This window comes from Eleutherodactylus coqui, chromosome 4, assembly GCF_035609145.1.
Source record: "Eleutherodactylus coqui strain aEleCoq1 chromosome 4, aEleCoq1.hap1, whole genome shotgun sequence".
Lineage (NCBI taxonomy): Eukaryota > Metazoa > Chordata > Amphibia > Anura > Eleutherodactylidae > Eleutherodactylus > Eleutherodactylus coqui.
This window is the reverse complement of record NC_089840.1, coordinates 213,035,723-213,179,901: the sequence shown is the minus strand read 5'-3', so window position 1 is coordinate 213,179,901 and position 144,179 is coordinate 213,035,723. Positions and strand designations below refer to the sequence as shown.

General features: G+C 43.1%; 1 protein-coding gene and 1 long non-coding RNA gene across 2 annotated transcripts; both read left to right on the top strand.

Annotated features, from left to right (window-relative positions):
* Window positions 1–58,489: 58,489 nt before the first annotated feature.
* HECTD2 (HECT domain E3 ubiquitin protein ligase 2) lies at window positions 58,490–134,402 on the top strand. Its single transcript, XM_066600712.1, has 21 exons — window positions 58,490–58,702; window positions 74,977–75,106; window positions 82,275–82,413; window positions 98,814–98,916; window positions 102,126–102,215; window positions 104,351–104,415; window positions 104,871–104,916; window positions 105,010–105,119; window positions 107,017–107,165; window positions 108,183–108,306; window positions 113,612–113,708; window positions 119,734–119,841; window positions 121,628–121,760; window positions 124,397–124,485; window positions 125,068–125,226; window positions 127,184–127,258; window positions 127,622–127,709; window positions 127,805–127,911; window positions 128,470–128,585; window positions 130,135–130,278; window positions 131,584–134,402. The coding sequence occupies exons 1-21, from the start codon at window positions 58,586–58,588 to the stop codon at window positions 131,702–131,704; spliced, it is 2,310 nt and encodes a 769-aa protein (XP_066456809.1). The 5' UTR covers window positions 58,490–58,585; the 3' UTR covers window positions 131,705–134,402.
* A 43-nt stretch (window positions 134,403–134,445) lies between these two features.
* On the top strand, window positions 134,446–139,035 carry LOC136626017 (uncharacterized). The gene is made up of 2 exons (XR_010792609.1): window positions 134,446–136,246; window positions 136,300–139,035. It is a non-coding gene; the product is annotated as an uncharacterized lncRNA (long non-coding RNA).
* The last annotated feature ends 5,144 nt before the right edge of the window (window positions 139,036–144,179 follow it).

The window sequence follows — 144,179 nt, the reverse complement described above, 5'->3', positions numbered from 1 at the left end:
AATGCCTGTGTGAGCGAGGCCTTACGCTTATACCATAGCTGTCAGTAATGATGCAACTGGATAGAGCCCCATTTACCTACTGCTGTGTCGCTTCACTCAGCCACAATATTTCTAAAGGGGTATACAATATACTATGTTACAAATTTAGTGTAGAATAATACAATTCTAAAGGTGATTTCTTTATTTTTGTGTTATACTCTAACTGAACATTTCCTATTTTTGTGGCAGAGGTGGAACTTTCATGTGGTACCAAAACAAGACCAGTAAAACACAATAGCAAAAGGTGCTAACTTTTTTCTTTTCAAAGATGCAACCTAATACACAGCAGACATCTGCACACCAACAAACAGACACTGAACAAGACACTGTTCACACCAGGTGTCTGCCCCCCCCTACAAACACAGGGGAATTCTGCCCAGAACCTCATGCATGCATATATACAAAAAAAGGACATAGTTTAAACATCCACACCCACATATGTAAGGGGCAGAGCGTCAGACATCACCCATCTGACAGTGTGAAGGACAACCAATGTCTGGAACCACACCTGCTTGGTAGGGCAACAGGGGATGCAGAACATGCAAATCAGGTGTCCAGAACATCCTCAGGAAGAGTGTGGGAGAACAATTCAAACAAGCCCTAACAACAAACCATCAAGATAGCATGCATGATCCTAATCACTAGAGGTCTGAGAGGGAAAGATGAGAAATGGGTAATAACCAGCATCCTCTAGCAAGAGGGGCTGGTATTTATATATACTGGCACATGGTGATCGTCTGGCTGTAGAACTCCAAACCATCAGTTATCCAAACCAACCAGACCTGCAGAGATGTACTACTGGAAGTATATAGTACCACAGATCCAGGGAGCACTACGTAACAATTTAATTAACTTTTGTATCACTTATTACCCCGGAGCTTGAGAAAGCTGGGATGATGTGATCTGTGTCTTTCCAAGAGTTTTGTATATGTATGTCAGGAGTGGATTGGCCATTGGCTCCACCAGGAGAAATTCCAATGCAGCAGCCAGGTCCTGGTGTTGGTGCCAATTATTTTCAGTACTAAAAGTGAGGAGCTGTGAGCAAGTAAGGGCCTGGAGCACCTGATAACATGCAGTGTTAGACCACAAGAAAAGCCAAATTAATGCTTAGAACTGGCTGCTGTATGATGATGTGTGATGAAGTAGCCTGCTCCACATTAAGCATTAATTTGGCTTTGTTATCGCTCAGCATATAATTAAGTACTCCATGGGCATACTGGGCCAGGGGACAGGGAGGCAGGTTAAGCTGTTAAGGCCACCAAAAAAAAGTTTAGAGCCATTTATTAGATGGAAAGTTTGCCCTCTATTCTGTTCAGGAAAGGGACATCATCTTCCTATGCAATGCTAAAATCAACATTGCACAGGGAGATGATGTAAAAGCATGACCTGCTCTCCTGTTCCTCACTGTGAACCTTAAGAGCTCCGCCTTCCTGCATGCTCCTCCCACAGCCTCTGGGGGTGCCATGAGTTCCTGTAAGTGGAAGGCAAGACAGGCTAAAAACCTCCAAAAGCAGAGATAGACTGAAAGTGCAGACCGATTTCTCGGAGGGGACATGTTAGAGGCCATAGTGCCAGGGTCTCCCACTGGAGATAGGCCTTGACCTTAAGAGGCCTCTTTCACTGACTAAACTATCTAAAATATACCTTTTAATGATACCTTTTAAAAACCATATATAGGGTACAAGATGGACAAAACAAAACAAACACCTAGGTTAGATTCAGTACATTTTGATCAAATCCGTGACTAACTGGATGGCTAAAAAAAAGTGGATATATCCCACAAAGAGTAGAAAGAACCTATTCACAGTTCCTAATGAGACCCCGCTTTATATTTATTCAATGGGGTAAGTGAGCTTTGTGATTTTCAGCTGAGAGACCCGTCTCTAGATAGATAACATAAGTGTCCCTCATTCACCAATCTTCAATGTCACTTCAGACAGAGTACCAAGAGGAGTATATACCGAATGGTTTAGATAAAAAAATATATATATTCAGAGATCAGCTAATAGACACTATCCCTAGATGGAACCAAGGGTGAATAGTATAATTTCGCTGCTCTCTGGCATCGCCCTCTAGAGTATAAAGGCAAATGCAAAAAAATGGTCCTATCTAATCCAACACGTTTCGCTTGAGGTAAGCTCTTCAGGGACCAAGATTAACCTCATAATAATACTCTCTTAGATATAGTAATGAATCAATTCATTCATGATGGCTCTCGTGAGAACTAGCTCAGGAAGCCATTTAAGACATTTTACCATGTTTCTATCATCTATCCTTGGCTGCACCAGTTCAAGGAAAAAAAGATACCTTTCCTCTAGCTAAATATGCAGTTATCTTCACAACGACGAATTGGAGATCTGCAGTGCTAATTCTCTTTCAATAAGCTCTTCCTACTGCAAGTTTCAGCTTTCCTCTTAAGGTTTCTACTCTCTCTGATGCTCAATTCCAATAAAAGAAAGAACTGGCAGAATTTCTAATTTGCAAATCCTACCCTGTTAGCTGATAGTAAGTGGTGGCTGCTAAAATACCTCACTTAGAGATAACTACTGGTTCAAATGCACTGCAAAAAAAGAGCAAAAAAGCTAAGCAAAATAAGTAAATGAATCCAACAGCCCTGATAGTGTTAGTCACAGATGGGTTCAAATTGTACCGAATCTAACTTAGGTGTTTGTTTTGGTTTGTCCGTATTGTAACCTATATATTGTTTTTAAAAGGTATCATTAAAAGGTATATTTTAGATAGCTTAGTCAGTGGAAGGGTTATTAGAATAAAATCTATCTCTGCCTCAGTGATTTCTTCTTTTGACCTTAAAGGGATTGTCCCGCGACAGCAAGTGGGGTTATACACTTCTGTATGGCCATATTAATGCACTTTGTAATATACATCGTGCATTAAATATTGGCCATACAGAAGTTATATACTTACCCCCTCCCGGTGCTGGCGTCCCCGTCTCCATTGCGACGACCAAACTTCTCCTCTGGTCGCACGAACAGCCGCGCTTGCGCACTGAAGATTCCTCTTCTGGATGGTCCGGGCTCACGAGCTGCGTCCTGGCTTCTCCCTCTTCTCCGCGTCATCGTGTAGCTCGGCCTCCATCACGTGGTGCCGATCAGCCAATGAGGTGGCTGTAATCGGCAGTGGAGCGCAGACTGGAGAAGAACATCCACGGTGCACCATGGGAGAAGACCCGCGGTGCACCATGGGAGAAGACCAGCGGCGCCATCTTTGAAAGAAGAATCTTCAAAGCTGCAGAACGGGGATCCAGGTAAGCGAATTTAAAAAAAAATAAATAACAAATGGATGCGGTTTTACTGTCTACTAAGGTGGGGTCTGTGTAAAAAAAATAATTTATGTTTCGGCGCGGGACAACCCCTTTAAGCTGCATCTACAGGTGACAGCATGGTTCTCATGGTTGGAGAATGGGGGGCACTATTATTTTCATTAGCCGTATGGAGCCATAGGTGCTTGCCTCCTATTATATAAAGTGTATGGGTGGACTATAAATAGAAAACACGTGAGTATTGCAGTTTTCATCGAAGTCCAGTACAGGTATTGCGTCTCAAGGTACTGAATGAATGTGTTTTTACTGAAATAATAGTGTATCAGTTGAGACGTCAAGAAGAAAAAGCCGGAGTTCTATAAATACAGAGCGTTAACCAGCAGGTGCAGAAACTCGTTCAGTTCCCCCCATGATTTTATTAACTGTTTTCTCTTTCCTATGTTTATTGTATTCGGCCTGCTCAATGTTTCAGCTGCAAATTATAGTCCAGAAATATATAAAAATATATTTCTTTTTCCAAAGTGCTCATGGTGAAAATTATTACCAACAATTTAATTACAAATTCAGCGCGAGAGGTAAGACCATTAACCCACATTTTCTCTTTTACCGCATGGATTTCTTTGTGAAGAAATTGAATTTTACATTTCTTAATGCTGGGCCGGCTCTTTAATAACATGTTATGTAACAGCTTTTTATATGGGTAATAGAATTTTTCCTAACGTTTTCCTTAAAATGAGAAGTGATTTATAGGTCCAGTTTCCATTAAACAAACTAAAATCTTCTGGCAGTCTGTAATTTGAGCACCTCCTTCTTATGGCAGACATCCAATAACTTCATTTGGAAGGTATGCTGCTGCATTTATAATTCATAAAACTGTTGGCATTAATCCCATGAAGACGTAGGGAAGGAAAATGTTCTCATGCAGCTCAAAAACATTGCACTCCATTTGCTAAGCGACCAACTTTTTTACCACAATTTCTGACTTATATTTTTTCTAACAGGCTATTTTAAGAGAAATTGATTGTTGGAGTTGATTAAAAAAAAGCAATCTGTAATGATAGATCACAACTCAAATGAAAGAAAGAAATGGATATACACATGGATGAACTAAGAAGAAACTAGACTTTTTTCAAAAATTCTTATATACAGCTAACATTCAGTCTCCAAGGGTCTTTGGGAGGAGATGCCTGTCACTTGAGCTCCATGCCCAACTTTTGATTTTAGCCAAAAAAAACCATGTTTTCCACTATGTGCCTCACCAAGAAAAATACAACTTCTCCAATACTACTTTAAATGATCTGTCTCTTTATCCACCAAAGTCAGGTGAGGGCCCATATAAGCTTATCAGCCAGGTAGCCAGCTATCTGTAAATTCATGGACAAGTCTGGTTTCTTTGTTCCCAGCTCTTAGAACTGGCTGTCATCAAACAGCCGAGTCCGCTTAACCTGCGGCACGGGAGATCTGTGCTGGACGTCCGATGCACTGCCATAAAAAGGAGAATGCATCAGAATAAGTGACTACTGCCTTAGTGACTACCATAAAAATGCGGATGGTCAATTTGTCCACACTTTTTTTTTTGGTTGTGTTCACACAATGCTTTGAACTTCGTCCCAGGTTTCCATCTGGATCCCTGAAAATGGTATTCAGACAGAAACCTGAAAGAAACCATAGACTGTCATTACTAACATGAAGACCAAAGCTGCAAACATTAGTTTGCTCTTTCAGCATGTTTTTTAAATTCATTTTTGACATTTGCACTGGACAGAATGGTGTAGTTTTAGTAATGACAGCCAATGGTTAAAATCAGAGTTCTGTCTAAATCCCATTTTCAGAAATCCAGATAAATCCCTGGGGTGGAAACCATTATTTGTCCACAAAAAAGTGAGGTTGGCATCCCTGAACGGAGCTGCAATGTTAGTTGTTGCTTGGTATGTTTTTATTAATATGGCTCTTTGAAAGTAAGACAAGTTGGCCTAATGAAACTTTTGTTTTATTGGCTATTTTTATTTATTTTTCTAAAATTATTGTGTGCATTAATTTTTTCCAGTATTTTGATTGTTATTACTGTATATTAACCAATGTACTAATAGAAAAGGGCAGTTAAAAGCCCTACATCCCTCAACATGCAGATATCTAAAATGCTAGGAAGAGGTGCACAGGTGCAAAGTGTTGATGTATAACCAACCTTCCTTATACTGGTGGGGTGGCTGCTTAGTACAATAACTGCACACAGATACAGCATACAAAAGATGTTAGGCCACATAGTACATGTAGTGCACAAGGAAGGCTTATAATCTATTAATAACGTCATATCTTAGTTCAGCAGGCTGCCATGCACCACAAAGGTGAACCACACTGGCACTGGTACCGGCACCCTAGGCTCCCCCAGCATTCAAAGCTGCACTGCATGTTACTGATGCATAGTAACATAGTATATTAGCTGAAAAAAGACATATGCCCATCCAGTTTGGCCTCTTACTCCATAATGTTGATCCAGAGGAAGGCAAAAAACCCCAATGAGGTAGAAGCCAATTTTCCTCGTTTATGGGACAAAAATAACTTCCTGGTTCCAATCTGGCAATTGGAATAATCCCCGGATCACAGAGCCTTATGAAGTTATTAATGATAATAACATATAATATTGTATCACTCAATACCGATAAGTACAAAGTATTGGTTAATATGTTGGCCCAAATACACAAGCTCACAAGCCTGCGGCAAGGGTCCTCATTCTCTTGTGAGTCCCTACACTAACATCACGATTTAAAATCACAAAAAAATGCCCCTCCATACAGCAGTTTGACTGTCTGAATATTGAGGGATGTGGTGCTTTTACCTGCCCTCTTGTATTAGTACATTGATAAGTATACAGCCAATTTCTGTGATTTTGTTTCTCTAAAATCCCTTCTGGCGTGGATTTTAAATTGATATTCATGTAGGGACTCACAAGAGAATGAGGAACCTTGATGTTGGCTTATGAGCTTGGGTAGTTTGGCCAAATATTAACCAACACCTCATAATTATCAGTATTTATCAGTATGTATCAGTAACATGCAGTATGGTTTTTAATGCTGGGGAAGCCCAGGGTGCCATTGCAAGCGTGGTTCACAAATGAGTTGCAGGGCATCCCTCTGGACTGAGATATGGCATTATTAATAGGTTGTAAGCCTGCATGGTGCACTACATGCCTGACACCCTGTTACGATCTGGTTCAGGGTTTTGACTCTCTAGTTGTAACCGGTGTGGATCAGTAGCGTGGTTTGGGAAAGCCAGAGGTCAGTACACAGGTAGGTATCAGTTCATGGTACAGAGGAGCCGGAGGGTAGCGTAGTTAGGGAAGCCAGAGGTCGGTACACAGGTAGGTATCAGTTTGTGGTAGCTGTATGGAATTTACAAGCTTAGTATTACGGGAGCAACTTCACAGAGGCAGAGAAGGTCCAAAAATTGAATTTTTGGACCTTCTCTGCCTCTGTGAAGTTGGTAGCTGTATGGAGGAGCAGCAGGTGAAAGCTTGACTACTGTCTGGGAGCACAATAATCACGCACTGAGGGAGGGATAGGGCCAGGTTTATATAGAGTGTCTAATTTGGTGTGGGGTGAAGTTAATCAGGAGCTGGGTTGCAGAAGCAAGAAACTGGGCAAGGTCAGGTAGGGGGATGCACAGCTGGCTGAAAAAATTACTTGGGAGATACATCGCCTGGATCACGGGGGTTCCCAGGTTCGAACCTTGACACAGCCTTTGTATGCTATATCTATATGCAAGTACAGTGCTAAGCAACTGCCCCCCCCCCCCCACAGTATAAGGAAGATTTGTGTGAGTGGTTCATTAGTACCTAGCACCTGTATGATGCTCCCCTGTTTAGCATTTTGGCTGTCTGCATGTTGAAGGATTTGGTGTTTCTACCTACCCTCTGGTATTAGTATATCAGTAAGCATATGGCTATTTTCAGTGATTTTTCAGCATTTTCCTTTTTTAGTGATTTTTAATGCTATATTACTGTAGATCAAATCAATGCAATTATCTTAAACTATAGGTATTCCAGTTACACCTGGAGGTAACTTCATTCTTTCTTGTATAATGCAGCATATGAATGCCGGTTCTGTTACAGCACATTAACAAGTAAGAGAAGTGTATGCTTCTGTATTTTAATTCTTCACCAGCAGGAATGGATTTAATCTACAACCTTGGATGTCTGAAAATGGTGCAATCAGGAGCATTGTTCTCAGTCAAAAGTAAGTAAGAAATGTATTTTGATTAGATTGACTCACCTGTTATTCATAATTTCCCCATGCAGTTTCCTGTTCATACTTCAGATGCAAAAATAGCAAATGCCACAACCCATTTTCATGATAGGACCCCATTTTTTTGCCCACAAGTCACAGAATTTACCAGGACTAATGCCACAGTGTTTCCATATGGGATAAGGACCATACGACAATTTAAAACATGGTTGTAGTAATTTTAGTGGCTGAATTGCGAGGACTCTGTATCGCTGTGGAGCCTTAGGCTCTGGATGAAATATTGCAGATATTATTTTATTTTCACCTTTGGAAAAAAATTTACATGTATTCCATGTTAGCTGGAGTTAAAAACATGCACAAAGTTTTAGGCTGCAATCTTCATTCTTTCATTCATTTTTAGACCCCCTCATAATGCACTTTGCAGCCAGCTCCTAATTTTCTAATGTACTTTATTCACAGTTATAGACACTTAAAATAATAATCTTTATTGAGCTTGTTAAAAATTAGAGGGCACCATTATCAGACTAACAGAAAACTACAAAGACACACAAAACTCTGACTCCACTGGGCTGTGATTGATTTGAACCACAGTTCAGGAGGAGAGGTGGTGGTCTCTGGCTTGCTGAACCACAACTAATTATGAGAGAGCGGAAATTAGTGGGTTTAATTAAAGGGGTTGTCTCGCGAAAGCAAGTGGGGTTATACACTTCTGTATGGCCATATTAATGCACTTTGTAATGTACATCGTGCATTAAATATGAGCCATACAGAAGTTATTCACTTACCTGCTCCGTTGCTAGCGTCCCCGTCTCCATGGCTCCGTCTAATTTCGCTTTCTTCTGGAGTTTTTAGACGCGCTTGCGCTGTGCTGTCTTCTTCCTGGTGAATGGGGCCGCTCGTGCCGGAGAGCTGGTCATCGTAGCTCCGCCCCGTCACGTGTGCCGATTCCAGCCAATCAGGAGGCTGGAATCGGCAATGGACCGCACAGAGCCCATGGTGCACCATGGGAGAAGACCCGCGGTGCATCGTGGGTGAAGATCCCGGCGGCCATCTTGGTGAAGGAAGAAGTAGGAAGAAAGAAGAAGTCGCAGAGCGGGGATTCGGGTAAGTAATATATATATATTTTTTTTAACACATCCCTTGGGTTTGTCCTGCGCTGAACGGGGGGCCTATGGGAAAAAAAAAACCCGTTTCGGCGCGAGACAACCCCTTTAACTCACACCAGTCTTAAGCCTACACAGAAGTAAATATTCCTGATTGGTGAGAATGTGGGACTTAAAGACTAGCGACGTATACGAGGGGCTGCTGATAAGTCTTTGGCTTTGTGTTCTTTTTTTGGTTTCTATGCTAACGAATGTTACATCACATGGAAGCCTTATGTGTCTAATATATGTTTTCAAAATTTGGTGTTTGTAGCTAATGGCAACAGTGATCTAGGCACGCGGGAAAACAAAATGGCGGAGTCTAAGGCGATATTCACAGTAAATGTGAGCAGAGGAGTGATAAAATTCTTGATTCTGCAAGGAAAGTCCGCGAAGGATATTCATGGTGATATGTCGCAGACATCGGGGGATCAATGCCCTTCATATTCTACACTTAAGAACTGGGTTGCCAAATTTAAAACGGGTCACTTCAGCACCAATGATGAGGAACATCCTAGACGACTGCGAGGTTGTTGTTCCGGAGATCACTGGCGTAATTATAGGGGATGCATGGGATGCGGTTGCACCTGGGCCCAGGAGCCACAGGGGGCCCATAAGGCCTCTCCTCTCCATATAGTGAGCCCAGTACTATGAATAAAGCATTATAGTTGGGGGCCCTGTTACAGGTTTTACATTGGGGCCCAGTAGCTTTAAGTTACGCCTCTGCGTTAAGGGATTAAGAGAAGTTGGGTGGCGCCAAGATAAACTTTTGCACCCGGGCCCAAGAGCCTTTAGTTACGCTCCTGCCGAAGATCATCGATGCTGTGCACAACCTCATACTGGAGAATCATCGAATTTCAGCTAAAGGAATAGCAGACACCATGGGGATTTCTCGTGAACATGTTTGTATCATTATCCATGAACATTTGAACATGAAGAAGGTATCTGCAAAGTGGGTCCCCAAATGTTTGACAACAGATCAGAAAAGCATGCGAGTGAAAACTTTCCGGTCCATTTGTCAGCGTTTCCGGACTGATAAGAACTTCCTGGATCGACTGGTCACTATGGATGAGACCTGGATTTTTTTTTTAACCTTGAAACCTAGGAGCAGTCAAAAGAGTGGAGGCACAGTGGTTCTCCTCGCCCAAAGAAGTTCAGGGTGCAAAAATCAGCCACTAAGGTGATGGCGTCTGTGTTCTGGGATAAGGAGGGCGTGCTGCTAGTGGACTACCTTCAAAATGGTTCCCCCATCAATGCAAGGTATTACATTGAACTTTTGGACCAATTGAAGGCAGCTCTGAAGGCCAAAAGGCACGGCAAGCTGTCCAAAGGAATATTGTTCCTGCAAGACAACGCCTCCGCTCACACTGCACAAGCGACCACGGCAAAACTGGTGGAGCTAGGCTTCCAGCTGGTTGACCACCCACCTTATTCACCAGATCTAGCTCCCTCCGACTATCATCTGTTTCCACACCTGAAGAACACCTCGAGGGTACCAAATTTCACACCATTTCTGATGCCATGGCTGCTACGGATGACTGATTTGAGGCACAACTGAAATCCTTCTTTTTGCAAGGCTTACAGAACTTGGAATACCGATGTAAGAAGTGTGTTGACATCAGTGGAGAGTATGTGGAATAAATGTAAAGTTTCATCTTCCTATCTTGTTTCTTTCTGGGTAAAGCCAAAGACTTATCAGCACCCCCTCGTATAAACTAAATTCTTCCGCTATATGGCGGTATATACCAGCATCCGTTTCGTTTCTCTCAAAAGATCAGATTGAACAAGCCTGGTACAGTAACTATATACCTCCTAATCACAAATGCAAGTTCAAGAGCAAGTAATCTATGGTTCTTGCTTGAATAAATCAAAAGGTGATGCAAGGTTCGACGCGTTTCCATGTCAGATTATGGACATTTCATCAGGAACCTTTCGCATAGCATCACTATTAGCAGTATCACTACTAGATAGTGGATCTTGCATAGCTTTGTAAACTGAAGTAGGTAGAAGGTAGCGAACTCTGATGCACAGAGAAGGGGGCCACAGTGTTAGTTGAGCTCATTGATATTTATAGCCGATCAGTGCCAAATTTAACACTACGGTCTATAAATTATATTGCTAAAACGGCAATCATTTCCCCTTGGTTTGTTGCTAGCCACACCAGAAGACCTTGCTGCACCTTGGTTTGTTGCACCCAGCAGACCTGTCTCAGCTGTAATCAGCATGGCAGAACAAACAGAATGTATTCAGAGAACAGCAGGTGGTCCTCAGAATCAATTTATCTTCTGGTGGCTCACTCACTACTAATTGGTACTAATAGGCATTAGTACCAATTAGTAGATTATGCAAAATGATTGCTTAAAAGGCATCTTTTGAGCGATCATCTTTGTGTCTAAATGCACCTTAAGTTGGGGGGAGATGTATTGGTCAGGTATACATCCTTAATGACCAGGCAGCAGTCAACCTCTACGTGTAGCTTCCCAGAACACTCACTTTCTCTGTGACTAGACTTTTCTTCTGCAACTCCTGTGGGTGCGCAAGGTTCCTGGCCACATGCATAACTAATAACAACAACTAACAGCAGGAAACTAGGTCTATATATCAGATTGCCAAAACCCCTCCCACGCGCAGCAACACAGCATTTACTACCAATGTCACAAGAGCTCCTGTGTTAGCTTCAGCTGCACTAAACTATATATAGTCCACCATGTTATTGCACCTTGAGGCAATACAAAGGACTGTAACCTCCAACCCACATAGTGTATTACATCGCATAACTTATTCACATTGTGCGGCACTCTGCCAGCCATACTAGATTTCATTGAGCCCTCAGTTTCCCGATAACAGAAACCTTACCAGTAGGTATTTATATCTTAATGGGTTTTTATCATGAATATAAATTTTTTCCAGCGGCTTGGCCCGTTTTAAAATAAAAAAATAGAAAATACTCACCTTTCCTTGAACCCCCGAAGCAGAGCTGAGCAGCTCACTTTCTGGGTAGACAGGCGGGCAGAAGACCGTGACCGCTGCAGCCAATCAGAAGTTGCAGCGTTACTGTTGGTGCTCTTGACATCTACGCTCATATGCTGGGCACCATTATGCCAGGAGTTTGGGGACGTGATGCCGCAGCAGTCATGTGCTTCCTCCTTGCCATCTACCCAGAAGACGGCTCTGGGGCAGTGTAAACCACTCAGCTCCATTTTGGGAGTCCAAGAAGAGGTGAGTATTATCTATTTTTTTGGGGTTGTAAAATGGTCCCAGCTGCTGGAAAAAAAATTATACTCCTAATAAAACCACTTTGAGCTTCTCTTTCTGTTTTCCCTGGAGTCCAGTCACTGAGACAATCGTCTTCCATTCTGCAGAGATATGTCTGACTGAGTCTATGCCTGAAGTGTATCTCCAGGCCATGCGTTATCAAAAGTTACATCTTTAATAATCAGAAATGTCACAGACTTACCTTTCCTGAATCCAGCAACATGTCTTCTGTCTTCACTCTCCTGGCTGCTGCTGCAATAAGCCGACTAAAATCAAAGCAGCCTATTGAAACCAGCCCCATACTGGCCTCCTTTCCAGTTTCAGCCCTTTCTATCCTGATTTGGCTTGTGTTTATTACTGATACTCAGGGGCTGGCTGGAGCCCCCCGGGACGAGCTCCCAGCAGCTGTTTGGGGACACCCAACTTTTCTCTCCGGCATCTTTTTCCCACCATTTCCTCTCCTGCTAACCTGTCATACTCTGTGCTGGCATATAAAGGCCACAGTGCAAGTCAGGTCCAGAGGCAGCCCTTCATGATGGCAGGAATTACAACCAAATAGAAACTTCAACCAACAGTACAATAGACGAAATACCTTTTTCAGGGGAGGCTGAATATCTGCAAAGCCGTTACGGAAAAATGGACTCCAATTCTCCAATATCGTACAGCATCCAAAGAAATATGAGCGGCAGCAGAAGAAACGTGGTGCATAAAATCAGGTTTTTATTCCATCTTCAATAAGATGCACGTGACGTTTCGACCGCTTGAAAAACACCGTTTGACAGTCGAAACGTCTCATGTATTTTTTTTGAAGATGGAATAAAAACCTGATTTTATGCACCACAATTCTTCTGCTGCCGCTCATATTTCTTTGGATGCCGCAGGAATTACAAGACTGCAAAGATCTGGGACAGAACTCTCAGCCTTCTGACACAGGTAGCGTGATGACGACATTCCATCGTGCCTCCTGAATTGCGCCATGAAGTGAACTCTGTGTTGGACATGTTTAGTTAAGTATGTATATATTTTTTGGTTTTGGTTATAGTGGCAGGAGAGAACTACAGGAACTTGGAGGGGCAACTGAATGCACTATTTGTACTAAGTTGGCACTTGGGAGCACTATTATTAGGGGAATACCTGCGCAAAGAAACGGCGGACTCTACACTAACCTGGAGCCGCAAGAAACGGTGACAGTTCTTAGTAAAGAAGGAACCTATGTGGCTGTGGCGTTTCGGAGAAAGCATAGTTTTAAAAAGAGCGGGGCACAGCGAGAAGTATCTACTGACTTCTTCTCACCAAGCTTGGCTTAATTGGCAAGTCTCTCCCTATTTGCACATAGTATTTTTGCCAGACTGGTCTTAGATTGGCCCCCACGTTGTGATCTTATGCAGGTCATGAAACTTTGTAGATAATCTCCCTTCTCCTTATATTCTATCACAGACTTTATAGGGAAGTATTTAATAATCTCTTAAAGTGAGTGCTGAGACCATGCGGAGCAGAGAAGTGAATGGTCACAAATATTTGGCAGCATCTTCGAACTGTTATTCTCGTCTATGTAGCAAACTGGGTGTGTTGTCTGCCCCCAAATGAATTGCAGCTTAATTTTTTATTATGTTTAGGCCCTTACTCTATCCTCCTCTGACGGCCTCACTTGTCACATTCTCTTCTCCCGCACTGTTTGTCATACCAGTGATTCTCATATACTCATCACTGGTTATTTTTAGCTGCGTGCTTTGGTCTAAATAAAAACCGTACATGGGAATTACGAGCCCCACCTCAATCTTGAGTGAGTCCACATGTACGGTATTAGCTCTAAATACAACCCCAAGAGACAAGTAGCAATGACACAATAGATGAAGCTCTTGCATGAATCCTTACAGATTAACCTCATACGTGAAGTTAGATAAAGTCCTTTTAGTGGAACGGTGTTTTGTATAAGGTCACCACGTTTACGCCAAGTAATAACCCTGACATTGAACAACAATTATATTTTTATCTTGGACGGCGGCTGGAGACATTGCTGAAATGCAAGGCATTACTTTGTGCCCGTGCACTTGAATTAAAGGTCACGCCAATAAAGAAACTTGGCTGATTCTCAAACTATGCTATAGGATCTGACTTGGAATCTAAGACTTCACAAAGTGTTTTGGATGATGGATTCTTGAGGCATTACAAGCCCGCTGAGCTCATTTTGGACACTTCGTATAACAGGTGCACTGGTTTGTATTAAAGGAAGGCTTGTAGAAGTCTATTACAGACATGTTGAATCTAGAGGAAATTACATCATCCTTTTCTGCATTTTATGATAAATATAATAAGAAAAAAAAAGAAAGAAATGTAGATCTGTCAGTGTTTGTCTCCTAGGGTGGTTCTTTTAGACTGCTCTAGATTAATGAGTGGTCTGTAGTATACAGGTGTAAAGAGTGGAGCGAACTTAGGGTTAAATTGGATAAGTTATATTTATTTTACTGTGGCTTTAAATGATTATGGAATTTTTTTTTCTTTTTTAATTGGGCACTCAGTTTGGCAACTATAGTCTCTAGGCATACAGCTTAGTAGTGTATATGTTACGTCTACTGGGCAACTTACTGGCCTTAAAGGGTCACTCCAGTGAATAGCTTTTTTCATTCATTATGTATATATAAATCAGCTAGTATTACCTCGATTAGTTATTCCTTTCTATCAGAAACTCTTGACTTCTTTTTCCTCAGGTGGTCATGTGATCTGAATTCTGACCAGCTCAGATTTATTTGGTTTTATGTATTCTCAAGTATTCAGTTTCTCAGCCAGCATAACTCCTGTGTGATGGACCTTACCACACAAGCTCATCAAAGGGGGGCACAGACTTTCCTATCACAGTTACTGCTGATGATCACACAGATCCTGTCACACAGTTATAATAGAGGAGATCACAGCTCATCGTGCTGACTGTATACTTATAGTCTGTAGCTTATTTAGGTGAATACAGATTATAAAAGCTGTGTTTTCCCTAAAGCAGACATAGTACAGTCACTAGCTGCTCATGTAATGCTATGCTGATGCATCATGGGATTGATAGCACAGAACGGTGAAGGTGAAAGCAGAAATCAAGATGATACCTGATAAAGCATCAGATAGGAGGCTGCACTGCATGGAAGTGAGTGCAATATACAGAGGGCCTAAACCAGGCCAAAACAACATCATATTAATAAACCCCTAAGTAAATTAGATATGTACATAAAATATAACCTTTGTGTGCAAATATTACAAAAAGTTAAAGGGATTGATTAAAACACAGATCTCAGGGTAGGTAATATTGCAAATGAAATGCGATATCACTCTGGAGTATAATGTGTTCACAGTGGTCTCTGAAATATTTATAAAGAATGTACCGTATATACCGGCGTATAAGACGACTTTTGAACCCCGAAAAATCTGCTCTGCAGTCGGGGGTCGTCTTATGCGCCGGTAATACAAAAAAAAAAGTGTAAAAAAAAAAAATCATTACTCACCTCCCCCGGCGTTCTGTCGCGCTCCGGCAGGATGTCGCTCGCTCCTCGTCCCCGGCGCAGCATTGCTTTCTGAATGCGGGGCTTGAAATCCCTGCTTCCAGAAAGCTAATACACACGCCGTCAGCCGGTACAGCTATTCAATGACAGCATTGAATGGCTGTGATTGGCTAAAACACACGTGGCTTCAGCCAATCACACTATTCAATGACATCATTGAATAGTGTGATTGGCTGAAGCCACGTGTGTTTTAGCCAATCACAGCCATTCAATGATGTCATTGAATGGATGTAACTGGCTGACGGTGTGTGTATTAGCTTTCTGGAGGCGGGGATTTCAAGCCCCGCATTCAGAAAGCAATGCTGCGCCGGGGACGAGGAGCGAGCGACATCCTGCCGGAGCGCGACAGAACGCCGGGGGAGGTGAGTAATGATTTTTTTTTCTCCATTGTAATACCGGCGTATAAGGTGAAAGTTGGGGGGTCGTCTTATACGCCCCGTCGCCTTATACGCCGGTATATACGGTAGTCTCTTTATCACTTCGAAATATAATGTGCTTGAGGCAGTAATCTCATAAGCCTTTATTTTTTCATCAAATCACTTTTTATTCAGGTTTTACATAGATGTGGGTGAATCAACATTTAAGTAACGCTTAACCAATAAAGGAGGACAAAAGCAAGCGTAGGACATGTCACAAGTCTAATAACAATAAGCCCCTAGTTATAGTCTGGAAAGCACCTAGAATACATGTTCATACAATTTTTTTTATGACTAATCTTCTGAGAAATACAAAAGGAGAATAATTAGCAAGGAAGAAAAAGACTAAAAACTGTGGATATGTAAATGGGGGTATAGTGGGGAGGGGATAGGGGAGTGGGGGTCAAGAGTAAGGAAGTAGGTGGGTGGAGGTGTTGTTCAACACCATAAGGCTCATTAAGTAATATAGATTAAACATCACATGACATGCACCAGTTTTTAGAAGAATCCTTAACAAGTGTACTCCAGGTCCTCCAGGCCAAGCTCTCCAGGAATTAAAAAGGAAGGTCCCCAATGGGTCAGAAGTACCGGGTAAAACATGAGAACCAATCACATAGTCTGCCAGTTGAGATGCAACCAATGGTTCCAATCTTCAATAAAAGTGTCATCAGTTCGTTTGATCCAACTGAGTAGTTCTTCAAAACTGCACAACTGATTGACCTTCTCCCCTCACTGAGCTACAGATAGAGGTTCCATAATGCACCAATTAAGTGGGATCAGAGACTTTACCGCTGCTTTTAGGTAAGATACCAATCTGTCCCTCAGTGGGTGGAAGAGTGTGTTTGGTCTGCTAAGAATTACTATGTCAGGGGTGAGTATCAAGTTCCTTTCTATTAATTTTTTTGTATTACCTTTTCTATAAAAGACCAGAAAGGTTTAATTTAGGTGCAGTCCCACCAAATGTCAGAGCCAACATGTTCATGACATCTCCAGTATTTGTTTGTGTTTGACAATTTGTATATGTAAAGGTGTCTTATATAATCTTGGTAGTGATTTATAATGGTGTTCTTGCAAACAAGCATAGGGAAATTCCATATGCCACCCTGGGAATAGTTTTGGATTCAGAATCGGACCGTTTGATCCCCAACTCTTTCTCCCAGGAAATAAAGAAAGTCGGCTTGGAGAACACAGAGGGTACAATAAAGTTATTAATCAACTTAGAAATCTTCCTAGAGTTTCCCCCTTGAATGTTACACAACTTTTCAAATTCTGCAAAAGGTTTTGTGGAAGGGAACTGTTTTTTGAAGATTGTGAAGAGTGTTGTAAAATGTTTAGAATGTAAGTGGGAAAGGTTCAAGTGTGGAAGAAGAGTTTGGGTTATTAAAGTAGGATCCAGATGGCTGAGAGCTTAGAGGTCTCTGATCGAGTAACCAGCAAGAAGTTCCCAGGTTTCAGAAGATATAGGGTCAAGCTGTTTGTCTAAAAGTTTGGGAAGTAGCTTTAGAGGAGTGGTTGGTGATAGGCAAGGTAGGATTTGAGGGACTTCCAGATTTTGCAGGTGCCACACAGGAGAATGACTTAGCTCTGTATCTGCTTGCAGTTGGAAACTAGAGGTCACCCGAGAATGTTTTGGCAGGTGCCAGGCCGGCCGTTGTCTGCATTTTATGGTTCTTATGAGGAAAGGTTTGTTCAGTTGGATAGTTCTATAATACTCTGCTATATCTGGAAGGCCAATTCTCCCATCATTCTTCCTTTTTGTCATCTGTGAGTAAGCTAAGCGTGGTCTTTTTGATTTTTAGAAGAACCTTAAAAATTGTGTACAAATATTTTTGAGAAAAGATTGCAGGATATGAATCGGTAGCATCTGGAGTTTATAAAGCATTTTAGGTTTGGAGTAGATTTTTCCTGCCAAACCACGATGATAGGGAGGTTATATGAGTGAAGGTTTTTGATTTCTGTTAACATGGGGAGAAAGTTCAATTTAAACAAGTCTGCTAGATTAGATAATGTAATATCCAAATATTCTATTACTGTGTTGGACTAGGAATATGCGAACACTCCTCAGAGTTCACCAACTCCATTGGGGGTAGAGAGACATTTAGAATTGTTGATTTAGCTTTATTGACTTTGAAATTGGAGATAAAGCCATAAATTTCAAGTATTTCAGTCAATCTTCCAAGACCTTCAGTTGGGTTTGTAATGAGAAACAGAACATTGTGAACAAAGGCTATGAATTATGGATTGTGCATCCACTGGACCAACCAACCAAGCTGAGACCTATCCTGGAGTGGTTGGCAGCTGATTCCCCAGGTAGAACGACTGTAGCCAGGAATTCAGAACAAACTCAGATACAGGAATACAGACAGAACTTAGACTCAGAGAGATGGATTACATACTCGTGGACAGACAGAGGCAAACGCCCAAGACGCTCACCAGCATACTCACACAAATAAACGGATGGAATTGAGGAATTAGTTAGTGGATTCGCTAAGTCACTTAAGCTGCGAACCCATTTCAATGGAACCTTGTTGTCTCGCGGTCCCTACTCTAACAAGACAACTTACCCCAGGATACCTGCCTGCAAGCAGGGCAATCGCCCTGATAGGGATGACCCCACGCTGGAACCTAAGGACCTAACTCGCCCTAGATGGTAAATGATCCAAGCAGCACAGGACACAGTTCACACTAACACAGAGTAACAATACAGACACAGAAAGGGACTTATTATTTGTGTAGCACCAACTTATTTTGCAGCGCTTTCAGGTAATTTGTTTATTACCCTCTAGCAAGCTGGATACTCATTTTACTGACCTCAGAAGGATGGAAGGCTGAGTCAACCTTGAGCTGGCTACCTGAACTCGCAACCTTTAGGTCGTGAGTGAGAGCTTAGGAATGCATTCTGCTGCCTTAACAATCTGCACCACATGAGGCCCTAAAAGACCCAGCACAGAGACATATGGACAAATATATAGATAACAGAAACAGAACTGGCGACATACCAGCACAGACAGATCAGAAGGCCTACAACAGACCCAACACAGAGGAAAACCAGCAGACACTGACAAAGGAGCTGGTATATATAAGAAACAGACCTGAGAGATTGGCTCACTGGAGTAAACCACACCCAGCCAGCACAATTAACCACACCTGTGCAGCTGAGCTGCTGGGAAAACACGTAGAACAACAGATTCCAGCAGAATGCTCTAACAGGCTGCTGACTGGATGGACTCTTTGCCATAAAGTAATCCCCATATCCCGGGGTTGTGTCTAACTGCCTGCAGTAACGTCTCCAAAGGTCGAAGAGTGTAGGTGAGAGGGGGCATTCTTGGTGTGTGCCATTTGTAATATCAAAGCCCAAGGACAAGTCTTCATTTATTCTAATATATGGTTGAGAATATAAAGCAAAATAGCTTCATAAGTCTTTATTTAAAGAGGTCAATAGTTGACTACAGCACAAGAGTAGGTGAGGACTCAAAAAGACCTCCCCTGCTGCAGACAGGGAGTCCTTATAGCTATGCCTACTAAGGAGTAAATCTGCAGCTGAAATATTGTATTAAAGCCCCCAGACACACTACAAAATGTAGCATTATCACAAAGCTAAGAATGAATGCCGGCCGGAAATGACAGGGCTTAAAAAGCCTCTGATGATATATCATAAATAGGGATGAGCGAACGTGTCCGTTACGGACACATCCGCACCCGGACACCGGCTTTGCCGAACACTGCAGTGTTCGCGCGTAAGTGTCCAGGTGCCGCCGGGGGGCGGGGAGATGCGCGGCGGCGCGGGCGGCAGTAGCGGGGAACAGGGGGGAGTCCTCTCTCTCTCCCTCTCCCCCCCACTCCCCGCCGCACCCCCCCGCGCTGCCACGGCGGCCCCCGAACTTTTTCGCCCGAACACTGAAGTGTTCGCAAAGTTCGGTGTTCGGGCGAAAAAGGGGCGGAGCCGAACGTGTTCGCTCATCTCTAATCATAAACATTCATGGCCAGTCAGAAAACAAGTGTCATCCTCCTAACTAATAGCATATTGTCATGGGCTGCTTCAAAAGTGCCTTTCAGTCATGCAATCATTGCGGGACCCCCACTTTTCAGGACCATCATGATGACTTTTCCTAGTCACAATTTGTCCCTGCTTAATAACACACAAGCATCTTGGCTCCTTGTTTTTCCAGCATCGCCCGTACTTTTTCCCTACTTATATGCAACCTCCCCCTACTTTTTCCATACTTCTATGCAACCTCCACACCTGTAGTGCCCTAGATAGTAATAATGCCACCCATGATGCCCTACACAGTAATAGTATTCTCTTTTTTCTGGCCTCTGTAGAGGCTATATAGTAAGAGCTGCTTGCAGTCACTCCCAACACAGAAAAAGTGCCAGCACTTGGTAATAATGACTTCTTTATGCCTCCACTCAGTAATATTACCCTCTTTTGCATCATTCAGTAATAATCCCCTCTTTTTGCCCCACTCAGTAATAATACCCGATTCAGAAATAATGCACCTTTTGTTCGCAGTCACTAATAATACTCCTTTCTGTTCAGTCCATACTAATGCCCATTATGCCCCCAGTTAATAACAATTATACTCCCCTCTGCCCTAAGTTAGTAATAATGCCTCCTTTCCTGCCTTTTAAAAATAATGGCCATTTTTGCCCCATTTTAGTTTTAATGTCTTCTCTTTAGATATAAAGTCACTTTTTCCGAAGTTAGATATACAGTAATGCCACTACTAACTCAGATATAATGCCACCTCTTGCCACTTTTAATATGATGCCACTTCTTCCCCATTAGAAATAATGCACCTATTGCCCCCATTTAATATAATGCTACCTGTTGCCCCCTTTTAGATATGCCACCTTTTCCCCTCTTTAAAAACTGTTAGGAGTGTTCTACTGGCACCTGTGGTTCTACAGGTTACCATGAGCACAGCTTCACAGGTGAGGGTTAATTGAGCTAGCAGGGTGTGGCGTTCCTCCCGCCAGCCAATCCCCACGGGTCTGCTGCATATGCTTTTATTGGTACCATTTTGAGCTACGTGTGACTTTTTATATGCTTTCTATTACATTTTTCAGGAGGCAAACAAGACAAATAGTAATTCTGGCATTATTTTTTATAATTATTTTAAAATTAATTTCAGTGCTCATCATGTGAGATAAGTAACAAAAAATATTTTCATTTTCTGGGTCATTATGAATGCGGTAATACCTGTTATGTGTTGCTTTTAAAAAAATATTTTTGGTACTTTATCCATTTAAAAAAGGTTTTCGTGGGGGAAAATGCATATTTTTTTAAGTGGATTTTTCTCCTTTGAACTGTATTTTATGCTACTTTTTATTACTTCAGGAGGACTTAAAGATGCAATCGTTTGATCACTAGCATAGTATACTGCATTAGTTTTGCAGTCGATTTTACTTATGCAGCAGACCTGTGGGGAATGGCTGGTGGGAGAAACTCCACACCCAGCCAGCTCAATTAACCCTCACCTGTGAAGCTGTGCTCATGGAAACCTGTGGAACCACACACCTAACAGAAACAAGCCATACAAACCTCCTCTGTCGCTCCCTGGCTGCTGGTTCCCCGCTGACTTCCACGTTATGTGATCATGTGACAAACACACATGATTGCTGCAGTCAACGCTTGGTCGGTCTCGGCATTAGTGAGGTCAGGGAATGTCAGCAGTGGTCATGTGTGTTTGTCACATGATCACATAACTCAGAAGTCATTGGGGGACATGGCACCAACCACAGCAGCCAGGAAGAGGAGGTATGGCCCATTTCTTTATTTTATTGAACACACTTTAAAAAAAAAATTAAAGTTATGGGGTCTGACAGCTGTGCTGACCCAGCAGCCCAGGCCACCTTCCTCCCGTGGACCAGCTGTACGGGCAGCATGTCCACCTCTGCTCACAGTAACTGGTCAAGTTCAAAGGCACGTGCTTGCTTCGACCAGTCCCTTGCCTCAGGGATTGGCTGCAGCAGTCACAAACTCAGATCAAAAAGGTCTTTGAAACAATTTGGACTACTAAAAACACCCATAAAGAATTATTACGATTTTCATAGTAAAGAGAAAGATTCTGCCAAAGAAGTCTACCTCAATATGCTGTCAGGCTTCAAAATCTTATGGTCATAACAAAAGTTTTGAGGGGATAGGGGAACATTGACTCGGGAATTCGTTTTTCTTTCTTTAGCAGCTTTTACCACCATTGTAGTTCCTTAAGCCCTAAGTGACCGGCCTATTTTGTGCCTTAAGGACCAAGCGATTGTCATTGTAGCATTGCAAGAGCCATAACTCGTCTACAAAGCTGTATGAAGGCTTGTTTTTTGTGGGAGGAGTTTTAATTTTTAATGGCACCACGCTGGGGTACATAAAATGTGTTGTAGAACTTTTATTACATTTTTGGGGAGGGAGATGGAAACTCTGCCCAGAAAATTTGCCATTGGTTTTGGGTAGTTTTTACAGCGTTCAGCATTCCATAAAAATAACGTGATAATCTTCTTATCTGGATCAGCACCATGACTGCAATATCAGGTTTATGCAGATGTTTTATTTTTTTACTACTTTTGCTCAATAAAAACACATTTTTATTTAGAAGCAATTTAATCACCATATTCTAAGACCCATAACATTTTTTATTAAGCGCGGCGGAATATATTGGCGCTATACAAATAAAGATTATTATTTATTTTTCTGGCAACAGAGCTTTGTGAGGTTTTGATTTAGCGGGAGGAGCTGTAACTTTTATTGGTACCATTTTGAGATACGTGTAACTTTTTAGATGCTTTCTATTGCATTTTTTGGGAGGCAAACAAGACAAATAGTAATTCTGGCATTATTTTTTATAATTATTTTTGAAATAATTTTATTGCTCATCATGTGAGATAAATAAAACAATTTTCATTTTCTGGGTCATTATGAATGCGGTAATACCTGTTATGTGTTGCTTTTTAAAAATATTATTGGTACTTTATCCATTTAAAAAAGGTTTTCATGGGGGAAAATGCATGTTTTTTTAAACTGGATTTTCCTTCTTTAAGCTTTTTTTTTAACTTTATTTCATGCTATTTTTTATTCCTTCAAGAGGACTTAAATATGCAATTATTTGATCACTAGCATAAAATTCTGCATTACTGTTACAGTCGATTTTACTAAGCCTATTGCAGCAGACTATTAGACCCTGCCGTAAACAGGGTCTAATAAGCTGAGATACATGGCAGACATGGAGGCGTTTGTCAGGCTTCTAGCTGCTGCGGGAACCCATTGGTATCTTGCGTTTACACTGCTGGATGCCAATGGGTGACAAAAGGAGCCTGCTCCCCCTGTCATTTGCTTACTTACTACAGTTGCTATTAATTGTGTCATTTAAGGAGTTAAACTCCCAGCATATGAGGCTGGAGGTTAGAGCAGGAGCCTGGCTGTCAGCAATCAACCAAGCCCCTCTTAAAAATATGTGCAGGTTTAAAGCAGATTGATGAGGTAAGTAAAAAAGCATATTAGTTGTCACTAAGGGGTTAAACTGATATTAAAAAAAGCCTACAGTTATTTGGTTGTTACTGGGGGATATTTGTGATTGAGTCATTTTGTAGAAGGCTTATGTCTGAGAAGATTGACCACAGTCCTCTGGGAAGAGTTATGAAACTGTCTGTCTTGCCTACAGTGACCAATCACAGATCAGCTTTCATTTCAGGCCACGCTCTTGAAAAATAAAAGCTGCACTGTGATTGGTTGCCATGAGTAGCAGAACCTTTCTTTCAGACAGTTTCATAGATCTTCCCCAAATTATGAGCTTAAAAAAAACCCCTCTGTAATGGAACAGAAGTTACATTGTGGAGGAAATTATGGAAATGTAGATGTACATTTATGAATCAAGAATTTCTTCCTGGATTTCATTTTTATCACACTTCATAAATTACCTTTTACTGTATTTTAGAAGATGTAAGAAACTGCAGGAGAATTAAGGGTTATTATTTCTGGCTGGAAGCATAAAATTCAAAATTACTTTCCTAGTTAAATCACTCAATAAATTTACGCTTTTTATGAAAATTCTTGACACTGAAGGAAACCTAGTAAAGCACCACACCTATGGTAACTTGCCTGAAACAATGGAAAATACTCAAGGTTCTAAGTACATGTGCAAGATCAAATATATTTAACTCCTTTTTAAGATCTTCTTTCTTTACAAGTGACTTATGAGCAATAACTTTATACCATATGTCATTGTGTTTTGTAGATTACCCCTTTCTGTGTACTGTGGTGGCACCTAACACCCAGTGTGCCCTTCCAATCTCTTGTAGCAATGGCTGGGATTGGAAAAATCTGTCACCTACTTTAAACCCTATAAACTAAGCTTATGGGCTGAAAGTAGGGGCTGTAAGTGTTTTACTTACCTCCCCTGTCATTCCTCCCATGTCACAGCTGAAAGCCTCTGCTCAATGCATTGAGTGGCAAGCTATGTAGTCCACCCGTTCTAATTTTTTAATGGGTGGGCAACTGAGGAGCGCCGCTCTATTCTAGCACTCACACTGGAGAAAATAGCAGGTATAATAGCAAGTATAACACATCCCCAGACTTAGCGGATCACCTATTGTTACCCCTTAAGCTTAGCTCATAGGGCTAAAAGTAGGTGACAGAGTTTCTTTAAGGCTCCTACATACATTAATGCTTAGTTATCCCATCCTCCCAATCACTGCAGGGCTAGACGAGTCTCTAATATGTATGGGGGCTGTTCAACTACCACCAGATGATGTTGGGGGGAAATGAGGGTCCAGGGATGTAGAATTTCAATGCATGATCCCTTTGTTCCCTGAGAGGTAAGCTGATGCTAGAACTATCTGGCAGCAGCTTACTGCCCCAAACACAGGAATGCTCACACAAACATTCATGTGTATAGGGGAGCCAATGGAAATGGCTATCAGCGGAACGAGAGTTTGGCTGTCGGCTGCTGAAGGTGTAGGGGTGCCTTTACAAATGCCCTAAAAGCTGTCTGTACATTTTATGTAATGCACAAAAAAAGTTTTTCCTCTTGGCATGTAGTGAAACTTAAATGAAAAAAGACTGTCCTGATGCCAAAATCAAGTGCTTTATTAGGTGGCTAAGATAAATATATTAACGGCTTAGGGACCGCCCCTTTTTTTCCTTTTCGTTTTTTTCTCCCCACTTTCAAAAAATCATAACTCTTTCATTTCACCATCCATGTAGCTGTCTGGGGGCTTGTTTTTATTTTGCAGGACAAGTTGTATTTTTCAATGGTACTATGTAATGTATCATATAATGTAGTAGAAAACTTGTAAAAAATTCCATGTGGAGTGAAATGGAAGAAAGCACAATTGTGCAATTTTTTGGGGGTGGGGGGGTGGGAGGCGTTTTGTTTTTACAGTATACACACCGCAGCAAAAATGACATGATAACCTAATTCTGTGGGTCAGTACGATTACTACGATACTACGGGGGAAGGGGTCAGCTGTTAAAAACAGCCGACACCTGCATTGTATGAAGAGGGGGCGGCTCCTGATCCCCCTCCATACAAACTCCAAACACACAGGACGTAACTGTATGTCCTATATCATTAAAGGATAATGGAGTCTGAAGGGCAGCACAGTAAGTTACTGTATACCTTCTAGCTACAGAATAGGCTGTTTTCAAACAAACTATTTTGCAAAAACACCACGTTTTTGTTGTTTTTATCATGTGGTTGTATTTTTCATTGTAGCAAAAAAACATTGTGGCCAGATATTTGCTGTAGGTCAATAGTAAAAAAATGAAATGCCCAACAAACTTGGCGCTTTTTAGTGGAGTTTAGTCTCAGTTTTACAGTGGATTTAAATCGATGGTCTTTTTTTTTTTTTTTTAATCTCAGCATTTTCTCAGAGTGTGGCTTTTTTTGCGTTTTTTTCCATAGGCTTCACTACAAGAAAAAAACTCAAGTGTGACTAAAACACATCACATAAATAATGCCAGTAAAGAATGCAGGCATCATCCAAAAAAAGGCAAGCAATTTTTCTGGAATTTTTTGGACAATAAAGTTCCATGTAATAGACTAAGTTCGAAGGAAGCCTAAAGGAGTTTCACACGTAGGTTCTTTTTAAGTTGCAGTTTTTGTAACAATATTCCATGCAGTTGTTGAGCCAAGGCCGTTCATAGGACCTCCATTTCCCTGATCAGTGGGAATCCAAGTGGTTGGATCCCCACCGATCACTTGATCATCCTCTCCTGTGGATAGTGGAAAAGTTTTAAACTTAATAAACCTCCTTTAGGATATGTTTAAATGTTGAAAATCCACTGTGAGAATCCCTAGTAAATCTGCTGCAATAAAAACCGCACCGAATGGTGTGGATTTTCAAACAGATTTGGTGTGCAAATGCTGTGGATTCACCATGGATTTCACCCCCTCATTTGAAAGTGTGAAATCCACAGTGAAAGTCTGCAGCATGTCAATTGATGCAGTGGATTGTTTCCATTGCAAACTTCTTCCACAGCAGGTGGATGATGTTTCTTGAAACCTTACTGGTGCTGCAGAGAAGACATAGCGTTTTACAGCAAATTCTGATGCTGAAGATCTGCAACATGTAAACATGCCCTTAAAAAGGGATTTCCACCACAGCATCTACTGCTGACAGCTCAGAAGATGGCTGTCCCCACGATCAGGTAAAGAACATAGAACAATAAGATATACATATAAATAGCAAAAAAATTGTTCACTATAGACTTCTAATTAGTAGACAAAAGAGAAAAACTAAACTTTCCTTGAATATTTGACCCCTTTCCAACCTAAAATCTCATTTAGTCATCCCATGTTTCTCAGATGTAGACAGGAAGAGATAGGTCAAGTCAAATTAGCGTTTCTATCGTTAATGGGTCTTGGATTTTCATTTTGGAGTTGGGGACCGCATACGGTATTTCTTACTCTACATACTTGAAGTTCAGAAATTAAACTGTGAACATACGCTTTTGATGATAGTTGCTGGCCAAATTCCTTTAATTGTTTTACTTTCTCTAACACATCCCTCCCTAGTTCTTGGCTTAGGCTTTCCTGCTCGCACCCACCTATACTCTCCCAAAAAACTTTTCTTCTATGAACCTCTCAATGCTCCCTTAAAAGCAAGGTTTGCCAGGAATGTAAAGATATTAATCTTGTGCTGGTATTCAGAATGGGAGGAACTCGCATTCCAGTACAGACTGTCTTACAGGTTCCTATTTTATTATCCTTCTGTTTCTTTAAAACCGTACAATCATCTGCATGTCATAAAGTATTTTCTAAGAAAACCTTCACATGATGTAATAATAACCTTTAGGAAAGTCTGATAATATGTATAATTGGGCAGTGCGCAGAGGCATCCTTGCAGGCTAAAAAAAAAACAAAAAGTGATGCAGGGCATTTCAACATTGACTTACGGTGAAAGACGTTCAAGTGAAAACGCTACTCATTTATATTCAATAAATGTGGTAATATTTCAGACCACAACATTTATTAAGATAACTGGTATCCCTTGGCTTATATAGTACTAAGAAAGTTATTTAAGTTGATGTGTTTGAAAAAAAATAATGGACAAAAATAAGGATCTGAGCAACTTTGACAAGGTTATGATGGCTATATGACTGGGTCAAAGCATGTCCAAAATGGCAGATCTTGTGGGGTGTTCCCTGTATGTAGTGGCTGGAACTTACCGATAGTGATCCAAGAGAGGACAGCTAAAGAATCGTCAACAAGGTCATGGCCAACTGTGTTAGTTGGAAGAACAAAATGTTATGTTACCTTTTTTATTGGCTAACAAAAAGAAATCATGTTACTACTTGAAGGGGTTTTCCTAGGAAAATACTATTGATCGGCTGGGGTCTGTCGCTCGGGACCTTGGCCAATCAGCTGACAGCAGTGCAGCTATATAGAGGTTGGAGCGGAAGCAGTGGAAGTCTCTTCTCTGACCTCAGTGTAGTGGCCAGTGCTTGTAACTACAAACCTGGCTCTCATTGAAATCAATGCGATCAAAGTGGGATGCTAGCACAACAGAAGTATTCTGCTTGAAATTCTGTAAGCACCTTCTCCAAGTCAACCAGCGCTTCTCAAACAACACATGTAGAGCTGAGTTGGACCACCTACCTACGTAGTAGTTTAAGCTCCTACCATCACAAAGCCATGCTAGATCAAAGGGCTCCATGCCAAACCCAGTAAATCACTACCCAACACCACCTCACAAGAGCCGAAATCAAGAAGATTAATAACGAGAGCCAAGAGGAATATATCAGTGACTGAAGGAATGACATAAGAGCATCTCAGAAACTGACAATATCCCAGCGTCTACAGAGAGACTGTTTTTTAAGGGTGCTCAAGAGTGCTCTCTCTTAAGTGTGCTCTTTCTTAAGTGTGTGACTTGAGAATAGGGACTTTGAATTCAGGGGCTTTAGAAGAGTCATTTGTATTTACTTAATGCTTATCTATTTAAAATGCTTGCGTATACAGTGGGGGGGAAAGTATTTAGTCATACACCAATTGTACAAGCTCTCCCACTTAAAAAGATGAGAGAGGCCTGTAATTGGCATCATAGGTAGACCTCAACTATGAGAGACAACATGAGAAAACACATCCAGAAAATCACATTGTCTGATATTTAACAAATTTATTTGCAAAATATGGTGGAAAATAAGTATTTTGTCACCTACAAACAAGGGCTGACAGTCTTTCAAACGACTGCACGAGCGCTGACATCACCACTAAGGTCGTCCACACTCCTGCAGAGCATTTACACAGAGAGACTTTCCACTGGCTTGCAGACTTCTTGTCTGCTTCCTGCTCGGGCTTTACCTTCTTTGTGAAGCGCTAAGCAGGGAGTACTTACACAGGATGAAAAGCCAGCAAGCTAACAATGTTATTTAAGCTGGCTGAAAAGTCAGCTTAAGGGCTCTTTCACACCAGCGTATACTGGCCCTCCATTTTCACGATTGGCTGATATACGCTACGATCTGATGCATTGGATTCCAATGCATCAGATCACATGGCCATATTCCTGAGACGCAAAACCGCCCGGCCAGCCAATATAGCGCCAGGCGATTTTACGTTGGGCCCAAAAGATAGTTCCAGAACTATCTTTAGGGCCAGAATATGTCGGCCGGTGCATGGGCTCCTATGGGAGCCAATGACAGTGGCCAGAGAAGGGAGGTGGGGGGGAGTTTAGCAGCGTGACTGCTAAAATTCCTCCCCCTTCTCTCCTCCCCTCCAGGTGATTGCAATGGGAGGGGGAGAGATGGCGGTAGAGCTAAGCACCACCCCATCCCACCTCCTTCCATTGCTGGCTGCTGACAAGGAGTGGGGAGAGGGTGGGAGCTTAGCTCTGAGCCTGACCCTCCCATTGCAAACAGCCAGAGAGGAGGAGAGAGAAGGTGAGCCGGTGAGGGGGAGGGAAGGGGCAATGGCATGGTGGCCTCAGCGTACATGCATCGGGGCCCATGCCGTCTGAATGGATGCACAAACGTTAGATTTGTGCGCCCACTCATGAGTTTTTACACCTCAGATGGTAGCGTATATCGACTGGCTGTGAAAACGCTGGCCTATATACGCTCGTGTGAAAGAGCCCTAACAAGCCTGATCGCAGTGCCAGGTCACTTACTTTCTTGCGTGTAGTCCTTTTTATACACTCCTTGGTTCTGTCCAGCATGTAGTCTGCTCTGTGCTGTGTGTGCAGTGAGTGTGACATCCACTTTGTACCTGCAAGAATTGTCCCTCTTTTCCTGGCTGAAAAATTGGAAGGTATGAAAGTAGCTTCATCAGCACTAGGGATGAGCGAGCGTACTCGGAGAAGCACTACTCGCTCGAGTAATTTGCTTTATCTGAGTATCGCTGTGCTCGTCCCTGAAGATTCGGGTGCCGGCACGGAGCGGGGAGCTGCAGGGGAGAGCGGGGAGGAACGGAGGGGAGATCTTTCTCTCCCTCTCTCCCGCCCGCTCTCCCCTGCTCCCCGCTGCGACTCGCCTGTCAGCCGCAGCAGCACCCGAGTCTTCAGGGACGAGCACAGCGATACTCGGATAAAGCACATTACTCAAGCGAGTAGTGCTTTTCCGAGTACGCTCGCTCATCTCTAATCAGCACCAGACACAACTAAGAGATACTATGCAACACTAACACTTTTTGCAACATGTTCACTTATGCATGCAATTTTAGGCATATTATGCATATAGCACTATGCAAAGTTTTAGGCAGGTGTGGAGAAGATGCTGCAAAATAAGAATGCTTTCAAAACTAGAAGTGTTAAGTTAATGTTTTTGTCAATAATCAATATGTAAACTGAATGAGCAAAAGAGAAACCTAATGAAATCAATATTTGGTGTGACCAGCCTTTGTCTTCAAAACAGCATCAGTTCTTTTGGGTACACTTGCACACAGTCAGCGATTTTTGTAGGATTATAGTTAAGTGTATAATTAACTAATTATACCAAGCAGGTGGAATGATCATCATTTTCATATGTAGGTTCAATCAGTCATTACAGGGGTGTTCCAGTTGTGAAGTAAATTTTTAAAAATTTCCGATATGAAAGGTGTTAATTCGTGCAGTCATAATTTTTTATCCTGTCCTTGGTTTCTAATGTTTCCCTGCATCACCATTTTCTAGAAGGCTGCTGTATCCCTGCTGTCATGCATCCTGAAACTTTATTTCCCACAATTCCCAGCTCTGTACTTTTTTCCTGTGTGCTTCCCCACTAAGCTCTGCCCTGCTATTGGTCAGCAATCTGGTTCCAAGAGCTGAAGACAAAAAGTATAACTGGAATACCCCTTTAACTGATATAGCTGTGTAGGAGGCTTAAAACTGGATGAGGAACAGCCAAAATTCTGCTACAAAGGTGAGGTTGTGAGAAGTCACAGTGGTATGAGAATCTATATGTAATTTCTTTAGAAACCCTTCACAGATATAGATAAAAATTAGTAATGTTTATTAATTCATTTTAAAAGACATGGGTTTACCCTGACATGAACACACATAAATCAAAACGAAACAAAAAAAGAAAAAACCAAAGAAAACCCTGGTTTGGATTGTAAGAAGGGAGTTCAGCACTTTATATAGAGGTGAGTATATTTAGCCCTTAAGGTATATATAGGGATAGTCCAAGGGGAATGGTACACATGCAATTTTGTTGAGTGATGGATGATATCAGATACGTTGAGTCTAGATACGCAGTTCGTGCTGGAATCTTACTCAAACAAAGTGCATGTATGCCTTTGGACGTTTGGAGACAGGCCACCAGTATGGTCATATAGGCATATACTGAATCCCCAAAAATACCACAATACTTTATAGAGTTATTGTTTCAGGGTCTGGTTTTGTAGTGCATGTAGATATTATTATTTAACCATAACCCCCAGAAACAAGCTCTTTGTACCTTGGTAGTGTTATAACTACCAGAAAATACCAAAAAATGGCCCTAGCGTGCGGTTAGTAGGGATCCACAAATTTACCGCTTGCCGTACTGCCGTGTAATGGTATTAAGAGATTTAATTCATGCTCATAAATGGGCTCAGATGGACTCGACGCGTTTCCCTATCCGATTTTTTGGATAGTTCCTCAGGAGCAAAGGTACGTATACCATCAATACAAATTTAGTCCTTTTACTGTGGACCAATCAACACCAGGGTAGGTGAAAGAGAGATTAACTTAATAGACAAAATGGTTTTATGGTGGATTTACAATTTTACCACCTGTTTCTAAAAAAATGCCGTAAAGTACGGTTATAGAAAAGCTCTCATTACTCTCAGATGGGCGCATATAGCATATCCGCAAATGACTGTCAAATAGACTGGTATCCGGATGTCATATAAGATCCGTCATTGGGTGGGATAAACCCAAGCCAGATAGCCCTCAATATATGTCAGTTGCTTAACAGGAGGTTAATTCCGTCTAGGCAGACAATGACATAAAGCTGGTTATTCAGGGGTTAATTATAACTCAGCGCTCAATCCTTTGCATTAAGCCTGTGAGAGGTTGCATAAGCAAAACCCCCACAGGTGAATGATTAGCATTCAGTCCCACGGTGATATGGCTGTGTATCTGTCTCTCAAACAGCCAGAGTAAATACTCCTTCTATCACTCTATGGTCGCTCTCTGAAATTCAAAGAAAAGGAAGAGATATTCCCAATTGGCTGTTGCCAGAATTAGAACTCAATGGAGCAAAATTGCAAGGAGAGCCTAAGCAAAGAAGACAACACCACCCCTAAAAGATTGCCCCATCTACAGTCAGATGGGGTCCGGGTGTGTGGTCAAAGTAAGGAGAGTAAGAGGTCGCCTGCGGCTCTGATGGTGAGCGGCCGGCTATGAAGTCTTGAGACAGATGACAAGGCTTTTAAAGGGATAACTCCTCCTCTCAGGGATGGAGTGAAGACTAAGTGACCTATCGGGGTCGTCAGGGGGCGGTCCCTTCCGCACTGGTGTGCTTTTTGTATTTATTACCAATGTCCTTCCATTCATTAAGTAGCCCTATATTGAAGGCGAATTTGTGGTAGACAGAGCTGCGGATCGCTATAGTCGATCGCTGTTGTAGCTTCCCGATTGATGTGTACACCGCCGGTGTTTATTATATTGCGTTCCATATTGGAACGCTAAGCGTGATGCGTGATTACATCATCACGCTCCTAGAGCGCCCTACAGTGAACCGCGGTGGCATATGACGTGCCGCGTCACCGTGGGCGTAGACAAGCGGTCTACAACGTTGCACGCTGGAGCGCGTCGCATGCCACGTGACCGTAACGTGTCGCGTCACCGTGGGCGTGATCAAGCGGTCTTCAGCGTTGCACGCTGGAACGCGTCGCACGCTGTGTGACCGCGTCATCACGTCTGAAAGAATGCAGCGCAATTACATCAGCGCTCCGGACTGAGATGCCTCACGTATCATGTGAAAGCATCATAAGCTACTCCGCCCTCGCTATTGGATACCATCTCATGCTAATAAATCGTAGTAAACGGCGGAGTAATAACGTCCAGGAGATGAAGAATGGATACGTCATGGGTGGAGCTTAGCTAATCTACATTGCAGCTCATAGTAGGTGGAAGTAATGGATGTATAAAATATAGGAGGACAAATTGGATAGCTGATGTTTCTTAGTCTCTGAAGTATAACTTCTTTTTGTCATCTTATAATAGCTCAATCAATGGCTCAGTCAAATGTAAATCCAATAAGATAATGTAGATGATATGTCAGAAGTCACAGATATAGGTGCCTGGTAGATAGATACGTATGGATGATACCGTAGGATAGTGCCTTACTGTATCATTTTATAAGTCCATCGGGGACAGTCCTATTTTGGATAGTTAGGTAATCAAAGCTCTATAGAAAACAATTGAAGTTCAGGATTGCATTGAGACCGTCTGGTTTAACTGTATTTAATCTAAAGATCCACTCGGATTCCTTTTGCAGGAGTTTTTTATCTATATTCCCGCGTCTTACATTAGATCGCAACAACTCGATGCCTTGGAATTTTAGATCTTTTACTTCGCCATTATGGACGTCACGGAAATGGTCTGCAAGTGGGGTCGATTCGCCGCGGCAAATATTGCCCACATGCCCCAGGATCCGCCGCCGGAATTCTTGGATAGTTTTTCCGACGTAGTTCCTGGGGCATGTGCAGGACGCCATATAGATGATGTTGCGCGTTTTGCAGTTTATAAAACCCCGGTTTTGATATGACTTGCCTGTGCTTGCGCTTGTAAAGGTGTTACTCTTCAGAATATATGTGCAGGCTACACAATTGTGGCAGGGGAATGTCCCGGACGGTTTTTGGCTACTGAGCCAATTCTCGTTAGATTCTGCTGTAAGGTGAATCTTAACTAAGTGATCCCTGATGTTATATCCTCTCCGGAATGTGATCATCGGATCGGAGGGCAGGGTTTCTGTGAGATCCGGGTCGTTTTTAATTATATTCCAATAATGTTGGAGTATTTGTCTCACTTCATAAGTGCCAGTATCAAAAGTTCCAATTATCCTTGATACTGGGGTCTCATCTCTCTTTTTATGAGTAAGGAGATCCCTTCTCGGTTGTTGTTTGGCATATTCGTATGCACTTTCAATGATTTTATATGGATAGTCCCTATCCTGGAATCTTTTCCGTAGGCCCATACGTTAATTCGTGCAGTCATAATTTTTTATCCTGTCCTTGGTTTCTAATGTTTCCCTGCATCACCATTTTCTAGAAGGCTGCTGTATCCCTGCTGTCATGCATCCTGAAACTTTATTTCCCACAATTCCCAGCTCTGTACTTTCTTCCTGTGTGCTTCCCCACTAAGCTCTGCCCTGCTATTGGTCAGCAATCTGGTTCCAAGAGCTGAAGACAAAAAGTATAACTGGAATACCCCTTTAACTGATATAGCTGTGTAGGAGGCTTAAAACTGGATGAGGAACAGCCAAAATTCTGCTACAAAGGTGAGGTTGTGGAAGACAGTTTCATGTCCCAGGTCATACACCATGGCAAGGCTAAGCACAGCAACCAAACAGAAGATAGTTATACTAAATCAGCATGGTCTCTCTCAGGCAAAGAGTTCAAAGCAGACTGGGGTTTCAAGATATGCTATTCAAAGTCTTTTGAAGAAGCACAAAGAAATGGGCTACATTTAGGCCAGTAGATGCAGTGGTTGGCCAAGGAGACTTACTGCAGCGGATGAAAGGCATATCATGTTTACTTCCTTTCAAAATTGGAAGATGTCTAGCAGTGCCATCAGCTCAGAACTGGCAGAAACCAGTGGGACCCAGGGACATCTTCTACTGTTCGTCTGACCAGAAGTGACAGGGAAGAATTGCGTCCAGAACGCCATACCTTCAACATAGAAACAAGGCCAAGTGACTCAACTATGCAGAAAAACAAGGGAACTAGGGGGCAGAAAATGGCAGCAGGAGCTCTGGACTGATGAGTCAGAATATGAAATATTTGGCTGTAACAAGGCAGTTTGTTCACTGAAGGGCTGGAGCAGTGAAGCACAGTGGAGAGCGATGCAAAAATAAGTGTCTGCAGGCAGCTGTGAATCAACGATCCCAAATATCCAGCCAATGTCATTAAGAACTATCTTCAATGTAAAGAACAAGGAGTCCTGGAAGTGATGATATGGCCCTCACAGAGCCCTGATCTCAACATCATCCAGTCTGTCTGGGGTTACAGGAAGAGATAGAAAGATTTGAGCAAGTCGACATCCACAGAAGATCTGTGCTTAGTTCTCCATGATGTTTGGAACAACTTCCCTGCAGAGTTCTTTCAAAAACTGTGTGCAAGTACACCTAGAAGAACTGATGCTACAAACTAATAACACTTCTATTTTTGAAAGCATTCTTATTCTACAGCATTCCTTCTACATCTGCCTAAGACTGCATGTCCACGGGCATCCGCTGGGGATTTATCACGTTTCTATGGAAAGCGCAGCCTCAGCGTCCACGAGCGGAGAATCATTGCCACGATTTCCCACGACTCTCCACGGTGAGCCTTTCTGTCAGATAGACTCACTGCTGAGACCTGTCAGCGCTCCCCCCTCGTCCCCCGCGGTGGAATATCGCTGTCAATGTTCCGCAACGGCTGTGGACAGGGGGCCTAAAACTTTTATGTATGTGTATAAGTATAATATACACGTGTTTATATTTGTTTAGTACAAACTTTGTACATGTATTGCATTACTCACTTATATAAAACAGATATATACATATAAGAAACTCTACATACAATAATAGTTAGTGGCGCATTTGGGGTCAAAATGCAGCTGGCTTCTGGGTATGGAATTTTTCCTAGCAGCTTTTGCATAGACTTCAAAAACATCAGAAAAACATGTTTATAATGGTACAAAATAAAAATGTCACCTGGAAAAAACTTGAAATTCAAGATAATTTGGTTTTATTTTAATAATTTCTAAAACCTGAAAACTCTTTATCTTCAGGCAGTTGCATCCAGTGCACATCTCTAGGTAAACAGAAATTTATAGGAGTTCTCCACAAGGGGGCGATATGTACACATTCAGATAAACCCTTATTTTACTGGGTCAATATTGGATTTGTGTTATATTTTTTTCTCATATATCATAGGTGTGTATATAGATTGATCTTGGAGGGGGAGGGGATTTTGATGAAATTTTGGTTCAATCTTCAGCTGATGGTTTACAAAGAAGCAATTCTCTGGAAAAATGTAATGCAGTACTGCAAGTAAAAACTGAAGCTTCCTTTCCAGCACTATTTTATTGCCTTTTTATATGTATATAAACTTATCAAATAAGCGGAAGCAATGAGTAAGTGATTTCCCTTATTGTATAGGCCAGTACTAACACACTATGTGGATGACATTCCTGTAATTCCTGTTTTCACTGTTAGGCCTCTTTCACACGAACAATATAACGCGCCATAAAATTGCGACCATCTGAACCATTGGGTTTCCTGTATATTCATGCAGACAAATTTTTCTTGGCACGCAAAAATATCGCAGCGAAAGTTATAGCACATAAGCACAATAATTCAGCGACTGAAATTTCTTTGTGAACAATAATATGTCTTGCCTTATTTGGACTGAATAACGCAAAAGGCTCCATAGACTACTATGGGAGCCGTCAGAAAAAGAGAGGGGAAGGGAGTTTAGCACCAGGTGCCTCTGCAGCCAGCCGTGTGATTGGGTGGAAAAATCGTGAATAATAGCCGCAACTTGGTCTTTGCTATTCTTCATTCATGCAATATCAGGCAGAGATGGGCGTGATTTTATTGCGCGTCTAGATTAGCCCCATTATATCGTGCGTGTGAAAGAGGTCTTACTTAGTAAAAATCCAAACAAACTAACTGGGGATCTGTCTCGGGTACATGGGTACAGTGAGAACACACCCCGAAAAGTCTAAAGTCTTACTCCTGCCCCGCATTCCAAGCGAGGTTAGGGACTGTCGCCCAGTTGTTGCCCTAGGGCCTAGCCTAGAGGGGCAAGTAGGTAGGGACAGGGGTTGCGGGTAATTTTCAGGGACTTTTAGGTACCCGGACCCTAGCTTCCTGACAACTGGTGTCCTTTTCCCAATCATTTTTTGTTTTTCTCATAAGAATTCAGAAATTGATTGTAAGAATGTTCCCATCCAATAGGTGGTGCTGTTGAGGTAGTATTTCTATCTTCTTATGTGTGCATTAGTGATAAGAGACATCATTATACTGTCGCATTCCTCAGCTCAGTGGTCTGATTTAGTACTTGTTTCTCTGTTCTCAGACTTTCTTGTGTTTTATGTGTTCTTGTGTTTTTTCAAGTCTCAAATTTCTGTGTGTGAACACTTATTTAGATCAAGAAGAATGTGTTCTCCTCCCCTCTGCATCTGTATGTTATAATTATGTGCCATCATTCATAGCCTGACGAAGGGGTGAGATATCCCCGAAAGCTTGCTTGCTGTAACATCATGTATTTTTGGTAGCCATTAAAAGGTATCATATCTACAAGATTACTTGGTTTCTCTTACTGAGAACAATCACACATCTGCGTCAGAACATCCGTCACAGATGCAGCTGAAAATGCCGAAAGAAAAAGTGCTTCTCCAGTGAGCAGTACTTTGAATAGGCTGACATCCAAGGATGCATGGTGCCGCTCCATTCATTTCAATGGGGCTATTAGAAATATTCAAGTACAAGCATTCGGTTCTTTTTGTGATTTCCATTGAAAAGTATGGAGTGGCACCATGCATCCTTGGCTGCCACTCCATTCAAACTCCTCACTACGGAGGGTGCAGTGAGGAGGAAAGGGGGACATGGGTGCCATTCTTTGTATCGGTAGGGTGCTCAGCAGTGAGACCCCCTCCACCCATCAGATGTTCCTCACTTATCCTGTGGATAGGTGATAAAACATGATCCTTTAAGGGACAATAGAAGAATAATTTGTGGGGAGATAGATGAATTTGTGAAGGCCTATAGTGACTGGAGATTTCAAAATCTTCTAATATTTTTGTTGGCTGTCGGTCTCATCTGAATCAGCCAACAGTATATATATGTGTGTGTGTATATATGTATATATATATATATATATATATATATATATATATATACACATGTACACACATATACATACACACACTGGAGGGAAAATAAAATTGTCTATTCTTGAATGTTAAGTGTTATTTCACCAAGATTATGACTTTCTGCAATACATGGATGAACCAAGTCCTAAAGAGTACGAGCCACTCTAGTGCCTCTCAACTTTGGCTAAGAAGGGAGTCTGGAGTGCGACACTTCCAGCTATTACACACATATGTCCAAATAGAGCATGTGAACAGGGGTTGTTTTTATGAGACAGCTACTTTAAATCAGTACTGCCAGTGTAGTCGGGCAACTGCTCATCCCACCATCAAAATAACAAAAGTACCTAACTCCTCCCACATCCCCCCCTCCTACTCCTAAAACTCAACAAGGACAAACCAAATTCATTATCTTTCTGCCATTCACACCTCTTTCCAGAACTATCAATCACAGTTAACCACTTCAGTTAACTTTCTTCTGTCTCCCCTTATCGATCTGTCCTGAAGCCTCCAGTTCAAAAAGTTTTCTCGAATCTGATTTTTCCAAACATGTACATGTGCTCATCATAGCCCACCTAGACTATTGCAACATTCATTCTTTGTGGCCTTCCCTACATTCTTGCACCACTTCCAAACTATTTTCAGTTCTGCTAGTTTATTCATCTACCTCCTTCCTCTTTCCTCTTCCGCTTCTCTTCTCTGTCACTACTGACAATGACTTTACCTGTTGGTCTACAACCTGTTGCCTCTATATCTCTGTGCTAATTTCCCAATATGTCCGGTCCCATAATCTACAATCCTCAGAAGCATCCTTCTTTTGGTCCTTCTCTCTTCCACTCCCCCCATGATCTGCACTATGGCAGTACCAGACGCCTCTGCACTATGGCCGCCTGCACACGAGCGTTCCGGATTCCGCTAGCGGATTTTCACGCGCGTATGGTACCCAAATGTGCTTGCGGATAGGTGCGGATGCGTGAAAAATCACGCGCGGATATACGCGGATGTGTTGCGGAAAAAAACGCGCAGAAAAACCAGCAGACACCCCTTATTGTAAACCCAACCCCTAGAGGACTGCCCATTCCTTGGAAAACAGCTTAAAAACCAACACCCAGACTCCGTTTTGTCCCTCTTGCTTGTGCGAGCACCCTTAAATTATTCTGGCAACATGCTTTCACCCGGTGAGCAGATGTCTTTGTGGGCATGGTTGATCCATGTAACTTTTTTCGGGCGCTTCTCCAGCGTGACTTTATTTCAGTCACTGCAAAAAAATTCACAAGAGGAATTCATTACTACAGATTTTGCATTCTTACATCCTGCATTGGCAAGAAATACTACCTATCTCCCTCTTCACATTTGCCTGTGAAGCTCTGCTGTGTGTTGGGACGCCTCCTACCATGCCTACTTCCTATAGTCATAGCAACCAGTGACTCCATCTGCAGCTGCACTGCGGATGTACTGCGTGAAAAAACGCACCCATTCACTTGTATTGGAGGCTTCACGCGCAGAATCCGACCCAAATTAGAACAGGTCGCAGATTTTTTCACGCGCGTGAAAAAACGCGATACAAATCCGTCCGTCTGGGGACAACTGCGGATCCTCATAGGAGTATATTGGCTGCGGTCTGGGGCAGATAATGTGCCTAAAATAACGCGCTGGAAATTCCATTCGTGTGCAGGCACCCTATGTCAGTTACTTTATTGGCTGCCCATCCACTGCAGAACTCATTTTAAACTCCTCACCCACAGAGCTCTCCATGGCACCACGCCACCGTACATCGCTTCTCTCTTGTCCGTACAACACCCAGCCCGCACACTCTGATCCGCTAACACACCCAGACTAAACAACCCTCTAATACGAAACACACATGCTCGCCTCCAGGACCTCTGGAACACTCTATCCCAAGGCATCCAGACAATTCCTGATGCACAAAACTTCAGATGTGCCTTAAAAACGCACCTCCTCAGGGAGATATACCAAATCTCTTTACGTAGTCCCCCTGCTCCGCCCTTGGTCTCCCCACATCTTCCACCTTACTTATCGCATACGAACCCTACCCCTGCAGCTCCTTACTGCCCCTAATAACTGATTTCCACATGTGACTCCTATACTGCCTGTGTTCCCCCATGCCTTATCTCTCCCACCCCCCACCCCCACCCCACTTGTAGCTCCTGTATCACTCCATCCTGTTAGCTTCAAACTGTTTGTATATGATTCACATAAAATCATAGAATGGTAGAGTTGGAAGGAACCTCCAGGGTCATCGGGTCCAACCCCCTGCTCAGTGCAGGATTTACTAAATCATCCCAGACAGATATTTGTCCAGCCTTTGTTTGAAGACTTCCATTGAAGGAGAACTCACCACCTCCTGTGGCAACCTGTTCCACTCATTGCTCATCCTCACTGTCAGAAAGTTTTCTAATATCTAATTTGTGTCTACTCCCTTTCAGTTTCACCCCATTGCTTCTAGTCTTTCTTTGTACAAATGAGAATAGGGCTGATCCCTCTGCAGTGTGACAACCCTTTAGATATTTGTAGACAGCTATTAAGTCTCCTCTCAGCCTTTTTTTTGCAAGCTAAACATTCCCAGATCCTTTAACCCCTTGAGTGGCGGGTTTCCTACCACCCTGTCGTGCCCACCAGGGCAGGTTTTTTAAAATGGTCTAATCATTGAATTTCAACTAATTTTGCAGTTGCGTCTCAAGAGCCATAACTTTTTCATTTTTCCATTGACATGGCCATATAAGGGCTTGTTTTTTGCGGGACAAGTTGTGATTTTTTAAACAGGGGGGAGGAAAAAAAGGGGCCATGTCATTAAGGGGTTAAATAATGTATTAACTTCCTTCTCTGGGTCATTACGACGCATGGATACCACATGTGTGATTGTATTTTTGATTTTTTTACAAAGTAAAGGGAGACAAGTGTTTTTATTATTTTTTTAATAATTTTTTAACTTTTTTTTTTTTAACTTTTTTTTTTTTGTCCCTTTAGGGGACTTCCACAGGGACCCATCAGGACCCCTGATCACATTCCGGGGGTCCGATGGTGACAGCCCTTTACATGCTGCAGTGACAGCCCTTTACATGCTGCAGTCACGTAGACTGCAGCATGTAAAGGGTTAACACAGCAGAGATAGGAGGTTTTCTCTGATCTCTGCTGTAAGAGCTAGTACCTAGCTGTCCTCTGACAGCTAACAACCAGCTCTCCCTGCCACAGAGACCATCGGCTTGCTTCTGACAAGCCGATGGTCTCTATGGCAACCTGTAAACAAACCAGGAGATTGCCGACATATCGGCAATATCTTCTGCTGGTTTTTCAAAGCCCTTGCACTGCTCTGTATGGGTCTGTGCAGGCAGAGCACACTGTCACAGCTTGTGGCATTGTGCTCTGCAGCTCCCATAGTGATACATAGCCCGGAAATCTTCCGGGGTATATCACTATGGGCAGTGGAGCTCGTCCCGGAAATTTTCCGGGCGTGCCACTCAAGGGGTTAACCGTTCCTCATAGGATATAATTTGCAGACCGCTCACCATCTTCGTAACTTTTCTCCGAGATTACTCCAGTTTGTTTATGTCTTTTTTAAAGTGGGGTGCCCAGAACTGGACACAGTATTCCAGATGAGATCTGATTAAAGAAGAGTAGAGGGGAATTATTACCTCACGTGATCTAGACTCTACACGTCTCTTAATACATCCCAGAATTGTGTTTGCCTTTTTGGCTGCTGCATCATATTCTTGACTCATGTTCAGTCTGTGATCTATTAGTATACCCAAGTCTTTTTTACATGTGCTGCTTAGCCCAATTCCTCCCATTCTGTATGTGCTTTTTTCATTTTCCTTACCCAGATGTAGGACTTTGCATTTCTCCTTGTTAAATACCATTCTGTTAGTCGCTGCCCACTGTTCAAGCTTTTCTAGATCTTTTTGAATACTCTCCCTTTCTTGCCTAGTTACTTATCCCTCCTAGCTTTGTGTTGTAGGCAAATTTGATCAGTTTCCTATCAATTCCTTCCTCCAGATCATTTATAAAAATGTTGCCCAACACTGGGCCTAGGACAGAGACTTGTGGTACCCCACTTGATACATTCTTCCACTTGGATGTGCAGCCATTTATGACCACTCTGAGTACGATCACTCAGCTAGTTGTGAATCCACGTAACAGTTGCCTTGTCAATCCCACATTTGGTCATTTTTCAATAAGTATAGTATGAGATACTTTGTCAAATGCTTTACTAAAGTCAAGATATACTATATCCACCTCATTTCCCTGATCAACCCAGTCAGTGATTCTGTCATAGAAGGAAATTAGATTAGTCTGGCATGACATGTTTGTTACAAACATGTAATTGTTGTATTGTCTGTGTTCTCCTGTGCCTGAAAGTGCCTAAATATTATTATTATTATCTACTTTTTGTGCATCCCCCATATTGAGGGACTTACTACCCCAACACATCAGACTCTCTCCCACGACCCAAACGTACATAGAAATCATGAAATCCAATAGCAAAAGACTGATATGCCCCCTTCCTTAAAAAGTAGTAAAGCATAAAAAAGTACATGAATTTGGTATTACCATAATCGTACTGTCTGTATCATGAATGTCATAAAAACTAAAACCAAAAAACAATGGCAATATTGCAATTTTTACACTTCACCAGACTCAAAAATTTGTACAAATTTTACTGTACGTTATATGGTACCTTGAATAGCACCCTTAAAAATACAGCATCATACCATCTCCAATTTGCTTACCAAATTTTGATGCTGCGACGTACACATACAGCAGAGCCAGCAGCATAGTACACAGGATGGTAGGGGGCAGTGTGTTGGGTGGGCAATAATGTCCATTCAGCCCTGGGCACCCTGCCACTATAGTTAGATGGTCTGCCACCATTGGAGGTCTGCCACTGTAACTTATAACAACCAATTTCCACCACTCATCTGTATAAACAAAGCAGCTTTCCTCTCCTACTGTCTCTTCTGCCATAGTCTTTAATTTTTTGTGGGTACAGTCCTCACTCTTCCGGTACCATTCTGTCACCCACGTAAACACTTGCTCCTTTTAATTGTTTATTCATGTTATGTAATTAAACCCCTCTATGTACAGTGACATTAAAGGCAATAGCATTTTATAATTTATCGAAAATAGTTGTTGATGGAGGGGAACGCGATGTGATCCTGTTCATCAACGCCACCCACTCTGTGCCCGGGTCAGTTTCCTGCCCGGACAGACTTGTGTTTTGAAAGGAAACTGGCAGAGGTAAAGTGCAACTCAATGGTAGGCACTAATTGATGAGGTTGCATCATTTGCCCGTTCACCTGTGGCAAATTTTAGGCTAGCAGCACTTACTCTACATGTGGAGTCGCCCTTAGGTCACTTGCATACAGCCGAGTGCAAGTTGTGCCCAAGACCAGAATAGGGCATGCTGTTTTTTTTTCACATATGAAAATACACAGATAGCACTCAAACGGAAAAATCGACCAAAAATTGAGTGGTCCAGCCCAATTGTTTTGATTACCAAACCAAATGGCACTTGGAAATTCTGTAATGACTTTAGAAAACTAAATGTAATCTCCAAGTTCGTTTTTTACCCCAAGCCAAGGGTTGACTGAGAGACTGGGTAATGCCAGATACATTACCACTCTGGATCTTACAAAGGGCAACTTATAGAGCAAAAGAGAAGACTGCTTTCTCAACCCCAGATGGGTGTTTCAGTACAAAAACATGTCATTTGGTTTGCATGAGGCACCTGCTACTTTTCAAAGGATGACGGAATTGATTTTGAGGCCACATCAGGACTATTCAGCTGCGTACCTGGATCATGTTGGCGCTATACAAAAAAAGATTATTATATTATTATTTACAGTTCGGATTGGGAAAGTCACCTTTGTAAAGTACAGGCTGTCTTGGATGCCATAAGTGATTCAGGCCTGACCATTGACCCTGAAAAGTTCACTTTTGGCTTGAAGGACGTCCAATACCTTGGCTACATCATTGGCAGAGGGGTAATCAAACCTCAGATTAATAAGGTAGAGACAATACAGAGGTGGTCTAGGACCTTAAATAAGAAACTAACGAGTTTGTTTTTTCTTGGTATCACACTATACTGTATACTATCGCTGGTTTATGCCAAATTTTGCCATTGACTAAAGGTCGGAACGATGGTCCATGGTGAAAGAAAGTCTTCCATCTGAACAAGCCCTATATTACATTATAATAGTAAGTTGATAAAATACCAAGTGCCTACGGCCAGGTATTCTACCGTATTCTCATGTATTCACCATCATAGACTGTTCGATACACATAATGTGGTCACCAGCCAGTTAATCATCTTCTGTAGATAATAGAACTTGCAAAGAACAAACTATCTGAAGTCTTTCTCTGCTCCAGAAGTTCGTGCTTAACAAATATATCAGTATGTTTCTTGAAGATGGAACAAAGATTCTTTTACCTCCGATGACTTCAAGGGTATAGTATGTCACTGAAAGCAGAATGGTGTTGTGTGTACAATTGTACAGGCACATCCGCTAGCATCAAAGCACTATAAATAGGACTCTATGTACTCCGAGCTGGATAGAAATGCTATAAACCAAGTAATTAGAACTTTTAGTGTGCTGAATGGTAGTAAGCATGCTAAAAATACACGATAAATCAAGCAGAAAGCAGATGTGGTTCTCATAATTGATTATTTGTACATGATTTACAAAATACTCAATCCTATAGTGACGAGCTTATTTTTCACTTTAAAGTCCCAGCAAATGGGGTGGTCATATTACTTTGGGGCAAACAGGAGGCATTGTTATTTTCCATGGCATGGTGGTGGCATTACTACTTTTTTGGCCTTCACCCAGGGGCCATTATTACTTTCTAGGGGGCAGAAAGGTAGGCAATTTTATTGTGTGGTAGGCACATACGAGATATTATGTGCCACATTTGCCAACTAAACTTGGGCTAACAATAGGGAGCTGAGAACTAGGGGCAGAATGGAAAATGTGTAGCTAGTGGTAGATGAAGAACAAGTAAACGGGATGGAGCACCTCTGACTTCCAGCCTCGAAGCTGAACACTTATCCCAAAAAGACAACCCCACTGCTTGTACAAGGCAAGGTCGGTGAGGAAGCAGAGCACAAAGCTAATAACAGACCACTGTTATGGCACTCTGACCCCCCGAGCGCCAGGTGGGGTGCCCTGAACTTCCCGCACCCCACTGTCTCTGCCTACTTGCCTCGACCCTGGCTAACCCCAGGCGGACAACTGGACGGTGGTCCCTACTCTGGCTAGGGACCTGGCGACTGCACGAAGGAATCTAACTAACCGGGGGACAGAGTGCTGACAGAAAAGGCAGATGGAGTGACCAACAGAAAATACTGAGCAACAGGCAAGCTGGAATAGAAGCTGACGAGCAAACTAGGGACTGACTGAGACTAGCTGCAGACAGAACTGACTAGACGCTGACAGAACCAATAACTGGCCGTGAGCTCAGATCACTGCCAGTCTTTTAACTACAAGGCTCCACGCAGGGGCGGAGAGTGGGAGGAGGCAACTCCTCCCACTGCTGCATAAGAAGGATGGAGGCGTGTGGGCGGTGCCCTACGGGCGGACACGCCCACGCCACCGCCCACCGGCCGCCCCAAGCCGCCAGGAGAGCCCCAACACCAGAGCTCCAGGACGCTGGTGCCGAAGCGACGCGCACTGACCGCGGGACCCCGCGCCGCCCTGCATGGTAACAACCACAACACAACCACAGAGTAGAGAACACAAGTTAAGTAGATACGGTCGAGAAACTACAAAGCTCAGAAAGGCACAAGAGGACCCCCACACAGGATAGAGTGACTGCACACCAGTATATAGGAAGTATAACAGGTTCCCTCTGCAAAGAGGGGCTGCTTGAAATATAAGGGCCTTACTGACTAGGCTGTCAATCATCCCAGGCATCCCATCAGCTAAACAACTCCAATAAAGTTAGTGATTAGCTGGCTGGGCTATCAATCACCCAGCCAGCACTTCAGTGAGACAGCGGTAGGGAGGTGTTTAACCCTTGATGACAAGGACTGAATAAAACATGAATGAGCCACGTGTGCATCACGTGATCCGAGGCTGACGTGGTGATGGCACCCCAAAACAGATCTCGAGACATGGAAGAAACTGGTGGCAATGGCACCATGACATTGTCATGTCAATAAGGCATTATTGCTGTCCCAGGGGCACAAAGAGGGTATTCTTACTTTGTAGAGGGCAATATGACCTCCATGCCGGGATTAGATTTGGCTGCTGTGTTTTTACAGTCTAAAGGGGATCTATCAGCTGAAACATGCTGTCCAAACTGCAGGAGGAGCTGAGCAGACTGATATATAGTTTTGTGTTGATGTACAGTTATGGGGAAAAATTCTGTAGAACTATATACAATTTTATTTATTTAAACCTCTGCACATTCTGAGCTGAACAGTCCAATGGGCGTGGCCATCAGTGATTGACAGCTATCTGTGTATGACTGTACATAGGGATCGCTGTCAAGCACTGATAGCTCCACCCATTGGACTGTTCAGCTCAGAATGTGCAGAGATATAAATGAATATAATACAAGTTATACTGAATCTTTCCCCATAAAACTAAATATCCGTCTGCTCGGCTCCTCCTGCTCTATAACATCATGCCTACAGTTTGGATTGCGTGTTCAAAGTGACAGATTTTCTTTAATTTTTCTATGTAGTTGTGAGCCCCCGTATCGAACCCTATATAAAAGCAATATTCTCACCATGGTGTCGGTGTTTGACAGTTGACGTCCCTGGGTCTTCTAGCCTGGTGACTTCCTGCAAACATGTTATGTGGGCTTCTAGTGTGGAAGCCCCGGCATATTTAAGGGATATTACTGATGATGTCCCGTGTTGTACCCTTGCAGCACAGGTCCAGAGCAGCAGTAAGGGAGCTGCGTGGCAGTGGGGAGGTGAGTATTGGGTCTTTTTTATGAATCATTTATCCTCCCACTACCAACAAGGCTTTTATTACTCAGAAAACCCCTTTAAAGCTCAATGACTCCAGTGAGTAAAGAGAAGAATTATGATAATAACTGTATGCTGCAGAATTTCTACTTATGCAATGATATGAGCACACCAAAAATTAATAATAATAATCTTTATTTGTATAGCGCCAACTTACTCTGCATGCCTTCAAAACATGGGGACCATAAAACAGAACGACAATTACATGTGGTATTCAATTATATGGAAACAAACGGTGTGGGGGTGATACAGGAGATACAGGGGCAGGGGATGTACACGATAGGCAAAATGGAAGATGTGGGGAGCCATATGGAGGGGCAGGGGGCATGTTGTGGGGGATGGGGAATTAGATCAGGAGGTTTGATATGTTTCTTTGAAAAGGTGTGGATGTTTTGGAGTGGCATGTTCCAGAGGACTGGCGCTGCTCTAGAGAAGTCCTGGAGGCAAGCATGTGACGTTTGTATTAGAGGTAGAGATGAGCGAGTATACTCGCTAAGGCTAACTACTCGAGCGAGTATTGCCTTAGCCGAGTATCCTCCCGCTCGTCTCTAAAGATTCGGGGGCCGGCGGGGGAGAGCGGGGAGGAACGGAGGGGAGATCCCTCTCCCCCCCCCCCCAGCTCCTCCCTGCTCACCGCTGCAACTCACCTGTCACCCGCGCTGGCAGCCAAATCTTTACAGACGAGCGGGCAGATACTCGGCTAAGGCACTACTCGCTCGAGTAGTTAGCCTTAGCGAGTATACTCGCTCATCTCTAATTAGAGGTTTTTAGTCTGAATGTGTTAGCGGAACGGATAGCTTGGCTGGGTGATATATGGAAAGGAGGTGCAATGGAGAGCCTTGTGGGTGAGGGTAACGAGTTTGAATTGAGTTCTGTAGTGGTTGGGCAGCCAGTGCAGTGACTGGCATAGTGCAGGGCATCAAAGAAGTGACTGGATAGGAAGATGAGCCTGGCTGTCGCATTTAGTATGGATTGGAGTGGAGCGAGTCTGGTGTGGGGGAATCTGATGAATAGTAAGTTGCAGTAGTTGAGTCGGGAGTGGATGAGGGCGACAACAAGTGTCGTTAGCGTGTCCGTGGTGAGGAATGGCCGGATTTTAGCAATATTTCTGAGGTGCAGGTGACGTTCGGGCCAGAGATTGGATGTGGGGGGTGAAGGAGAGGTCAGAGTCCAGTGTGACCCCAAGACACACTGGTTATTATGGTGCTAAATACAGATATGGAGATGTTGCAGGCAGGTTGGTTGGAAGGTGGAAAGACGAGAAGGTTAGTTTTTGAGGGGTTTAGTCTGAGAAAAAGGGAGCACATGGTGTTAGAGACAGCGGACAGACAGTCGATGATATTATGGGTGTCATCAGTGTAATATTGGAGGCCAAATCTGTAGATGGTTTGTCCGATTGGGGTTATGTAGATAGAGAAGAGGAGGGGACCGAGGACTGAGCCCTGGGGGACCCCAACAGTGAGAGGAAGAGGAGGTAGAGCCAGTGAAGGACACGCTGAATAAATGGTCAGAGAGGTAGAAAGTGAACCAGAAAAGAGCAGTGTCCTTTAGGCCAATAGAGCGGAGCATGGCAAGGAGGAGGTCATGGTCAACAGTGTCGAACGCAGCAGAGAGGTCAAGGAGGATTGGTGGGGAGTAGTCGACCCTCGACTTTGCCATCATCAGGTCATTTGATACTTTTGTGAGGGCGGTTTTGGTGGATTGCGGGGGGCGGAAGCCACAATGGAGGGGTTCAAGGAGAGAGTTATCAGAGAGAAAGCTTGTGAGGCAGGAATAGACCAAGCATTCTAGTAGTTTGGAGATGAAGGGGAGGTTCGGGTAGTTGGCAGCTACAGTCGGATCAAGGGTTGGTTTCTTTAGCTGGGGGAATATAATGGAGTGTTTAAATGAGGATTGAAATTAACACCTAGGTTAAATGAAATATGTATTTCTTTGTCCATTTCTAAATGTCTTCTTTTTTTTTTTAAATAGCAAGATGGAATAGTGTGCCTCTAGCGCCACCTATTGGAAGACAGCATTCCTGCAAGTCTATGTCAGACCTTTTACCCCAGGGAGAGCACCTAGTGAGGACTGACTTATAAGGCTATCCATGTTCTTCTAGGAAATTTATGCAAATAAAAAGATTTGAGATTGACTTGCAGGAATGCTGTCTTCCAATAGGTGGCACTGCAGAGCAGAGGCATAACTTGAAGCTTCTGGTCCCCAATGCAAAATCTGTAACAGGGCTCCAAATATGTTTTTTTCATAGTACTCGGCTTCCTATATGGAGACTAGATGCCTTAGGGGCCCCCTAAGGCTCCTGGACCCAGATACAACCACATCTGCTGCATCCCCTATAGTTACGCCCCTGCTGCAGAGGCATTATTCCATTTTCCTATTTGCATACATTTCTCAAACAAGCATGGATGGCCTTATAAGTTTTCTCACTAGCTGCTCTGCCTAAGGAAAAACCATACCCTTTCTGATTTTTTTTCTTTTCCAGACACATAGGGCTTTCTTATTACTTAAAATCTGTTGGAATATTCAATAATTTTTTTGGATCTTTTTTTTTTAATAGAAAAAAAATAGGAAAAAATCCAGTTTTTCCACATTATGCCACTTTATGTTCTAATCTTCTAGTTTTCCCATGCATGACAATATCAGATATTTGCATGTTGTGTAACATATGACGTTGCTGGTCTTCTCCCTTTGGTTATTTGGACTGCCCTGTTGACATTCCTGACCCTGAATAATCAAACAGCTCTTCCTCTATTAAGTAGCAAAAAAAGACCCGTCACTAAATGGTTAATGGTACCATTTCATATACCATAATAGTCAGGGTACACGATACAGAACGCATGCAATACAAAACGTGACATTGTAAGTAAGAAAGCCATTAGAACGTATGCATAAATACATTGAAGGACACCTATGCTGATTAAAGTGCTTGTAGTAAAAGTTATATAAATGTAAGGATCATTGAATTTCTCTATTTTAAGTTAATACATTAACACAGCATTAATCAGCACAGGTGTCCTTCAATGTATTTATGCGTATATTCTTATATCATCTTTTCTTACTTAAAATGTCACGTTTTGCATTGAACGCGTTCTGTATCGGGCACCCCGGCTAGTATGGTATATGAAATGGTACCATTAACCATTCAGTGACTGGCCATTTATTTGCTACTTAATAATCATGTATTTTTTTCATTTTCACATTGTTACATTCCAAGAGCCATAATATTTTTATTTTTTCATCAACATTGCCATATGAGGGCTTGTTTATTGCAGCATGAGTTTCATCCTTTAATGGTACCACTTTGGGGTACAAATAATATATTGTTTAACTTTTATTAATTTTTCACAAGGAGGGGTGAAAAAAACTAATTCTGCCACAGTTTTCTTTAGTTCAAAGAGTAGGCCACCCAGTAACAATCTGATGTTTTGATAAGGGCTACGCGACGGTCCTTCTGCAAGTACTGCAAGTGCTTAAAGGTAACGCCTCACATTCATTGGGGTCAGGCAAGGAGTCATCTCTGGCTGGTCACATAAAATACTTGGCATTAGTAATGGATGGAAAGAGGGTTGCATTGCCCACTCCCCTGCTTCCTATATTATACCTTCCTCATCTTGTGGAAGGCTGGCTGGGCACACTAACCCACCCATATCTTCCTCTTTGCAGGAAAAAAATGGTTGGGCATCAATGCATTCTAAGTCTTGGTCTTTTCCTTCTAGTTATTTGGAATGGCTGGTTAACATTCCTGACACTGAATAATCACACAGCTTCTCAGACTGATCCATGTGGACTGCTTCAGAGTACAGTGGGAGGAATTGCAGTGGGCTTGCCTCACCTTTTGCAGAATGTGGAGCTGTTGCTTCAGTGGGAGACGCTTAAAGTGCCAACTTGGCCCGTCCTCTGCCACCTCCAACGCCACCACTGAAACAACCCCTACAACATACTTTCTTCATGTTTCCTTTTTTAAAATTTTTATTTAGTTTTTTTATTCACTGTTTATTGTAGTTTTGTGTAACTTATCAGCTTTGTATTTTGCAGAAGACCACTGTTAGCTGCATAAAGCCTGCAAATAATTCGTAGTGGCTTGACTTGTCATTGCACAATGTTTGAGGCCGTTGACATGCACTGTGTGTATTTGCTATTTCCCTGTTTGGTTTTCTTTTTGTTTTACATTAACAAAAAACACTGCTAACTAAGGGCTAATGCCCACGGCCGGATTTTCACGGCGTTTCACCACAGCTATTAGGTTCTATTGAACCTAAGAGCTCAATGTACATACTGTGGCATTGCACCGCGGAATACCGCAGCGTTAAATTAATAGCAGCATGTCCTATTTGCCGCGGGAATACACGCGGACGGCTTCCATTGTAGTCAATGGAAGCCGCCCGATACGATATACTTCCGCTGTAGCACAGCGGAGGTATAGCGTGAATCCAAGCTCCACCCACCGCCGGGCGCGTCAATGGACACTGCTGGCGCATCATGTGACACCGCCAGTGCGTCATGCGCTGTATTGTGCATGCGTGCTGGCAGTGTCATGCGGGAGCTACGCTGCGGATTCAGAGGTAAGTGTGGGGGTGCCGTGAGGTACGGTAGGTGAGGACAGAAGCCACAAAGCATAGTTTGTATCTTTGTGAGCTGTCCCTGTTTGCTGCAGCATAATTTAATTCCCCAAAGACCACAGCTAGCTGCCAAAGATCAGCAAGTAATTCGTAAAAGCAGGACTGGTAATTGAACGACACACACTGTATGTATTTGCTGTTTCCCTGTTTTGTTTTTGCTGTATATTAATACAAAAAACCACCACCAACTAAATTAGCCGCGTGATATGTGAGAACAGCAGGCCTCACAGTACAGCTTGTATATTTGTACATTGTCCCAGTTTGGCACAGCGTAATTGAATTCCCCAAACCCCATTGCTAGTTACATCTACAAATAATTTGTAGTGGCAACACTGGAGACTAAACAACTTCTTTGACCACAAACAGAGAACTGCAATATTGTCCACGCCAAAGCATAGTTTGTCTGTCTGCTTTGCTGCTATATAGGTTGACAGCAGCAGAAATACACTCTTTCCCAATGAAATGATCTTGTTTCGTATGGGCATATAAACGTGATGCAGCTTCCTTCTCTGTTCCCTCCAATATAACCCTGGTATACAGGCTTTCTTCACACCCTGCAGCAATAAATCCTCTGTAGAATACCTGGCCCTAAGAACAGACCACGTGTTATATAGGCATATAGATGTGATGCAGCGTCTCTGTCCTGTGCGCCACTGTAAAATAGGACGCTGGCTACACTGTGCCCATGTTATATATGGCTAAGTCAAGTGATACAGGCGTCCAATTAAACTGCTGCCCATATGCAAGATGAAGGAAACGTTTGGTGACTGCCTGCTGATTGACTGCAAGCTAACCCCTACAGCAGGCATTATAGAAAATTTGATTTCCCCATGCTTTTCACCAAAATCTGGTTCAGACTTACCTGATATGATTTTGCGAAAATAGGGATGATTTTATCGCTCGGCTGATTAAGACCAGCAACACTAATGACCAGTATGTTGGGAGTAGGAAGAATGAAGCATACACTGAAAAGAAGACCTTGCGTACAGTGAAACATGGCAGTGGCTCGATGGGGACAACAAGGGATGCACCAAAGGACAAAAATGGGAATGCCATCCCTAATCAACACTGGCTTGGCGTACCCTGCCTAAAAGAAATGAAATTGTTCTGTAAAGGACAACCTCACATTGCAAACCTAAGGCAGCTAGCTTGTCCCTAGATGGAGGGTAAGGAAGGACTAAGTACCAAAGAGGAAAATGCCAACAGGCCCAGGAAAAGGCAGATAACAGACAGGAGTCAACAGCCACACCAGACACAACAAACAAGACATGGATCAAGCATCCACACACCAATGGACAGAGGGCACTCAAGCGTCTGCACACTAATTCTACAGAGGGCACTCAAGCGTCCGCACATCAATGGAAAGAAGGGATCTCAGACCTCTGCACATTAATGGACAGAAAGCATACAAAGATGACATATACCTTAGACCAGGGTTCCCCAACTCCAGTCCTCAGGAACCGCCAACAGGTCATGCTTTCAGGATTTCCTCAGTGTTACACAGGTGATGTAATTATTGTCAGTGCCTCAGACATTGCCACAGGTGTTTTTACTATAGGATATCCTGAAAACATGACCTGTTGGTGGTCCCTGAGGACTGGAGTTGGGGACCCCTGCCTTAGACATCCGACCACCATCAGATGGAGGAAACAGACAGAACTAGACCATCTGCCAGGTGACATAAACAAGACTGGACTCAAACCAAACATTTATAACACCAGACAAACAGCATGCATGCACACAGTTGGCCAATGAGTGCACACACCACAGAAGGAAGAGAAGAGAGGAAAGTTATATACAGAGGTATTTCTGACAGGCAACTCCCAAGGGAACATCTGCAGCGACAGGGTACACCGCGAGATTTCTGACAGACCACCTCCGGGTACTGGTGCATCTTGTCTCCACCGGAAATATGGCTGGAGACATGGGTTGGCCGGCATCAGTGACAAGGAATGCCCTGCACATGTCCCCAGCTGCAGATTGGCTACTGCTGGGTGGGAATCCCTGGAGTTGAAGTAGCTGTACGAGCTGTGTTCTGCTGGATCCTGGGCCCAGACTGGGGACTGTGCTTCTGTGACCCCCGCTGCGCTCTGCTGTCCTGCTGACTGAAGCCACTGCTATGCCTCCTTCTCCTGATTAGCTGGTAGCGCCGGCACCTTGCCCTGTAGGGAAGGCACTTTTCTGGGCGAATGGATGCCGTTCCTTCATACCATGCAGTGGAGCAGAGTGACAGCGCAGTCGGAGGGACAGTGTTGAGGCCGCTAGGGACACTGACCACTTGCCCGTAAACACTCACAACAGTGAGGTCTCAGCCACTGGAAATGGGAGCTGTCAGGAACGGGGCTGGGAACCCAGCGGGATAACTGATAGGCAGCATCAGCCAATCACCACCTGTGGGCGTCACCTGGTCCTCCACTCTATGTCAACCCAGCTAACCCATGCCTCCACCCATACTTCTGGTGGAGACAAGATGCACCAGTACCCCACTGGTGTAACTATAGGAAATGCAGAGGATACGGTTTCACCCGGGCCCAGGAGCCTTAGCCCTCTCTTCTCCATATAGGGAGCCCAGTACTATGAATAAAGCATTATAGTTGGGGGCCCTATTACAGGTTTTGCATTGGGGCCCAGGAGCTTCAAATTAAGCCTTTACAACATACAACACCTAAAGGACCGTCTGCATTCAACAGCCCCCAAGGAGCTGACTACCGTAGAGATACCACCCCTTACTCCACTCCCTGTTTGCGGCTGGCACAGCACAACAAACCCACCTTAATAAGCTATTTAAATTGTTCCTATATAATTGTTGTTGTTTTTTTAAACAGCTGAATGTTTGTAAACTTGGCAAATAGATTTAATTTGCAATGAAGGTGGAAACAATTTGATTGCAACTGTATTTTTAAATTTCCAGGCGGAGTAACTGAGGAAGTGCAAAATAAAAAGGTGCATCAAAATGTCATGGGGAATTCTAGTATTTCCTAAAGCAGACATATCAGGAGGGCTGACAGATCCCCTCTATGTAGCGGCGCAGCTGAATACTTGGAAAGCTCCACAATATCCAACTGTTTATCCTTAGCAATAACTAAAACAATACATCATTCTGGCAATGGCGCAGCTTGGAAAATAACATTACGCCCCCTGTTTTTCTGTTTCTATTGTCCTGTTCTAAACATGGAAAGTAAATTGCCGCTCTAAAGACCCATTAATCAATACAGTCGCACGAAATCTGTTAGCCTAGGGCAGCTGTCCCTTTATGCGTCCGCAGATACAATCAGAACGCCTTCCAAAGGCAATGATCTCACTTTTTTTGTTTTTTCCTGCCAGGATAAATTCATCCTAAAATGTTACGCTTCTGTAAAGTGGCCCAAGTTAAAAAAGAAAGGAGTGGAAATGTTTTTTTTTTACTTCCATCTGCCTAGTAGGACATCTGCATAACACTTTCCATGGGGAGAAATACACTTATATTCATGGATGTGGATACGAAAATTCAGTTTCCACTTGTGGTGGTGAAGTTTTCCAGCTACTAAAACTTTTGGAGTACCTGCCCTGAATTTACATGCCAGGGTAAATATTATTCTGCTATACAGCCCACACTTCCACGAAGTGTATATATACGATACAATGTGTTTACAGCGTATATATGGGTCCCACACAGCCGCAGTAGGAGCACGGCTTATAAATAACATGTTAGTCACACAGGATGACTTGATGTCTCCCACTACTGTGGATTAAGTGGTTCTATTGCCTCTGGCTGGTCAGGATATGAGCACAGGCTGAAACTATGTCATCTCCGCGCCTGTGCCAATCTACAACCCCTCATTCTTACCAGGGAGAAGCAATTACCGACGTGGTATGGAAAGGGTGAGGACTTCTGGCCGGGCCCCAGGATGAGCCGGCGGAGCTATCATGGCTTGCTGGCAGCCACATCTGCAGGGAGGGATGAGCAGCCTCCGGCTCGCGTTACGCACTTTCCCTAGTCACTAATGAAGTCTGTGCAGAGAGTAAACTTAAAGGGGGAGGGGGGGGGGGGGGGGGGTAAAAAAAGTGGGGCGCAAGAAAGTTAGTTGTGCAATAATAAACTTTGTCCTTTCACCAACTATGTTCTAATTTCTCATGTCCTACTGGGCAAAGGGCTAAGGCCGACAAAATCACGCGATTTTCCGGTGATGCGATAAAATGCATGTTTGCGAAACCCATGCTTTTCAATGGTTTCCTTCACATTAGTGAAATTTGCGCCATGCCCTATCTTTCTGCAATGTGCTATTTTTTTATTTCCCATGTGTGCCTTTGGAGCCTCCTTGTTTATCGCATCGCAAAGCACGTACTCGCAATTTACGTGCAATGTATTTTTTGCATTAGAAAGTCTGATTGACCTTCGCACTAAAAAATTGTGCGATTTTATCGTGGGTAGCAGCGATGCGATGCGAGATTATTCTCAAGAAAACGCATCGCTGTCGCTGCGATATCGCCGCAAGAAAATGAAATGCACAGGAAAATCGAATATGTATTTTTTTTTGCGGATGTGAAATACACGCATACAGGCCGGCTTCACATGAGCATAAGCATGTTTGCATGCGTTTTTGCGGAATGAAAGTTTTGTATTTGCGCACCGTCTGCGTATGTTACTGTACCTCCTGCCCACGCAAAAAAAAAAAAAAAGCAACGATGCTCTCAGCCATTGAAATAACCAAATTCTTTATTGAGAGCAAATGGGCTACGCAATTGCTGGCTGGGGTCCCTTGGATTTCAATGAGAGCTGCGCCTGCAATTACGAGCGTTCGCCCCTAGAAATCGGAGCAATGGTTCCACTCCGAACCTGGTGGGCGCTGCCTGGGAAACCCCTCTACACTTACCCTCCAGTCCTGGACAAACAAAGATGGCTGCACAACTGCTATTTATACATGGGTAGTCTAAGGCAGGGGTCCCCAACTCCAGTCCTCAAGGACCACCAACAGGTCATGATTTCAGGATCTCCTATAGTAAGAACCCCTGTGGCAATGTCTGAGGCACTGACAATAATTACATCACCTGTGCAACACTGAGGAAATCCTGAAAACATGACCTGTTAGTGGTCCCTGAGGACTGGAGTTGGGGAACACTGGTCTAAGGCACTATATGCTGCTCTGATTGGCCGGCACTGGTCATGTGGGCAGCAGTGGCCAATCAATACAGCATGTAGTGTCTTTAAAGAGGGTTTAAAGTGATTTTATAACCCATGAGATATGATGACCTACTTACAGCATTGGTCATCAATAGCGGATCAGTGGTGGTCTGATCAGCTGTTCGCTGGGCTGTTCTTACTGTGTACAGTGCAATACCACGCCAAGCCACTACACAATGTATGGCGCTGCCTGCTTCCTGCATGGTACATGGTAACATTGGCTTGGTGAGCAACTGATCGGTAGGAATCCCCGTCCGGTGGACCGCCACTGATCAGTGACTAATGACGTATCCTGTGGATAGGTCATCAATTTTAGGAGCTCACTGACATTGGCGTATTTACGTGTGTAAAAACCGCAGAAGGGCCGAACTATGCAGGGATTTTCAGTCTGTAATATGCCGCGTATTCACGAACCGAAAACAATAACCCCGTGTGAATGAGCCCCACAGGTACGAGCGCACATAGCGGACATTTGTTGTGGATCTTCGCTGCAGCTTTCACTGCATTGCGATGAATGAAACCTGCGGTGAAATTTCACCGTTTTTTGCAAGAGCCGGCGGCGGGACGGGAAGCCTGCAGGGGGGCTATTTCCTACTGCCGATTTCTACAGCTGTAAGGCCGATGTCCCACGAGCGTATGCGTATTTGCGTTCTCATGAGCGCCACCTATTTCCCGAACAAACGTTCCTTTCTTGAACGCACATCAGCGTATTTCACTGTACTTTGTCTAAACGCAAGGACTGCGCATTCGCACGTACTAAAAAACGCGCATGTTCTCAGCGACTGGAATGGCGAATGAGTCTAATGAGTTACAGAAGTGTTCTTTTTCCTGCGCAATTTTTTTCCATAGGGGCCGGCAAAGCGATGCGAGGTTTCCCATAGAAATCAAAACTTCCCCGAAGAGATGCGAAGCGGTTTTAACGTGAAAGCGCCTCGCATCCGCAGAAACATAACATGTTGGCGAGCGCGTATTTTTCACGCAGCACAAATACCTATGTTTGTGTACGAATCCGTTGAAGTCAATAGGTTACTTTAGGGGGCCGTCACACTGGCGTTCGCGATATCACTGCGTTTTTTTACCGTGAATATTAAGAGAATTTTCTAATGTTAACAACGCATCACACAAAAGTCGCAAAGCACAAACTTGCGATATTTTGTGCGATGTGTATTCAAGATTGACATTCACGTTAAAAAAAGCAGCAATATCGCGATCGCAAGTGTGACGGCAGCCTTAGGCGAATTGCGCACACAACAGTTTCATGTGCAAAAAGACCCCTCAACCGCGATCCCGTAATTCAAACGGCTTATTAGCACATGCACAGGGAGAATAGAAAATGCTGAGAATTATTTAGCACAACGGCATTGCGCCCGCAGAATACGCGTATCATGCTGAAATGCGCAGGAAAAATCTGTGCGTGTGAATGAACCCATTTTTTCAGTATTGCCTGCGCCGATTTTGTGTGCACAAATACGCGCCCGTGTGAACTGGCCGTACGTGCGCAAAAAAAAACAAAAACTGTCTGAATAAGCCCCTAAGTAATTGATTGTCGGACTACGACTCCCAGCATGCCATGCGATTTCCCAGACGTTGTATGAGAGCAGTAGACCGCAGCTGCTGGGGCGGCCCCGGGCACACTGGTGCTTGTAGTCCCAGAGCTGCTGGGGCGGCCCCGAGCACGCTGGTGCTTGTAGTCCCACTGCTGCTGCTGATGTGGGAACACCTCACGTATAGACGTAACCACAACAACAGCAGAGCCCCGCCCCTTGCGGCCACGTGACTTGTCAGGTGACCATGACGTCACGGGACTCCCGCATCCAGTGTAGTAGAGGACGGAGCGGCTGACGGGTGGCTCAGTGCGGGAGGCGGACGGCGCTGGATGTGCCCCATGGGGCGGCCCCGGGAGGACGGACATCCAGAGGGGCTGTGATGAGCTCCCTGCCTGCCGAGAGCCACATGGAAGAGGAGCAGCTGGGATACCAGGAGGAGCGACCGAGGGACAAACTGCCCCCCATCCTGTGTGCGGCCAGCGCAGCCTCTGCTGGGGTAATTACAGCTCTTGTTCTCACCAAACTTTCCCAGAGTCCGGCATGGCAGATCTGTGTATGGAGCAGGATGGGGAAAGTGCCCGGCAGTGGGCAGAAGTTGTGCCAAGTTCCCAGGAAGGGACAGAAATCTGTGCATGTGCTGATCAATCTGTTGCTCTCTGTTATCAGCCGGTCAGACTTACTGCAGTGAAGTTAGTAACAATGACTGAGCCCCTCCAGAGAGCTTCCTGCAGGGATGTACCTGAGGCGCTGGGGATGTCTTATTAGTCTGCTGCCTTGGGATCACTTCACAGTTTCCGTCTCTCTTCGCTGCTTTTGGAGGAGAGAAACTGAAAACAATTGTGGGAAAAAAATCGGTGTTTTTCCCTCGGTGTTCATTACAACTAGGCTTAAAAAAATGAGCAGAAAGGCTTCCGTCTGCTTTCATTCCGTCCGGTTTTGAGGGGGATGGAAAAATAACGGTGCAAACTGCCTTGTGTTTCCATGCAAAAAAAAGGAAATTAACAGAACGGAAGCTTTTTTTTTTTTTTTTAAACCCAATTAAAATCAATGGGGAAAAAAACAGATCCGTTTTTATGTTTGCTCCAAAAATGGAGCAGAGAGATGGGAGCCCCGAACTGCCCCTAAGGCAGGTGTGAGAGCAGCCCTGGGAATATATTGTATGAGTAGCGGGTAATAAGTGTCACTATTACTCCATTATTAAACTAGCGGTTACACTGGAGCGCGGTAGTCGGTCCTGCTGGCTGGAGGATAATGATGCCTCCCAGTAGCCGCTGCGGTCCAGAGGGGGACTGGAGTTGGAATGACTAGAACTGTTGGCATTAGTCACTCCAGCAACAGAGTCTGTGCGCTGAGCCCCCTTGTATCTGTGCGTGCTGAGCCCCCTTGGATGTCTGTGCGCGCTGAGCCCCCCTGTACCTCTGTGTGCAGCCCCCCTGTACCTCTGTGTGCAGCCCCCCTGTACCTCTGTGTGCAGCCCCCCTGTACCTCTGTGTGCAGCCCCCCTGTACCTCTGTGTGCAGCCCCCCCTGTACCTCTGTGTGCAGCCCCCCCTGTACCTCTGTGTGCAGCCCCCCCTGTACCTCTGTGTGCAGCCCCCCCTGTACCTCTGTGTGCAGCCCCCCCTGTACCTCTGTGTGCAGCCCCCCCTGTACCTCTGTGTGCAGCCCCCCCTGTACCTCTGTGTGCAGCCCCCCCTGTACCTCTGTGTGCAGCCCCCCCTGTACCTCTGTGTGCAGCCCCCCCTGTACCTCTGTGTGCAGCCCCCCCTGTACCTCTGTGTGCAGCCCCCCCTGTACCTCTGTGTGCAGCCCCCCCTGTACCTCTGTGTGCAGCCCCCCCTGTACCTCTGTGTGCAGCCCCCCCTGTACCTCTGTGTGCAGCCCCCCCTGTACCTCTGTGTGCAGCCCCCCCTGTACCTCTGTGTGCAGCCCCCCCTGTACCTCTGTGTGCAGCCCCCCCTGTACCTCTGTGTGCAGCCCCCCCTGTACCTCTGTGTGCAGCCCCCCCTGTACCTCTGTGTGCAGCCCCCCCTGTACCTCTGTGTGCAGCCCCCCCTGTACCTCTGTGTGCAGCCCCCCCTGTACCTCTGTGTGCAGCCCCCCCTGTACCTCTGTGTGCAGCCCCCCCTGTACCTCTGTGTGCAGCCCCCCCTGTACCTCTGTGTGCAGCCCCCCCTGTACCTCTGTGCGCAGCCCCCCCTGTACCTCTGTGCGCAGCCCCCCCTGTACCTCTGTGCGCAGCCCCCCTTGTACCTCTGTGCGCAGCCCCCCTTGTACCTCTGTGCGCGCTGAGCCCCCCCCCTTGTATCTCTGTGCGCGCTGAGCCCCCCCCCTTGTATCTCTGTGCGCGCTGAGCCCCCCTCATATCCTTCCGATGGTCCTGGGGAGAGCAGCGAGTTGTTACATTGTGTGTTTATAAACATGGACATTCTGTTGCAGAATCCACAGTTTTGTGTAGCCTGCAGGGAGACTCACTCATATTATCCTCAAATTATGCGGGTTCACAAAGTTAGCAAGTTCCTCTGCAAGTAACACATCTTCTGTAACAATGTAACGGGCTTTTGAAGAAGTTGTCTGTGTATTCTTGATGTAACTACTTTTGGCTCCTGCACTTTGAATGGGTAGAGGTGCACTTAAAGGGGTTGTCCGGTTGGCGACCGATTTTTAGTATAGGCTCCAATGTGTTAAAATATAAAAAAAAGCTGGACTATAGTAACCGTATTTTAGTGGCAACTAGCGTCTACAGGTGTAGGTACGTAGGTGGTCCGGTAGGGGTACCATTCCCTCTAGTTATGCACATACCTTTAGGGTTCTCTAGTACAGGGCACACATACGAGGTGGTCCTAAGTTATGTAACCGCAATAACACTTTTATGATGTCAGGCTGATGTGCCTTCTGAGCTGTGTTCATAGTGGTGCTCATTTATTTATTTTTTGCTTACCCATCCTCTCCGCCGGTGATCCAGCACTGCAGCCTCACGGTCCTACCGCTCTTTGTTGTGGAACGGAAACCACCTGACTGCTGCAGCCAAGTAGAGGCCACCGCAGCCACGTGCCGTTCTCCTGGCATCATGGCTCCCAGCATGTGAGGGTCAACCGATATTGCACTTGTAAAATTGTTATTCTGGATGCGAGCACGATGAATTTGTATAAAAAAGCCCAAAACGCATCGCCTCACATCTATGTATTTGCAATTTTCACGTGTTTTGTCATATACGTAAAAAAAAAAATCGCAATTGTTTTCAATTGTGAAAATTGCTTTATCGCATGACATGCAAATGCAGTGAATTTTTTTTTGGGAGGAATCATCCGAAAATTGGGCATGCAGCAACATTTCAATCTCGCAACATTGTGAGCGAAAAATCGCACATAAATAAACAGATTGGAATCTAATGTGTGAATGCTCGTCAGCTCCATCCATATCAGTACTGGATGCGCTAAACTCGCCTGGTTGGATGCATCGTAAGGCCCCCTATCACACGAGTGTATGCATATTTGCGTGCGCCTGAGCGATACTTTGTGGCCTATTTTTATGTCCATTTGATTGAAATGGCTAATTAATCTAATGAGTTCCAGATAGTGGGCTCTTTTTTATCCTGTACAATTGCGCAGTGTTTCACACACCCCCTAGCGTATTTTGTGTTTATTTGCGCAACCCCATTGCGTTTTTTTTCTATGAGCGTGCTACGCACATGGGATAAAGCGCAGCATGTCCTATTTTGTGCATATTACACTCATTATAGGCTATGGGGGATTCGAATTGGGAGTAAAGTATGCATGGAATATGCGCATTAAGCACTGCGTATTATGCATGGGAAAATCCGTACATAATACAGCCCCTATTCGCCCGAGAGTGTCTCTCATGGGGGGTTGTGTCCTTGTACTCCCCCTCTCTATTATATTAAAGTAGCTTTTTTTTCTGTTACGTGAAAATAACAAGTTATTAAAAACCCTCTTCGCAGACAGCGAGCTGCCACTTGGTTATTGAGAACACATGCCGGGAACGTGGCAGTCTGTTGTGTCGCTAAGCAGCAGCGAGACAGAGTAGACAGAAAACCCGAGAAAACAGAAAAAACGCCTTTTAAAGTGAATGCAAACAAAAATATATAGTGACACGATAAAACCGCGTCAGAAGATGGCGGCATCAGCGGGGTTTGCTGCGGAGAATTCTGCTGATTGGTGGATTGAAGAGGTTACTGCACTTATTGGAGCGTCTTCTGTCGCCGGAAACGCTGCCGGGTCTAAATCTGCGGCATTTCTATTTATCCTACGCATTTCAGTCTTTGAAATACCAGGGCTAAAATCGGCACAACTGCAGCTAAAAAGGCGGCCAAATCGGCAGCATGTAGGTACAGAGGTGGCCACTTTGGCTTTACAGCACATTTTCTGTAGGTTTTGAATGGGGCCGGCAAAAGCATCGCACGATGTGCTAGGTGGAAACGCTTGCTGATCTTTAAAAAGAACATGACACCACACTTGCAAAAAGTCTGATATTGGCCTGCAGGAATGTTGCCTTCCAATAGGTGTCGCTGTAGAGGTATTATTCCATCTTTTACATTTGCATATTTCCCAGAGGAGCAACAATGGCCTTATAGACCTCCTGACACCTCAGTGCTCTCCCTAAGGAAAAACGATACCCCTCCTAACCCATGTCTATAGGCCTCTCACTAGCCAAGCTAGAAATCTCCTGCACACTGATGAGGGGCAATCGCCCAGAAACAGCTATCACTTGACATGGTTTATCTTCTTTCCCTGGAGAGGATTCTGGCTTTGGCTTACAATTCCTAGTCAGTGTTACAAGCCTTACAAGTCTGACATTGACTTGCAGGAATACTGACATTCCAATAGGGGGCGCTGTAGAAATATTATTCCTTCTTCCCACTTGCATATGTCCCAGAGGAGCCTTATAAGTCTCCTCACGTCTAGGTGCTCTCCTTAAGGAAAAAACGATAGGCTTCCTAACCTCTGTGAGGATGAAGATGGGTGAATGAATGGCGCAAGCCATAAGTCCTCTCCAAGAAGTGGGAAGCAGCCTAGAGGATGGTGACAGTGGTAGAAGAACTTGGGAATTGTTGAAATGACGATCAAGGAACTTCTAAGTAGCAGCTTAGTGAATAGCGATGCATGGTAGTAAAGACATAAGATGGTCTATGATCGAAATGGGTGGGAGGTGTAACGTCAGTACAGTAGACAGAGACCACAATCTACTAGCATGGTGGACCTCCTTTGGTCTTCAGAACTGCAGCAATCTCTTGTGATGTAGATTCTACTAGATGTTGACATTGTTCTGGAGGGATATTGGCCCATGTGGACTGGAGAGCTTGCCATTGTAGAAAGTTAGATGGGAGGTTCTGATCTACTGTGAACAGAGGCCAGGAAGGGTTTGCTTGCAGCAAATTCTGGGCCTTCCTTGGTGCAGCAAAAATCTGGATTCATCTAACCAAGCAATGGTTTTCTGCTTTTTGACCTTGCCTTTGTGTTTCTCTTAAACAGTAAAGGAACTTGAGCTGGACACTTGCTGTTATAGCCCATTGGTACTAAGGAATGATGAGTTATGTGCGTGGACATGTTAGTTGGAGCACCACAGTTGTATTCGGCTACAATTTGGTGGACTGTTCACTGTTTGTTCTCCAGAATGATTCTTAACATCCTCTTCTGACCCCTTTGTCAATGAGTTATATTCTCAGGATCCCCTTTCCTCGGATGGTTTTCCTCGATCCCGCCATTCTTGGTTTACTCTCGACATTGTTGCATGAGCGAACCTTAACAAGGTTGGCAGTTTATGAAATACTGGCACCGACCAGATTGGCATTGAAGACCGCGCTTTGTTTGAAGTCACTGAGATTTGCTCCCCCACCCCCCCCATTCTAATGTGGATTTTTAAACTAAGGTCTGCTTCACAAGGACATATTTGCTCATAGATAATTTCCGCAAGCGGTACACAAAGGAAAAAAGTCCATTGATTTCAATAGGTTCTTTCCGTATTTTGCATGTGCGTTTTGGTCGTTAATAAAATCTAGATCATTTTTTTTTTTTTGTGTGCACCAGTCCCATAGAAGTCAATAGGTGGGTGTGCAAGTGCATGCGCAATATGCCAGGACATGCATGAAACGTGTAATTGTGCAGGAAAAAACATATCTGGAACTCATTAAGACTTATAAACCATTTTCAATCGGTGCGTCTTTTTTCGCCATGCAAATGAGCATCCATTGCGGGCGCAAAAAGTACAGTAAAATACGTCAATGCGCATGCAAAAAAGGCTCATTCATTCTGCAAATTCGCATGCGCTCAGGCCGTCCACAAGACATATTCATTTGCTGATTTCACACCGATTGAAATGACTAATTGGTCTTCATGAGATGTGTTCTTTTTCCCGCACAAGTATATCCTGCATCTCTTTGCGTATTGCGCGTACATTTGCGCACCTCACGTTGATTTCTTTGTTGCGCAAATACACAGATAAATAGAATAAGTTCTATTTTATTATTTATTTCTTTGATGTGCGCAAAATATGAAAATGTGAACGAACCCATTGAAATCAATGGGTTCTATTCTGCGTGCCTGCTTGGTTCATACAACCTTACTGAGATCTCCTAAAGTCAGTTTTGATTTATTTTTTTTTTAAAGATGGATTTTTGGTACCAAACCACGTGGAAAAGTCAAGATGTAACTGATGTCAGTCTTTGAGGGAAAAAAAAGTGTATTGAGTATTGTCAGGATTGTTGCCTTGCCAGGTGGTGCCGCATTACATGAACACAGCATCACCTGCTGGGCTGAAGTGGGAAGCCGCGTGTTTCCATTTATTCACGCTTCACAATTCGTCCTTTTTCGTGATGTAGATTTACGCAGTTTGAATTTCACCGCTTCCTGTTTAATGTGTGCTGAAAGGGAGACTTGTTCCCGTAATTCCTGCATGATTACTTTTCTTCAACCGTAACATGTGCATCCAGAATCTTTTGTGTTGCGCTCAGCGTTCTTCACTACTCCGCAGGCAGTTGGAGCGCACGATCTTCGCCACAATATGCCGTACAGCTAGAGAAGCCCTGGCAAATAAAGGGCCCGCACCGTTATTGTTAAGGCACGCTGGAAACGGCAGGATTCAAGAAAAAATTGATTTCTCGCCACAGGCGTTGGTTTTTAATGCGACTAATGTATTTACTTAGTTTCTGAGTATTACCAGGGCGGAGTGACACGGCCGTCTGTTACTGAAGCCCTAACTATCCAATAAAGACAGTCTAACTGTGCAGAAAAGCCTGAAATAATCGGAAATACAGCAATTTTCACATTTCATTTTTTTAATTGAAGAAACCCTCCAGCCGCCTGCGGATAGATCCCTGCGTATCGCTGCATATGTCCTATGTTTTTTGAATGGGACATTGATCATTGTGCGAAAGATATAGTTTTTCATGTATGTCTACAGAAAAAGTTACAAATACTCCGTATATACGGGGGGCTCATTCCCTCGGACATATGTATAAAGCACTGTGGTTCTCCCGTCAGTGTGTTACCCATTTTGCAACCATGCGTTCTGCTGGCATTCACTGTGTATGGATGCAAGTGCACTGCACATGCTTGCGTATTACACGGATATGGACATGCGCAGTGTGACACTTTTTTTAAACTTCCAGTTTCAGAGTAGGGATGACTATGCAGACGCCGCCCATACACAATGTATTGCGTATAGATAGTGTTTCTAACGCAGCTTATACAGGGGTGTAGGGCTCACACTGAATAGGTGCGCCGTGAAATGGAGCATGCTGCAATTTATTTCTCGTGCATAGCGATATGCAGTCTCTACACGCCAGTGTGCATGGAACAATGAAAGGCCATTGACTTTCATTGACTCTATTTACAGCGTGTTGCGCATGCGTGCAACGCTAGCATGATACATGGGGGAAACACTGTCGTGGATATGGGCACTTGTGGTTGCCTTCAAAGGGAATTATTGTGATTGTACAGTAAGGGCTCATTCACATGAGCAAATTTGCGAGCGTAACAGTGGCCCCCTATAGTGCCCCTAGTAGTAACAGTGACCTCCATAGAGGCCGCAGTAGTGATGGTGACACCCCTTTTCTTAGTGGTCCTAGTAGTAATAATGCCTCCAACCACCAACACGCCTGCTCCTCCATAGTGGCTCTAGTAGTAATGGTGACACCCCCACCTCCATAGTGGCCCTAGTAGTAATGGTAAACCCCCCCCCCCCCACGGTGGCCCTGGCAGTAATGGTGACCCCCCCCCCTCCCCTCCACGGTGGCCCTGGTAGTAATGGTGACCCCCCCCCCCCCCTCCCCTCCACGGTGGCCCTGGTAGTAATGGTGACCCCCCCCCCTCCCCTCCACGGTAGCCCTGGTAGAAATGGTGACCCCCCCCCCTCTCCCCTCCACGGTGGCCCTGGTAGTAATGGTGACCGACCCCCCCCCCCCTCCCCTCCTCTCCACGGTGGCCCTGGTAGTAATGGTGACCGACCCCCCCCCCCTCCTCTCCACGGTGGCCCTGGTAGTAATGGTGACCCCCCCCCCCTCCACGGTGGCCCTGGTATTAATGGTGGCCCCCCCCCCTCCACGGTGGCCCTGGTAGTAATGGTGATCGACCCCTCCCCTCCTCTTCACGGTGGCCCTGGTAGTAATGGTGACCGCCCCCCCCTCCTCTCCACGGTGGCCCTGGTAGTAATGGTGACCGCCCCCCCCCCCCCTCCCCTCCTCTCCACGGTGGCCCTGGTAGTAATGGTGACCGCCCCCCCCCTCCCCTCCTCTCCACGGTGGCCCTGGTAGTAATGGTGACCGACACCCCCCCCCCCCCCCCCTCTCCACGGTGGCATAGGTAGTAATGGTGATTTCCCCCCCCCCCTCCATGGTGGCCCTGGTAGTAATGGTGCCCTCCCTCCCCCCGTTCCACGGTGGCCCTAGTAGTAATGGTGACCCTCTCCATCCATGGTGGCCCTAGTAGTAATGGTGACCCTCTCCATCCATGGTGGCCCTAGTAGTAATGGTGACTGTTGAATTCTCAATAGTAGATCTACCCCATTGTCCTTTCCTTACACTTGGGGTCTTCCGTACGTGACTGTCAACTTCTTTCTGCTGTAGCATTACATCACCCCACCTTCATCCATTAGAGTGGCCTACTAGAAACATGCCAACATTACCCGATGCCAAGAATATCATTTCATCATTGTTTACTAGGGAATGACATAGGTTGCCAAATGCTGGTGATTCCTTCTGCTAACGGCCAACGCAGGACAGAACAGACAGTGAAGGAGCAGAAGGTTAGCGCGGATTACGGTATGGTTGGCATCAATAAGAAAAGTTGTTTTTTTACTAGAGATGTAGAAAAGCAATTTATTTATTATCACATTGTGACTTGGTGTTAGAAGTCCAAAGTAATTAATGCAGAGAAGAAAGATACTTGGTCTCCCTCTAGTCTACGGCCTCATGCACACGGGCGGGTCGGAGTCCGCGTTTTCTTCAATCTGTACTGCGGATGGTCCGCACGGCTCGCCGTTGGATATGCGCATTACAGATTTTTTATATATATATATTTTTTAAACTCCTGCTTTTCCCGCGTTATCACCTAGCGATGACGCGGAATCTGCTACCTTTCCACAATATCAATTGCGGAAGGGACGCAAATCGGATTGTTTACATTGACTTGAACTGAAGCTGTCCACGCTAAAATAGATCGTTCTGCGATCAATTACATAATACGTGTAGTTACATAATGCAGCCATCTGAGGGCAGAGTTGTTTTTCCTGACAAACCGCCATATCAGGCTAAGGCTGGTTTCACAGAACCCGATTTGAATTGTGGATTCTGCAATCGACGTCCGTGCAGATGATCCGTGGTAAAACAGGTATTTGAAAGGCATGTGGATTCGGGTTTTTTTTTTTTCTTTCCCCTGCATACTTGCGGATGAGAATTGCGTATTCCAAAAGTGGAAGAAAAATCACAGCATGCTCTATCCGTACTGCAGAATCCATGCAGACGTCTTCCATTGAGGTCAGTGGAGGCATCCGACTCATGGCACGTAACATTGCATACGGGCTGCGAGTACCCGCTTCTTTGCTAAGTGGCGGTGCAGGAAATGGCAAACAAAAAAACTGTACTTAATACAAATATCGTACACAGGGTCACCGTCCGGGTTCAGAATCCGCATGCAGATTCCAACGTGGTCGTATGATCCCGCTCTGAAGCTGGCTTCGCATGGATATTTTTAGGCACATTTGCGCACACAAAGTGTGAATGGAACCTATTTATTTGAATATGTTTGTTCATATGGATGTGTTTTGCGTGCGCTTTTCGGATGCGCAAAAAGAGATAGTACCAGCTCTATATTTTTGCATCTTTCCACATTAAAGGTCCCCATAGATGCGAGGAGATGCGTGAAACACTGCGTGATTCCATTGGAAAAAGAACACATCTGGAAGGCGTTAGTCATTTAATTCTGGTCGTCTGTTTGCCGTGCGCAAATGAACACGCTCTGTGGGTGCAAATAGTACAGTGAAATAGGCCGATAGACTCGCAAACAAGCCTTGTTCAGTGCGCAAATACATTGTGCTAAGGCGTGCGCAATTATGCATACACCCGTATTAAGGAGCCCTAAAAATGGGAGAATTGGACCGCAGTTAATGGCAGGAATCCATGCAGCATAGCGGCATGAAGGAGAGGAAGTCATCTGCAATAGATTTGTTTTCCCACATAGGAGAGGAAGTTGAAGAGAAAACCATTATGGACATGACGTTTATTTCCGTGGTCGGGCCGTCCTTATCGTTGTTTTTAAACCAATTCATCTCAAACCAATTCATCTCATCCTAAAGAAGAAAAATCTTTTGATGCTTTTGGCTTTAATCTTGAAATCCGTTATATCATCGTGCGCTCATTACAATTCTACTCTACAGAATAGATTGACAGCATTTGCATGGCCACTTTCATGTACAGTATGTGTAGAAATAAAGTAAAACTGTTACTTTGTGGCCCTTTCACATTATATTAAATTAGGCCTGGACAAGTTATAGCCAGGTTTACTAGCCGTCCCAAAATTTAAGCGCCAGCAATGATACACTTTGGGTTGGGCTCATTCAACGTCTTAAAGGAGATGTCCCGCGCCGAAACGGGTTTTTTTTTTTTTAAACCCCCCCCCCCGTTCGGCGCGAGACAACCCCGATGCAGGGGTTAAAAAAACCACCCGCACAGCGCTTACCTGAATCCCGGCGGTCCGGCGTCTTCATACTCACCTGCTGAAGATGGCCGCCGGGATCCTCTGTCTTCATGGACCGCAGGGCTTCTGTGCGGTCCATTGCCGATTCCAGCCTCCTGATTGGCTGGAATCGGCACGTGACGGGGCGGAGCTACACGGAGCTACACGGAGCCCCATAGAGAAGAGGAGAAGACCCGGACTGCGCAAGCGCGGCTAATTTGGCCATCGGAGGGCGAAAATTAGTCGGCACCATGGAGACGAGGACGCTAGCAACGGAGCAGGTAAGTATAAAACTTTTTATAACTTCTGTATGGCTCATAATTAATGCACAATGTACATTACAAAGTGCATTATTATGGCCATGCAGAAGTGTATAGACCCACTTGCTGCCTCGGGACATCTCCTTTAATGATGATCTCAAAAGAGATCCTTGTATAGATTTAAAGAGTCACCTATTCTCTTTCCACCAATAGAAACTACCCACCACTTCCCACAACTGACCCTCCCTTCCACTAGTGATGACAGCAGGCTTAAAGGGATTTTTTTAGGCTAAGGCCTCCCTCACACAGGGTTTAGCGCTGCGTTTTCAGTCCTGTGCTAAACGCTGTACAACTCTCCCATTCGTTTCAATGGGGCTGCTCACACAAGGCTGAAAAGCCGTGGGGTGGCTTGATAGACTGCCTGTTAAAAATATGACGTAATGCTATAGAATTACGTCCTACTGCAGGAGCGATCAAAGCATCGCTGGTTGTGGTCCTTTAGGACAGGGGTCCCCAACCACCGGTCTGCGGACCGGGGCCGGGCCGTTAGGTGGTTGGCGCCGGGCCGCGGCACCACTGAAACTTTTCTTCTAAACACAAGGCCCGCGGGCCGAATCCAGCCCACTGCATTGTGTTATGTGGCCCGCGGCGTGCCGACGCCGCTCACCACTGAAGCGATTACCAGCGGGGGTGCCGCAGCTCCCCGCTGGTAATCGCGCTATTACCTCTGATCCCGGCGCACACTGACGTCAGTGTGCAGCCAGGATCCTCCTCCCCGAGTCCCCTGCTCATTAGTTCCGCAGGAGAGGACTCGGGGAGGAAGCGTGCCGGGCTGCACACTGACGTCAGGGCAAGCAGAGAGAGAGCGACGCTGACAGCAGGGAGGACGTAAGTATATGGGTTGGGGGGGCTGTTTATTTCCTGGGGGGGGGCTGCTTACTACTGGGGGAGACTGCCTATTACTTAGGGTGGGGGCTGTCTGTTACTGGGGGGCTGCTTACTACTGGGGGGGGGCTGCTTACTACTGGGGGGGGGCTGCTTACTACTGGGGGGGGGGCTGCTTACTACTGGGGGGGGGCTGCTTACTACTGGGGGGGGGGCTGCTTACTACTGGGGGGGGGGCTGCTTACTACTGGGGGGGGGGGCTGCTTACTACTGGGGGGGGGCTGCTTACTACTGGGGGGGGGGGGGCTGCTTACTACTGGGGGGGGGGCTGCTTACTACTGGGGGGGGGGCTGCTTACTACTGGGGGGGGGGGCTGCTTACTACTGGGGGGGGCTGCTTACTACTGGGGGGGGCTGCTTACTACTGGGGGGGGGGCTGCTTACTACTGGGGGGGGGGCTGCTTACTACTGGGGGGGGGGGCTGCTTACTACTGGGGGGGGGGGCTGCTTACTACTGGGGGGGGGGCTGCTTACTACTGGGGGGGGGCTGCTTACTACTGGGGGGGGGGGCTGCTTACTACTGGGGGGGGGGGCTGCTTACTACTGGGGGGGGGGCTGCTTACTACTGGGGGGGGGGCTGCTTACTACTGGGGGGGGGGCTGCTTACTACGTGGGGGGGGGCTGCTTACTAGTGGGGGGGCTGCTTACTAGTGGTGGGGGGGGCTGCTTACTAGTGGGGGGGGGCTGCTTACTAGTGGGGGGGGCTGCTTACTACTGGGGGGGGGGCTGCTTACTACTGGGGGGGGGGCTGCTTACTACTGGGGGGGGGGGCTGCTTACTACTGGGGCGAGGGGCGCTTGTTACTGGGGGGGGCTGCTTGTTACTGGGGGGGGGCTGCTTGTTACTGGGGGGGGCTGCTTGTTACTGGGGGGGGGCTGCTTGTTACTGGGGGGGGGCTGCTTGTTACTGGGGGGGGGCTGCTTGTTACTGGGGGGGGGGGAGCTGCTTATCACTGGGTGGGGGAGATAAATTATATGCTGCCCTATGTTAGTGCTGGGGAGGGGAATAGATATACTGTCCTATGTGTCTGCTGCCAGGCGTGGGGGGGAGAGGGGGGATATATTATACTGCCCTATATGTGTACTGCCAGAGCATTCAAAATGTCATAATTGAATAAGTATGCACTAAACTCCAACCCCCTTCATAACCCTGCCCCATATAACCAAAGCCCCGCCCATGTCCTGCCTAACCCTGCCGGGCCTTGTAAAAATGTTCTTGCTTGAAGCCGCTCCCTGGTGCCAAAAAGGTTGGGGACCACTGCTCTAGGAGGACTACAAGAAAGTGTAAAAATAAGATCAATAAAGTTTTAGTAATTATAAAAAAATAAATAAATGTTCATTTGCCATATCTGCAATATAAAAAATCAAAATAATAAACCAAAAATATGTGTTTGGTATCGCTGCGTACGTAAAAGTCTGATCTATCAAATTAATGCATTATTTACCCTGCACCGTGAACGTGGTACGAAAAAACCCCCAAAAAACCCCACTCTAAATGCACTTTTTTGGTCACCCTATCTCAAAGAAAAAATGTAATAAAAAGCGATCAAAAAGTCAATTCTATGCGAAAATGGTATCAACAGAAACAACAGGACATAACGCACAAAATGAGCCCTCACATAACTATGTCGGCGGAAAAATAAAGTTATTGTGCATAGAAAATGGACACAGAAAATAATTTTAAATTTAATTTCTTTAAAAAAAATACAAGTAGTACAGCAAAAAAAAAAAGAACTAGTTTTAGTATCGTAGTAATCGTACTGACCCGGAGAATAAAGTTATCAGGTCATTTTTGTTGCAGTTTATGCGCCATAGAAACAGGACGCACCGAAAAATGGGTAAATGTTTCTTTTTTTTCCATTTCTCTACGCTTAGAATTTTAAAAAAGTTTTTCAGTACACTATATGGTACAATAAATAGCACCATTTAAAAATACAACTTGTCCCGCAAAAAACAAGCCCTCATACAGCGACGTCGGTAGATAAATAAAGGAACTATGATTTTTTTTTTTTTTTAAAGGGAGTAGGAAAAAACAAAAATGGAAAAAAAGTGAGCGAGCCAAAGATGATTTTTATACCTGCTGAAAACGAACAATAAATGAAAAGCAGACGATTTTACACCGAACGATTATTATTCATTTTCGCTCGTTTGAACGATTTATTTATTTATTTTAATTTTAATTGTTCCGTGTTAAAGGGGCCCCTTTAGATACTGATGTGTCCTCAAGATAAATCATCAATATCAGATCAGTGGGGTCTGCCGCTCAGGACCTTCACTGCCCAGCTGTTTGAAGTAGCTGCGGCTCTCAGATGGGCGTTGCAGCCACTTCACTGCATACCATCCACAGCGCCGTACCTTTCATAACAGCAGTACCTGGAATAGCAACTCAGTCCCATCAGTTGAATTGGACTGAGCTGCTCTTAGGCCATGTGAACAGGACATCACAGGTCTGAGAATAGGCCTTGGTGCTCAGCGCTGCACAGTTATTAGAGGCCTTGACACTTGGCTGGGCACTGCGGCCAATGATGTCGCATTTATCAGTCACATGGCCTAAATGCAGCTGCTTTGGAAAAGTAATCCATATTCTAGGCTCCTTTTACATGGAGCAATTAATCGTTTGAACGAACAAGCCTTTTGCTTTCAAACTGTCCGTTTACAGGTGCAAATAATCGTTGGTTTTTGGCATTTTTTCATCATAGCTTGATCAGTCCATCTCTGGTCTGTCAGGGAAGTCTAGTAGTGGCTGGGAATGGTTTGAACCACTGAACGCTTTTTACATGCAACCACTGGGAAACGACGAACGATGATTTTTATGCCTGCCTAAAATGAGCAATAGTCGAACAAATTATCGGTCACCATTCAGTCGTTGGCCATGTTTACAGTGAATGATTATTGTTCATTTTGTTGAAGTAATCACTTAATTTAGATGATATTTAAATGGTATTGTAGCTTTATTAATCGGGTATGTATAAAAATTTTTTGATGCATCAGGGGATAAATCAATGAGAAATACTCAAGTGATGCTTCCAAGCTCTACTGTTTTATTGTTGCAATACAAGAGGTTACAGTATAGCATCTCCAACAGCCAACAATTCAAAGTCTGCAGCATGTGTGATACTTCTCTTGTTGTAAAACATTACAAAGGTTAATTATGACAAAGCTGTATGGTCAGCGTTTTGGACCCTGTTAGAAAACGTCAAATGCAACACGTGACTTTTGCACACGTACTTCCTGCTATGCACACAACACTACTGTATAAAATAGAATTCAATACTTTCACAAAATCACGATATTGCCGTGAGAAAACGCAGCAATATTGCACAGAACGCAGATGCTACATCGCTGTGATTTTCTCATGGCGATATCGCTGTCGCCTGTGTAAAAAAGGCCTAATTGTTCCGTGTAAAAGGGCCCTCAGGCTCGGTTCACACGAGGTAAAATTGCCACAGAATTTCCGTGCGGAAAGTCTGCACTGCAATTCCGCCTGCAGCTCCCAATCCCGGGATTAGTCAGCAAAGTGGACGAGATTTTGCAAAAATTTCATCCACACGCTGCGGCCAATCCGTTGCGACCAAACCGCACGAAAACTGACGTGGAGCGAAGTTCAATTCAGCAACATGTTAATTCTTTTCTTTTCCGCAGTGGCCTCTCTATGGGAAGAGAAAGCCGCAGGGAAATGCCGACGGCGACACGGCTACAAAACCCGCGGCTAAAAGCCGTGTGTTTTCAAGCTGCGCTATTCGAGTGGAATTCTCACCGTTTTTCAGGGCAGCCATTCCACGAGAATTCCACAGAAATTCTGTCCTATGTGACTCCAGCCTCAATCTTGGCAAACCCCTTCAACCGTCCCTCAAGACCCCTGCCTATACCTCAGGTAGTCATTACAGGAAGCACCCAGCTCGCCTTCCGTTCACTGATTAGCATCTATGCCTGCAATGCAAAATCTAAGCCACAAGGTCTAGTTTCCTAGTCCCAAAGTCTATGGCATGCATTTTTGGGTTTTTTAGCAGGTTTTTGGTTATTTTTACAAATAATACAAATTTATTAGACAGAGGATGCACACGTTCACATCAGTAGTTCAATAAAATTTTCCATAAGTAATACTTCTCAGCCACATGACTGCCTCCTGCCCTAATCTACCACTGTGGGCAGAGGCTGCCCATGCCAGCCGTTGTATAATCCCAGCATTACAATGCTTTTATGCAGATTCGTGTAGTATTGCATAATAAATAATGCATCAAACTATTCGAAATTCCGCTGTGTAAAAGTGTCTACTGTATTGTCCTGATACTCCGTGTTCCAGTTTGTCACAGTATAAGTCATTGGGGGGACGTTTGCTGTAAATTATATTTTGTAGTAATTGCTTCCTTTAATTGCAGGGGATGGAGAGAGCAGCTAAGGGCCAGTTCTCAACGTTCAGCAGTTTCATTTCAACCATCAACCAAAAGAAAGAAGCCGCTGGGAACAGATGCTCACCTACGCAGCTTGTTATACCCAATAACAAAAATGGTAAATAGAGAATTATGTATGCAGCTGGTTCCGCAAAAACCGTGGTGGGGAAACTGTGCTCGATGAATAGAGCTGTGATAAAGTCACTATACAAGCTGCTTGGGATTGTTCTTAGACTTTTTTTGTGCATGAAGTAGATTTTTTTTTTTTTTAAAAAAAACCTTTTTGGTTAAACCCTGATAGCAGTTAGATTAAAGAGGAAGAGACTCTTAAACTAACATGTTAGGGGATTGCATTGTGAGCAATTCCCATACATGTATTTATGACAGGAAAGCAGCAGACAGGACGTCTTTTGACATTCTTTGGGTCTATGGATAGATTCATCATATCTCCTTTCCTATTACATTTGCCAAAAGTACATTGCAGTTGGGACATAGTCTGTTAGGTTATGTTGGGGTCCTAAAGTGGTTGTCCAATTCTCTAAGGGACCGCTCTGGTGAAAACACTTTTTTTCCATCACTGCCCCCATTACCTGTTGGTCTATCGCACACTGGATGTCTCCTATGTACATTGCAGTTACTTCCATGCAGTGCAGCCTGCTGTCTGTCTTTCAGAACCTCTGCAATCCACTACCTGTCAAAGGCTGACAGACCTGCAAATGCAGTTTCTGCAATCCCCCACAATCTCTGCCTCTCCTGATGTTATAGTATATACGTGTGTGTTCGTGTATACACATTATATTGGGTTTACTAACCATTTGGATAGAATGTCTCTCTGAATGTCTGAATTGTCCTTGAAAAGCAGAGGAGCAGGCATTTAGATACTGCCTTCCTGATGATTGGATCAGAGACAATGCAAAGTGATGGAAAGGAAGTACAAGACAGTGAACTGCTGGCAAAATTCTAGACTTGCTACACACTTCCAGCCTGAAATTGGATTGCAAACAGCAGGGCAGCAGAAAATTGGGAAGACCACCTGGAGATCAGAACTTATAATCATGAAATAGGGGCGGGGGGGGGGGGGGGGGGGGGGGAGGGAGACAGCAGCAAATTAGATGGTAAGGAGAACCTGGTACATTTTAGAAAGTAACAATTTTGCCACAGGTAGCAGTCAGAGATGCTCCTCGGTTATGATAAGGCATGCATTTCTTAAACAGTTTGATGCATTTCACTCCAGTGCACCTTATTTCAAGACACTCCTAGAAAACACTTGTCTTGAGATATTCCCACCATATAGTCATCTGAATAGGCACAATGGAGAAGAATTACAAAAAAATCTTTCGTGCTTTGCACCACATTTATGATGATTTAGACACTTCTAGAACCCTTTTTTTTTTTTTTTTTTTTTTTTTTTTTTTTTTACACAAAGCAAGAGAGGGCATAGCTTTGTGGAAAGGGACCATGAATTTGTAGGAAAGGGATTGTGTGTAGAGTTGAGCGAACGTACTCTGTCGAGCTTGATGCTCGTTCGAGTATCAGCATACTCAATGGTGCTCGTTACTCGAACGAGCATCATGCCGTGTTCGACCCCGCCCCAGTTTTTGGCTCCTCCCTGCTGTGACATGCCTGTTTTGGCCCCGCCGCGACGCAACGCGTGTGTAAAAGGCAAATTTTCTGAAGAGAGGGAGGAAGATAGGAAAGGGTTAATGGCTGATACCTTGGACCCCTGCTAATTGGCAGAACCTAGCTAGTTCCTGGTACTGCGGTGTATCATTCATATGTCCATGTCTGGTACTGCAACTCCATCACATTCTTATCTGTTTGAGCAGAAAAGTTTTTCAATCCACACATGATCGATCTGTGGTTGTAAAATACTTATGGCTCGTTACATGGGGCATGTCCATCTAAATTATTAGCGTTGAGTGAACTGAAGCAGTAGAAACCTGTTTTGGGTCAAAATTTGCTAAAAGTTCAGTTCAGCAAGAACCTGAATCTTAGGCAGTTTGTTTTGCCCAAACCGGAAACTCATAAACCCCCCTAAAACAAGTCTCGAACACTATGCAAGAGCGTGGTGGGGTTGGTCCTTCAAGTCATGTGGTTAGCACTGTCGCCTTGTAGTGCTGGGCTCCTAGGTTGAAATCTGACCAAGGTCAACATCTGCATGGACTTTGTAAAAACTCGATCAAGATGCTGTCCTTGGCCAGAACCAAGGACTCTAGCACTGCAAGGCAACAATTCTAATTTCTGAGCCACCACGCTGCTACTGTCTTCCTCATCCTGCTTCCTTGGACCGGAAGAGGAAGTGGAGGCTCAGTCGTTAGCACTGTTGCCCTGCAGTGCTGGAGTCCTAGATTCAAATCTGACAGGACATCATCTACATGGACTTCGTAAAACTCCACATCCTTTGAAGGACTGTCACCACACTCTTAGACAGTGTATAATACTAGTTTTAGGGGGTTTTATAAACTTTGGTTCTAAGTAATTCGAACTGAACCGAATGTTATGACGAAATTCTGCAAACTGAACTTATGAAAATTTCGCTCCTCTCTTATTGATTCTCGAAATTCAGCAAAGGGCGTTATTGTCTATTGATGTCTAACGTGAGCAATATGCTAGTCGGTAAGACTGCTAGCACTATGTACTTTTCCAAATCGCACTCCCTTTGCAGAGATCAATGGTAAGTTATGCTGTTCTCATCTAGAAACTGACTGACTAGTAATGACGATTAATAGGAGGTCTGTTACTGCTAATTGATGTTTCTGCGCAAAACTCAAATGGCAAATGTTTTCTAAAGGTCACCAATAAAATTGTAGATCTGGGATACAGCAAAGCGCTCTGTATGCAGATGGTTGTAATATCTGGCTTTGTGCAGGGTAATCTCTTTCGGCTCTCGTTATATAAGTCCTGATTCAGCAGCTCCAAAGCATCTGGGGGAAAACGCATGACTTTTAATAGAACAAGCTAGAATACATACGTAAGTGCAGCTCTGCCATGTGCAGATTTAACAATTCCTACTTCTCCACATTAGCCTTTCTGCTTACAAAAGGGGCAAGTGGGCTAAGTCTAAAAAAAACCCCAGTTTACTCCAAAGTCTTTTTTTAACTTTTAGTTCAATCCAAGTCCCCGTGGTGATTTTCCAATTTCTAGCTGTGAAAACAGAGGGGAAGCTTTCTCTTCGATCAATGGCACTCATGGCTGCTAGTGTGTGGGTTTGTGTGATTCATGTTCTATACTCAGTGGCTTCCCATCTGTAATACTGCTCTCATTCATAAATTCGGAACAGTCTACATGCACCCTCACGATCTCCCACTCTGCTTCACAGCGTAACGCTCAGTACGGGAAAAGGGCTGGAGCCATCTGTAGCCACAGGGAAGAAAATGAAAACAAATGTGTATTTTTTTTTTTTCTTTTCATTTTGATGAATCCATCAAGGTCGGGTCACCTAGAAGTCTGGTTCATGTGCTGTTTTTCATTAGCAATTTTTTTAATGCAAAGTGTATAAAAATATAGCTAATTAGTTAGCACTGCTGACTTGCATACTGGAGTCTGGAGAGGGAATCTGACCAGGTTGATATCTGCATGGTGTTTGTCCATTTTCTTCTTCCTATGTGGGCTCTGCTCTGGGTGCCATTTATAGCTACCAAATAAAAAAATGCACTAAATATACTGATCAGTTGGCTCCGGGCATTCAGCAATTGTAGTTTTGTGTGCAGAGACCTTTGGCGACAATTTAACTTTTCATTTCATTCTCCCACCCGATCTGGCATCCACTTGGTAAGAAGCACCGTGCGCACTAATGTATGACACCCATTAAGTCTATTCAATGCGCACTGGTGCAAGACACAATCCAAGCGTTTTGTGGTTGCCTCGCCAAGTGCACCTCGTGTCTTTCCACGTGCGGTCATATCAGGCGGGAGAATGGTTTTGGAATAGGATCTATATACTGTCGAAGCATTGTGCTACTGTAACACTAGTGTGCACTCTGCATCTCTCAGCATCCGATTGGACAGGAGAATGGGATCAAATGGAAATTTTTTAGTGATTATGATCTACAAACAGTGCTGTGGATTATGGTGCCGCCATATAAATAACAAGAAATACAGGGTAGTCAGAAGTAGTTATAGCATTTTTAATGCAATACAAGTACAAAATCAGTTGATTGCCCTAAATTGTAACACATGAAAATGAAAATTAAATGTTCAAAAAGTAAATCTGTCTGTTTTCGACGTAATCAACCATTGCACCCTCTTAATCAATGTAAGCTTTGAGATGATAAGCCACATGTTCACATGCAACCCTACATATTTGCACTGGAATGTTATGGAATTCCTCAGTGAAAATGTTGATGTACTCACTTAATTTAGATGATACTCTAGGGGTATTGTAGCCTTATCAATCAGGTATACCTAATTATTATTTGATGCATCAGAGAAGAATACAATGAGGAACACTCCAGTGATGTTTCCAAGCTCTCCTGTTTCATTGTTCCAATAAGCGGTTATATAGTGTGGCATCCCCAATAAAGTCTACAGCACCTGTGGATACTTCTCTCTTAGTAAAACATTGCAAAGGTTAATTATCACAAAGCTGCATGCTTGGCATCTGGGACCCTGTTAGTAAAACTTCACCTACAGCGCTTCTCTTTTGCAGATGTAATTCTTGCTATACATATGGCACAACTATTATGCGCACTACACTATTGCATAAAATATATTTCAATTGTTTCACAATAATAAGCTTCAATTCGTCGACTGTTGAAATGGGATGTGCGTATATTTATCTTTAACATAGCCTCAAAGGAAAAAGTCAGGTGGGGTAAGATCCAGGGAGCGAGCTGGCCAGTCCACTGGCCGCCGTCTGCCTATCCAACGCTCTAGGTTTGTGACTGGTTAGACAAGACATTACTAGAGTGCATAATGAGTCTAATAATCCCTGATATAAAAATACCTGCCCAGACATCCCACCTGGACTGCTGTTATCCATCTCAATTGTCACTTCATGGTTTTCAGATCGCAAATAAACATAGTTGTATCTGTTATGATGGTCTAGCCAGGAATTTTATATCTGGGATTAACAGGCCTGTTTTTTGAGGAATCCGTGACGGGAAACGTTACTTGGATCTGCTTCAACACACTGTCTATCCCATCATCCCAGAGGAGTTTAATAACATTCCAGTTCGAATGTGTAGGGATACATGTGGCTTATCTCCATGCTTCGGTCTTGAGGGTGCAATGGTTGATCATTATGTCAAAAACAGACATTAGGCTGCTTTCACATATGCGTCAAGGGCTTTATTTTCCTGCTCTGTTTGGGGATCAGGAAAGGGGAACCTCCTGGCCAAATGGATCAGTCTTATAACAGAACCAAACAGTGCAGAATGGGCCCCATTGACTAAAATGGGATCTGCGTTCTCTCCGTTCAGCTGTCTGGCATTTTGCCGGATAAAGTGTTGCATGCAGCACTATTTCTTTTGATATTTTAGGCCAGATCTGCGCAGATGAGAAAGTGGCCTTAGATTTACTTTCAGAATGTTTTAATTTTTATTTCCATGTGTTACAATTTATGTCATTGAACTGGTTTTGTACTTACATTGCATTAAGAATGATATCACTGCTTCCGCATCACCCTGTACAATTAGATCTCCACCCCATGGAATCTGCTTTTAAAAATGCAGTTTACTTCGTATGTGTGTATGTATGCATTCTCTGTGTCCGTTCTCTGTCGCAACACATTTGGCCCTCGGATGTAGGCAATGGCTGTCTTATGTGGCCACCACTGACCCTCTGCTGGCAATTATAGGATATGTCTGAGAAAGTATTTATGTCTACAGAAGATGGGGCGGATTATGATGTCATTATTGTCACGCTATTTGGATATAACCATTCTGGTTCCTTTTCATCCAATTTTAGAAAACCTTAAGTGTCGTGTTGTTTTTAATTAATGCCACACTTTCCTGAAAAAATAAACTGCGGTGGAGTTAACATAATGGAAACAGTATGGGGTTCATGCTGGGCACACTTGATAATGAATTCATCTTTTTTTGAATGCAAATTAATTCCATATTATCTTGAGGTTAGCTTGTAGATCATGGAAATTATTTAAAAGGCCATTTTAATCAAATTTCGACATTGCCTTGGCGGCAGGGAGGAATATCCCAGAAAGCCGTGCATGATCAACTTCCATAACATCTTGGGCGTCCTGGGCTTTAAACCTATATCAGAGTAGTATATATATGGTACCAGTTGGGATGAGTTTCACACTTGTCTCCATATTGTCTATTGGTCCTGGTAGCCGGAATGATAATTGCAGAAACCATTTAACAGTGACCATTGTCACTGAAGTGGGAGTGATTTCCCATGTACATAATGATTTTTTTCCTAACGTTTGGGGGAAGATGTTGTTTTTAAAGGCTATGGATACATTTGGGGCTTAATCTTGTGGTCATAAATTACCAGATAAGACATTCAGGAGAGAAGAGATCAGGACTCTGTCCAGAACACTGATAGATCTCCTATTGAGATGTAACATAGTATGTTAGGCTAAAAGAAGGTAATGTCCATCTACCGTGTTTCCCCGAAAATAAGACAGTGTCTTATATGAATTTTTGTTCAAAAGGTTTAACTTTTTTACATGTATAGCTGCCTGGACACTATTTAAATTGACTTTTCAAATTAACAGTTAGCAGGGCTTAATCTTGGAGTAGGGCTTATATTTCAAGCATCCTGAAAAAGCCTGAAAAATCATTTTGCATCCTCACAAATTCTGGAAAATCGTGCTATGTCTTATTTTCAGAGTGTCTTATTTTCAGGGAAACAGGGTAGTTCAGCCTACAACTCCACCCCCACCCCCTGTTGATCAGGGTAAGGCAAAACACATATATATTTGTGATATGTAGAAGCTGCAGAAGACAACCCAATCCAAAAATTTTCTTCAAAACCTATACCAAATATGATTGTCAGCCCAAAATACTTGAATTTAAGTGGAGATTAAATCCACCCACCCTCAAAGAAGTTCCATAACCTTTAAAATATAGGAATAAAAATGAAATCCATAATGTATTAAAACTGGTAAATTTTGCTGGAGAATAAAGAAGATGACCATGAAAAAGCAGCCCAAAAGTTAGGTATCAGAAGTAAATCTCTAGATGTGTCGCCTACTGGTCTCTTGGGATTTGTGCAGCCCTGGTATATAGATAAATGTGTATATCAGTATTTTCATGACTACACTGTGATGTATACCTTCCTCTAACATAAAGTGCCTAATGGCACATTCTCCTTTTAACTTTTCAGTAAGGGACCTTCCACCAATATGCCTTGATGTTCGACAAAAGCAGCGAATCTCCATTGATACGCTACCTGCAGAGATGAAAGCCCCTATCCTGCCTGAACCTCCCATTCCAGTACGGAACAAAACTCTTAAAGATTTCCAGTAAGTGGAGTTCAACTTCAAGATCATATATTTTATTTTGGCAAACAGTTGTGCTGTCTTCCAGAGCCACTTCCAAGATGGCGGTGTCCGAATTCTCAGAACACCGTTGTCTCTGGATCGCTGTAGTGTTATGAGGACTGTTGGCCTAATATGTGAACAGTATTACAACAAATCATACTTCAGTTTTCATTGTTCTAGCAGAGGTTACAAATGAATACAGGTATCTGATTGCTCGCTGTAAACTACTCCACTTTTTTCTCAAGTGTTCATTCATGGGGCCCAGCTTTTCTATGACAACACTTTACTATAGGGAAGAAACTCTTGTATAGATGTAGACGCAGGAGTCCTTGTCACAGATGGCTTGTAACCAGAATTTTACAGGAATAAGGTTTTAAAACATAGTATGTTAGGCCAAAAAAGGCACCCGGCCATCTAGTTCAGCCTGGTAACACCCCCCACCCACCCCCAAGCCCCTTCCCAATGTTGATCCAGTGGAAGGCAAAAAGAACCCAATGAGGTAGAAGCCAATTTTCCCCATTTAATCAAAAGAAATTCCTTTCCTTTCCCAACTCCAATGTGGCAATCGGAGTAATCCCTGGATCACCGGCCCTTCTGTAGTAATCAGTGACTATAACATGCAATATTGTAGCGCTCAAGAAAGTTGTGGTCCATCTTAAACTCTTATCAAATTTGCCATCACCACGTCCTCAGGCAGAGAGTTCCATAGTCTCACTACTCTTAAGGCCCTTTTACACTGGCTGTTCAGGCTCCTGCACTCCTGCAAGGTTTTGAACAATGGTGGTCCCATGTAAATGCATAAAGAAACTGAACGGCTGGGCGAGAGTCGTTCTGTTTCAGCATGCTTAAAAATTGAATGACGCGGTGTTCAGTGTAATCAGCAGCCGTTCAGTACTGAGCGACCACTGCTTAAAGTAAATGGAGGTGGGCGGTGGGACCCGGTTACACTGAATGGATGATTATTGTTCAGATTTGTGCAGTCCAGCAAAAAACTAAATCAATGTGTAAATGCTGCCAGTCTGATTCTTCTGCCTGTTCTATTGTTCGTCACTCAAACAGTGATCTGCCTATGTAAACATGGAGGATTTGTTCTATCAACGTCTGCCTATTTGCTTCCGGATGCCCGCCTGCATTCACAAGTAATCTCCCACCGCTCTGCCTCCATTCACTGAGCGTTTATCACTCCTGTGCGAAAATACAGGAACGATAATTGCTGGTGCAACAGCCAAGCTGAGCGCATCAAAGTGGGGGAGAACGCAGAGATTGAAAGATGGTAGTCACAGGTGGCGCTGTAATCCCTCTTGCAGTGGCAATAACGGTGCTCTGCTTAGCTGTCGCACAGTGGCACAAATAACTTATTTGGATGCATTGGAAATGAACAGTTGTTTTGTGACGGGTGACGCCAGTACTCCAACGTGAACTCACAAGTTTAATGGTGGCGGAATAACTTGAGACGAGTCCAGTAGCTTGAACTAGTAAACTGGGAGCACGCAGATTTACTGAAGCTTAGTTGCAATAACAGATAGGCAACATTTTGCAGATATAGCCGGATCTACAACAATGCAGTGAATTGACACGATGAAAACAGATTGACAACTTGAATTTCCACTCCTCTACAACGCTCTCTCGCTCTAGTTCTAGAGATAACTCTGTATTAATCTCCCCAATTGTTACCAGTTGAGGGTTTACTGGAAGTGTATTATGATGGAGTGAAATAAGAGTTGTAATGGTGGCTGAACTAATCCTGGCTTTAAATTCCCTGGGTAGTTTGACTCACTGTTACATGGGAATGATTACCTTCAACTCTTTCCCCCTGACTGCTGGAAAGACAAGGGAGCGGAAAGGGACCTCGCCACTCTTACTGGACTGCTGAACTGCTGACACCTCCTTTCTCCGACAACCTGTTGCTGCCTCTCCTCCGACTCCTACCACTCTCTAACTTCTCCTTCACTTCTTCTCTCTTTCCTGCGCTTTCTCCAAAACCCACCCCCTCTGCATAGGGACCCATGTAGTGTTTCCTGCTCTGGACTCTCCCACCCATGAGTGGAGGCAAGATATACAGCCAATAAGCAACCAGCTACTGCCAGCACCAGGCTCTCTGCTTAGGAAAGGGAAGAAACAGGGTTTCTGACACATGGCACCTTCTATGCCTAAGTGAAGCACATAGACAGGTGTGACAGGACCAATTGATAGTGCAGTTGTTCTGTAGGACCCTCTAGGCCACTACACCTGGGACGACTCTCGAGCCCTTAAGTGTCCTACAGTTGTGCTGTGTGAAAGGATGCTAATGTGGGAACAAACGTGTTGCTAGGGACATACTGGCTGACACCCCGTTGAAAAGGCTGGTTGTTAGGTACTGTGCCTCTAGAAACCACAAGACACTACTCAAAGCTAGATTGACATTGCGCTGACAACAGAGATGGGTAAAGCTGCTTGATAGTCGTCTAACCATGTCAGGGGGGGTTCTTTACAGTAAGAGCAGTGAGACTATGGAGGCCTCTGCCTGAGGATGTGGTGATGATGAATTCTTATAAATGAGTTTAAGGCGGGCCTGATACCTTTCTTCAGTGTAACAATATATGTTATAAACACGGATTACTTCAGAAGGATCGGTGATCCAGGATTATTTTGATTGCCGGATTGGCGTAGGGAAGAAATTTCTTTTACTTTAAATGGAGAAAGTCTTTTTTTACACTGTTACTATGTCATTCAGAGGCTGGAGTATAAGGCATCCTGCACATGGGCATATATTTGCTGCAGAATCCTTGGTCGGGGTCCGCACTGTAAATCCACAGCAAATACCGCCCATTAATTCCTATGAAGATCCACTGCTTCCCACACACGAGCAGAAATCAGAGGAGGAAAAATCGCAGCGTGCTACATTTTCATGCGGGATCCACACGGACAGCTGGAATGGAAGCGTTCCGACCCGCGGCCCATCCACAATGAACATAGCGGACAGGTTATGGATCCCACGTCGTCTCCTAGAGACAGCACGGGGAGAAAAAATAAATCTGTGCTACGCATGTGCAACGGTGAGCCACTGGGTCCATCTGCAGTACAGAAAAGGCTGCTGCTGCCAGAGACTGATTCCGCTGCAGAATTCTGCATGCGGAATCTGGCTCTGCCGTATGCAGGTAGCCTGAGGGCTCAGTCACACGGGCGCATCGGCACCCGTACACCCGAAGCCGGTCACATATTCTTTCCTCCGGCACTGCAGAGAGACGTCTGTCTTCAGGTACGGCCGTCTGCTACCTGAGCCCTAAGGCTTTGTTCATGCTATCATTTAAGTCTCCTTTCCCACAATGGATACCACACTGCTGTGGCGGAACAATTGCACAACCGATCCTAACAGTTGCCGCAGACGGACCCCATACGATGACCACCTGAACGGCTGATGTTCTGGCCAGCAGCTACAATATAGATTCAACATAGCCTTAGTTTGCTTCATCTACAAATATATTTTAGGCAAAAAAGAATCTTTAAACTTACAGAAGTTCACATTTTTAAAGTGTACCTTAGGCTCTTGTACATAAAGTGCGTAAGGGATCTCCTTTTAAGAATTAGAGTATTTGCACTCTTAACTAACTTTTGACAAGTCATGGATACACGTCAAAAGTTTTGATCAATGTGGGTTCCACTGCTGATACCCCTGCTGATTACTAAAGCGAGGGTCCTGGAGTACTCGCCAAGCATTGTGCTCCTTCAGCTGTCTTTGCTGCTTGTCAGCTTCTCTTGGCACATAGAGGTTTAAAGGCATCTTCTATAGACCTCTATGTATCCGTTTTCAGCTGCTGGGAGGAGCTGACAAGTAACGAAGGCTGCCAAAGGGGAGTAGCGCTTAGGTGAGCGTTGCAGCCCCCTCTTTCTAGTGATCAACCGGGGTCTCAAAACTGATGGAAACTTTTGGCATGTCTCCAACATGTCAAAAGTTAGCTAGAAGTGCAGCTACTCTTTTAAATGAACCTCTCACAAACACTTTGCTGTGTGATACATTGAACATGACAAAGTGTGACTGTGCTCTGTCATCATAATTAGTCCATTGTTAGTAGCCTTCGTTCTGCATGGAGTTCTCTATATGCCAAGCACCATTTTTGAAGACCGTTAAAGCCCTCAGCTGTAATATGAAATGTCACTGCATGACGGTGATCTCCTAAGTGGGAAATGAAATATATGGTTCTGTCTCAAGCCTTTCATGAAAGATTTATGTTCTCGCTGCAAATACTAGATTCTCCCCAACAATATGTTTGTCTTTGAGTCAATCACTCTGGGGATTTTATCTTTGCTTTTTGTAAAGGTGGCTGTGCCCACTGCCCATGTTACATAAGTGTGGACGCATAATATGGCGACTTCTCAAGTTTTGAAGGCAAGAGTAAAAGTTTGTCATACACACTGATCAGCCATAACAAAAATAAATCTGACTGACAGGTGAAGTGAGCAACACTAGCACATGTGAAAAGGTTGGAAATATTAGGTGGCAAGTGAACCGCCAGTACTTGAAGGTGACATGTTGGAAGCATTAAAAATGAAGAAAACAGGTTTAAGAGACTAATTGCCTTTTTACACGCAAGATAATTGCTTAAACGGACAAACAACTGAATGAATTGACAATGTTTTTGCATAAAATTACATGCACAAATAACTGCTCTATTTCCTTCATTAGCTAAAGTAAACTTAGTAGAAGGAGAACTAGTTGTTTGCTCAGGTGGGCGTGTGTTTGTGTGAGGGATTATCTGGCTGGCAGTATTCCATTGCTTTCTCCCGACATGAGTAAACAATGTACTCATTGTGTATGTAGGGCAAACACAATATGTACATAGTTGACTCCTCAAGTCATCAACCCACTCAAAATACTGAACAGTTTCCATTCAATTGGAGCACATTGTGAGCGGCTTGATGACTATTTTTATGCTAGCTAAAAACAAGCTCTAAACGACAAGTGAACGAATAGTGCACGACTGCCTGCGTTTCAATGTAACGATTATCTCTCACTTTCGGATGTTTAAACGAATTTTGAGTGATAACCATTGTGTGTAAAAGGGCCTTTGGGCCAAATTGGGATGGTTATTGAATTGAGTCAGAGCATCTCCAAAACAGCAGATTGTTGTGGAATGTTCCTAGTGGTTAGTACCTAACAAAAGTGGTCCAAGGAAGAGCAACTAATGATAGGGTCATGGATGCCCAAGACTCATTGATGGGCAGCAGAAGAGCTACTAGAGCACAATTAGTTGAAAAACCTAATGCTGGCTTTGATAATTGTCATTGCTGTGTGAGGGGCTTTGTAGCTGCAGATTTCTGATAGTGCCTATGCTGATCCTTGGTCCATCATGGAAAGTGCCTACAATCAGAATGTAAGCATAAGGAATGGACCATGATGCACTGGAACAAGGCGTACATCTCTTAGGTCATGTGGATGGCCAGATACATCCGTATTTCCTACCTGTGGAAGAGATTTCAACAGAATGCACTATGGGAAGAAAGGCAAACTGGTGATGATCGAAGCCAATGTGATGCTCTGGGCAATGTTGCATAGTAACCTAGTATGTTCAGCTGAATGAAGACTAATGCCCATCTAGTTCAACCTCTACTGGGAAACCTTGAGTCCTAGAATTCATGTGGATGTTACTTTCGACACATACCACCTACCCAAAATATTGTATAGACCTTGTACATTCCTTCATGACTATGGTATTCCCTAGTGACATAGCGGCTGTGGCCGCTGCATAATGCACCTGCCATACTGCAAAAATTTGTCCAAGAATGGTTTGAGGAACATGACAAGTTCCAGGTGATGACTTGACCTCACAACTCCCCAGATGCAATCTGATTGAGCATCTGTGGGATTTGCTGAAAGACCAAGTCTAACAAGACTTAAAGGGGTTGTCCCGCGCCGAAACGTTTTTTTTTTTTTTCAATAGCCCCCCCGTTCGGCGCGAGACAAACCCGATGCAGACATAAAAAAAACAAACCGTCCAGTACTTACCCGAATCCCCGCGCTCCGGTGACTTCTTACTTACCTTGCGAAGATGGCCCCCGGGATCTTCACCCTCGGTGGACCGCAGGTCTTCTGTGCGGTCCATTGCCGATTCCAGCCTCCTGATTGGCTGGAATCGGCACGTGACGGGGCGGAGCTACGAGGAGCCGCTCTCCGGCACGAGCGGCCCCATTCAGAAAAGAAGACCGGACTGCGCAAGCGCGTCTAATCCGGCGATTAGACGCTGAAAATTAGACGGCACCATGGAGACGGGGACACTAGCAACGGAACAGGTAAGTGAATAACTTCTGTATGGCTCATAATTAATGCACAATGTACATTACAAAGTGCATTAATATGGCCATACAGAAGTGTATAGACCCACTTTGTTTCGCGGGACAACCCCTTTAAAGGATCTGCTGCTAATGACTTGATGGCAGATACCACAAGACCTCTTCAGACGTTTTGTGAAGCCTATTCCTCAATAGGTCAGAGCGATTTGGGCTGCATGGGAGTGGCCTACACATTAATTGGCAGGTCAGGTGGTTTTAATGTTAATCTTCATTCACACTGCGTGATCGACCACTCAATTCTTTCTGGAACAGAATGTTGGAAATTAACGTAAACTTGCCATAATGGAGACCTACGTTTTGGTCTTCCTTTCAACAGCTGATTTTTGGGATTTTGAACATGAGCCGGTTACGGGACCCGGAACAGGAGAAGGAAATGTACTATGAATGAAGCCTTATTCATGATCTGCGTATGTGAAAGTTGGCATGCACTGTGCAATTATTGTTTCATTGGCAGCTGTGACTGCATGTCGTCTTGTATTTTTACATTCTGTGTTATCAAAGCATTTGTGCAGCACTTTGTCTTGCTTTCCATATGAGCTCATATACTGATGTTCGTTTTGTTACTTAAAGTGCCTTTATATTGATGGAATATTCTCAGGAGGGGTCCCATCAGAGCAGTGGTGCTTGGTGGAGAGCCATGAACCCTTCACTGCATTATCCAGCACAGCGACCTCTGTATGAGTGTGGCTTTGCTTGGTACTGCAACTCGGCAGGAAAACACGTTCACAAATGGCAGCCCCTAGCAGGAGTGTAATGGCACCATATGTGTCATTGTTGCAGAACAGAGCACACGGTCTGGCTTTTCTTGATGTAACAATAGTTGTTGCCAGGTGAATATAGCTTATTGAACGTAAGACTTTGGGCTTATTCACAGGAACCAGAAACTTGCGCGGGTTTTGTGCAATATGATGAGCACAACCTCTTACAAATATGAAATCCATGCTTTTGAATGGATTTATTCAGAGTGTTTTTTTTTTGGTGGGGGAGGAGGGTGCATTCCTGCAATAAAAATCGACCATGGTTTCCTATGGGACCTTGGAAAAAAATTGCATGGCGCTCCCATACCAATGCGATGTGCATGTGAGAACGATGTGTTTTTTGTTTCTTTTTTTGTCCTCCCCTCCCCCCCCCCCCCCCCCCCCCCCACTTGAAGTCTATGGGAGACACTTCTGATCATTGGACGTGCATGAAAATTGCAATTTCATAGATGGGCTGTGTTTTTTTTTTTTTTTAATCAAAAACATTTAGCCAGGAAAATGGCACCTTGGCAAGCAGGGTATAGGACTGAGCCATATATGTCACGGAAGAAAAACGCAGCAAAAATAATTTTGATAGCTAAAGGAAAAAAAAATAAAGTAGTAAAACCGCCACATGGGCAGAATCTCTAAAAAGTATTTGGTGCTTAAGGTACAAAACAGCCTGGTCCTTAAGGGGTTAAAGGGGTGGTGCTGTAATCTGGTCACCAAGTACATATCGTTGGTGCTTATGTACTTTCAATTCTGGCTAATGAAAAGTGGTCTAAAGCAGACTGCCTATTTAAAGGGGTTGTCTGGCCACACAGGGTAAAAATTTTTATAATGCTGCTTTCCTTTCAGTAAGGATAGTAACAGACAGCATACAGGGGCTCAAACCGGCCGGCAGATCAGCTGCAATGTCAGTTTCTTACCTTAGATTCTGATCTTCACTGCAGCTTTCAAAGATGGCGCCTCTGTGCTGCCTTCCCACAATGCTCTGCGCTCTCCCTCTTCTGTGTGCGCGCTCTCGATGGCAGCAAGAGACATGAAAAGGCAGGATTTCCCTCAGCTCACGTCCTAGCCCCGCCCATGACACGCCCACCTCTATTGAACTGATCTACAGTCTCTCCCCGCCCAGGCCCCGCCCCCTGCTGCATACTATAATCAGAGGGGTTGTGGCCAGGGGACACTTATACACTCATGGTTCACGATAAAATCCTGGCATGAGTGTATAGTGAATGGAGAGGGGCGCGGGAGAGCCGAGAGAGAACTCTCCTGCAGCCCCCCCACTGCAAAGCTACCTACTGCCCCCCCCCCCCACCCTGCTAAAGTAAAACAAAACATTTCCCCACATACACATGCCCTCATAGTGCCCCTCCCACAGCGACCCCCTCTCACAATGACCCCCCCCCCGACTTCTGTCAACCGGGTCCCTACACACACACACACACACACCCATCCATCTCTCCCTCTCCACCCCCCCCCCCCCACCTTCCCCCGGGACTTCTGACAGCCGGGTCTCCAGACACCACTAGCACACACACACACATCACTGCACCCCCCCCCCCTTGCACACATCCATCCATCCATCCTTCCCTCCCTCTCTCTCCACCCCCCCCCCCCCCGGGGGGGGGGGCCCGCCCCTGCACTCATTCTTACCTTGGAGATGAAGAGCCAGCAGCCATGCCTCCCCTGCAGGCAGAACTGAGCTTCCCAGCGGCTGAAGTTCTTCTGCACATGCGCAGAGCTGTGCTGGAGAAGCGTGTCCCCGTCGTCCCGACAAGAAGAGGACAAGAGACTTGTCGGAACCCATGGCAACCGAGGAGCAACACACGGGGGGGGGGGGCAGTCCAAGAGGTAAGTGAATAACTAATAACTTCTGTTTGCCTAATTTACAATGCACAATGTATATTACAAAGTGCATTGTATTGGGCAAACAGAAGTAATGAGACCTAATGTTTATGGCCGGACAACCCCTTTAAGGCTGTGTTCCCACATGGCGTTTTTTCTGCGGTTTTGAATTGCGGTTCTCCTGCATGTATTTTTTTTTTCTTTTGCGCGAGTTTAGTTATAGAAGAACGGCAATTAAAAACCCCAACCAAAACACCACTTGTGAACGCAGCCTAAGGCTTTTCCCTCTGATCCTCTTCCATTTTGTACAAGCTGGCCACGTTAAAAACAAACAAAAGAATCCCTGTATCGCCCCTCTGAGGACTACCAGGATAAAGCTCACGTGTTGTCACGAGGACATAGAAGCTGAGGACTCTTTGCACTGTTAAAAGCGTATAGAAAAGTGCAAAAAAAAAAAAAAAGGTTTCCCGTTATTGTATAGACAGTGAATGGTGTTTTGTGTGACTTCTTGGTGTTCGCTTTTTGTGGTTGTAGGGGGAATAGACTTAAATAAACCTTAATGCCTTTTTCACAGTTTATGTATTAAAAAAAATAAATAAAAAATTTGAAAAAAGAGCTCGCTTGAGAAAATGACTGATCCGCTGTATTGTGTCACGAAGGTCTCATCACATTTATGATGGAAAGCAGAAAATCACGACACAGCCATTTATCCGTAGGGTTCATTTTCTGTATTTCTTTCCTGTTAGAAAAGCCATTTTCGTTCTCAGACATTAAGGACGGAAATTGCAGATAATTACGGTCAGTTCGGAGGACACACAACTCGGCTGTGAAAGGGCTACCGCTGTGCATTTTTCACTGTGTGACAGTATACTGTTCTAAGAATATAGAGGCGACTGGATGGAATACGCTAATGCTCAGTAGTAATTTACTATAATGATGGCTGACCGCTACAGTAATTCTTAGAAATTAGCAGACTGTACGTAGAAAAGAGGTCTACCGGGGAAAAGTCGGAGATGTTCAACGCAGTTTGGGTTTGTCAATCTTACTACTTAAAGTGAAATGATGCTGGTTGTAATTACGCTGTATGTATGTACCAACATATATGGAGAAACATCTGAGAATGGCAAGATGATGAAGTGAACCGCTATTTTACAATGAGCATATACAATAAATGACCCTTCTATTAGAAACGTGCCCTTCCACGATTGAAGTTTCCCTGTATTGGACTTCAGACCTCGGAGCGCAGAGTAAAATCAAGCGAGACAGTTTTTTGTGGCATCATTCCGGTGTGACTCCACTTTAAAATGGGGAAAACTGAGCAATCTGAGCAACTTTGAACAATGCATGGTCATAAGTGATAGGTTAGCTGGGCGCAGTATTTCAAAAACTACCAACCTTGCGGGTTCTCGCGTCTAACCGTGTCAAGAATATACCAAAAATAGATCCTGTGGATATAAACAACTCGTCAATGGAAGGAGTCAAAGGAGGATGTCCAGAATCGTCCTGAAAAGTGGCAGTGCACAGTCAAGCTGTTGATCCACCCAACATGTCTGGATGAAGAACTCATTGTTCTTTAGTACAGATGGGCTATAGAAGCACACGGACAGTTCTAGTGCCGTTGCTGTAAGAGAAATGGAAAGTCAAGACGCGAGTGGGCGTAAAAACGCAAAAATTGGATCACTGAGCAGTGGAAAAACATTGCATGGTCAGATTATTCCACATTTCTGTTGCACCGTGCTGATGGAAGGTTAGAATTTAGAGTAAGCAGCATGAATTGATGAACCATTTCTGGCTGTGGAAGTGGAGTAATGGTGAGGGGAACGTTTACTTGGCAGACCCAAGACCCAATATTCCTGCAAAACTATTTCAGCACCTAGTGGATTGTATGCCATGCTGAGCTACTGCGTTTCTGAAGGCCAGAGGAGATACAACGCGCTAATAAATGGGCATCTAATATAGTGACCCTTCGATGTATATTTAAAGCAAAGTCTGGTAATATATGGAACATGAAGTGGCAGCTCAACTTGTGCTCTAACAGTAGAACTCAAAGAAAACCGACCTAGTTCATACTTCATCCACAACCTCCTCACAGGTATGTATGACCCATCTGAAGATCATACAGACTGGATTTCTTTTTTCAAAAGCGTTTTTTTTACTTGCGCAATGTATTCCCTTTTGAGTAAAGGTTATTGGTACAGAAGGAACTGAGCAAAGCAGAAGAATCCTAAATAAAATAATCCTCTGTGCAAATCGGAGGTCTAGCATAACCGGTATGTGCGAGGTCTAGTTGAAGCACTACATAGCTACCGTGTAATGCAATCAAAAATAAAACACTGGCGCCACCTAGGGATTGCAAGATGTATGTATCCTGCATGTACATTCCCATGTCTGGTAAAAGTCCTTGGTGGGGGAACCGCTCTCGCTTCTGGAGAAAACTAAGATTAGTCTGAAATTTAGCAAAATATCTATATTTTTTTGTAAGTATCGTGCGTCATGTTATAATTCAGTCACTTCACTGTATTTAACAACGAGCCTCCTACAACAAGGTCTGAGGCCCGTTTCACATCTGCGCAGGAACCTCTGTTCGGAGGTTCCATTGGAGATCCTACACAAAATACTGAAAGAGATAATGCTGCGTGCAGCGCTTTTTCTTCTGGTAAAAAGTCGGTCATCTGACTGGAAATCGAACGAACCCCGTTATAGTCAATGGGGTCCATTCTGCGCTGTTAAGTCAGGTCATAAGACAGGTCCGTTCGTCCATGGGAGTCCAGCTGCCTACTTCCCGAACGGACCAGGAAAACTGAACCCTCGCTGCAGTTGTGACAGGCCGGTTTCAGACAGCTAAGAAAATTGATCGAGACTTGTGTGTTGCAAGACGTGCAAATCTCGCACAAATATGAACCCCATAACATGCGCAATTTTCTCCCCCCCAACGATAGCACTGTGATGCAGGAAAACATCGTAGCATGTTTTAGCCAGTTGCAAGATCGCAGCTAGTAGCCCTATGGTGCCCAACGGAGATGGCAGCAGCCCTGCTGAGAACAAAGGGAGAACTCAGTGATCCTCTGTTGCAGTTGTTCACTTACTGTGTGTGTGTGTGTGTGTGTGTGTGTGTGTGTGTGTGTGTGTGTGTGTGTGTGTGTGTGTGTGTGTGTGTGTGGTGTCTGTTAATACTGAGGTCACTCGGGGGGGGGGGGGAGGGGGGGTGTCACTGTTACTACTGAGGCCACTGTGGGGGGTCAGTGTTACTATTGAGGCCACTGGTGGGGGTCACTGTTACTACTGAGGTCACTCTGTGGGGGGGGGGGGGTCACTGTTACTGCTGAGGTCACTCTGGGGGGGGGGGAGGTCACTGTTACTACTGAGGTCACTCTGGGGGGGAGGTCACTGTTACTGCTGAGGTCACTCGGGGGGGGGGGGGGGGGGGGGGTCAGTGTTACTACTGAGGGGGGTGTGTGTGTGTGTGTGTGTGTGTGTGTGTGTCACTGCTACTATTGAGGCCACTCTGCACGTGATGGCGTACCTCAAACTGACCTAGTGTATGTTTACATGTGGCGGAAATGCTGCGGAATGTCCACGGTTAATTTCACCGCATTTTCGCAGTCAGCCTAGTCAGGAGGAACGCCACTGGTAAGATGAGGCCACTACAAGGCCGCTGACAGCCGGACACCTTTTGCAGAAGGTGAGAGCGCTGCATAGTATTTTCATTCAAAATTCACACCGATAGTACGGATTTCTAGCAGTGTGTTTTGGATGCAGAAATGCTACATGATTTGCTCCGCCTTTTTTTTTTTTTTTTTTTTTCTTTTTCTTTTTTTTTTTTAAATGGCCATGTACTTTCTTATAATGACAGAAGTAAAATCCTATGCTGTGATAAGCCCCGCCCCTGACCACACCTCTCTTGCTTTGACCCTCGGAAAATCTGATCACCTTTTATAATAGACAAAAAATTTCAGCGGAGTGGCCCTTTAATGAAATATAAACAACAAAAAAATAAGTAAAAAAAATAAGTAAAAAAGAGGTCAGCGGCTGCAAGTCTTAGAGAAAAGGACAGCTGATAATAACAGTAATTGTGTGTGGCTCCTTTTTATCGTACTGAGGAAATGAAGACATTTGCTTCGCCTTGTGCCAGGAATGAGCTGAACATGCTGGGAACTATTTTGATTTCTCACTTTCGAGCTCCTTTCAACATGGTTAAGGGCAGACTTTTGTAAAAGCTTCTTCTGTAAAAGTATATACTATGCCTAGTGTAATCGCTACATTGACAGTGGTCGGTCACCAAGGTCATGCTGACCTTTCACTTTAAAGTGACACTAATTTTTCAAACAATCCTATGGTACCAAGTATGATAACTAGCAAACCTGATTCACTTTATTTGCCTAAAATGTTTTTCTGCTGAAAATTCACTCTTGTGCTAGCCACTAGGGGCTTTCCTTCCTCCTACCTTGTGACAAGACAACAGGACCTTAGAAAATGGGTGGACGAGGGGGTTGAGTTTTCATTCTTATTAAACTGTATAGAGAGCAGAATGGAGGGGGGAGGCAGAGGAAGGGGACACTCGCACACAGATGTCCTGTTGCTGGAGCTATGGGTGTGTTATCTGCTGCTGCTTATTCACATGTACACTACTCAGTACTGCTGTACACTGTCCTGCATGATATGCACGTATGTGTGTGTTACGGACCACTAGAGACCAGAATGCGTAGTTCTTTGAGCCCCAGTATGTAGAACCCAGCACAGTAACAGTCTAGAGAGGACTGAGAATCAAATATACACCCTGCAGAGGGGAAAAATGCAGGATACAAATCCCATTCTGGCCAGAAATGGTGTTATTCCTCATGTACACATGACTGCTTATTCTGACAAGACATCTGATAAATGTGTTAGGTTTTAAGCGCCAACTATCTGAAAAGCGCAAAGCAAATGTCATTCCAGACTACTGGATAATGTTTAATCATGCTGCACATGGTTTTGTCCACCACTTTTACCATGCCTCCCAGATGTCCTGAGCCCAGTGGGATAGTCCTGTATTTCCGATGTCCCACTGAAGCCTGCCACATGTCTCAATTTCAACTGTTGCAGATGCAGAATTAAATAATTGGTGGAGCAGGGAGCCATTAGCCCCCTGCTCCATTGTTCACCCTGTGGCCTATGCTGTGCATACCTTGGTGCAGGCACATGTGATGCAGTGATGTCATGTTGCCTGCTGCAAATTGGGCACCCCTGTTGCGAGGGGGCAGTATGGAGGTATCTTTACCATGTGTGGAGGGCCAATAAGAGGGAGTCATTACCTCTAGGGTGGCACTCTGAGAAGGCATCACTACTGTGTAGAGGGCACTAAGGGGACATCTTAACCATAAGGGGCACAAAGGGGGCAGTCTTGCTGGGTGGGGAGAAACTAAGGAGCATCATTGCTGTATAGATACAATATTACTGTGTGTCATGCAGGGGGGCACTCTGAAAGTGTTTGGATCATTAAAGGGCACTAGTACTATGTGGGGACATTAAGGTTTTTACTATGACCATGTCCCCACAAGATGATTTTGCAGTGTTATGCATGTATGGGCAGGTTTGGAGATCTGGTCTCAAGTATTAAAACTCTTTTTATTCTTTGCATATTGGGAGGTACTCGTTAATAAATCAGTATTTATTAGTTTTTCGGGTGAGTTTGATATTTACCTGCAAAATTGTGTGACCGTTAGTTTAAGAAGTGCATTAGGGGTTTTGTGCTGCATTGTGGGAACCTCAGTGCCTCTCCATGTGGCTAGCTTGGTCTTTGTTTGGTGCAATGTTTATAACAACCCCAGCTGGGACAGACCTTAAGCAGCTTACATGCTTTTATATGGGCAGTGCTGATCTTAGGTTAGATGGCAAGTTCAGTGCATAAATGCTGCACAAAGTAGCCTCCGTACATAGATACAGTCCCAGAACCAAGCCTGTAACATAAATACTGTAGCAGAACTGTGTTACGGGGGTGCCAATTCATTGACTGCAGCAACTCAGAACATCAGAGGGAAGGAGAGACAGGTGGAGGATGATGCATGTAGCTGTGGAAGTCGGACGTACATCCCGCTGTTGCACACCATTGAAATGGGCCTGTCCGTGTTCTTAATTGTGCACATAAAAATATGCCGGTGTGGCCGAAAAATGCAGGCGTAAGATTTTTACGGTCAAGCAAATACGCAGAGTATTTGAACGACCAAAATGTGCTTACACCTGTGTGAATGAGCCCTAATGGTAACCCCCCACAGTGGTCCCAGTAGTACTAGTGGCTCAACAGTAGCCCTAATAGTAACAGTGATCCCTACAGGCATTCCACTCACCCAGTCTGCAGCTCCAGTCTGGCAACAGCTGCTTCTGAGTCTGACTGCTGGTCTCTCACTTCGGCATCTGCGCTGTCAACAGGACTGCGCATGCATATCCTGGAGGAAGGGGTCAGCGGTTACAGACTGCACTGCTGTTGGACTGAAGCTGCAGGCGGGGTGAGTAGATTTTCTGCTAGGTTTGACACACAGCTGGCAGGTCATATATATAATGAGGCGGTGGAGTAGGTTCAGCATGTGTGGTCTGTGGGCAGACATCAAAATACTAAGGACTACCTGTCCGTGAGTGAGTTACATGCTCTGCCCCTGATGACATGAAACTGACGTCATCGAAGGTCATAAAACATGCACAGCCTGACAGCAACCATGTGCTTACAGATGTCACCATCATGTGATCAGCCACCTGTATGGGAGGACCCCACATGACCAGGGGGTTATCAGTGTGTGCAGAACTCTATTGTGCTGGTTGTAATCCCTCCTTGTATGGGATGAAGAATCTATGTAGCAGAGCTGCGTGTGACGTGCATGTAGCAGAGCTGCATGGCACATTACACCACCAGAAACACTAGGACTAGAATTTCCAAATAATTACTAGTAGAGCATATGTTCACATGGTGTGACCACAGCCTTGGTTGAGGCTCTGGAGCAGCCATTATGATAGTCGTTTCTCTACTGCACGGGTGCGACTTTTAACTAGTACTAGGCTCTGAGGAAGCCATTCAGGGAATGAAGGAGAAAGTTTGGAAAAATGCTTTGCCAAAAATTACTTGGTTTTCTGCATTCTGAGAATGAAGTGAGCGGTTGATGATGCCATACAGCTGCCGATGGCACCCGTATTCTGCTGAGAGCTAGATAGATTGATAGATATAAAATTTATTCAGGGAATTGCTAATAATACTATTCCATAATATAATATAAAAGTTCCTTTATGTTGAATAAGGCAGAGTCTACTACAAATTACTGGTGGAACCTCTTTGAAATTACATTGCCAGGGCTCAGCATAAAATGGTCCTCTAGGAATCTTGATCACTCACGTCTAGTAACTAGAAATTGTCTTTTTTTTTTCTTATATAAGTGAACAATGGGGAATTAAGCCATAATGTATAATTGCACAACACCTATTCTTGTATTTATTGTGTTTTTGCAGGATAGACTTGGACAAAGCAAAATCCACAGGGGAATGGAAAGCTGTGCACGATTTCTATTTAAGCACATTTGATTCATTCCTGGAATTAAATGCTGCATTCAAGGTAATCTATAACATTCTGCGCAAGCCTTTATTAGCATGGTGAATAATGGTTTATAAAGATTTATTCTACACTTGTATGCAAAGGAACTCCAGTGTGATGAAGAATACAAGGGCACAAAAACACAATGCTTTATTTTATTTAAGGAGAATTGCCCTAAGAATGAAATAACTGGAAATACAGTCGAAGTCTCTGGTTGTCCTTATACCTGAAGTCCTTTCATTGTTCTGTACAGCTGGTTTCCTACATGTGCCTCAGATTCCACTGAATGCTAGTCCGTATTGGCCGCCATTACAGTGCGTCTTGGTCTGTCATCACACTTTCTAAAAATCCTGAATGGCATGTAAATCGTGATTTAGAATGGAGATGGGAAGATGGAACAACACCTCTACAGCCCATTTGCATATTTCCCAGAGGAGCATGCATGGCCTTATAAGTCTCCTCACCTTCTAGTTGCTCTCCTTGAACGGGTTCTGTCATTAAAAAAATAAAAATCTCTATAGTTGCCTATTCCTCCCCCGTCAGTCGTCTTACAGCATCTTCTCTTTGCCGATCTTCTCCTATTCCCTGCAGTCCCCCCCGGGTCACCTCACCTCCAGCTTGCCGATTCTTCTTCTGATGAAAAAGCGTCCATTAATTGCAGTCTCCTTTCTGTCGGGCAATGTACGCTATGTCACTAGTGATGTGGCATTCATAGCCTTGCAGGGAGTGTCGAGCCACTGCTGAGACTGCGCATGCGCGCTGTGTCTCTGCAATAGTCAATGAACACTCACGGTGAGACCAGAGCATACGCAGTCTCAGCAATAGATCGGCATTCCTTCCTAGGCAGTGAACGTTACATCACTAGTGACATAACCTACACTGATGTGCAGGAAAAAGAATGCAGAGAATGGATGCATCATAACAAGAAGAGGATGCGGCTGGCTGGAGGTGAGGTGACCGGGAGTAACTGGAGAAGATCGGTAAGAAGGCTGTCTGGGGAGGAATAGGTAAGAATTTATTTTATTTTTTTTTTAAATGGGAAAAAAAACCCTTAAGGAGAAACAATACTTTTCCTGACCCTCATCAATAGGCCTCTCACTAGCCAAACCAGAAACCTTCTGCACACTGATGATGGGCAAAAACTTCCAAACAGCTGTCTCTGTATGGATTCTGGCTTTGGCTTATGATTCCCATTCATTGTTATAAGGCTTGTTTAAAAAGTCTGGCGTTGATTTGCAGGAATTCTGTCTTCTAATAGGTGGCACCACAGAGATTGTTCCATCTTGCCATTTGCACATATCCTCCAGAGGAGCATGGATGGCTTTCTAAGTCTCCTCACACACCTTTTAACCCCTTCCTGCTCCAGGACGTACATTTTACGTCCTGGAGTGTTGGGATATATATGAAGAGAGGTCGCGGGCAATAGCTGCTATCGGCTGATCACGGCTATTAACCCTTTAAATGCCCTGAACGATGTAAAAAAATCAAAGTTTTTTTTAATTGAAAAAAAAAAGTTTAAAATCACCCACCTTTTGCGATATCTATAATTAAAAAATCTAAATAATAAAATAAAAATACATATTTGGTATCGCCGCGTCCGTAAAAGTCTGATCTATCAAAGTAGCACATTATTTACCCCACACGGTGAACGTCGTATGAAAAAATAAAAATAAAGAACGCCACAAATGCACTTTTTCAGTCACCCTGTCTCCCAGGAAAATGATCAAAAAGTCGTATGTTTTCTGAATTAGTACTTTTGGAAACTGCAGGACATCCCACAAAAATGAGCCCTCGCACAACTACGTCAACGGAAAAATAAAGTTATTGTGCGCACAAGATGACGGCAGAAAATAATTGAAAAACATTAAATGTCTTTGAAAAAAAAAGTAGTACAGTAAAAAAAAAAAAATACAAGTTTGGTATCGTAGTAATCGTACCGACCCATAGAATAAAGTTATGATGTCGCTTTTGTTGCAGTTTGTGTGCCGTAGAAACAACACGCACTGAAAGATGGCGGAATGTCGTTTTTTTTTTTTTCATTTTACTCCACTTATAATTTTTTACAAGTTTTTCAGTACATTATATGGTACATTAAATAGCACCATTGAAAAGTACAACTCATCCTGCAAAAAACAAGCCTTTATACACAGTCGATGGATAAATAAAGGAGTTAGGATTTTTTTAAAAAGGGGAGGTAAAAACGAAAATGGAAAAAAAAGGGGCCGCGTCATTAAGGGGTTAAACTGCTCTCCCTAAGGAGAAACAATACCCTTCCTGACCTTGGTATGGAAAGTGACTTCACAACAACATCACTGCTCCTTCTCATTTTGCCCTAACCATTTGAGAATCTGCATTATGATTTTGCTGTTGGATTCATGAACATGGAAGATCAGGATGAACAGACCTTTCAGGTTACATCCATACAATGGTGATATGAACTGTTATAGTGCATCAGATTGTGGAAGAGCAGATTCCGTCAGATTTGTTAGAACAGAATAGACCTCTATGCAACGCCATTCTTACTGTCAAAATTGGGGCACTATGGTGGAGCCTCAACAGACCCCATTGTAAGTCTGAGGTTTGATAGCTGCCAATCCATGTACCCCAGATCTGATACAACATCCCGGTTTCTGTTGTAAATGGAAGCCGCAATGCTGATATGGATAGAACCTAAAGGAAACTAGTTGAGCTTAGGCCGGCTTCACATGGGCGTATTTGCGTACACAAAATTTGCAGAGAATAGTTCCCATTGTTTCAATGGGTTCGTTCACACTTCCATATCTTGTGCATGCACTTCAGCCATGCAGGAAAAAAAAAATTTGCACATGTTCTATTTTTCTGTGTATGTGCACACCAAAGGTCCCCGTAGAAGTCAATGGGGGTAGGAGGGGGGGTTGCAACGTGCAAGGAGATGCATGCGACAGTGCATTATTGCACTGGGAAAAAAAGCATCTAGAACTAATTGGCGATTTTCAATCGGTGCGTTTGCACAAATGAACATGCCACAGAGGGGCAAAAAGTACAGAACAATACACCGATGTGAGCGCAAAAAAAGAGCAAACTTCTTCCTGCAGATGTGCAGCGCTCAGTCGCGCACAAATATGCTTATGCTCATGTCAAGCCAGCTTTAGATGTATACAGATTTATAAATCTTGTAAAAGGTGCATCTGGGTGAAACCTGTTACCAAATCACATCCTTATCTCTCAATATTGTTGTGCTTTGTTTGCAGAGAGATGCGAATGCCTCTCTTAACACGGTTGAAGATTCCAAAATCAACACAAAGTTTTTGAACGCTGTCTACGATGCCTTATTAACTACTGTAAGTATAAGAAATTAACACTCCATTGCCCCGTGTACTAATCCCCAGGGTAGATAACTAACATTATCTAAGAATCCAATTTATGGATTTATAGATTAGTGGTGTATACTGGGAAAAATAGGCACCCAAGTTGTCCATACTCACAAAAGTCCCCTGAAATGGTTGATCTTGGCCATTTTGCTTGACTATTGTTTGGAAAATTACTCAAATAATCATTCATGATGACTGAATGCAGACCTCTGCAGCAAAAAAGTAATTTAATCAGCATCTCCTACAAATAAATTAAATATATGTATGTAAGCCATGGCTGCAACAAAATATAGTAACAAAAAGACGCTTCAGCACTCATATTATTTTATTCCGATATTAAATTTGTAACTGTAAAAGTTTTTAGGGGAAATTTTGATCAAAACATACAGGCCCATCCGCCACATCCAGGCAACCTTTGCTTTTGTATGGGTTCATAACACTAACAGGCACCACTCTTTGGGTCTAAGCGTCCAAACGGATTTGGAAGTTTGATACCAAGCTATATACTTTAATTGAAGGCTTGGCACAGATGGGTGCACAACAAATTTGGACGCAGCCAATCCTCCACACATGCAAATGTAACAAAAAAGGTCAATCAGCATTCAACAGAAGTTAAAGGGGTTGTCCCGAGAAAGCAAGTGGGGGTAAGCACTTCTGTATGGCCATATTAATGCACTTTGTAATGTACATTGTGCATTAATTATGAGCCATACAGAAGTTATTCACTTACCTGCTCCATTGCTGGCGCCCCCGTCTCCATGGTGCCGTCTAATTTCAGCGTCTAATCTCCCGATTAGACGCGCTTGCACAGAAGGGTCTTCTCCCTTCTCTTGGGTCTCGGCACGAGCGGTGTTCTGGCTCCGCCCCCTTCTACGCGTCATCGCGTAGCTCCGCCCCGTCACGTGTGCCTATTCCAGCCAATCAGGAGGCTGGAATCGGCAATGGACCGCACAGAGCCCACGGTGCGCCATGGGAGAAGACCCGCGGTGCATCGTGGGTGAAGATCCTGGCGGCCATCTTGGTAAGGTAAGTAAGAAGGTCGCCGCAGAGCTGGGATTCGGGTAAGTACTAAACTTTTTTTTTTTTAACCCATACCTTGTGTTTGTCTCGCGCCTATTGAAAAAAAAAAAAAAAGCCGTTTCGGTGCGGGACAACCCCTTTAAATATGATGGTGCACGTAAGCCATTGCTGAAACAAATGCAGTAATAAACGCTTCAGCATACGTGAACATTTAATATCTGAATAGAATTGGATAACTGCTTCACTTACTGTTGTACTAATTGCAAAAAAATGCAAAGTTCTTGGCACAATATAGATGTGAAGGCAGCTGATTTAATTTGGAGGCTTAAAGGGGTTGTCCCGCGCCGAAACGGGTTTTTTTTTTTTTTACCCCCCCCCCCCGTTCGGCGCGAGACAACCCCGATGCAGGGGTTAAAAAAACAAACAGCTCAGCGCTTACCTGAATCCCGGCGGTCCGGCGTCTTCATACTTACCTGCTGAAGATGGCCGCCGGGGTCCGCTCCCTCCGTGGACCGCAGCTCTTCTGTGCGGTCCATTGCCGATTCCGGCCTCCTGATTGGCTGGAATCGGCACGTGACGGGGCGGAGCTGGGCGGAGCCGGCATTCTGCACGAGCGGCTCCATTGAAGACAGGAGAAGACCCGGACTGCGCAAGCGCGGCTAATTTGGCCATCGGAGGGCGAAAATTAGTCGGCACCATGGGAACGAGGACGCTAGCAACGGAGCAGGTAAGTAAAAAACTTTTTATAACTTCTGTATGGCTCATAATTAATGCACAATGTATATTACAATGTGCATTAATATGGCCATACAGAAGTGTATAGACCCACTTGCTGCCGCGGGACAACCCCTTTAAGCACAAAGAGTCAAGAACCCGTCTGAAAGCAATGTTCACCTGGGCGGGGCAGATGTGCCCACATGTTTTGACCATATGTTCTAAGAACATAGTGTTAAAGGGACTAATGCTGATGATGGGAGGGGGCTGATATTGACTGATGAGTAATACTGTACATAACTTTGCAGTGGAGGGGGGATCGTTTCATATGTTAAAACTCCATTGATGTTTAATTGGTTGATATTTTTCAGACTCAAGATATACAAAAAACAGTACTAAAAGGAATAATTAACAGCCTGTTAAGGGAATGGAAAGGGTAAGACCTTCCTGGACTTTTGGTATGGCAATGTTTGACTGAATAACCTTTTTAATAGAGAGACTCTTGTTTGCCCAATTTATCATGGGCATATGCATATAAAATGGGACTTGTAGGTGGTCTAGTCATAAAAGCTCACTTTTCTGCCTAATTAATCCCATATTGATATGGGCTCTAAATATGGATAACAACATAGGAATTGGTTGGGAATCACAGGTTTCTGACATTGAACCCACACAGACCAGCTCACAGCTGAGTGGGCATGCTATGATTGGGAAAAAAAGATCGTGGTCTACATGAGACCAATCCATTCACCTTGATGTTTTTGTCTACATGATGATCGTTGTGGTATGACTGAAATTATTTTGGGGTGGCCATGTTTGGCGTGAAGGGTTTACTGCCTATTTAATATCTAGTATCATTTAGGTTTTTGTGTTTCTTTTGGGTTTTCTCAGACCAAGAACTAAAGACGACGTTAGAGCCTACTTTATCCTGACACAGGTGATTCCTCCAAGAACTTTGTGTTCATGCAGTCCAAATGTTGTCCATCTTGAAACTAAGATCTCATGATTGCTGTGTTTTTCATCTTTTTAGAATCCACAATTCAGCAGTACCTCTACTTATGTCATCTATGCTCATCTACTCAGACAACTCGCCGCCTTGTCCGATGCTGACCACAACTTATTAATTCACTGGTTCAAAAAGTAAGACTCCTTATTTTCGAAATAAAAACAGAATGCAGCATCTAATAAATTACTGAATAGAGTAGAGTGATGATCTTTATTTGTGTAGCGCCAACTTATTCCTCAGCACACAAGTTAGTTACGCGCAACCATGGAATTTTCTACTTCAACTTTTCACTTTCATATGAAAGGCTATGACACTTCTGTGAAGATTAAATTTCTTCCATGGTGGTTGAGTAAATGAGGAGATATTTAATTATATCCTAGTCATTATTTTAATTAAAGGGATGTTAGATTTTCAGCAGATAGAAGTTCATATTTTAAAGACTGTCAATAAAATTCTGTTATATACTTTTTATATTAGTGACCCTCCAGCCCTAGGACAAAATTTGTATTATCTGTTGATGGTCTTTCTGTGCTGTTGTCCTTCCTATCCGCTGGTTCTGGGCCTGTTTTAATTAGTCCAAGATGGCTGCTGCAAACCTTACTATCTAATGTACACTCTGTGCTGCCCTTGATTGGCCATCGCAGATCACATGAGTAGTGCCTGTCAGTCAGAGATCAGATAAAGGTAATCGGTAGTCTAAAACTACCAATATACTGTGTGGAACAGGGGGTTGGAAGATTGCAAACCTTGTATTGCCATTTTGTCTAAAAAAAAAAAAAAAAAAAAGCTCTAAAGTCTTGACTTTAGACAACCTCTTCCTATTTGTTCTGACAGGGTATAGTAATCAGGGCTCCTCCAACTTTAACACTTAACCCCTATCTCCAGGATAGGCAATAAGTGTCTGGTGAGGATTCAGTAATACGCCATTTACACTTGCAGGTGATCACTCCAAAGTCACTCAAACAGTTTGAGTGATAGTTTTGAGTCATCATCTTTGCTTACTCTATAGTAGCTAAGTAGCTACTCTAGAGCTATGCAGGCACAGCGGGACACCACCACTATCTCTTGCCGAAAAATACAGCTGTTTTTCATAAGCAAACAGCTATAGTGTTCTCCACTCTTACTGCCCATGCCCCACTGTGAATTCACAGCAGCGCACAGGCAGAGAGAATCTTATCAGTGCTGCCGGCTGTGATAACAGCATACTCCACTGATAACAGCTGATTGCTCAATTCAAGAAAACTTGAAGTGAGCGATCAACAACTCGTGCACAAAAACTGCACGATGTCGGTGCATTTAGACAGAACGAGAATCGCTCAAAAGATTCTTTTGAGCGATTCTCGTTGTGTCTAAATCAGCCTTAACGGAGTTCCCCTATTGATTACAAGAAAGGGGTTCTCCTATACCCCCCAACTGAATAGTGTCAGTCACGCATTTGCATTGTCCAATCATTCATTTAAGTGGGCCTACTGGAGTTTGCCAAGCACTTGTACTCTGCTACTGTATAGTGTGCAACTTCATTGAAAATAATGGAGTAGCAATTGGTTTGTTCGACCGCTGCTCCATTCGTGAGCTCCATTCTCGTAATTTGTGGGGGTCTCGACAATCGGACTTCCACTGATCAGACAGCTAACTCATATCCTATGGATAGGAGGTAAGTGCAAAGGTTGGCACAACACCTTTAAGCTGATAGATATGAGAGTTCAACTCTTGGGGCTTTCTTCTATTAGCAAACATTGTGATTGCATTGAGGGCATGCCATGTGTGGCTTTGTTAACCCTGAAGAGTTGTAAGTTGACTGCCATCGTTCCTTGAAAACAATGGGGGGCCCATTGATTTCAGGGGGCTTCACGCATTGCTGCTTTTTCCATGCAGTGACGTGGGATGACTGAACTATTCTAGTTCTGTTGTTTGCAGAATCACACGCTGTTGTATTATGATTAATATGTTAGATGCGTTCCACATAATTAACGTTTTATGTGGCGGATTAAATAACGAGTAACATTTTTACTTATGTTTCCTATTTATCAGGATGTCACAGAAGAGATTTAAACAACTAGTCGACAGACTTCTACAGTTTATCTCCATGCGCCTCTTTCCAGCAAAGCCTGAAGAGTTTCCACCTCTTGCCAAATGTACATGGTGGATTCCTTCTGCAACCAAAGTGTTAGCGTTACTAAGTAAGTTTACAAAGCAAGCTGTCATGTCTTTCAACGAAAGGGTATGAAGAGTAAGTGAAACATGGACTTTAGAGCTCAGTAACTAAATCGAAAGATTGACTATGACTGCAAATAAGGCTGGTTTCACATCTGCGTTGAAAGCTCCGGCCGGAGGTTCTGTTACAGATCCGGCTCAAAATACTGGAAGGAAAAGCGCTGTATTGAGCAGCCCTGCTGAGTAGTCCGCCTGTTCTAATTTTAAAACGGGCGGACTACTTAGCAGCGCCGCTCAATGCATTCAGTGGTGGCTTTTAGTGCTCACACCAGGGAAATGACGGGGAAGGTAAGTATAACACATTCCCAGACTCAGCCAGTCACATACTTTCATTCCATAAGCTTAGCTCATTGGCTTAAAAGTAGGTGACCGTCTCTTTAAATATAATGCTCTGAGTCTCTTAGAACATAGCAGTGATAAAATAACGCAAAAGACAAAACATGGAAAGGCTACTGCCTGCAAACATACTCTAAAAAGCTGTAAAGACAGAACATCAAAGTATGCTTAAAGAGGTTAATTTGTGGTCCCCATGTCTCCGCATGTCTACACCTACATACTCTACTTGCAGGCTGCAGAAGCAGATTGTGGACTGCTGCAGCCAATGCTCAAATCTGCTGCTGAACTCTGTGCTCAAACCTTGAGGTTTGTGTTTGGCTGCAGCAGCCTGTGTCGTCCCATCGGCAGACTGACTGCAGCCTATAAACCCAGCGTCAGAGGGGAGAGCGGTGCTGGAACGCTGGGGACCCTGGAGAGGTGAGTATAGGATGTTTTATTTTGTTTATTCTTCAGGAGCAGAAATATACAAAATAACTTGGACGACTCCTTTTAGTGCGTGCTATTAAAATGGAAATGTCAATTCAGTACAGTCTCCGAGATTGAGGGGATGTAAAGCCATACAAGTATTAGACGCGGACGGACTGTTATATGATGCTGTGATGTTATTTGTTTCACTTTTCCTAATGCTTCCCTGAATCTCCCCGCAGATGCTGCGAATATGCTTTGTAACCCGCCGTTAATTCCTTACACTGATTTCTATAATTCCACGTTGGATCATATTGATCTCATGGAAGACTATCAAACCTGGCAGTTCTATGGGAACACTCACAGGTCGGTATTGGGCGTTTCTTACTCATTCTAATGTGTTTTGAGAACTAGAAATATTTAAGATAACTTTCCATTTGCTCCGAGAAGTTGTTCGTTTTTTGGGCAGAGTTCAGCCAGGATGTTTCGCTTGTACCTGTGTATATAAAAACAATGTAAACCACAAAAACCTCCAATTAATCATTGTAACCAATCCGGGAAACTTATTTATGTGCACATTAATTTGTACCAAAAAGTGTTTGGCTTTAATGATTAAAGGGGTACTTTCATAAAGATATAACTGTAGTGGGCTGGCATTCACCTGATTTCTGTGGTCCAGATTCAGCTGTGCCATTGTACAGTAAGCCCTTCATACAACATGACACTGGCTTATGGCTAATAAAGTGGAAAACTGGGTAATGGACCCCACTTGTCTTTTTTAAAGTGACCCTTTGATCCTGGGCAAACAAAGATGGCTGCACTGCTTCTCTGACTACCTGCTAGCCAGCTGGAGCAGCGTGTAATATCCTAGACTTATCATGCATAGTAATGCACAGAGCACATCGGGTAGTAAGAAGAGCAGTGCGACCGTCCGTCCAGGCACTGAGGGTCGCTTTAATAGGACCTATGACAAGGCGTTGTCTTCATTAGAAAACCATCTTAAAACTGGCCATACATAAGGCAATTCAACATTTACTTTCAGGAAACCTATAAGGAGAGAAATATATGCTACACAACATGTTTTTTTTCTTGATGATGCAAATCCTTCTTCCCATTCAATTGTACAAGGTGATCCAATAAGAATGGCGCAAAAGTAGTGCTGATTTAGTCACACTAAGAGTGCTTTTACACTGGCGCCCAGGGTTCCAACTTCCTGCTCCATTCGGGGAGTGTGAAAGTGGAATCCCCTTGGTTGAAGGGCTCCGTCTCAAGACAAAACTGACCCAGCGGACCCTATTGACTATTATGGGGTCCGTTCAGTTTCCACTCAGCTTCCTGGCTTTTAGATGGAAGCAGTTTTTCTTCCAATATATTATGAGCAGGATCTGCAGCAGAACCTCCAACTGGTGGTTCAAATCCGCGACATGTCAGTTGAGTCGCCGTCTCCGCTACGGAATTCATGTCCTATCAATGAAGGGGTGAATTTTGTACAGGGTTTCACAATGAAACCCGCACCAAATGTTGCGGGTTTGGAAGCAGGCATTGGTGTCAGTGCAGACGTAAAGTCGGTAGTTCAGTTCTGCCAAGACTCAACGCAGACCTAACTAACAATAAAAGGCAAGTTTCTCCAAAACTACTGCACAGATTTACACAGCAGACATATCACTAATCAGTGCGACAGGCACTACCTTATACCAACTTTAGTGAGTGAGGACTGCAAAAAGATGGTGACTGAGTCTTTTAAGGTGCCCGAATACATTAGACTAAAATTGCAGAAAGTGGATGGTTTCAAGCAAAGCGATTTTTCATGCGATGGAAATTAATAATGAACAGTCATTTCAGCCAACTGATGACAGTCATCATCTAGAGAGAAGGCAGTTATGTCTGACATTTTTTGCTGATCAGATGAAAGATCTTTCGTGAATGAGTTTTTTTTTTTTTTGAAAGAATGTTCCACTAAAGACTGGTTATTCCGCTTGCTCATCTAGATACTATACTTTGGGATATTATAGGGTGCTGCTAGGCTTTTTGTGTGTGTGAGATTATAGATTTGCCCATGGGGGGGAGTGTTTGTTCCTGATATTCTGTGAGCTTCTAGTGAGTCTAGTTATAAAATAATGGCAGGGACACAAAGGTCTGTTCATCTCTTGGCAGTTAGTTGTTTTTTCTTTGGTATGGATGGGACGGGCACAGGACTACTTCCTTGCCACAGTCTTTCTGTAAGGAAGGATATGAACAAATATTTTTTTTCCTGTTCATTGCTTTAGTTGGAATCAAAAGCGAGTTATATAACCTTTTCTAAAAACTGTACTGGAAAGCCTTGCCCACATGGTGGCAGAGTAGGACCGATGATTACTGTACTATTAGTCAGTATTCACAGTGCTTTTATATAATGTGAACAACACATTATACAGGGAAACCTGATGGAGGCACTTTACAGAATAGATTACTGAAGCACATAAAGAACATCCCCTAAAATATTTGATTCTCTTCTTCACAGTCTTAGAATAAGGGGGGCTTTGAAGTCCTAAAAGCAAGCAGAAAGTAGCTATATGGAGTCCCTCTGACTCTCTTAAACACAATGCCAGCATGATAGCTTGGATCTAATTGGTTTAAAGGGATTGTTTGGCTTTATATGAATGTACCCTAAAACTACATCCCACCTGACTTGAATAACAGTTAACACCATATGTACGATGAAGGCAGAACACTCCTCCTCCTGATCATATACACAAGGTGCCTGCATATTGGATAGGGTGAATATGGTTTTATGTAAAACTGACCTTTTCTCTTATCTTTACCTGTTTAGTTGTGGCCACCTCTAGGACACTTTATGGATCAGCCCTCTCTGTGTGGTTCTGCTTTGTACTGTTCTTTTGGTGTGATCATTTGCATGTTGGTTTCGGTCTTGATAGCATCAAGTTTGCTCATTTTTTGGCGTTAGGTTTTCTTTTTACCACTTACCACTCCAAGCATTATTGATGTTTCTAATGAATTGGGTCCCATTATGTGGCCGAAGTATGAAAGTCTGTTTCAGAATTTTGCCCTCCAATAAATACTTTGGTCTGATGCGGTCCGGGACTGTTTCGTTCATGATCTTGGTGGTCCAAGAAATTGGTGGGAGCTTCCTCCAGCACCAAAGTCCTCAATCTTCCTTCAGTCTGTTTTTCTTGGGATTGAGAAGATGATTGCATTGATTATCCAACATTTAGTTCCAATGCTTAGGTCTTTGTTTTTCCAGATCTTATCCATACTTAACCTTGTGCTACTTCTAGCATGATTCGTTGTTTTATTTCAGCTCCTGATTCTCCACTACAGTTGATTTTCGATCCAAGGAAGATGAATTTTCAATTTTCTTCTTCAATTTTCTTCATTGTTGCTTTTGATTTTTCCTATACTGTTACCGGACGGGTGTTGTCAGCATCTTAGTTTTAGTACAGCCTTACTTTTTCACTTCCATCTTTAACTTTTACTATCAGTTTTTTAAGATCTTCCTGACTGTCTGCCGGCAAGGTTGTATTATCTGCATATCGGAGATTGTGGAGGTTTCTTCCACCGATCTTGACTCCGATGTTTAGGTTTTGTCTAAATTGCACTGCCTCAAGATCGCCTCTGCATACAAGTTGCACATTCCAGAGGATATGATGCAACCTTGGCTACTTGTGTGTTTTATCAATGAGCCTTTCTTTTTAGGTCTCTTGCAAAGTCGTTATTTTCCAACACTGCCAATAAAATGCACTCATATTTTGGCCCTTGTGCAACTTTCGCAGTCGTAAAACTGACCTACCACTTTATATTTTACTCCAACCAATCAGTGTGCAGTCTTTAGGCTATGCTCACAAAGCATTTACTCCTTACAAAACCCCCCAACATGTATATCAAAGGTATTTATAGGCTCTACACTCCTACACAGTATCCTTTTGGCCTCTGTCGTTCTAGTATTTCTTGGCACACCTTTTTTACTTCTGGATGGGAATGTTTTTTTTTTTGTCTGTGATGCCACTGCAAAAAAGAAATGACACTACATGGTATACTTTCTTTTAGCATTGAGACCTATGGCAATGTGTGTCACTGTAGGGCTTATATCGGTGCTTTTCATTGGAAACCGAAGGAGATTTCACGGGGATATGTGCCAAACCTATTAGGAAAAAAGTCAACTTTGCCTTAATGTGTTGGGTTTTCAGACAATATCCGTACCATGTGAAAGAAAATATTACTAATCGTAATTCATTTCTATGTAGATTGTCTCCTATTAAGACACATGGACATCATAGAGGAGGATACTTTCCATTGAAACCCCCTTTATTTAGCCAGAGTGAACCCTCTGGAGATGCCATGTCATACTACTTGGCACTGTATATAGTCGACTACATGTTCAGCTCACATCAGCTTTGTGACTACTTTTTGTGCATAGTGAAGTGTCTAGTGTTTGGTTCTTGCTAGTAGGGTTTTAGAGGAGTTGGAAAAAACATTTCATCCTTGTAGATTTCTAAATGTTCACTGATATTTCTTATGCTTAAACATCCTGGTACTAAACAATTTCATGTCCTTTTTTAGCTAATCAAGGCAATCATTATGTGACTATCTGCCAATAATGGCTCGGTCTGTTCTGTTCACCATGCTGACATTTGATGATGCAGAAGAACAGCCAAAATCAAACTCCCAGATATTCTAATTCCTTTTACGGAGAACTATAAAGCAGTTTAATGTCCTAACTGGAGCGAAGAAGATTGTGATTATGATACTTTATAGAATTTGGTCTTCTCTTGATTACTTCTTTAGTTTCCTAAACAGACATTTATTACATATAAAGTGAAACCTCTGAGATGACCACCTAAAATTGCATTGAAAAGTGGTCTTCAGCAGGCGTGGTCCTCTCAGAGGATGGGTAGCATGTATGGTAAAAGACGAAGCTAACAAACCTGTGAGGAAATCTGCTCTTGGTAAGGAGGTGGCTTTATGATGGGAGGTTTTGCTGTATTTTACTTCTCTGGGTATTTATGATATCTTCTCTGGCTGGTGCTGTTAGTAGGGTTAATAATGTGTATTTAAGGCTGCATTCACGTGTGCTTTTCATTTCCGTTGTTCGGCTCTGTCGTAGGACTTGAATAACGTCAATGACTGAAGTTCCAACATGACGGGACATGAATGGCGCCCCACATTCCCGTTGAGTACAATGGGATCCGTAGACTTTCCGTTGTACTCTGAGGCATTTTCCCAGGCATGCTTCACTAGTTCCTGTAACATTTTATGCTGAAGGCTGCAATGCAGATGTGAATAGAGCCTTAATGGTAAAAAGAGCATGTGGAATATAGGCAGTGACCACCTTAATGGTGCACATCTGGAAATGGTGATACACTACACTATATTTTGCCTAGTGCAAATCTCGAGAAGGAGGTGCGTGACTTCAAAGAACATCAAACCTAGAAGTCACACCTTGCTTCTTCAAGCCCCACAATAGGCCTACCACAATATATTGATATTTCCTGAAATGGCCTTTTTAAGATGAAACTGTTTTATTGAATTACCTGGACATCGTTATTCCTTCCAATAGGGTCTTGGATAATAAAAATCATTCTAACATACTACAGTACATGAAATGGATAAATCTAATGTAACATACATGTGGTTGTAAACTAATTTCTTGATTTTTCTTATTTTTTTATTTTAGATTTTCATTCTGTCAGTTTCCATTTGTCATATCCATTGCTGCAAAAAAAGTCATCATTCAGAAGGATTCGGAGCAACAAATGATCAGCATTGCACGGGTACTGATTGCATTTGTGGGGAATGGGAGTCCTGGGGCAAATTGCTTAGTGACAATTATTCTAATCGTTCAATTTTAGTCCACTGTAGCTCTGCCCAGCTATTATGTCCATACACTGTGGGATGTTTCACAGACCACTTGATTTCAAGCAGCTTAAAGTGTTCTGACACACAGAAATTCCCTATCCTGTGGATAAGGAATAATAACGATTTGGTCAGTGGGGCTCTGACCGCTGGTACCCCCACAGATCCTAGGAAAAGAGCTCCTGAAAGTTCTTGAATGAATGGAGCAGTGGTCACTCATACACACCACCGGTCCATTCATTTCAATAGGATTTCTGAAAATGAGACTTCAAGCGCTTGACTAGATCCGGCAGTTCCATTTGAAATGAGTGGAATGGCAGTTCACATGTGTGACCACTGCTGCGTTCCGTTCAATGACTTTTGGGACCTCTGTTCTCAGGATGAGTTTGGGGTCCTAGCAGTCGAACCCACACCAATCAGGTAGTTATTTCCTATCCTGTGGATGAATGGGATAACTACATCCCCTACTCTTGTGGATAGTGGATAACTTCTGTTCAACTCCTTTTAAAAGGAACTGGTTACCAGTTTGGTGCAGGTTAAACCATTTGCACACAGAGAACAAAAAAGTAGAGCTCATTCTACAGCTTTTCTTTTGTTAGAGCTCCTAATACCAGTATATATTGTAAAGCTCAGTTTTAATCTTTCCAGCACTGTATGGAATAGTGCCCGAACGGTCCGGTGAGCAGGCCTGGACCATCTGTACAGTTGCAGTTGAGCAAGGGCTTGGCTTCTTTCTCACTGAGTCATGTGGATGTCGTCTCCTACGTCCTGCACAGGTCCATAGAAATCCTGCACATGTGCTAAGCATTATCAGACAGGTGCATGTGTAGATTGTTTAGGCCTTTTGTGGGCAGACTCAACTGACTCTTCTGCGTATGTGCCAGCTAGAATGCGACTTCTGGGAGTAACACATCTTATTGCTGCAGGTAATACCCATCCACGTGTCTCGGCAAAAGAGGGGCGAGTTATGGAGATGACTGGTGGTACAGCCAATCCAGGCTCTCCTACTGTACTATAGAGGCACTATAAGTACGTTTTACAAGGTATACTGGCATTAGAAGCTCTACTAAAAATAGTGCTGGAATGAGCTCTACTTCTCTGTCTTTGGGGTGCAATTGGTTTAACCTGCACCAAACTGGTGACAGGTTCACTTTTAAAGTTTCTTGTTTCTTCCTTTTTATTTCCATTATCATGCAGTTTTATCTATATCACAGCCTTTCAGTTGTTAGAATCATTTGCTAGCTCCTCATACTCAAACCCTGGCCTGGTCTTTGTATTGCATGCACAAAAAACAGATCTGGTGTTGCCATCTTTTAACACCGTAAGCATTTTTACAAGTTCATTGCTCAGACATGACAACATGTGCGATGACATTTGGAGAGGTTGTACTGTATACTGCAACTAAATGTTTTGAAGTAGTTTATGGTTATAATTTAGTTGACAACTATAGGAAACACTAATAAAAGTCCCAGATGATGTGGGCTACTGAATACCTTATTCAAGCAGTAAAAGTATGACTGTCTTGGGTTTGTTTTCGTCCCCAATCATCCTGCTGGCTCTGATGTCTCCTTTCTCCAAATGGTCGGTTACTCTTCCTGTATTGGTCATCACACTGTAATATATGCAATAACTTGTGGTTGGCAGGAGTTCTTTTGTGCAGCACCTTAGACCACTCGAGATATCAGACAGGAAATGGCAGTATGGTGCGTGGACATATGGCATGGGCAGGTTCTAAAGATGGGGAGAAGAAAGGGTATTAAGCCCCCCCCCCCCCGCCCCCCCCTATATATTATGAAAAAGTTGTCCAGATCCACCAGATCCGGGCGGCTATTGCATGTACAGAGGGGCATCGTGACTCGCCCCCAACAACTGATGTTGGACATATTGAGTTTGTTTCCACCTGAAGATGAGCCTCCGCAGATGCTTGAGAGCAGGTTTCTCCACCTTGCTTATTGAAAATGCATAATTAGTCAGCCGAACTTGAGCGTTCATGTGTATGGGAGGGCCGGGAGAAATGGCTGTTGGCAGAGCAAATTTTAGGCCAATGACTATTTGTGAAAACTCAATATCTAAGTGGAGTTTGTACTAAAATAAGTTCTGCTGCATTTTTAAAGTGAGCCGGAGGTACACTATGAGGTATAATGTAGAGAAACAGGAGCACTGGCGCCTCTGGCAATCAGTACACAAGATTGGGAAATCTGGAAACAGGGATGCCAACAGCTTCTTTTTTTGAATACAGCCTGTTAATCTCTGATCCATTATGTAGTCCTCTGCCCTCGTATCGGGTGACTTTTCCTTAGCATTTGGGAGAATTTTTGCATGAACGTACACTTAAGGGCTCATTCACATCTATGTTGGTGGTTCCATTTGAAGTCTTGGTTACAGATTTCTCTTAAAACTCAGGATGAAATAGCAAGCAGCGCTATATTGCCCTGGAAAATGCTGGAGGGCGTAACCGAATACGGACAGACCCCATTATAGTCTATAGGGTCTGGCCAACACCGTTCAGGTCCACCATGTGCTGGATCCAACATGACCGGTTTTATCGTTGTTTGGGTCCTAGAACGGAGCTAACATATGTGTATTTAGCTGCATTTGTGCACAAGCCCTACATTGCTCGCTCTTTGCTGTGTATATGCAGTTTTTGGATCTCTATTGGCCTGCATTGTTTAGTGCTGTTTATGGAGTACCTCCATATGATCTGCTATATGAACATGTGTAAAGAAATCCAAGTGTGCAGCTGCGGTCCCTGGGCTCTCAGGTTGATTTATATTACAGGTTTAGTCATTCTTCTTCTACTTTATTAAATAGATCTTGGTTATTAAAACCTTAAGGCTCATTTGATACTGAACGTGTGCTCGGATCACTCCAGATCGTACTATGTACTTGGCCCCGCACCAGATTCTTCTGAATGTCACATGCCATCAAGAAGTGCATCGCCACAACAAAATATAGCCATAGTCTTTTATTATTGTTTCAACCTCTGCTTTGTACCTACATGGTCAGATTTATCAAGGTGGTCACCAGGTCATATATGGGCTGAGACACTATTTTTAAAAAATTTTCTTTTTATTAAATGGACACTAACTTTTCAAACAACTCAAGCTTATGTGATAGCCAGTGTGATAATGACCAAAACTGATATTTAATTTAATTACTTAAAATGACATTTTGGTGCTAAAAAATGCCACTAGCGTACTGGGGGTGTCCCTTCCTCCAAACTTGCTGTCCACTGCCTGCTGTGAAGTGTATTACTGGAGATGGCTGGAAATCAGAACAGGAAGTGTAGGAGAGGGATGAGTTAGAATACTTATTTAGGTCTTTGAGAGCAGAGAGGAGAGGGAGGAAGATAAATATACACATAACTCATTATTGGCTATAGCAGCAGCTATCTGCTGCTGTTTATTCACATCTCCACTGTTCAGTCTTGCTGGACACTGTTCTACAGGGTGTATCAAACGTCCTCATACAGTCTATATACATGTTTATTCCTTTACAAATATTACAGCATATAGCTCATGGTGCAATTTAAAGAATGTGTTTGATGTCTGGGTCATGGGACATGTTGATCTTGATCTTGCCAGCATTATCACATCGATCTGTTCCTTCTTTGAAAGTGGCATCATTTATTTAACCCCTTAGTGACGGAGCTTTTTTGCTTTTTTCCATTTTTGTTTTTTCCTACTCCCTTTTAAAAAATCGTAGCTCCTTAATTTATCCATAGACGTCGCTGTATGTGGGCTTGTTTTTTGCGGGACGAGTTGTATTTTTCAATGGCACTATTTATTGTACCATATAATTTACTGAAAAACTTTTTAAAAATTCTTAACGGAGAGAAATGGAAAAAAAACGACATTCCACCATCTTTCGGTGCGTCCTGTTTCTACAGCACACAAATTGCAACAAAAACGACCTGATATTTTTATTCTATGGGTCAGTACGATTGCTACGATACCAAACTTGTATAGTATTTTTTTTGCTGTAGTACTTTAATTTTTTTTTTTTAAATATTTAATTTTTTTCAATTATTTTCTGCGGTCATTTTGTGTGCGCAATACCTTTTTTATTTTTCTGTCGACGTAGTTGAGCAAGGGCTCATTTTTTGCGGGATGTCCTGAAGTTACCGATAGTATCATTTTGGAATACATACGACTTTTTGATCGCTTTTTATTGCGTTTTTTCTGGGAGACAGGTAACTAAAGTGCATTTCTGGCGTTCTTAATTTTTTTTTTTTTTTAGACTACGTTCACCGTGCGGGAAGAATAATGCACTACTTCGATAGATCGGATTTTTACGGACGCGGCGATATCAAATACATATTTTTATTTTATGATTTTGATTTTTTAATAATGGATATGGCAAAAGGAGGGTGATTTAAACTTTTATAACTTTTTTTTTTTTTTTAACAATTAAAAAAACTTTATTGATCTTTTTTTTTACTTTACTTTGAAGTCCCCCTGGGGGACTTTAACATGCGATGCTTTGATCGCTCCTGCAGTATGACGTAATGCTGTAGCATTACGTCATACTGCTTTTTTACAGGCAGTCTTTCAAGCCACCCTGTGTGGATGGCTTGATAGGCAGCCCTGGGGCCATTCATTAGGCCCCCGGCTGCCATGACACCTACACGGCTCCCCCGATCTCACCGCGGGGGGGGGGGCCGTGTGGAACCCCCGAACAGCGTTCGGGGCATTTAAAGGGTTAATAGCCGCAATCGGCTGAGCGCAGCTATTGCCCGCTAGGTGTCAGCTGTAATTAACAGCTGACGCCCACGCTGTATGGAGGGAGATAGCGCCGCTACCTCCCTCCATACACGTCCTGCAACAGCAGGACGTAGTTTTACGATAGGGCTGTCACTAAGGGGTTAAACCTTCAAAACACCCTTGTATGGAGACTTTTGACTCACCCTGTACATGACATATGTTTCTGTGTGTGTTATAGACAGAGCGCAGAATTGTCAGTTCTCTGTGCACATTCTATAGAACACAGCACAGCAGCCAGGTTCCTCCCATCAGTCCTGAGAGAGAACTGTGAATTAGATGTACAATCTACAGAGGGAAAAGAAGGGGAAAAATGCAGAATACAAGTCAAATAATGACTATAAATAGTGGTGTTTATTATGTGCACACATGGTAGCTTATTCTGAAAAGTCATTTGAAAGGTTTGATACGCTTTTTCAGAATTTCAGTGAAAAACTAGGCATAGAAATGCCTACATGCAGACCATCTCAAAATTGTAATGGAAACCATCAGATAAACAAGTGAGAAGAACAAAGTACACTTCTTCCATTCTACCCTTGTTATGTTCTGCTTTTACAAGAAAAATAGTCAAGACAGAGGAATAAGAGCCCAATCAGATGGGTGTATATATATTCCATCCGTGTGCTGTCCATGAAATACACAAACAGCACCCTGACCCATTATATAGCCAATTGGGATACTCGCAAAAGTGCTTTTTCAGCGCGCAAAATTTTTTTTTTAATGCATTTCATTTTGTGCTAGTATAAGGCACCACTTAAGTGCGAAATGACTAAACAGTTGCCTTTGACTTATGTACACTGTAAGGGTGAACCAGCAATTACGTTTTGCATTTCACAAGCTAAATACTGGAGAAATTACAAAACAAAAGGAATAATTTTAGTTTCCTGTAATGGAAAAATCCCATCCAGCGAGCCAATACTGGGCCTCCCAACACAAATATGATGCAAGAGGTTGAAGTTTGCATAAGAATGGCAATCTGTGCACAGTGCACACATTACAAATTCCACCTGTTGATATGTAGGTTGACTTCATTTAAACCTGAGTTTCATCATCTAAAGTCCAGGTTGGGTCGATGTTGGCTTGATTTACTCAAACGATGAACTTTGAAATATTATACACTTATTAAATATTTTCGAAACCCCAAAAATAGTATTTAGTTGTGACATTTCTTTAACTCTTTCAGCAAAGTCTTGTGGATAAAGTGTCTCGGAGGCAGAAACCGGATATGAACATGCTATTTCTTAATATTAAAGTCAGGAGACTGCAACTGGTCAGCGATTCCCTGGACGAGGTAATAAAATAGTTAAAGGTGATTCACGCAAAAACCATGTAAAGCCCTTTGGTGCACATAATGGGAAAACTATTTAATTTTTTAAAATATATTTTACTTGTATGCTGATATGATCATTTCAGGTTGTTGGCCCAAACCCTTAGTATACACAACGGATAGATTTTAATATTCTTTCCTGGTTTTATTTTGGTGATGAATTGTGGTCATAGAGATCTTGGGAGAATTCTAATTTATAGACAGGGGCCCGGTTACAAAGAGCATTTCTCTCCTAGCACATCCATATATTGCACAGACAGCCCATTTTTGTCTGCAGAGCCTGACCATTTTATTGATTTCTTCTGTCTATTCAAAGTCTACAAGCTTGAATAGCATTGAGCTGCTGTTGGGTAACCATGGACAGAATGGAGTTTGACAGAGTGAATTTTCCTGTATTTCTCTCCTGGTGTTAGGCTGCCTAGTCGTCCGCCCTGTTCCACTGAAGGCAACCATGCAGGATAGGAAATGAATTAAAGCCATGTTCCATCTATAGACATTTATGGGACCTGTAACCCCTGTTTTACATTAGAAGTCACTGGGTGGTCGCCATAGTAAGGAGGAGAGAGCTAGCGATGTATATGCACCACTCTTTTATTATAAACTATGCAAGATGGGGAAATGGCTAAGCACCAGCGATGGGGACCTGCACCTGTTATCCAGTGGATATCCAATACCATAACAGTCTCTCATAAATATCTGTGGTCAGAATTCTCCTCTAATGTATTCAAAATGTCTTTCCTTTGTGATTTGAGGACTAGCTTTCTTTAAATGCTGATCTTACTTGGTTTAGGGTTTGAGGTGTAACATTATGTTTTATGGCGAGTTCCACGACGAAAATAAATGGGCTCACATACAGGCCAAAAATTAGTCAAGGTTACTAAGTGATAAAAAGTAGCTATACATGTAAGATAACAAAAGGCATCCAAGGTATCAAGAAATATATTATCAAAAGAGACATATAAGATCAAAATATACACTGTTCGTACATCCTGTCTTGTATCAGCAAGATACAGAAGAGCTAAACCATATGATACATAGCATCTATGATACATGGCAAATCATTCTGGGGGAGCGTCGCTGTTCATTAATCCCCAAAAGTCGAGAGTAAACTTCACCAACATCATGCCATGATGGACCCCTCCTGCCTTTGTCTACAGTGAACTTATAAACCATGGATGATGCTATATATTTCTATTAAGTTGTTCAATAAGATACTTTATACTTCTATCAATTGTTGCAAGGCAACAATTTTCTCTTCACTGTGAGGAAGGTACTGCTCAGGTCAGAATTAAGGAATGGTTTAAGTGTCGGCCTGTCCTAGGTGTAGGACAGGGGCTTTCCAAATTATGAGTATATGTTCAATACCTCTAAATATCGGTTATGAATTTAAAGGCATAGAGTGAAAAATACTCCTTCCATACCCACAGTTATACAACTTTCTCTACTCTTCTGCACACCTTTCTGTAAGTCTGAAGTAATATTGGATTATTGGGAAGAGCTAATTTACACAAATGGAGATTTATAATGTGCCAGCTTTTAATATCAACATGTATAATTTATCTTATTGGACAGACATGCAACTTTGGGTCAAACTCAGAGTTTTATTGATCCAGACATTTTTATCTCTTTTACTAAAGCTACATTATTGGCAATCATTTATCCTGATTTAAATATTCCTTGTGAGGAGCTTTCCTTTGATTAAACAACCCATTTCCACATGAACTCTATAATAAAACTTCTGTTTCTACAGCTTACAAGGAAAAGAGCTGATCTGAAGAAAAAGTTAAAGGTGACCTTTGTAGGCGAAGCCGGCCTTGACTTGGGTGGTCTAACAAAAGAGTGGTTTCTGTTGCTAATCAGGCAAATTTTCCATCCTGACTATGGTAAGCCTGCTCGAGTACCACGTAGAAAATATTAAGGATGAAGTTTTGGGGGCTTCACTGAAAATAGTGTTGAGTCCTGGGGACTTATGGAAAGAAATTCAGAGGCTTAACAGAAGAAATGTGTTTATGCAGTAAAAGATTATTAAGTAAAATGTCACTTGTATCCTTTGCCATGTGGTTAAGGTTCTGATGACTAGATCTTGGTCCCTGTGGTGCTATGCCAAGTGCAGTGTCCCTGCTACTCATATCTTAGCTCAGATCTCTGAGCTATGTGGTAAAGGGTCATGATGGCCATTGGTTGAGCCCATTTACACAGGTCAATAACTCGGTTAGATTCCCGCATCCAGCAGGAATCTGAACGATTATCATACAGTGTAAATGCATGTCCTGATTGAATGACAAATGAGAATTTAGTTTTCTTCTCGTTAGTCGTTTGGTTTCTGCCTGCAGAAAACTGAATGAAGGGATTGGCCCTTCTAAACAGGCAGTTGTGTACTTATGAACGATTGCCTGTTTACTGTGAATAGAGACGGGTGGGCCGTAACGATCCGCTGCCCGATCTGCCTCCATTCACTAGCAATGCTCATTCCTGAGTAACCATTATCGCTCAGATGACCTGTTCGGTATCTGCAAGTTGTCCCATGTAAAAGGGCCCTTAAGCCTTATTTACATTGCCTAATGATTGGGAACAAACCTTTTGTAAAAATGTTTTTGCCTGATCATCTAGTCATGTAGGTAGAGATGAGCGAGTATACTTGCTAAGGCACATTACTCAAGCTAGTAGTGCCTTAGCCGAGTATCTCCCCGCTCATCTCTAAAGATGTGGGGAGCGGCGGGGGAGAGCGGGGAGAAACGGAGGGGAGATCTTTCTCCTCCCACTCCCCGCCGCAACTCCCGTCACCCGCGCCGGCCCCCGAATCTTTAGAGACGAGCGGGGAGATACTCTGCTAAGGCACTACTAGCTTGAGTAATGTGCCTTAGCGAGTATAGTTGCTCATCTCTGGATGTAGGTATGCTCCTGATCAGTCGACAAACGAGCAAATGCTCGTTCATTGGCTGATTGGGTCATCTTATGCAGGCAAGTTGGTGGCATATCTCCACATATAAACATGGAGATGTGCTGCCGACCAATGCATTCTATATGGGGTCGTGCCATCACAGTTACAATCATTCTTCTTCATCTGTCCATGTTGGTTGGTGCTCATTAGCATAAGCAGATGGTCTGCCCACGTAAAACCATCCTTGCATTCTGGTGATTTTTGAGGGTCTTGGACATTCACCAATGCAGCCTTTTACCCCAGTGACATCTTAAAAGATAAACGTATTGACGATTTGTTACATGACCACAGAGCAGTTGGGCTTGCTGTTCCACACTTCAGCCTCCTTTGCAATAAAGATATGCAAAGACCTTAGGGTCCTTTTACACGGTATGACTGTTGAACGCTTAAAGGGGTTGTCTCGCGGCAGCAAGTGGGGTTAAGTACTTCTGTATGGCCATATTAATGCACTTTGTAATGTACATCGTGCATTAAATATGAGCCATACAGAAGTTATTCACTTACCTGCTCCGTTGCTGGCGTCCCCGTCTCCTGTGCGGTCTTCTGCCTGGTGAATGGGGCCGCTCGTGCCGGAGAGCTGGTCACCGCATCATCGTAGCTCCACCCCGTCACGTGTGCCGATTTCAGCCAATCAGGAGGCTGGAATCGGCAATGGACCGCACAGAGCCCATGGTGCACCATGGGAGAAGACCCGCGGTGCACCATGGGAGAAAACCGCAGTGCATCTCTGGGAAAGGACCGACGGCCATCTTAGGCAGAAGATTTTTAAAACTTCACATTTCAGCACATCGGTGAGTAGCAAGCGGCTTAAAAACCACCTTAAATTGCTATTGTATGCCAGGGAGGTGACATGGGGAATGGGGTAAAGTAAAATTTTGATGTTTGCCGCGAGACAACCCCTTTAAGCCCCCGACAGTTGTCCCAAAGATTATGATTTCTCTGCTTTTACACAGGAGTGATGATTGCTCAGCAAATAGAGGCAGAGTACTCTGGAGATCCCTTCCAGCCGTCCATCTCCATTCATGGTAAACAGGCAGTCATTCATAGATGAACGACTGCCTGCTTGCACGGGCTGATTATCATTAGGTTTTTATGCCTGCAGAAACTGAACAAGCAATGCTAAGCAAACAAATTCTTGTTTGTCATCCAGTTGTTGGCAGTGTTTACACTGAACAATTGTTCGGTTTCGCACTATCCAACGATTATCTGAATGGTAATCGTTCCGTGTAAAAGGGTCCTGAATAGGGGCCCTGTTAGTCAATGACTCTACTCTTATTGGTTTTCCATAGATGTATCACTGCCTTATAGTGTTATAGTGCTAATGGAGAATTTGGGACTGTAGTGGTGGACACCAGTAAATTTATTGGTCTAGTTTTGTTAACCCCCTTTTCATGTTGTGGTACCCTTGAGAATAGCTGATCTTGGTACCCTTCCCCATCGGCTGTATTTTAGAAGGGGATTCTCACCATGAATATAGCCAAATAAACTACAGATCATCTTTGTAACCACTTATATTGATTTTCAGCCGCACATATTGATCTTGATGATGATTATTCATGCAGCACTATTTTTTTGCAGGAATGTTCACATATCACAAAGACTCCAACTTCCACTGGTTCAGCAGTTTTAAGTGTGACAACTACTCAGAATTTCGTCTAGTTGGCACTGTATCCTTTTGTTGGAACAATTGATAGCAACTTGCCTACTTAGATTCATTGAGACCAAAGCAATTTTTTTGTGTTTTTGGTACCAGAGAGCGAGAGAAAAGTCATATTTTACATCTTTTATGCATGATGTGGTGAGACGACTACAAAGTCCTGTAGAGCACAAACCACTCTTTATTACTTCGGAGGAGCTCTTGAGTGGAAGGACCCCATTATGATGCTTTGAAAGTGCTTATTGGAGGGGATTCTCCTAATGGGGAAAAAAATGTTCTAAAAGGGATTCTCCAGTCTTATAAAGATATTGCTTATCTCTAGGATATGTCATCCCTTTATGGTCATGGGAGTTAGACCTCTGGGCCTCCACCAATCCTCACAGGGAAAGGTACGCAGCACTAGAATAGCATTGAGTCCCCTTCACTGTTTTTCCTCTGAACAGTGATAGCAAGGTCCATTCAGTTGGCCTTAAAGGAAGTATTGTGTTGAATTGTAATCACCATCTAGGCTGATATTTAGGATAAACACTAGTAATTAACATAAAATGGTATTATGATCTGTATAGCTTGTTTTTATACTTAACATGTCAAGTTGATGGGGCTGGCTGTCTATAACAGCATCACATTAGATATCCGCTTTCCACCTTGTTGCTACAAGAAGCTGTTAAGTCCTCCAATCGTACCTTGTGACCAGAACATACCTGTAGGAATTGCATCTGTCACACTGGATGACTTGTCTCAGATTATGCCAGTAAGTACAATTTGGGTTTCTTATGCACTAACTAAAGTTTTATGCACTTCATATTAATGTGTCAAAACCATACCGAATGCCGATTTAAAACCATAACGTATGCACAAGGGTCCAGGAAGATGAGATCTGGTCTACTCTTTGAAGGGAACTTGCACTGAAGGACTGCCTTAGGTGCTTCTATGTCTGCTGACTTGATATTGAGGAAACAATGTGGTCACAAATAAATATGCCGTCTGAACAAACTTTTTGAGGTTTTAGGGTAAAAGAGGACCTATTATGTTCTTGTGTTAGCATGGCCGGCTGCATAGCCTTGTAGGCAGGGGCGTAACTGTAGGGGATGCAGAGGATGCGGTTGCACCCAGGCCCAGAAGCCTTAGGGAGCCCATAAGGCCTCTCTTCTCCATATAGGGAGCCCGGTACTAGGAATAAAGTATTATAGTTGAGAGCCCTGTTACAGTTTTCTGATTGGGGCCCAGAAGCTTCAACTTGCGTCTCTGATTGTAGCCTAAGTCTCGCTAACTCTTTATGTTTATACTTGCTCTTTTACCTGTACAGACTCTTTTCCGCTATCCAACACTGTAAATGTGGGAAGTAAGCAGTCCCCACCACTTACCGTCAACGGGTCATGACAGAATTCTTTGACAGTGAGCTGTGGAGTCTGCCCATTTGACACATTCACAGCATCCAGAGCCGAATCTAAGAGCATATAGGGAAATTGGGGTGAACTGTAAACTGAACAAAGAGTTTGTTGAAGTCTTTAAGAAGTTGGAATTGGTTGTGAAAAATCATGGCAAAAAATACAGTTGGCTATTACAATTAATTGCATTTATGTTTTCATTATTATTGTTACAACTACATTTCCAGCTGAATTTGGCTGTTCTATAGAAATACAACAGTCATGATTTGTATTTTTAGTATCCCTTATGAATGCTTTCTGCACTTTTTCTATAGGGATTACAATCCATTTTCAAAGGCCTGCCTATGGAAGAGGCAGTCCTGACTTTAATAGGGTTGGTTTGTGGCATATTGGACCCATTTCTCTTTACCGCTGAGCGGCCTGAACCTAACAGTGCTGACATCTTTGCCGCTGTGGGGCTGATAAACCAAGGCTTCTCATTTCAAGGATTCTCTACCTTTTTCAGTTTGCAATATGTTATGATAACTGGTACGTCGACAAGCAGGAGTCGCCTCATAATCAAATCCCAAGACTGTTCCATCTGATTTTTTTTTTTTTAAGTTCCTGTGGCTGAGAGAACTTGCTTTTGATCTGGTTTTGACACTATTTAAGCCCCTCCCACATGCCACAAATTAGAGCTAGGTACCTTGAAAATGTGATCATTTGCATATCACAGCGATCCCCTCAACTTTTCAACTTCCTTAGTTTGCCTTATGTCTTTTCCTTCTTGGTGTTGCAATTTGGATGTTGAGTGTATGGGAGTTGACCAATAGCCCTGAAGAAATCTTAGCCTTGATGCAATAAAGGATAAAACTCTGATTACGATATGATCTTGTACATGACAGTGCGGCAATAATCAAATAACACTGTTTATATTTCATTTTTTTATTATTTGGTCAATAAGGTTATATTTTATCCTTATTTCTCAGTGATGTGAGTAACACTCAAAAGGAAGCCAATTAAACAATATATTCTCTCAGTGATATATTGTTTAGTGAATAGAAAAAATTGTTGAAGAAACATACTAAATTATGTATAGGGTATTTATGCGACTTTTTTTTTTTGCAAACTGAGCATGGGCATTTAGATTAGTAAAATTCCATTTGACTGTGGGCTCTTGCTGATACTTCAGGGCCCAAACTTCCGAGTATTCTCTCCTGGAAGCCTGTTAATGCACAGTATGGCTTCTATGATCTGTCTGCTATGATCCTCATGTTGTTGAAGTAGTAGTATGTAAAATATCAATTAAGATTACATTTTAACATTGATTATTGTGTTTAGGAACTTGCTCACGGATTGAATGAACTATTAACGTATGAAGGCAATGTGGAGGAGGACTTCTACTCAACATTCCAGGTCTGGGTCAAGAACCTTCTCCTTTTTATATACCTTACCATATTCTTCATATGCAGTGCTGTAGCCAGTCGACTCTCAAAACAGAAGCCCCATGTGAAGAATGGCCTCTGATTATGTCACACATTCCTTTTGAATCTATTGGTTGCTTTATGTTGCTGTGTAGTTAACAAACAAGACATAGGTTTTGTAGTTTCAGGAACTCTTAAAACTTCGTAGTAACTTTTGATCTTTTCAAGTATGTGTTATCAGGAAGTATGTTATTACATTCTTAACCTATTTGCTACTTTTCCTACCAATGTAACCTATAGGACAGCTTTATGGATATTTAATGTTAAATTCATATACATTGTTTCTACTTTTTAGGTGTTCCAAGAGGAATTTGGGGTCATTAAAACATATAATCTTAAACCTGGTGGTGATAAAATTCCAGTCACCAATCAGAACAGGAAAGGTAATTCATGCAGAATTGAAGACTGTGAATCTATAGATTTAATTATAAAATTTGTGTTTTTTAATAAGTTTTTTTTAATGTGTTTCTCCTTTCAGAATATGTCCAACTTTATGTAGATTTCCTCCTTAATAAATCCATGTACAAGCAGTTCTCCGCTTTCTACTATGGGTTCCACAGTGTCTGCTCATCTAATGCTCTGATGGTAAGGCTAACACTCTATACGGTAATATTTTTTTGTAAATGCCAACTGGCCTGTGATAGTGTTACAACATTGGAATGGTCAGCATGTGACACTATATTTACATTGCTGCAGTTGTTCTAGGGGGAGATGTATGGCCGGACATGCCTTCTGCTGTACAATGGCGTCTCGAAGGCTGATCGTAGATCCCTTAATCCCTAATGTATGACTGCATTTAGTCAAATGTAGCGTTTTGGCGTATGTGAAAACTTAGAGTATACTGTATGTTAGGTTTGTTCTGCTGACATTGCTAGACTGGAAAAGGGTAATATTGCATCTCTTCCAATCACATATTCGTGTTAGACTGAAATTGGTACCTAATATTTTATCACCATTAAATTCGCTATCTGGGTTCATAAAAATTAGTGTATGCAGTACTAGATAGAATAGCTATGAAACCCTCTAGGACCAGAAAACAATAGTTGCCAATATTGCTGCAGATTTAGAGAATTCTGCTGATATTTTAAGTAGATTTTTTTTTTTTTAATATTAAGAATAGCTTTTTTTTTTTTTTTTTTTAAGTTACTTCGCCCCGAAGAAGTGGAGATTCTTGTCTGCGGGAGTCCTGAATTAGACATGCATGCGCTCCAGAAAAACACACATTATGATGGATACCAGAAGATCGATCTTACTATTCGGTAAGTGGAGACAAGAAGTATGCAAATAAATATACCCCATACTAATCTATCATGATCCAAAGTCAAATATGATGGTCAAAGATGACCGTGATAACAGACGTCTCAGCGGACATAGTCAAAAGAACTTGACTTGGGACGGCTTCACACAAGCATAATTCACTGCGTACCACCCGTATAAGACAGTCACGCAACAAGTACGCAATGACATTGTGTACTTGCTGCATGCCGCCAATTACCATGCACTATCTTGGTGTGTATATGCACGTAATACGTGCCAAGATAGAACATACTGCGATCTTTGTTGTGCATATATATCACACTATATGTATGAGCAGCAACATTTGAGCCTATAGGAGATTTTATGAAGTAAAGGTTACTTTGACTTCAGCGGTATAATATATAACAACCAATCACAGCGCAGCTTTCATGTTACCTCAGCAGTATAATATATAACAACCAATTACAGGGCAGCTTTCATGTTACCTCAGCGGTATAATATATAACAACCAATCACAGCACAGCTTTCATGTTTGTACGACATCGGGAAGTTAGAGAATCAGATTTGGTACATTACACAGGGGCGCCAAAACTTTTGCACTTAGCATTGAATTTTCGAGTTGTGACCCCTTTACTTTTCCTATTTAGGACCTAAAGAATGCTCCTGCCACATTAATTTCAGAATATCCAATAGAGAGATTAACATTAGAATTACTAAACTGTCTCAGAATTCTGGCTCAGTCTGCACCAAATAACTGGTGTACATATTGTGTACTACATTTTTTGTGTGCCCCATTTGACAAGACATGTGGATTAGTGGAAACGGGGTGTTACTGAAAAAGGAATGTGGCTTAAAATGCGGCAAAATGCCCCCCACATTTTTGCATGGAATAGTGGCATAAACTAAGCCAACCAATACCGTGTAAACTTTAGTCAACTTGTCTAAATTGTGAAAAATTTATCACGCAGCAGGAGCCACTGTGATAAATTTGGCGCATTTTTAGACTGTCTAGTCTAAGTTTGTACTGCCTGATATTATACAGGATTAGTATAAATGTATCCCATTGTCATTCTTTCTATAAATGTCACTTTCGTTCTGCTCTTCACGTAAACAAAACTTTTGTCCCCTTCAGCAGAACATTTTTTTTTTTTGTTCTTCTCCCCCTAACAGCTGCATTGGTGATCATGTACCCTCACACCTCATCCAGTCACCATTCTGAGTGCATGGTGGGCGGTGCAGCACGTTGACTGATGGCTCTCTATACACAAGCAGGGGGAGGAGCTGTCAGTCAACATACTGCGGACTGGAAGGGATTGGCACGGTCCACCCCTCTCACTCGAAACTGGTTTGGGCAGCATGAAGCCGGTGACGGGTTCCCTTTAAGTGTTTACAACAACACTGTGGAAGTGGAGAAAGTAAAAACTAATAAAAAAAAAACCAAAACTTAGAAAATGGAATCAAGTGCTCAGCTCTTGTACATTATTATACGATGGGAACCATATCTATCTATGTAATATTAAGGATAAGACTAATAAACTTAATTAATCGCAGGTATCTCTGGGATGTTGTTCTCGGATTCCCTCTTGACCTTCAGAAGAAGTTTCTACATTTTGCTACAGGAAGTGATAGAGTGCCGGTCGGAGGCATGGTGGATTTGAATTTCAAGATCACAAAAAATGAAACCTCTACTAATTGGTAATATTTGAATTTACTCGGTGCCATAAATGTTTTTTCTTTTCATTGATTGAATGTGTCATTGTAAAGCGCCGTTATTTTTGAAGCACGGTAAACCCACCTCGGACCTGTTCAAAACACTCCTCTATCCAGCGAATAAACATATATATTAGTGCAATTAAAGGCCATTTTACACTTAGATTTTTTTATTTTTTTTTCAGTCGTGAACACGCAGCGCTCAACATTTTTACAGGTCAATCGGTGTTTGTTTTGATCCAGTTACATGAAGCTCTAGGGATAATGCCCACGGCCAGATTTATGCCGCATTCCCCATGGCGTAAATCCGCAGCGTAATAACGCAGCTTTTAGGCTCAATTGAACTTAATGACTCAGTCCTGACATGCGGGATTCTGCTGCAGATTTACGCCGCGGGAAGAATATTGCGGCATGTTTATTTTACACGTTTTTTTTCCACAGCGGGAGATCTCCATTAATATATTAATGGAGACCATGGAAAAACGCAGTGGGGGCTTTTCTGTTTACCCCGCGGTATAAAACCGCGGGTGTATCCAGCTCCGTCCATTGGCAGGAGGCCTTATACTGGCTAAATATTAGACCGGATTAGTAAATGTATCCCATTGAAATTGCTGTTTACATTCTGCTCTTCACGTAGACAAAGCTTTTGCCCCCCTCAGCAGAACCTTTACTAGGACACATGGATGGGAAAGATATTTCACAGTTAAAATTGACAACATGAAATAGTTTTATTAATTATTAGTATTAACTATATGAATTTATCTCCCCAAGTATCATTGATCCCCTTTTGTTCTAATCCTGTTACATGAAGCTGTCGGCACTACTAGATCTACCTAAATAATCGTTGTTCAGGGACATACAGGTCCATTATTATTGGCACGGCCCTTTTCTTTTTCTTTTAACACTGGGTGATGTTTTATGGCCAACCTTCTGTTGGTTCCTCCTTAGGATGTGATCACTCAACAAGCAAGCATTTGCTTGTTTGTTGGGTAACCGCTGGCTTCTTCACATGGGGCAGTGATTGGGTAAGGGACAGTCATTCCTGATCGTCAGTTCATGTAAATGGCCCTTTAGTTTGATCGAATTTAACTTCTGTGAAGTCTTCTGTGCTGGGTTTGTAAGATAAAGTGTCTACAGTATATCGGAGTACAAAGTATACAGATTGTATTTTAGGCACACAAGTCCGGATCCCTAAATGAATCTCATTTATATCTGTATGGATTTTCGTCTGTAAGCCTTTTCCATAAATATTTTTTAGACAAAACATTAAAATGAATGTGTTTGTTCCAGGTTACCAACAGCACACACCTGCTTTAACCAGCTGTGCTTACCTCCCTACAAAACGAAGAAGGAGCTGAAACAAAAGCTGACCATTGCTATTTCCAACTCCGAGGGTTTTGGACTACAATGAGCATCAAAGACTTTTTGATCTTCATTTGTTAAGCAACGCATCCTTTGTCACCTTTGTGGTGGAACAGTAGCGGCGCTGACTACTTCACCGCTGTCCTACTCACATTGGGTGCCAATGTCAGGCCTGCAACAGAGGAACTTTACCTTTCAGAAGAAGAGACAACCTCATTGGGAAAGTCATGGAAGAAATAATCTTGTAAATAACCCAATTTCCACTTTTTACTAACAGGCTTAGGCATTACCGTAGCTAGATTTAGTAGCAACTCTTAGTTAATAAATCTTCATGCAGGGCAGCAGATCTTCGTAACAATCCGCTTTATAATCCCGCCATTTATTTATAAGGCTTTATTAACGTAGAGGTATATTTATAATGAGTTGTAAAAGAGTCGTGTAGATAGAATTTTACAATTTTCTACTTTTTGGCGTCGTAGGAAATAGACAAGTACAGCAAATGTTTGCATTAGGATAGGTTCTGTATATTTATGGACTGAAGTCTGAGTTTATTTACCCATGAGGGACGTCATTCAGATTAACTAAACTTTCATTTTGTAGAACTATCAGATTATTTTTTCTTGAATTGGGAAAAAAAGATGTGCCGAAAAGGCGGGGACTTTTGGTAGGTAAATTCATTGTAACTTTCTAAGATGCCATGTGTGTGTTCCAAATGATCCATGAGCTTTTCCTAAATTTATAACTTTTTTTTTTCCACGAAAGAAGAATGGGGGTGGGAGAGACCCCTTTTGTGCTAAGAGTAGATAAGTTTTTGAATGGTCGTCTATGTAGAAAATTACATACAAGGGATAAAGTTTTAGGAAACCTTTAGACCCCCTTCACATGAGTATATATGTATTTGTGCACTCCTGAGCGCAGCGTATTTGCAGACTGAACGATACTTTTTTGTGCACATCGTCGTATTTTACTGCACTTTTTGTGCCCGCAAGGCATATATATTTGTATGCGGCAAACGGACACACCGCTTCAAAATGGCTAATTCATCGAATGAGTTTCAGATGTGATTTTTAATTATTTTTTTTTCCTGCGCAATTCCGCAGTGTTTCATGCATCTTCTAGCATATTTTGCGCACATTTGCGTGTCCCCATTAACTCCTATGGCGACTTTGGAAAATTGGTATCTGCTGTGGGTTTTTTTTGCGTGACTCAAATGCACATGAAAACTACACGCCTCTGAATGAACCCATTAAAATCAATGGGTTCTATTAACTTTGCGTGTGCGAATACACCTGTGTGAAGCTGGCCTTAGTTGACTGACTATTACAAGATAATGTGTACAGAATTGTGAAAAGTCCATCCAAATACATTGGTATTTCATTAGCGATAGCTGTTTCGTGAAAAAGTACTCTCTCTCCCCCTGCTCCCCCCTGCTCACTGCCGCAACTCACCTGTCACCCGCGCCGGCAGTCGAATCTTTAGAGACGAGCGGGGAGATACTCTGCTAAGGCACTACTTGCTCGAGTATTGTGCCTTAGCGAGTATACTCGCTCATCTCTAGTTATCTGCTTACATATCTGTGCCCACTTCCATGTAGTTAAAGTTGCATCATGTCATTACATGAACCAAAAACAGAAAGAGTAGAATAATGATTAGGGAAGAAGCAATATGTATAGTAAAATAGTTTGCCTATATGACTTGGTCTTTTTTTCGTATATATAGATATATATAATATGTAAAATAGGGTTTCAGAGGCAGAGATTTATTTTTGCAGGAAGACTTCAAGACTACGGAATCTTGTATATCTGAGGGTCTTTTTTTAGTTTCTACTGGGTAATACTGATCACTGAAGACGTCTGAAGTTGTGGCGAGACTTCAGTAAAATATTTAACTATTCAGTTAGAATAACTATTGCGTTGCATGGGAAGTCATGCTGGATAAAGACACTTTACGATAACGATGAAGACAACATTTCAGTGACTAGGAAATACATTACATTCCTGGTCATAAAATGGCTTTCGTGTGTGTACAGCATTGATTCATGTATGAAGCTACGTAAAAGCAAGAATGCAAAGCCTTACGGTCTTGCTGAAATATCACTTTGTCTTTTTATAAATTATTTGTATGATATTGAGCTGTATATTGTGTTTTAGCTTACACTTCCACCCATTTGCCTGTTTTTTGGACTTTGATTTCTGAACTCTTGCTACCATGGTTATTATGGTTGAATACCATTCCTAGTGATGTATGCAGTTTCAACCATTCTATTTTTTCATTGAGTTTTTCTAACTATTGGATCTTCGATCAGGATTTTCAACTCTGCTTATGGATTTTGATCCTTATTGGTATATTGGCTAAGGGTGGTTTCACATCTGCGTCCGGCATTATGCTCTCTTCGTGTATTCAGGAAGCAGGAAAGAGGAATCCCCTTGGCTGAATGGCTCTATCTTAAGACAGAACCAACCCTGGCCGAATGGACCCCGTTGACTATAATAGGGTCCGTTCAGTTTTCACTCCGCTGCCTGGCTGTTATCCGGAAGGAAAAGCACTGCATGCAGAACTATTTCTTCTGGTATTTTGAGCCAGGTCTACGGTAGAACCTCTAACCGGAGGCTTCAACGCCGATGTGAAACCACTAGAGATGAGCAAGCATACTCGCTAAGGACAATTGCTCGATCGAGCATTTTCCTTAGCGAGTATCTCCCTGCTCAGCAGAGAAAGTTCGGCTGCCGGCGCGGGTGACAGGTGAGTTGCGGGCATGAGCGGGGGGGGGGGGGGGGGGGGGAGAGAGGGAGAGAGAGCTCTCCCCTCCGTTCCTCCCCGCTCTTCCCCGCCCGCCACCGGCAGCCGAATCTTTGCTCCCGAGCGGGCAGGTGTACTCAGGGCAATGCTCGATCGAGCAATTGCCCTTAGCGAGTATGCTCGCTCATCTCTAGAAACCACCCTAAGTGACTCGCTTCAAAGTGAATGTCTGCCTTTTATCACAGTGTTGATTTTTGATCCACCACAGCTAGAAATGTATCATTTGCATCTGTGTACAGGGTATTTGGAGCTGCGGTTCATAATTATGGCGCTCCAACCACCTTAAAGATAGGTTCAATATTCTGGGCTAATTTCTTTATATTTAGATTTAAAGTAAAATGGTTTTCAATGTAAAGGCCACCATACAGGTACTTGGGAACGCACTGTCCATCCCTGCTTTATATAAAGTATGTTTCTAATCTATTTTAGTTTCCAAATAACTTTTTTTGCATTAAAAAAGTAGCACAATTCATTACATCAAGAATCTCCTACAGGGGTGTGCGTTGTTGTAGCTAAGAGAGTGCAATATATCCTCAAACACTGAGGACCAAAGTAATAGAATAAAATCTAATAAAATAAACCAATAGATCCCGTAAAATAAGTCTGATGAGTTGGTTATATACTTGTATTGACCGTTACAGAAATAATGTTTGTAAAGCTGAGAAAAAAGTAAGAGGCATGTTATGGTCATACCAGCTGCATGAGTCCTGGGAAGTTCTTCTGGGCAATTTTTATTGTGGCTGCCATGCAAATCAACGTGGCAAATTTATATTGAGAACACAGGCCGAGGGGTTATTCCTTAAAGGAAAGACTGAAGAAGATTGTAGAGTTTTTTTTTTTTGTTTTTTCCTTCTTCTTCTTCTTACCACGGGTAGTACTAACTAGGTTACACGTTTCTTTTACATGAAGCAATTTGACATGATCTTCAAATATGGGGATATAAATTAATCTCCTGGAAACCCCAGCAAAAAAAGTGCAGAAAAAAATGAGTAAAACTGATGGATCCTTAAAGAGACTGTTACCATCTTTTTGTGCCCCTCTCTGTAGACCGCACAAGGTAGTTACCTGCCACACTGATCACAGTGATAAGTCTATGTAGATCTGTGCAGTAGTTTGGAGAAACTTGACTTTTATCAGTAGCAGCACATATACAGAGGACTACTTAGAGTAGTCCTGGATATTCATGAGCTGCAGGCTACCTACACCCAACTGCTCTCCAGCCAATGGCCAATGATTGACAGCACTGTGCTTATTACTGTGAGAGCTGCCAATCATTGGCTGGAGGTCCGGGTCATGAATATGCAGGACTAGTTCTGGGTCTGGCTGCCACTAATAAAATGCAAATTTCTCCAAAACTACTGCACCGATACACACAGCAGACATATCACTGTGACCAGTGTGATAGACTCTACCTTTGCACTGCCCTAAAAGAGGGTGAAAAATTATGGTGACAAAGTTTTTTTAATGGAACTAGAAGTATGTTGTGTTCTAAGTGAAGAAGAGCTGGTGATTGGTGTGTTGATTCAGAGAGAGAGAATGAGAGAGAATAAATAAATAAATTGGTGCTCCTAATGTTTCTGTACTCTCCTCTCCTCCCCGGATGTCCAGCGCTACACCTTACTACTCCACACTGCATCTGCAGAGGCAGTCTGTGAACATGATGTCCTGCTGCTGCAGCCAATCGGCTAGAACAGTGAGGCTGACTGCAGCCTGTAAACAGAGTCAGAGGGGAGATAGGAGATGCAGCAGCGGAGCTGGGAGAGGTGAATAGATGATGTTTTATTATGTTTGGGTATGGGGAGCACTAATTTAATGAAAAATAATGGACAGCCACATTAAGTTTAGTATTGTGGGGAGGGGCATTAAAAGGAGATTGTAGGAAAGGTTGTAATGGACAGATATGGCATATTAGTTCAATGTGTATTTGATTGGGGACCTCCCAAAGAAGTAGTTATGAGATAAAGTGGAAGATTTGAGCCTTGCAGTAATTCTTTATGGAAGGAAGGTTATATTTTTCCTGAAATTGCTGATGTTGTATTCATTTAGAAAAAATAGTAAAGTTACCGAAAGGCGCTACATTTTGCTTGCAATTTGCATTAATATCTAGCATTTTGTCCCACCTTCTAAGCACATTATGGGCCTCTTATATTTGGACATGAAAATTACTGCTATGGTAGCCTTCCCCCACATACATTGACAGTCTAACGTGTTGTATCTCATTGGTGTATTTAGTTGTTTTTAATGTTTTCCCATAGAACATTTTCTCATTTTGTATATCGGGGAGGGTGCCATCTTCTCATGCACTCCATAGCTGTGCTATGATGTGTCGGAGAGTGTTATGAATGAGAGACCACTAACCCTTGGCATCAGTCGTACATTCATTATCGCAGTGTTCTACCCTGGGCAGCTTCCACTCTACAGATCTGCTATAATAAGGGAATGCCGATGCTGAGATTGCTGCCCCATGTGAACTGTTTAGTCTATTCAGAGATTAATCCAACATTCTGTATTTATTATGGATTCATAAATATTATTTTACTATGTTGTGCCAAATAGTGAATTCACTTTATTTGGTGAAAAGTTCCTGTAAAATAATTTTTCATGCTTTTTAATATAAATTGCTATTCTACAGTTCAGCTCCAGGGGTCACAGATGCACAGTGTTGCCAAACCATCCCCCTGAACCAGATTTAAGTAGATTATCAGAGCTTTTACGTCATCTGTTCTGCTCTGTGTTTTGCTCCATCTGATGTACATTGATGTAGACCTGTGCTGTCTCCTATCCAGTAATTTAACCAAATATGACAACCTCCTTACTTTTATGCACAGTACTACAATATACCCAGAACTGTGGATTGCTAAGATTTATTATTCATTGCCTGGGCCCACCAAAAAAAGTTTCATATTTTAAAAGTGACCCAACAATCAGAAAGGGGAGTTATATTGCCTACTACTAAGGATGTGCTGGTTTGTGGGGCCCTTTTTCGTTCTTCTAAGATAGTCATGTCGCATTTAGATTACCTGGTGGGCACCAGTAGCCTTAGATTCTACACATTGCTCTGATTGGCCAGCACTGTTCACATGAGTAGCTCTAGCTAATCCAAAAGCAGCATGTAGTGTCTGACTACCGATATACAGTGTGCATCAGTGAGTAACAGATGCACCAAGGCCAGGCTTGGACTGGCACACACGGGAACAGGTGAATTCCCCCCAGCTACATGCACGAATGGTCCAAGGTGCAGTACAGCCTCTGAACTACATATGGACAGACTATGTATAGTATCTCAAACCGATAGTATTTGCATGTAACTTTTCATTGGGCCCCTAGAATGAATTCTTCTGGTGAGCCCTAGGCACCCTAGTCCAATACTGACCAAGGTCATCCTGGAAGAATGAAGAGGGGACCCAAAAACTGGCACACCTGTGGTAGTACAGGCATATAGCAGAGAGCACCAGGTAATACAGCTCCCCCTCTAATCCCTGGATAATTTATTTTTCCTGGGACCGTAGGGTTGCTTCAAGCTTCCTGAACCCCTGTTAGGGAGTCTGAATTTATAATAACCACATTTGATCAAATTGTGTGCCAACAACCTTCTATTTGTATCCAATTAACAGTGGTACAATTGTATTCAGATATTAAATGTGCGCGAGTGCTGAAATGTGTTCCTGTTACTATATTGGACCCCGCCATGGCTTATGTGCACCTTCACAGTTTATTTGTTGGAGGTGCTAACTTTCTTATTTGTTGCACCTTTAGTGGTGTGGGACTTTAAAAAGAACATCAGTATTTAATTTTAAGTACGTCAATTTATTTTAAATGGGTTTTCAGATTTAAACACTTAATTTTCAAATAACACTTTTAGGGCATTCTGCATTAGAGAGGAGTAACTCGTTCAGGATTTATCAGAGTATCTTTCTCTGGAGGGACCCGGCTATTCCATGCATTTTGCAAGGACTAGCTATTGATTTCAATGGGCACCATGCAATGCTTCATTTTGCCTCTAGTCGCGCTGTTGGGGATATGGGCACTTGCTGCCATTTTTTGCAGTTGACCAGAGGTCAGTTTATTTTTGTTGGAACTTTCTTGGGGATAGCCGGGGTGCAGCTTGGAAAGAGTTAGAGGTGTACAATAATCTAGGGAACCTACAATCTGTTATGTCACGTTCTAATGTATTGTTGGGTCAGAGGCCAGTTACTGTTGAAAGAACTGAATGTGGGAAAATAACGGCCTTTTATTTCATAACTCTTAATGTTACCTTTTCCAATTTGCTGAACACTTTGGCGTTGAATGACGTTCTTATTTATGTATAAGAGCCTTTTGAGTATATTTCAGGCGGACGTTCACGACATGGAAGACAACTGTTGTTGCCTGTAATCCTAAGAAGAAAAGCTTTATTGTTGACCTTGTTTTGGAGATGTAATCATTGCCTTAGGATACTTTTATTTATTAAAGAGATGTTCTGTTTACTGTAAAAGTAATACCTCAGAAAAACCTGCTGTTTGCATAAATTATAAGTAGAATAGAAATGTTAGGGACACATTTTATACTTTGTACAAAAGTAATAAATCTGCCTGCACTTTCTACTTGTCTGTTGTGTGCTTTATATATTTTTAATAGTTTGACATCACTCAGCAGCAAATTGAACATTAGCTTTTGTCCCCTGACAATAACTCTTAGAGACCAATCTGCACATATGTCTTTTTAAGGCGGTGGCTCGGCTGACTACTGACGGCCAGGCTCCTGCTCTAACAGCCAGTAGTGGAGAAACCTCAGACCCTGGATTCTTAGCCCCTTAAATGCCAAAATCAATAGCAACTGCAGCATGAAAGTAAATGACAGGGGGAGGGGGCTCTCCTTCTGTCCCCCATCTGCACCCCGAAATGCAATCACAAAGTACCAATGGGTTGCCTTTGCAGCCAGAATCTTGACAAAGGCCTTCATGTCTCCCATCTAACTCAGCAATTCTAAAAGCTGCATTTAAATCCCCCAGCCGATATTCGGGGTCTCGTACGGCACCCACAAGACGATCGCAGGTGTGATGGCAGCCGAGGGATGTCTGAAAGGTCCCAGGGCTGTCATAGTAGAATGCTTGTCAATACGTGCCCTTGGGGTAGCTTGATAGCATGCATGTCTGAGCGTAGTATGATGTAAAGCTATGGCATTTTATCATACTGCAGGAGCGATAAAAGCATCACATGTTCATGTCCCCTCTGGGGACTAAAAAAAGGGTAATAAAAGTTTAAAAAAAAAAAAAAAGAAAAAAAAAGTTTGCTGTATTTGTAATAAAAGGATCAACAGAATAAAACAACAATTATTTACCCCGCACGGTGAACCTCGTCCAAAAATAAAATAACACCAGTATTGCGCTTTTTTTTTTTGGTCACCCTGTCTCCAAGAAAAAAATGTAATAAACGATCAAAAAATCGTATGTATTCCAGAATGGTACCAACGGAAACTACAGGACGTCCCGCAAAAACCAAGCCCTCGCATAGCTATGTTGCCGAAAAAAATATTAAAAAAATATATATATATCATTGAAAATAAGTAGTTTTTTTAAATTTTTTTTTTTTTTTGCTGTACTAAATTTGCTATCGTAGTAATAGTACTGACCCATAGAATAAAGCTATCGTGTCATTTTTGTTTGTACGCCGTTGAAAAAGATGCACCCAAAGATGGCAGTTTTTCATTTTTATCCATTTCACTCCACTTAGAATTTTTTTAAAGTTTTTCAGTACATTATATGGTACATTAAATAGCACCATTGAAAAATACAGCTCGTCTCGCAAAAGACAAGCCTTCATACAGCGATGTCGATGGATAAATAAAGGAGTTACGATTTTTTTTTTTAAAGGGAGAGTAAAACCGAAAATGGAAAAAGGCCATGTTCTTAAGGGGTTAAGGCACAAAATGGCCTGGTCATTAAGGGATTTAAGGGTATGTTCAATATAGCTGAAATGCTGTGGATTTTCCACAGTAGAAAATTCTGTAGCAAAATCCGCAGTATTTCCGTAAAAGAAGCAGCGTCAAAATCCGCATCATTTGTATAGATTTTGACTCAAAATCAGCTGCGTAGCCACAGCTAATTTCGGTAGATAAGCATTCTCAATTCTTCAGGCTATCCGCGCAGCCTTTTACCCGATACCCAGCGACCTCCAGCAAGTGCAACGCCATTGATCAGATGATGTGAAAGGGACTTGTACTTTTATATGTACACACACCAGCGGTCTGGATTTTGATGGGTTTTTTTGTGCGGAAATTGACTTGATTTTGGTTCGAATTTTGCATTGAAGAAAATCCACACAAAGTATGCCACATGTGAACATACCTCAAGGGTCCGTTCAGACATCATTGCTTTGCTGCAGATTTTGTAATTGTATTTGGTACAGATCTGCAACAGATTTCAAACAAAGGCTGGACAAATATCTGTCTGGGACGATTTAGTGATCCTGCATTGAGCAGGGGGTTGGACCCGATGACCCTGGAGGTCCCTTCCAGCTCTACCATTCTATGATTCTATGTAAGTGAACCCTTTGGAATTGCCTGGATTTCTGCATTCATAACTAATAAAATGTTATCTGATTTGTGTTTGTCAATAGTTGTGTCTTGGATAACTAAACTAATAACACACAGACAGTTGCACTGTTCATGTCTTTTATTAAATAAACCTCGACACTGCACGGAGAAAGGGTAATTGAACATTTTTGTTAAGGTGTTATTACAAGAATACGTTAAAGCTTGTGCTAATTGACGGGTTGCTCCTCCACCTGCTGGTTCAGCTTGACAAGTGATGGGAAAATGCTAGCACTAGTAGCAGCTGTTATCAGTTCTATAATAGCCGCTTTAATGACTTTCTCAAGAGATAATTGGCAAAATCTATCTCGCTGAAGGAGATGCGATTGAAAATGTAGGTTTCACAGGTGCTTTGCCCATTAAATAAAAAAAACACAGCCTGGTTTCTGACAAATCTGTTATTTTCAAGAAATATTGTTTAGTGTCAACCATGTCGCAACATAAACAACATTTAGAAGATATGTTTTAGTAATACAGGAAGCTGGAAAAGGTCACCAAAGCATTGCTAATGACGGTATACAGCCATGGTTAGATAAATGATCTAAAACAGGAGAACATTTTGGATTGTTGCTACACTCCCTAGGAGTAGGCATTCTGTTAAGATAACTCCAAAAGTGTAATCACAATCTCAAAAGAGGTGAGAAAAAAAGGACTAGGGGTACCAGCAAAAGACCCACGGAAGACTCTACAAATTGGCAAAACTTCGGTTTGTGCATTCACTATTGGAAACCTACTGAAAAAGAATGGTATTTATGGAAGTACACCACAAAGGAAGCTTCTGCTGACAAAAAAGAGCCATGGCAACGTGTCTCAAATTTGCCTGAGATGCCTGGATTTCCCACAATTCTTCTGGGAAAACATTCAATGGTTAGATGAGGCAAAAATGGCGCGTATTAGCATAAATGGACAATACTATGCTAAGGCTATATGCACGCAAATGATTTTTAGTCCGCAAATCTGATGGAACTAGAACCCATTCATTTTCTCGGGTCTGTTCACACAGTTTGTGGTTTTTGTTTTTTTTAAACTTGGGTAAATAGAGTGAAAAGAAATGGCAGCATGTCATATTCTTGTCCGATTCAATGCTGCCGAACGGAGGAGGTGGTTGTAATTATGTGATTGAACCAGTGGCGTAAATATAGAGGATGGAGTGGCACTGGGGTCCATAAGGCCTCTCTTCTCCATACAGGGAGCCCAGTACTATGAATAAAGCATTATCATTAGGGGGCTATTACAGATTTCGCATTGGGGCCCGGAAGCTTCAAGTTACACCTCCAGGAGATATGTTTTATATTTCTCTCTTAGGATAGATCTATGAGTATCCCAGGCAGCTTATATTCCTATACTGTTGATTTTCCAACCACATCTGCTTGTAGATTGTTCCAAGAACCTACTACTCTTTCCGTAAAATATTTTCTGACGTTGATCTTGCCCCCACCTAATCTTGGATTGCATAAAGTCTTGAGAGGAGTGCTCGCCTCCGCCAATAGCATACAGCATGTTGTTGCTAAGGAAATTCCACAGGTGCCTGGATAAATGGCTAAAAAGTTATTTGAGAATCAACCCATGGCCGATAGACCTTAGAGGAGTCTCTGAAACCAGCTCCAAATTGTCTTCTGGAGCCCATTATTGTGTCTCATAGTCTTAGCCCCTGCAGGATCTTCTTGTTCTCCAATGGGCCAGTACGACCTTGAATTAAGCCAACACTCTAATTGCACTAGTTCTCTTTCTTTTCTTAATGTTCTTAATGATTAAGACTGTACTTCTAAATATATGAAAAATGTAAATCCTCTGGAGAATCTGTGTTAAGTCAGTGTTTACTAGTCCACCAATCTGGGCAAGTTGTCACTTGTTTATATAAATATTCCCGCATTACCATGGCAGGGGCTCTTGTTACTGCACCTCATGTGTTATGTGCTGCTATTGAAATATTTGAGGAATAGAAGCTGAAAACTATTTATGTAGAAATTAGTAGTCTTGTTCAAAGGGTGTCTCCTGTACCAGGGGCTCAAACTCATTCTCACCAAGGGCCACATCAGCCTTATGATTGCCTTCAGCGTGGGAGATTGTATAGTAAGGGCTCGTTCATACGGGCATATTTGCACAGTGTGCGCAGTTTTTGCTCGTGGAATACGTACTGAATAGAACCTTAATTTCATTGGGTTTTTTTCACACGATGTGTAAAAAATATGCGGCATGACGTATTTTGGTGAGTATTATGCATCGCAATAGGCCATTGAAGTGACTGTGGAGCAAATATGCAGGAAACCTGCATATACGCAGTGCATTTGAGCCCATAAAAAACATGGAGCAGCTGAAAAATGTGGGTGTAAAGTATTTTTGGTCACACAACTACAAAGAGTATTTTTACTTCCAAAATTCACATATGCCCATGTGAAAAGCCCTGAGTGGGACATCCATAGTGGCTGGAGTAGTGATAGTGCCCCCCCCCATAGTGGTCCCAGTAGTAACAATGCTCCTAGTAGTGATAGTGACCCCCATAATGGTCCCAGTAGTGATAGTGACCCCCTCCCCCATAGTGGTCCCAGTAGTAACAATGCTCCTAGTAGTGATAGTGACCCCCATAATGGTCCCAGTAGTAATTGTTACGACCGAAATGCGCTTATGTCCTTGTGAACAAGCCCTAATAGTGACTCCAGTAGTAACAGTGTCCCCTATATTGGCCGGGCTGCATCCTTACATGTTTTACCCTCCCCACAGCTACGCCTGCAATTACAAGCATCAGCCACTACACAAGAGTTGGAGCAGGAGCTACCTAGTTAACTAACCCCTTTATTAAGCACAGCCACTGGGCCACATAAAATGAGATGGCAGGACGGACTCCGCCCGCGGGCCTTGTGTTTCGATACCTGTGTCCTTTAGCATAAATGAATGTAGAGATGTAGTCTTATCTGGAATGCTCACAGCTTTACTCTAGAGTTTTCAATCACAGTTTTATTTTTAAACAGTAACCCAATATGTAACATTTACTGTACCCTCCTGCAGCTCCTCTTGTAACATTAGTGCATGTAAGCTCTCTATAGTGACCCATAGCAATGCCAACTATATAAGCAAACCATAGAAGACTAAATATGGCTCTCCTCGCATCATGTTACGTCAGTATATACTCTTCTTAGAGACTTTGCACTTGACAT

Bases quoted from the DNA above. Each gene is read 5' to 3' on its own strand.
- HECTD2 (XM_066600712.1), top strand. From the start codon at position 58,586: ATGAGCTCCCTGCCTGCCGAGAGCCACATGGAAGAGGAGCAGCTGGGA. The intron at 58,703-74,976 runs GTAATTACAGCT...CTTTAATTGCAG, and splicing joins CCAGCGCAGCCTCTGCTGGG to GGGATGGAGAGAGCAGCTAA. The intron at 113,709-119,733 runs GTACTGATTGCA...TAACTCTTTCAG, and splicing joins AAATGATCAGCATTGCACGG to CAAAGTCTTGTGGATAAAGT.